The sequence below is a fragment of the Haemorhous mexicanus genome, chromosome 4, assembly GCF_027477595.1.
Source record: "Haemorhous mexicanus isolate bHaeMex1 chromosome 4, bHaeMex1.pri, whole genome shotgun sequence".
Lineage (NCBI taxonomy): Eukaryota > Metazoa > Chordata > Aves > Passeriformes > Fringillidae > Haemorhous > Haemorhous mexicanus.
In genome coordinates, this window is record NC_082344.1 from 70,181,880 (window position 1) to 70,315,236 (window position 133,357).

General features: G+C 42.2%; 1 protein-coding gene across 1 annotated transcript; it reads left to right on the forward strand.

The window, feature by feature from the left end:
* The first annotated feature begins 1,206 nt into the window (after positions 1 to 1,206).
* On the forward strand, positions 1,207 to 71,249 carry FAM53A (family with sequence similarity 53 member A). The gene is made up of 5 exons (XM_059845355.1): positions 1,207 to 1,329; positions 21,744 to 21,988; positions 28,794 to 28,848; positions 32,562 to 33,364; positions 70,051 to 71,249. The coding sequence occupies exons 2-5, from the start codon at positions 21,911 to 21,913 to the stop codon at positions 70,372 to 70,374; spliced, it is 1,260 nt and encodes a 419-aa protein (XP_059701338.1). The 5' UTR covers positions 1,207 to 1,329; positions 21,744 to 21,910; the 3' UTR covers positions 70,375 to 71,249.
* The last annotated feature ends 62,108 nt before the right edge of the window (positions 71,250 to 133,357 follow it).

The following is a 133,357-nucleotide window of genomic DNA, read 5'->3' on the forward strand; positions in this document are numbered from 1 at the left end:
ATGTCGGGCCTGTGGGCAGCAGTAAATCAGGGTTTGGTTTCTCATGACGTTAAGGATTATGCACCCACATAAAGCAGCCTCTGCCCCGACAAGTGCACGGTGTAATTGTTGTCCAAACACATCCCACTTCCTCGCTCCGGCTGACTCACGGAGAAGCTCCCATCAGAGCGGTTCTGTGGGGCGAGCGGCAGATGACGGGCGGCCTTCAGCCCCTCGCTCTGTCTGGGGCGGCCTTCAGCCCCCCGCTCTGTCTGGGGCGGCCTTCAGCCCCCCGCTCTGTCTGGGGCGGCGTTCCTGCCCCCCGCTCTGTCTGAGGCGGCCTTCTGCCTCCCGCTCTGTCTGGGGCGGCCTTCTGCCCCCCGCTCTGGGGCAGGATTCCCGGCGGTGAGGGCGGGAGCAGGGAGCGAGCAAGCAGAGGGCAGTGTAGGCACACGGACGCAGCGCCGGCAGCGCCGGCCCCAGGCACAGAACGGGGACAGGAACGGGAACAGCGGGAGCGGCTCGGGCCGGGGGCTCCGGGGTTCCCGCCGCACCTCGGCCTGCTTGTGACAGGCAAAGACACTGTCATAACTTCACTCTCATTTAAAAAAAAAAAAAAAATCTAAATTTGAATAGGATTTAACAATGAAATGCTTCAGGGGATGTGTTGTTTTCAACGGGGAATTCTGTGAACAAAAAACTGATCACAAGGATAGAGCCGAATCCCAGCCACGGATATGGACAAGGATCAGTGGAAGCAGATGAGCTGCAACTTCCCATGCACCAGAACCCACAGCTGGGCCAGGAGCAAAGTGAGCACGGGCGGAAAGGGTGCCAAGTGCCAGGAGGAAGAGAAATCGGAAGAGGAGGAAGACGAAGAGAAGGCGGAAGAGGAAAAGGAGGAAGAAGAGGAAGAAGCCGAGAAGGAAGATGAGGAAAAGGAGGAGGGTGCGCATCTCCCTTGCGGCTCTATCCGGGCTCGCGATGACGTCATCACCCCCGCGCGCGAAGCGCGTCTTCCCCTCCGCACGCGGGCTGCTTAGCCAGTGACAGCGGTGCGCCGCCGCAAGGCCTCCTGGGGGCTGTAGTCCAACGCACGTCCCCCACCCCACCCGGCACCACAGCTGCGCGTCCCTGCCGCGACCGGGGCAGCGCCCGCCCCCCGCCCCTTTGTGGGCGGGGCCCAGCGGCGCCGCCGGTCAATGGCAGAGAGGGTCAAGGTTCGGCGGGCGGGCGTTGCGGCCAATGGGCGCGGGCGGGCGGTGGAGGGGGCGTGGCCGGCGGTGTTTTGTTCGGTTGCCATTGAGCAGCCCGGTCCATACGCACGGGGGAGGCGGCGCGGCCGCTCAGGTACCGGCGGCTGCCGGGGTTGGGGGGAGAGCGGGTCGGGGGGGGGGGGGGTGGGGTAACGAGCGCGGCCGGCAGGTAACAACAGTTGCGCGGGTAACAGCCGTGTGGGCAACAGTCGGACAGGTTATAACAGCCTTGCAGACAGCAGCCGGACAGGCAGCAGCCCCGCTGTCGGCCCGCAGGCAGTGCGGGGCAGAGGGGAGGCGGCCCGGCCATCCTCGGAGCCCTTGGCGGAGCCCAGGAGGCCGTGCGCACCGCGCAGCTCCGGGCGGGCGGGGCGGCGAGCGCGGCCCGGGGGACCCTGCGGGGCGGGGGTGTCACCCCGAGGCTGCGCTTCCCCGCAGCGGCACCTCCTGCTGCCGCAGGGCTGCAGGCTGCTCATCCCTCCGGTTACCTCGGCAGATAGGTAAAGCGGTGCGGATATCGTGCGCTTTGCTGTCATTGTCCGTGCTCGGCCCGGGCCGCGCTCCCCCCGTACCGCCGGGGCTGCCGCTGTGCGCCCGCTGGGAGCTGGAGCGGCCGCCCCGCCGGGAGGCAGCGAGCCCGGAACCCCCAGTGAAGTTATCGGCGTTCCCGGGCGCTGCTGGCCGCCATCCGGGCCGGCTGCGCGGCGCTGCCGTGTCTCCCGGGGCCTGGCCCGGCCCGGCCGTGCGGGGAAGGGAAGGTGCCCGGCCGCGGCGGGGCTTGGACATTCCTTTGTGCCGCTGCCCTGGAAACACATGTCTGCAGGCACGTACCCCGGCGATTTTGAGGCGATTCCCCCCCGTCTGGCTCAAGGATAGAGTTACCTCTGTGGAGGTGCCTGTTTTTCCACGATAGCTGCCTTCCATAATGATTCCAGGGTGGAAACAGTGGCTATTTTCTTCCTTCCCCTCCCCACAGCTGTAGGAAAGTTGATTTCTAGTTTATGGCCCCGAAGTGTAAGGACCAGTTGGGCTCAGTGGGCGAGTGAATGGGCTCTTTGTGTTATCCCAGCTTTTCTAAGGGCAGTAACATGGCTTTGTTCTGGTTATTTGGCTTATTAAATGTCTTCTGGCCTGCTGGAAGGCCGGATAGAAATGTGTGGTTGAAATTCTGGGGGCTATTTCAGGAGGTCGCTTTAGGTCCTGTGAGATAGAGCAGGCACCCGCTGTGGAGGCTTCTCAGGGTCGGTGTTCAGGGATCTGAACTCCTGGGGGTGGGATGGAAAAGTTCAGGCCTTTTCTGCATTAGGGAAGGACATCCCCATGCCAGCATTCAGAAGTTTGGGAGCAGCACCCCAACTTTGGGGTTGCAGGGTTGAGAGGGACTGGGTGATTCTGTCCCTGGCTTTCACCAAGTCCTCTGCCTGGGGATGGGTTGAGCCAGGTGGTCAAATCCATTTTCTGATTTGCTATGCCTACCTTAAAATTAGCTCCTGAGAAACAGTTATTAGAGCCAATGCTGTTGCATTGCCTCCCTGACTGATAGCAAATATTTTTGTCGGAAAAATTTGCCATTTTTGGCAAGAACCAGTAATTTTGTATCTCTTGTGGCAAGCTGAAATGTTTCTGGGTGTGTTTTAAATGTGAATGGTCTGCTTGCTTCTAGTGGGGCTTATGAAATGTGGAGCACAGTGCTTGCTGAATAGCAAAAACTCTCCTGATGAAGCATGTTACTTGATCTGGTTTTATTGGAGGTGCAGTGTACTTGTTCAAGCCCAAAGAACTTGTATCCTTACAGTTACTGAGCTTCCAGAAATGTCTGGAAGAATTGCTCTCAGAGGCAGGAGACAAAAACATACGTTTTAAGTAGCTCTGCATAAGCTGGTGGAACTCTGAACTAGAAAATGGGTTCACTACTCACTTACTTTGAATTTCCTTGAAATACTGTTCATATTAACATGGCTGCTATTTTTAATGAGCCTTTTTTTTTCTTTTTTTAATCAGTAGCAAGATGCTACTCTTCATTATATGGAAGTAAATGTTGCCTGTTAGACACAAACTCCAAATAGTGATCTGCAAGATCAGCCCCCTAAGGATATGATACCCTTTTGGGATGTTCCTGTGGTAATCTGGCAGTCCTCTAGTGGCCTTTACCTGCCAGTGCCTAACCCCTAGTTATTGTCTCTCTAACTGGGGAATTAAAGTTGGTTAAGTGATTGTAAAAGGTTATTTTAAGTTCAGGATGGTTAAACTTCCCTACTTCCTTTCAAAAAGCTGTTTTTCTGCAGGGTACTATGATTGAGAAGAATGAGGAGGTGAAAGAAGAAATATTTATATTTGCAACCATTGTGTTAAGCTTTGAAAGTTTAGTAGAGGTGTAAAAGTATATTTATGAAAATATGTTGGGCAGATAAACTGAAAGCCTGGCTGTACTGAGAAGACTGCAATTTATTGCATGGATTGCTTTATTTAAAACAAAACCTTGAAGGATTTATTCTTTCCTTTAGGAATTCCTTGAGAGTCTGGTAGCCATTACTGTGGCTCCCTTTTTTTAGTTCCTTCTTTTCCCTTCTCTGTGCTTTCTCCCCCTTCCTCTGTTGCCTCCCCCCAATCTACATTCCTTTGTGTTAGCAGTGATGATGGCAGTTCTAGTCACCTCCTGTGGTTTGATAGATTATTCCCTTTAGAATCATGGTGTACTTAAAACTTTCCAAACACAATTCTTTCCTTGCTCCCCCACTTTTTTGATGCTGGCTTTGAGTTTTGTTCTAAAAGTTTGTCCTCTGTGGTTCTGCTTTGAGTTGTCTTAAAAACTAGTAAGAAGTCTCCTTAAGCCTTTAGTGGAAAATATTAGTGTTTATGTTATGATTTACATTTCTTTTTGTGTGTGTTGATGGTCATAATATAAACAGAAATTTTGTGTTTTGGCAACAGGGAGCTTTTCTCTCCCCTGCAAGCTCGCAAGTTCTGTGCTTTCTTTTTAGACAAAACTTTGCTTGCTTTAAACTGTAATTTTAATTTTTGTTAAATAAACTTGGACTTTTTTATTACTACTTTCTTGAGATCTGGTTGTTACCAGATGTTGCAGGTACTCTATTTTTAACTGTGAGAGATTTCTGTCCATTGTGGAATTATCTTCAACTTTTACTTTAGATATTGTAACATAACCTTACGGGGAGGGGGGGGTGTGAAATTACTCACAAAAACCTTTGGAGGGCTTTATGAGCACTCCTGAAGGAGGGGTTCATCAGCACAAGGAAGCCCTGTTCATGAACAGAATTCATGAAATTCATGGAAATACAGGTACTTGAAGTCAGTGCTGTGTCTGATACTTTCTTGGTAGGTAAATTTTAATCTCTTGACTCTGCACACCTATGAGGGAGCCCTTTACATGGACAATCTGCTTTCTGCTTGTCACAAAGTTTGTGTCCTTAAAGAGATCTTAGCACTGAAGTACTGCAATCCAGTGATGAGCCTTAAAAAAAAAAAAAAACAAAACAAAATCAGCCACCTTCACTTTGTTGGTTTGTCTTAATTGTAATCACTCTGTTAGGGGAATTGAGACAGCCATATTTTCAGAAAATGGTTTTCTTTAAGGGTTTTCTTCTCACTCAAGAGGAGGCCTGTAAAAAAAAAAAAAGGCAGGGGTGTGGCATATTTTTTAACTCCTTTCTAGGCTGCTCCACAATTTTTTTGTGATGATCCAACTTGATATCTTGGCACTGTTTAGTATAGAAAGACCTAAAATCAAGGTAACTGTCAACTCTTAACGTAGCCCTTTCTACATTTGGTGCTGTCTTGTCTTTTTTGGTTGTTTTGGGGAATAATATCATTAGCAAGCTGGCAAGAAGCTGCTCAGCTAACTCTAATGCTTTGCAGTGGGTGTAAATAACTTCTGAAGGCCATGTTGCTGCTAATTTTTAGGTTGAGGGGAGGAAGTAGGCAGGGTTGTTACTAAATACATTATCTGGGTTATGGCTCTCAGTTTACTGACAGCACTTTTTTTAAGCAAGCAGTTGAATATTATGCTTTAAGGTAATAGGAAATGTTTCAATTAGGATATTTACTGAGTTATAAAAACAAAATTAATATAATTGGCTTTCTTCTCTTTGAACTTGAGTGTATTCTGGTAAAATGCAGCTGCTATGTTTTGCAAGTTGGGTGTTAACAGTAAGATCAAGGGTTCTGATCAGCTGGTGTTCACATCATTGCTCAGAACCTGGTACGACAGCATTGTTTTGAGTTCCTGTGAGAATTAAACTGTAGGAAAGCACTGGAGAGAACTGTCAGTGATGTATCAGGCCCAGAGCTTGGGAAACCCAGTGCCAGTGATGGCAGCTGCCCTTCACTGTGTGGGGCTCTGTCTGTGCAGATTGAGCCAAGGGTGTGAAATCAAACTGGAGCTTTTGATTTGGCCTGGAGGTTTCATTACAAGTGTCATTTGCAAAACTCACTCTGTGTACCAAGACCTACACATCATTGTGGGGGAGGGCATTTGAGCTGCAAGAATGCTGTTCCTGCATTTGCTGAGCTTCCAAATTGGAGCACCCAGATGGTACAGGAAATAGTTGAAGAAATAACTACAGCATCACTGTGTGTACCTTTAGTTTTGTGCTTTAGCCCGAGATCTGTGGTGCTGGAAGACAGGATCTGAATTCCAGTTTTTAAAGGAATACCTGTTTCTCCTTAAGACTCCCCTCATCCAGCCACCCTTGTCAACCAACTTGCTGTTTATTTCGTTCACTCCAGTTTTCTTGGGTTGTGAAAGATCACATTTTTAACTTGCCCAGTTCTTCATTAAAGTGAAGGTATTAAAAATTAAGGAAAATGTGTTCTGTCCTAATAAGACCTCATATAGCAGGGCTGTGGCTTTTCTCCTACTGTCACCTCCCCTTTAGCCATTAATAGGAATAATAGAAACTTCTGTTGGTGTTATATTAACTTTAGGTCCCTAATTTGCATCTCAAATAACATTGTGAACAGCATTAATGCCTTCGAGGGGTTTGGGAGGTTTTTTAATTTGTAGGGTAAATGTATTTTTTAACCTAATTGGGCAGTTCAGATTATTATTGCAGTGTGTTTAATTTTTGCTCTGCACAGCTTGTGTTGATGTCAGTGGCTCTAAATCATTCCTTCAGTGCTGTGCATATGTGTTGTTTCACCTTCTTAATTATGGCTTTAGATTTTGTCTTGGTTAAGTGTTCATCCATCTCATACACTTACTACTAGATACCCTATGTTATTTTTGTTCTTTATTCTACCCTCAAAAGTTTGTTTAGAATGAAAATTCTTCTTTTAAAGGTTCTTTTTCCTTTAACTCCCCATTGAAAAATGCACTTCTCTGTCTTCCTTCAAGGTTTCTGTTGATCTGACCTCCTTTGGTTTTAGAGGGATGAAAGTTTATCATGTTTAAGGTAGGGGCAAGTGACAAAAGCTGTTTGTCAAACCCTGTGGCATTATCAGCTGCCGCTTTCCAAAAGTAATACACAGAATATGGAAGAGGTTAAAGTTTGCAGCCTCAGGTGTTATGCAGGTTATGAAACAGAATTGTGGGAACATAGCTGGGACAGGATGATGGGTCTGGAGCTGGGGTTCTGCCTTCTGCAGTTCAGCATTTCTTAATCAATATGTAAAGGGCCATTGGGGTTGCAGGTGGTTTTTGTACCGTGTTATGTTTTCATAACATAGGAAACTTCTGATCTGTGGACTGTTTGAGGGTGTGATTTATTGATTTTTTAAGTGCCGGTCTCCATTTAGATACCTGAGACTGATTTGTATGTTTGTACAATGTTTTTAATGAACTGACAGTTAAAATTACAATCCTAGTTTTAAAAAAAAAGGAACCTCTTTGCCTAACTATCCCAGTGTGGTAGAAGTGGCAAATGATTCATTGCTATCAGTTAGAATGGAGGGTAGTGGTGTGTGAGCATGCCTCCAGACTACTAGTGCTTCAGAGTGCATCTGATGCAGTATTTAGTAAATGAGAGGAGAGAGGGGCAATGAAAACAGCATTCAAGAACTACTTACATGAATTGACTAAAGTACATAATGTATTTCTTGTAGTGGGAAGGGGGAAAGGAACAAGTACCCAGAACTTTGTGTTTTCATTTCTCAAAAATGAAGCATGAAATGAAACAACAGTTGAACCTTGATGAATTTGAGATGTGTGAGTAACTTGGAGGCTAAACTGAGGTGCTGCTGCCTCTTACAACGAGCCTCCCAAAGGTGAAGAGACAACAGGGGTGTTGCTGGTTTGGAGACTGTGCTGGCACTGGAATGTGAGCCAGCATGTTCCAGTGCCAGCCTGGTACTTGGCCTGTTTCCTTCTCAGGATGTGCAGTGGTCTGCTTGAGCTTGGCTGCATATGTGCCTGCTGACTTCATCCTCCTCTTCCATTAGCACCCCATCCTGACCAGACTTTTCTGCTTCAATATTTGGATAAGAAATTGCTGAACTGTAGGAGGTGGACTGCTGCTGCTCTTCTGTTTTCATGCTTCACAAATCAGAAGAATGTCATTTAATAAAACAGGAAAGTACCTGGATAAATACTTGTACCAAACTATTACAGAGGATGAAAAAGGATAGTGCTTTGCCTTCTTTTATGCTTTTTAGGTGGCCTATTTGTGCTTGAGCTCTTAAGAGTTAATTCCTCTGTGCTTTAGTGACTTTGGATTTTGCAGTTTAAATGTGACCTCTGGCTGTAACTAATGGTCTTTGCTTCAACTCCCCATCTGTAAAATGCTGCATATCTTAATTTTTGTTTTGGAGTATTTGGCTGCTGCATGCAGCATTTTCCATCCTCAGGAAGCCAGCCTGAGGCAGTGGGTGTAAAAGGTGCACACACATGTTTGTGTGACAGTGCCTTGACACCACATCAGTGAAAGCCATTACATCACCCTGCTGCGTTGTTAGAAGGCAAAGCACGCCTGTCTTTCTGAACTAATAGGCTTCTGGCTTCTCTTGGTCACAAGAAAGATGCAGTAGGATACTGCAATATTGCTAAAACTTGCATGCTTCCAGAGGAGGGGGTTTATTTCTGTGTGGAGAAAGTCACACCTGCCACACACTTTCTTTGGTAATAATACAATAACCTGATTGTGCAAATCCTGAAGTTTTAATTTGAAAAATCAGAAAAGTAACTTTTAGTTCATTGAAATTCAAAAAACATGGTAGGAGGATAAGCAAAAACATTACAGGGGCTTGAAACTGAGTTTGTCATTAAAAAATAGAGTAGGGCTGTGAAAGGTGTAGGCTGGTAGTGAGTCTCATGCCCCATACTGGTATTGCACATCTAATGTCATTCATAGCAGAAGCCTGAGCAGCTCTTCTTTCTCCTTAGTCCAGTGCTTTGCTGTCCTCAGTATTAAAACTTGTTCTGAATATGAAACCAGACGTCTTCCTTATTGTTTATTATTAAGCTTATTGTCTAATTCTCTGGACATAAGGGGCAGCTATTCCTTCCCCTGTAGTAAGTCATCTTTAAAAAATATTTGAACTGTTCTTTGCAATGTTCCTGTTTCTTTGTGTCTTGCCCTTCACCCTTGTGATACATTTGTCCTAAATAAAACTAGTGTATTCAGGTCTGAGATATCATGTTTTACTCAGCTCTCACAATTCCTGTTGTTCTCTGAAGTTAGTTCACATTGGGCTTCAAGTGTGGTGCTCAAAACCCAAGTCTGTACTGCAGCTGAGACTTTCTGTGCTGAGTGGAGTGAAAACGTGGCTCTGTGTGCCCTGGAGCTGATATTCCTGTTTATGCATCCCCATGCACTGGACTTTTTTACACCAGCTTAACATTCATTTCAAGGTCAGCCTGCTGATCCCACCTAGCTCACAGCCTTCTTCTGAAGAACTTGCCTTCCTGTTTGTTCTTTTAATCCTGCCTGAGTGTGCCTTTAAGAACTCACTTGTATCCTATTATTACTTGCAGAACAGTTTTCAAACTTGTCAGTTTTGCAGGATTTTAAGTTTGTTTTGCAGTCTTTCCTGCTGTTCTCCTACATAGAACAAGGCCCCTGTGCCAGCAGGAGATCACAGGAAGCACAGAAATGGAACTGAGCTGGGTTCCTGCTCTGGGTTCTCCCACACACCACTGGCAGCTGCTCTCTGGCTGTGATTGACCCCAAGGATGCCTTTGTTTACCCCCCAGCAAATGTAGGTGTGTGAGCTCACAGGTTCCTCCCTGTCCCTAAACCCTGTTGCACTGATGTCCCAGTGAACCAGGTGGGTGCTGTACACCTGTAGTGCTCACAAAAGGTTCCCACTCTTCCCAGATATTCTACTTAAATATGGGGAATTAGACTCATTGCATGAATTTTGACCTTTTTCTTAATGCAGGCATAGAATGAAGACAGGCCTAACCTCAAACTGATGTCCAAACCCTTGTTTGTGTGTTTTAAGAAAGCCCCAACCATGTCCTATTTCTGTCTGTATTTAAATATATCACTTAACAGCCTGAATCTAGTACCTTGCAAATAATTCCAGGTGTTGCAGAGTGACTGAACTCATCTGTAGTTAGAGTTCTTTGAAGCTGTCCATTCTTGAGATGAAATTGCTCTTTCATTGCAAGCTGTGTGTCAAAGGATAAGCTCCACTACTTGGAACAGCTTTTCTTTAGAGTATTTTTCTTGCATTTGTATTTGTAACTATTTCTTGATGTCTCTATAGGCACAATTTTCTCTGTTTGAAATCTTGGTTCTCATATTATCTCCCCTGTCAAACTTGATGCACATAATAAATCTTGTGCTGCATAGAAATGGATTTTTCTGATCCCTGTCTCTGTTGGGGTTGTTTGACACAGTTGTATAAGTGCTATTTGTTGTATTTTCTCCAGCACCTCCTTCTCTAAACTTTCTTTACGTCTCTGCCATTCAGTAATTCCCTTAGACTTGCTCTTATCATTGCCTTATAGTCCCTGCATGTGTAGCAGTTTATTCTCATCACACATGTATTTGAGTGTAGTTAGAAGTTTTATTGTGCCTGGCTATGGGCTGAAATAATGAGTCTTCCACTTGTTCTTTCCACTGGATGCTCTAAGGAGATGGACAGATACACTTTGAAACCATGCTGTGTTGTTAAATTGAGCAGAGGTTTAGAAAGTCTGATAGTCCTTTGCTAAAGATACTGAATGCTTGTTAGATGGGATTACCTCAGTGACCACTCTGAGCACACAAAATCTTACCAGAGCAGTCAGGCAGCATCACCTGGTGCTGGGAAGTTAAAGGCAATGTGGATGGTGACATTTGTGCAGAGTGTACTTTAGGTTAATAGTTGTTTGTAAGTGTTAGACCTTAAACAGGATTATGGGAGAGCTGTGTTCAGAAAAGCTCTTTCAAGGTCTGTCCATGCTAGTGGCACGTTTTTCTGTATAAAGTGTGATACTCTGATTTTACTCACATAGTTGGCTGCAAAATTCCATGTGTCCTTGAGATTAAACTTTATAGTGCGGTTAAATATACAGTTTTAAACTTTGGAACTAGTTTGGGGGCACCTTCCCTTTGTATTTTTCTCACTGGAGCACAAGCTGATCAAATAATACTGAACCTGTTTCTGAGTTCTAAACTGGCTGTTGAACTGAGCCAAACTGCCATGAAGTAAATGCCTTTTGCACCTGCAGAAAAGGCTGCAGCTGTCAGGAGCTTGTTTATCACTTCAGTACTTCTTGAGTCCAGGTGCTCAGCCAGTGACTTCCCCTAACACAGTTGTTTGTTTCAGATCTTCAGCAGAAAAGATGTTACTGCTTTATGCAGATTATAGTGTGCTTAACCTTTGCATGTGTGAAGATACCAGGAACCCAGGTGTAATTTCAGAGGTTTATTTTAAAGGAAGCTTAGATGGGCTACACTTTTTGTCAGCATTGAAAGATCATTTGAAAGACCACATCTCTCTTACTGTTGACTTCATCAGATAAATCTTTACTGTTCTGTGCTTCAGCTTGATTACCAAAGTTGATCTTGTCAGAATGCTGTCATCTGTAAAGGTACCTGCCCAAGTGGGAGATCCCATTTCTCCTCCACCCCTCTTGGTCCTGTCCTCCTTTGCACAGTTGCTGTCTGTGAATGTTGTGCTGGACTTGCCAGGTGACTTAATTTCTGCCATCCAAAGCTGCTACATTTCTGTCCCAGTCAGGGAAGATTAAAAGCCTTCCTCAACACTCATTTTTCTACTGGCATTTTTGTGCTCAAATAAAATAGTTATTTTGGTTTATAGTGACTGAAGTATGGCCTGTAGTGTTTGTGTACTAATTGGTACCTTGTGCCTGTTTGCTTCCAGTATCAGGATCATGGTTTTACATTAAGGCTTTGTAGCCCATCCTCTGTGAGAGAACTTTGTAATCTGGAGTTCTAGTGACTTCTGAGAATCCCCTTTGACAAGTAAATCTTTCCATAGAATTTGCTGCTGGAAGTAATGAGCTGTTCATGGAACATCAGGTAGTGCTGAGGTAGTACACAGAAAATTCTGAGCTGTTCCATTAAGCAGAGGTGATCTTCCAGTATTTAAAGAAAAAACAATCCCACTAATGTAGCTGAAAGAGTTCACTTTTTTTTTCTTCTCTGACATGGTGTAACTTTGTCTCATGAAATTTCACTAGTTGATGTAATTGTTACAAATACTTTTTCTAAATTCCTACTGCAATGTGCAGCCCTTGGTTTGTGTCTTGACCTCTACCACAGCATTTCCTGAATCCAGCTGTTCAGTGTGCTGCTCAAGGCTGACTGCATTGAGACAAAGTAGTTATCTGGCTTTTCAAATAGTCTAGTGAACTAGTCAGAGCTGCATAGCTCAACTGAAATAATTTTTATTGAAGTACCTTTAATGGGTCTGGCAAGAGGGATGTCCCTGGTGACACCTGAAGTAATGTCTGAATTGAATGCTGAAAGCACACACAGTATTGATGTGTACTGCCTTTGTCTTTGTATTTCATTCCATTATTTTAATGGGCTTTAATTTGTGGTCTGCTCATACTTGAATCATTTGTGGACTGAGAGGTCACATGTAGTGCAGATTATATGTAGTGCAGATCCCTTCAGAGACTTCACCATTCAAAAGCTTGTGGTATGTGCACGAGTTGGAAACCAACTATTCAGTTGATAGGAGCCATAGTTTAGGAAAGCAACAAGAAATTCTTTAAACTAACACTCAGTTTTACTATTTGTAGTGTGATACCAAGACTTCCTTATTTAAAAGAAAATTTTTGCTATTTGAAAGCTACGTGGTACTTGGGTTCTATTTTCTGGGTTCTAATGGATCTGGTGACTAGGTGGGTGTTGTAGAACTTGGGATCTTTGTATGCCACCTCTTGAGGTGGTATCTTCTGCCACGTAAGTTAGGGTTTCTTCAGTGACAAATTGCAGATGGTGAGCCATGATAGAGAACAAGTTTGGGCCATGAGATGGAACTTGGTTGTCAGCTGCCCACCATATTTCATGTCTGTTCAATGCATTTCCGTGCTCTTTCCACACAGATAATGTAGCAGCAAGCTTTAACTGTTTTATGCAAGCCTGCAAGACTTTTACTGTTGTGTAAACTCTTCCTGTAATTTGCTTTCTTTATATTTTAGGGTTTTATATGAAAATATGTAAACAGTGAACTGCTAAAATAAGGGTACACACATCCATATGCTCATTCAGTATGGTTGCACAGTTCAGATCTTCTGGAGAGTTCCAATTTTGAGACAAAGACACACTTTTCTTAAGCTGCTAAATTGGGCATAATACTTTGTCATGAGAAGGAAATATTACTCATACTATGAAAAATAAGTACAGTGAGGCTTGGAGAAATGTGCTTCATGTTGGTGTAAGCATTGAAACGTATGGATATTTACAGAATACTGCTCAGAACTTGAGTTCTAAATTTAGTGCTATCTGCAGTTCACCAGCTGTACTATTTACTGAAGAATATTTGGACTACCATAGGTTCCTCATTTTTAATTTCCATACTTGTATGCAAGCTAATGAAGGGAGACTTCCCTGTGTGCAGATTATATAGCTCATTAGATCCCTGAAATGCCATGAAGTAGCATCTTAACATAAGTGTTTTTCACCTGGCCTGAGGCTCAAGCAAGAACATTTCACACTTGGGATCATAAAAACAAACCTACTAGTTGGGCTTTTTGTTTTAAACAAGCCAACCAGATGTCTAAAACTCCTCAGAATGAACCTGAAGGCAAACAGGAGGAGGTTTATTAGCTGTGTGTGTTTTGGGAGCAGGATGTATGGAAGAGATTTGTATAATCCCTCAGCTCCAAGCCCATAGGCTTTGGTAATAGAACAGTACTTCAGTGCTGGTGTTATTCCATTCTGTCACAGGGAAGCAGGATGTGTGTGGGGTAATCATTGTCACTGCCATACAAGTGAAGGGTCAGTGCTATGTGTTTTTCAGCCCTGGGTATTTTTAAAGTACGCATATGTTTGTTTTACTTCTCAGTTTTCAGGGCAAACACTAAGCAAAAGTAGGTGATACTACTCATTATTATTTTTTTTTCCCTCTGGCTTTTCCAACTGATAGAGTAAAGCTACTATCTTGTAGTAGGGCCACTTGATCTATTTTTTTCCATTCTTGAAGCCTTAGAAAAAAAAGTCTCATGGGTCTTGTACAGTCTGGATCACTCGCTTTAGTGAAAGTCTGGCAGATTTCTCCAAACACTAGTATTTTCAGTATAAATTACTCTTTGAGCCTGAATTTTGTATCTTACTGGAGGCTTAGTCTATGAAGTAAATACTTCCATTGGTTTTAAATGGCATATTTATAAAAGCAGTATGTGGAGGTGAAAGTAATTTGTGTAGGACCTGAGCTTTGAGCTTTTAGTAGTATTCACTGAATGTTACAGTAAGAAGGTGGAGATTGCCCACTAGGTTCTGTTCTGAATTGCTGAAACAGGCAATAGCTTTTGGTTTGAGTCGTGTAGTCTTGAAATAATGACTGTTAGCTCATTTAGTTCCTAATTACAGCAAAAGCTAAGGGCTTGGTGTTCATGTGTTCAAGCCTCAGTAGATCAAGAGTTCTGTTCCTCAACACCACATCATAGCCTTTGGGCTTTCTGCAGTAGGGCTGAGGAGAGAGAGGCCAAATCTCACATTGCAGGGAGATGACTGGTCATGGGCCAGCACTGATGGCTCATTCAAATGGAACTCCAAACAGAGTAGATGTAAATAATCTTCAGCAAAATTAATGAAATCCTTGCCTTGTCATTGTGGTGGATTATTTTAGGAAAGAGCGTAAGTAACACAAGCATCTTGGAGCAGCATCTTTGTACAGCATCAGACACAAGGCACAGCTCATCTGTTGTCCTGTCTGACAAAGATACTCTAAAAGATGCAGGATGACTTGTCTGTGATATGAGTATTTGGTCTTCATAAGGTCTGAAAGACTGGTTTAAACCTGAGAGACTGACTTCTTGCTGATATGAGTTGCCAATAAAAAATGCTTCAACCTCTGGCTGAGTTGAGTTCTTAGCCCTAGTTTTCTGTAGTGATATATTCCCTTCTTTAATTAGGTATGACCTGAAAAAAGTCTATTGAGCTTACTTCACCACTTCTCTTACTTTGAGAAGTGTACTTTATAAACTGTGACAAAGGTTTAACATTGCCTATCTCCAGCCTTCTTTTGCCTTTCTGGAAGGTGACTCTCATCTTGTTTTAAAGCCAAACCCAAACTACTGACAGTAACTTGAGAAGTAGAAGGGGGTATATTTATTACAGGCAACAGTTTATCATGTAAAATATTTTGGTTCTAATTCAAAATGTATTAAATTATTTTAGGTCTTTGTTTTGTATGTCTTCCTTAGCCAAGCTGGGTGAATTGTACAGCTAAGGATGGGAAACATACCATCAAAGGTAATACCAAAGTATTACCATTAACTTCTTTCCAGCATATCACCTATCTTTTTGAAGTAAAGTGGAGTCCAGAGGCTGTGGGTGATGGTTGAGGCTTCCCTTCCTTCTCATAGGAGCTCTTGGATCTGAAGTGTGGGAGGTGGAGTAGAAGTGAGTGTGTGTAGGATGCAGCTTTATTTTAGTAGCAGTTTATATTTTGTCTCAGCTGCCTCAATGACCTGCTGGTCTTAGTGATGCTTTAGGGTCAAAACAATGAAATTCTGGGCTCAGTAGTGATTTTCTGCATTTGACATAAGTGGACCTAATATTTAGTCTCCTCTGTCTCTGGAGGCATTAACAACCCAAACCCTAATTTTTAACCTCAGAGTGGTGATCTGTAGTCCTGCCTTGCACGTTAATGATGTTTATTCTTCAGAAGACAATTTTGAGCTCTTGATATTCCTTGTGCTTCCAGAGCCTGTGGACTCTCTGAAATATGTCTCCAGTGGCCATAAGCTGATGTAAAGAATATATTTTAGCCTATTTTTCTTGTCCCTTCTTGGTGTTCTGTGCTGGAGTTGTGTCAACCTGAATCCAAGCTTGAACACTTCATAATATTGAAGTTTCCTAATAAAAAACTGGTTCATGAAAGCACTGCATGGAGAAAGAGAAGAGGTTCTGTAACTCATGAAATCTGTCTTCAGTCCTTTTAGAGAAACTCTAAATTGCAAACTGGGTTCTTTGGTTTGTTCAGAGCTTTAGAATGTGTAGAGTGTGGTGTAAAGGCTTTGTCATATCTGGACCCTTCAGGGAGAACAACTACAACTTAAACAGAATTTTTTAGGTGGTTGTGAAACAGTTTCTACAGAATACAAACCAGGATTATAAACTTGCTTTTCTTTGTCTTTTTTGGTCAGAAACTGTTATTTTAATGCACTGTTAAAAACCTCTTTGTAATGAACATCAGAAAATGAAGGAGTGCTAATTAATGACATTGAGAGGACACCTGAAGTATAATATGTTGGAAATGGAGGTGTCCTCTTTTAGTACCAGTTCCCCAGAATGTTGATTGATAACTACAGCTGCAGGAAACTTTCTAATTAAAACTGATTTTTTTTTTTTTAATTCGATGTGGAATTTTGGAAGGCTTGCAGAATAACCACACTACAGATTAATGCTGGAAAGGACAGAATCCAAATAATTCTCTTTTAAGTGTCTGCTCTCAACAACTTTTCTGGGCTAAAAGTTACTATTAATAGACTTATGTTGTAAGGAATGCTTAGCCTCTCTATGAACTTCTTAGCACTGTAGTAAATATGTAGTTTTAGAAATAAAGTATTCTCTCCCCTTTTGGAAGTTGGAATTTTGCATTGCAGGAAACTTAGATACTTTGTAGCTTTTTGTCAGATGACATAAAGCATTGGCTTAGCAGTTTCTGAGAAGCTGGTCTTCCAGCTTAGTGTTGCTTCAAGCATAAGTGGGATGGGATAGATGATGCTCTGTTAAAACTTGATCAGTTTTATCTGGTGTTTCAATTCTGAAGTGCTTCAGAAAGTGCCAGGAGGCAAAAAATCACATCACCTTTCATCTGGAGTCTAGTAGCAAGATCATCTAGATCTGGAGTTAGTACTGCTGCAGTGATTAGCTCCTTTGGCTGGCTGAAGCAGAGATAATATTTTAAAGGACCTGCTTATCCGAATTGGAATTTTGACTCCAGCTAATCCTTTTCTTCTGCTGGGAGCAAGCTAAGTGCACGTATGGGATTGTTGGTAGTAAAGGTTCCATGCAGCACTCAGAGCAAAGAGTGGGAAATAATGTGAAGTCACAGAGGGAGCCAACCCTCTGTGTTCTCACAGGTCATTTTAATGCCATAGGCAGAAAAAGAATGGAAGAGTGATCACCAAGAAACACCTACATTTGTGTTATGAGGAAATCTAAAAATCTTGTGATCTCTTCTTCTTTGTCCAAGATAGAACTTCCAGAAACAGAGAAGAAGTTGTTAGAAGTGTTTCAAACAAATGTAAATTTTCCCATTGAGATGAGCTGTTGCTGGAACATTTTGTCCTGCAGGATGCAGAGGAGGAGGAGTGGGTTGGAAATGAGTCTGGCTGCCTTGCTTTCTTAGAGCCAAGGAGAGATTTTTTTTTTGGGTTGGCTTTGTGTTCTTCATCAGGACTCTTCATCTCTTTGAAAGTAGCTTGTCAAACTGAATGAGCTTCTGACATCCTTTAATTGACTGGGAGGTTGGATAATCTGTATTTTTAGTAATCTTCCCCAAAAAAGACACTAGTGATGTCACTGAGAAGATGCAGAATTTGTGACATGAGCACTTCTGTTCTATCTCCACTGTTAATTTTGGCAGAGATTTTACAAGTCATTACTACTTGTAGATAAACTTTAAAGAAATAAACCCTCTCTCCTTTAGTAGTACTATAGAGATATAATAATGAATCTTTACCTTTCTCAGTCTTAAGAATGAATAGAAAAGAACTTTAAATCAGAGACAGTGGTGATACCGATTCCATCACAGCTCATTCTCCAGCTTTGAGGAATGTTAGCTTTGGCTTGCATTTGGAGTTTGATTTTTATATTCTGTTTATTCCTTTTGATTAGTCTGCCTTTCAACAACAACAAAAAGATCTTCTATTCCTCCCCACCTCTCACCTCTGCCCCCCAGCTCAAGGAGATCGTAGGAAGATAAAGTCTCTCCCAGGACAGAGACTGAGAAACATCTTTTGTTGTGTGTGTTTATCTTGGAGGTCTCAGCTTGCTCACAGTCCTAACTAATCAGGCTCCACAAAGGATGGGGTGTTCAGGGAAAGATGGCCATAATCTTGTAGGACTCCATCCAGCTTGGAGCTCCAAGGCCTATTGTTATCAGCTCAAGGCTTGGAGGATGTTCCTGTTTGAACTGGCAGCCCCTGGCTCTGCTGCTGCCTGTGGAGATGTGGTGACAGCAGAGGTGTGTCACCTGTGGGCTGGGCTTCCAGGCTCTCTGGAGGCTGGGGCAGGACTGGATTGTGCAAAGATCTCTGCCATGAGGCAGCTGAAAACATGTAAATTCAGCAGCATCCTTGTTGCCCTAACAGGGATGGTCAAATGGTTCATATTACTGAAAATGCAATTACTGTGAAGTGCTGAGCAGTTTGAGAGGGATTCAGCCTGATAAGCATAAAGAGTACAATAAGGAGAGACTGAAAAAGAAAGTTGGCTGCCTTTAACCAGCTCTAGAAAAATAGCATGGTGGAAAAAGTATATAAAGTAAACAGCTAGCTCTGCTCTCTCTGTGGATCCATTAAATGCATACCATAGCAGAGAGTCTTGAAATAAACTAAACCCTAAAAAATAGGAAAATTAAGTGAGGAGCTTCCCTCTAGGAGGTACTGAGGGACAAAAAACTTATAGATAACAAAGATTTAAAATGACCACAGCTGAGTCAAGTCATTCTGAAGAATCTCTTGTCTCCTGGCAGCCAGTATTAATTAGCAAAGATGGGGGAAACAATTCCTTGTAGAGTTTACATAGCTCAACCAGAGTGAACCAGGAGTTTGGTCACTGAGTGAAGGTGCTGAGGCTGCAGGGAGGATTTCAGATCCCTTTGACCTGGTAAGTTTGACCAGTCAAATTGGGAAAGGAAGATAGGAGCAAAACGTGTTCAAACCATGCAAGGTATCTAATTTCTAATTAAAGAAGAATCTGTGTGCTTCAGTGTAGGAAATGCTGATGTCAACTGGCTTTTTTGTGTGGGGAGTTTCTTTTCTTTCTGACACTGTGGTTGGGCAGGTACTTGGATAAGCAGTGTCAGCATGCCACAATGCTCCCACACAAGCATTTGTGTCCAGTTTGTGGTAAACGAGGCGGGGGAAACAGCATTTCCCAGAAACAAAAGGAAGTGTTTTGGTTTCATCCAGCTATAAAAATTCCTTGATCTAGTTCTCTGTGATGAACAGAAACACTTGTGCTGGCACTCTGCTGTGGGCCACAAATAGCCAGAGAAGAGAATGTGTTGGCAGTTGTGATGGCAGCTGAGGTACATCAAACTGCAACCTAGAATGGCTTTCAGTGGTGGGAGTGTGATGGTGACATTTCAGTGGTAGGAGTGTGTTGGTGACATTTTGACCACTTGAAACATTTGTTGTGTCATCCTTGGCAAGGAGTGCCCAGTAAGAACAGATTTTTAGTGAAAAACAGTTAATACCAATGTACTGATCAAGCACATTTAAGAAGGGTGAGAAGGGAATTCACTTGTGAAGTGTGCTTCTAATGTGAACTACAACCCCTGCTATCAGCATTGTGCTTCATATTGAGAAATGGAATTTACTTGTGATGGGGAGCAGATAGCTGAAGGCTTTTTGGGCTAACAGCACTTTTTCATCCCTCCCCCATACTTAAAAAAAATAAAAACTTTTTCAGTGGAGCATGTCTCCATTTGAAAATTTATTGTAAGTGTGAGCTGCTAAAATGAAACTTTTTGGGGGGGTTTCCACATTGCCTGTGTTTCAGAGCTGATTGGGTCCCATGCTGTCAGAAAGGGCCTGAATGATTGCAGTGTCCAAATATTCATTTCAGTAGCTAGTAGGATTTATGAATGTGGATAACTACAATTCAGCATGATTCTGAAAGCGCTATGCTTCTGTGATTATTTGCTTTCCCTTTATCCTTGGATTCAGTTGGTTCATTAACTAAAGTCTAATGTCATTCTGTCTAGTCTCTCCTTATTTTAGCTTGTATTAAGCTGACATAAAATTGCAGTGAAACATTTGAAGTTCTGAGCAAAATATAATTGACTGATTACAGATCAGTTTTTCTCCCATCTTTGGTAGTTTTATTGGATTTTGATTTTTTTTCCTTGAGGGAAATGAAAACCCACACATTCTTCTATGGCCCTTCCTAATAGAAGTAACTAAACACGTGCTGAACTTTTCATTGGTTCTTAATAGTAGTCTCTTACTAGTGGAACCATTCATCCCTAACATGGATCTGAAAGTCTTTGCACCAGTTATGAAGCTCTTCAGACTTCTATTCTGGGTGTCCAGATTTACTTTAAACTCCACCAGGTTTAAAAGAGGCACAGCAATGTTTGATTGTGCTGCTCTAGATACTGCTGTGTTCACATGCTTGCCCTCAAACTTGGCTTCAGTATTTTATGAGCCACACTTTGCTTTGACTGCTCACATTGAACAGTGTAGGTGCCACCTTTACCAGTGAGTGTGTGAACTTGAGGGTTTTTAAATATTTGACCTGGTGTAGTTTCAGAACAAGATGTAAATTTTTCAAGTTGTGTGCTTTCCTGAAAGATAGAACACATGAAGTAAAAACAGACCAGGTGAATTTCCAGCTATCTGGATAGTCATTATTTGTGGTGAAAGAGCATTTCTAAGCATTCTATCTTGGAGCAAAAAAAAAAAAAAATATAGATAGGTATAGGAACAAGGCCAAAAGTTGGTTAGAAGTTACATTTCTGGGATAGCTCTCAGGCTGAGGGAGGGTGGTGTGTAGCAGATGCTGTGAAGGTGAAATAGTGCATGGTTAGCATATGAAAATCATATTTCAAGATGTACTTAAAGGCAACAGGTTTAAAAGATAGTCTAGCATCACCATTACTAATATTAATATCTTGGTTTTAAGTGGGTTTAACTTGACTCATAGCCTCAAGTTGCTTTTTTTCCTTGCTACTACTGGTTATTTAAACAGCTAATTAGTAGTGTAGAAGAGGCAATATTTTATGGAAATGTTATTTGAAAATAATTTTTTGCCTTTTTTTAAATTGTAGATGTTAAAATTGCAAAATGTAAGTAAACTTACAGTCCTAGTAGCATCAGTATTCCTACCAAAGCCTCATGTTTAAATTTGGAAATACCTCTAAGAAGATCTCTTCTCACTTTATATTCCATAAGTGGTCCCTGAACATGCTTGGCCAGCTTAAATCATCAAGAATGGTTAATACAGGTCACTAGAGAGAGAAAATATGTAGAGGGTTTTTAAGATTAAAAGAGGTAGCTGATGAACCTTTTGATTTAGATGACTGCTCACAGAATAAAGATATCAAAGCTGTTGTCTGTGATACTTTTGTGTCTATGGGAGTCTGTCCTGGTTATCAGATCTGGTGTTTGCTGACAGGTAACAATTATGTAACCTTTAAAGAAAAAGCTGAAAAAAACACAGGGCAAGATATTGAAAGTAGCTGAGGGTTTGGGAAGTGGGTATAGTGTTTGTTCCCCACTGCTTCATTTTCTTTTTAAGAGGGGATTAGTGATGAAAAAACACAGTAGAATGCTTTAACATGCCAAGCAGTGTTAAACATGCAGAACAGTTTGGTGGGTAAGTGCCTGTGTCATGTGCTGTTCCAATATACCTGGCTTAGGCTTCAGTAGTTTAATGAGGGAAAGCTTTCCCTCTGCCTTGGATTAAACTCCTAGGTAGAAGCAGTTCAGTAGCAGGAAACAGCCAAATAGTATACTCTGATCTGCACATTAGACTCTCATCTCCTTTCTGATATTTTAGTCAGTGAAATCTCAAATAGGAGTATTTGAGTAGAGATGTGTAATCTGCAGTGCCAGGCCATCAGCATTGGTCACAAAATTATTTATTTGCATGAGGGAATAGTCCAAATAAGAGTTGTGTTATTACAATGCTAATTATTATATATGCAAGAATTTTTTCTGACTTTACCCCTTTTTCTAATCCAATATTTCAGGAAACCAGACATGATACACTGACAGCATTTGGAAATAAACTTTGGCAGTAAGATGGAAGCATAAATCTCAAGATTCTAGACCAAAACAGAAATGGCTCATGAGTATTGAAAGAAGAGACTGAAGAGCCTCCAACACTTGTGTGAGCAGTGGAAAAGGAACAACTACCATGGTAACACTAATAACAGAAAAGCTGCAGAACCAGAGCTTGGATGATCTGACCTGTAAAACATACAATATTAATCTGGTAAGGATCTACCAAAACAACATGAAATAAATGTGAAATGCCAAGTAACTCACAACTGGATAACAAATTTAAGATAGCTGAATTCTAGCTGATTTGCAATTTATGTTAGGACTGGTTTACAAGGCTGGGTGAGAGTTGTAATGGGAAGGAAAAGTGGATCTTCAGTGTTTAGTCCATTTTTGAAGTGATGCTTTTTTACTTTCATGATCTTTTTAACCTTGCTACTTCATTTTAAAAAGCAGAAAGCCCGTTCTCTTGATGAAATAGTGTTCTGATGACTGAAAAGGAGTATCCAAGCTTCTCAGGATTCCTTTTTTACTAGCAAAATGAAAACTTCAACCCATAAAAATACGTGTACTTCACCCCATACAGACCAGGTGCTTGATAGCTTTATATCTGATGAGAGTATTTACTTATAAAAGTCCTTGACTGCCATGTAGGTAACTATCAGCACTGGGCAGAAGGAAAACAGATCATCAAGTAAATACAGTTAAACTAAAATCAGGTTACTACCAGACTGTTGTTGTTCCTGGTAGAGTGGATCCTGGCTTTTTCAGTGTCTCAGATGCCTGGTGCTATGAAAAATTTTGTAGTTTATGGTGTTATTCTTGCTGTTTTAATCTCTGGGTGCATTGTGTGGTTCAAATATGCAATTTAGGTATGAAGGAATCTATTCTCTTCACATCTCTCTTGAATGGAATAGCTCCTCCAGAATGAGTAATGCAAAACAGTCTCTTGTCACTTCTGGGTGTCTACCTGAGAACCCTGAAACCATGTTCTGTATGGAATGCACTAATTTTGTTTTACTGACTTTTAATTACAGTGGCACCCTTCTGTAAGTCAAACTTCAATGTTCCAGTGGGACACAAAAGAACTTAACTAAATATCAAGGTGTTGCTCAACTCTAGTCTTGTTACTTTTTAAAATAATCAAACATTGGACCTGAAGTATGTCAGTTACTTTTAAATTCTGTGTTGTAACTTACTTAAACAACTGAACTGCTTCCTTATTGATTTCAAGAGCCCAAAGCAGATGAATCATACCTTGAATGTGGTGAAATTTGTGCACAAGCACCTGCAATTCTCATGGATGCAGTTCCTTGTCCAGTAAGGATATGTAACAGTAGACATTAATCAAGCACTTCTATTTTCAAAACTGTAGCAGGTCCATTTAGAGTTCTTCCAGTAATTGATTTTACTTTTATTTCACCTGCCCCTTAAATACGTGCTATTCTTGAAAGGCAGATTTAAGGTGTTGAAATGATGTTAACTCTCAGGAGAAGTGCGTACTTAGCTTGCATCTATTTTGTCTGGTTTGAGCCATGCAGTTTGTAGGAGAATCTGCTCTATCTGTGATCTGGCAAAGTCATCATTTGTAACTAAACTCTGGGACCTAATTGTGAGCCAATAATGACTTACAGCCAGTATCAGTGTTTAGTGACAAACATGTAGCAGCCCCTTTCCAGTCTTTTTCCAAAAGTCACTGAAAGTTTTGGACCACAGACCTCTAATAGCAGAGAAGGGTGTGTTGCTGCTTTTACACTGTGTGGAGTCTGTACAGGAGTGTGTTGGCATGCTGTAATGTGTTGTGGGTTAGTTGTTTTTTATTCCTCTCCTTATCTGGACTTATAATAAAGCATGAAAAAGAACAAGTAGAGCGGAAAATGGCACATGATGTCTCATCAGTTGTTTTGTCCTCAGCCTTCTCCTGTTCCTCTCCTCCTTTTATCTGTCAAGTAATTGGTTTTGTAAGTGCTTTAGTTCTTACAGAAAATAGGTTCTGAGGACAGGACAGGTTCTGTTTGTACACAATGGCACCCTGAAAAAGTGTGGAAATTGCATAGTGAGGTGTGGAAATAGAGAAGCAAGTGTGAATAAAAGTGTGCAAGTAGGTTGCTCCCTACTAAAAAGGATTCATGGAAGCAAATAATGAGTTCCTGGCTAAAATGTGACCCTAAGATGATAAAAAGTGTGCTTTTTCCACTGGTGAAGGCAATTGCTAAGTGTCACTAAGAGACTGCTGGTGATAGTCTGTTATCGGCCTGCTATCACTGCCAGCACATTTAGGCTTTTTGGCAAGAAGTTCAGGTTAATGCTGTAGTTTTTTCTAATAGCAGCAGCAGTTTGGAGCAATTCTGAAGTGATCTTGGCTGCACCTTTGTTACTTGTGCTGGCACAAAGTTCTGTGACACCATGTGGTGAACCTCATTGTGAGCTGATTGAGGATTAAGACCAACTTTTCTTGCCTGGGTTAATGTAGTTAAACCTTATCAGTTTTGTGATACCTTTTACTGTGCATCTGCACAAGTGTCTGGGCACAAGTAGATAAAATAGCTGGGGAAAAGCTATTCTGTTATACAGCTCATGAATGAGGGTTATAAAGAAGAAAGAATGGCTCTTTCAAAGCTGTGTTCTGTGCAGCCGAACTGGGCACAAAGACAACATGTATAGGACAGAGTACACTTTTTCATTTGTGTAAGCTGTGTGGTGACCAAGTACCTCTCTTTTATGTTGTAAAATACTGGCTGCAGCTTTTTACTGCTCTGTTAAATGGCATGCTAATTTTCCAAGCTGGTGTAATTCAGCCAGTGCATGCTCAGTGATGTTGTACAGCCTTGTCCTGCACCTGCCTTCAGAAAAATGACTGAGTGACTTGCTGTAGAAGCAGGAAGCTTGTCCCAAGCTTTTTTCCTCAGTTTGGGTGCTGTAGCTCACAAGGTAGTGTCCCTGGTTGTGCTCGACTCTACCTCACAAAAGAGGTGAGAAGTTCTGCGAGCACATGGTGGCCTTCATGAGTTGACAGCAGCACTAAATCAAATAGTTGGTCCCTAGTCCCTTGAACTCTCAGAACTTTCATAGAACTCAAAAGTCTTGGATTTGTCTGTATTCTGACTAAACTTGTACATTTTTCATATTGCTCTATAGAACCTCATGTTGGTTTGTGAAGTAACAGTATGTGAGCTGTAAGACTTCAAGGTGTGGTAGTAAGAAGGAAACATGAGCACTGCCAGTCCAGGATTTGTGAAAGGAACAGGTTTTACTGTAAAACCTCTTCCAGGCATGTGGGGTCTCATTATTTTTAATTTTTGAGGCTTATTTATGTTGAAAAATGTAGAATAAACTCTCTTCCTCAGAGGAAAAGCCACTACTTGACTTAAACACTTCTTTGCATCCTGAGAAAAGGTCCAAGTGTTCCTCCTCACTATTTCATATCCAGTCATATTTGGAGGATATTTGGTAGAGAAACAGGGGTCTGGCATGGCCTATTCAGACTGAGTCACATCTGTATGGTGGTGGTTAAATTAGTATTTGAATGATAAACAGTGGCCTCCCTGTGGTTTGGAAAGGATGCTGATAAATTGGAGGAACTCAAATATACTTGGAAACTGGAAAAAAAAGGCCTTGAAATTAAAGCCATTAATTTTAAAAGTATGAAGATGAAGTTGTCATTCTGAGTATAATGAGGAGGGATAGCACAGGCTGTGAAGTCCTTAATACAGTACATTGGAGTGTAGAAGACTAGCCAGAATTATTTTTGTTACAGTTGGTTTCTGCTAGCAAAGAACACTTAAAATTAGTGATGTAAATTATAATATTATAATTCGTTGTCAGCCTCACTTGCACAGCCCTTCCACTTACTCAGTTCAGACTAGGTGTCTTTTTGAGTGAGTATTTTAATGAAAGAACAGCTGTTAAGGTTCAGAAAACCACCTGAAACTTGCAGCACTGTCCTAAATGCTGTACCACACCTTTCCTTTCATTTTGGACACAGTCTCTTCAGCTGCACAAAAGAAATTCTATTTATGAACAAGCATTTCAAAGTAGATCCACTTCTTGGCACGAAGCATACAATTCTAACCTCAGGTGAAACTTGTAGTTTCATTGTTTTATGTGTCTATCTTAAAATATGCCATTATTTCCCTAATAAATTCTCCAGAGACACGAGATCTCTGTGGATGTTTTAACATCTATTCAAAAAGCAGTAGTTGCAAGATGGATGTGTTTCCTCTTCATGAAAGTAACCTTGTTGAATAATTTGGCCTTATTCTAAGGAAAATTTCCTTCACACGGAGGGTAGCAGACTTCCCTGTCAAGGTTCTCAGCAATTGCAAGCTCTTTTCAAGCTTATAATCACAAAATAAAGTATTAATTGAGGAAGCTTCAGGTAGCTCCTAGCACAAAGGGAATGAGTGGGGGAGGGAAGAGTGTGGCCAGCCCAGGAGAGCTGATAAACTGGTTCAGTGCCCTGTTACAGTAATATCTAGTGGGACTTGTGCCATGTGCTGTATAGATAAAAAAAATCCTCCCTCCTATAAAACTTTACAGCCTGACATGGTCTTCTCAAGTTTGGCCTTCCAGACGCGGTTAAAATACACCAGCAGACACTGTTTCCAAGTATTTTTGTTTCAGTTATAGAAAGCCAAGCATATATTGTAAAGGAGATTTGTTACTTACTGTCCTCTTAGTCACTCAACCCTTTTTTCAGTGCCTTGAGCTTTTGCTGGAGGTAGTGCAGCTTACTCTCCTTTCAGCATGTGATGTCACATGTCATGTTCTTAGAGTTTTTGGTCTGAATCTCTGAAGAACTAGCAAAGAATTTTTTGTGACTTAGCAGGATTCTGTGCAAAAGATCCCAAGTTGCAGAGGAGATACATCTGCTTTGTCATGGAACTGAGCACTGACTTCTCCAGAGCCTGGTCAGAAATAGCTGGAAGGACAAGGTTACTGTCTGAGTTAAGAGAACATTGCAGTTCTCTGGAGGACAGATAGTCTGTGTGATCTTGCTTTTTCCATGGTCCCCCTGACAAATGGTTTCAGTGCTCTGCAGTTGTCAAAAATAAAGTGCAGTCTCTAACTGATGGGAAAGGTTTTTTAAGGTGGTAAAAGTATAGGTAATCAAATAACTTGGACATTCATGAAGAGAATGTTTTGAAAGATGCATTTGGCTGAAAACTCTAAAAACTAACAATTATCTGCCATGTAGGATTGTCCTTGAGGTTCTTTTCCTTATGGGTATTGAATATCCTCTATGAATAAATAGTCTTTTAAACATCCCTAACTATTATGCCCATATTAACTCATCTTGTTACTCTTTTCATCTGGCTCAGGATAAATCAGCTGTAAGACTTTTTGACACAATTTTGTTATGAAAACACATTTTCTGTAGCTACTCTCTGATAGTTGAATAGGTTGGTATTGCCTTTTATCTGGGAATGACAGAAAGGGAGAATTTGTTGGAAGACCTTATTGTTAAGTCTCTGATTTGTCCATTTCCCCTTCAGGGACAGCTGAAATGTAACTGCTGTTGCTTAATGTGCTCCTGTGTTTCACATGAAGCTGGTACCTGAATAAAGTAAATGATGTATACTGGCTTTTTAAATGTGAGTTCTATGGAACTGGCAAGTTGCAGACTTCAAATGGTTTGAATTTGACTTATTAGCAGCAGATCCAATGGAGATTTAAACTTGGGGTTCTGCTGTTTACTCAGAGTAGCTTCTTTAGAAGGAGGTTATAAATGCATCTACTGATGCATTTACAAAGTAAAAATGAAATGGGTTGTCTCATATGCAGATGCTGATAAAAAAATAAGATTAAAAATCTCATTGCTGTCTTATCTTTTAATCTGTTCTGTTATTTCCTACCTGTGAAACAATAACACCAAGGGAATATTACCATAGCTCAGTGTTTGTCTCTGTGGGGCTCAAGGATATAAAGTTGTCACTAGCACTATGTGCTGCTGTACAGAAAAAACAAAAGGCTTTGTAGCCCAAGGATGTTTGTTTAAAAATTGACTTTGTATCTGGAAAGGAAGTGTATGTACAATGCTATCTTCTTTGGCTATACAGAAAGAACAATGTTCACATAAAGTGTGTTGCTGTTTTTTAAAGCAATCTTCCTCTCCATCCTGAGGTGGTTGTGGGGGAGTGAATAATGACCCTTGGCTTGATGGAGCTACGAGCCACTTATTTATAGCTCCTTTATAGCAGGCTGGATTTGCAGGCTCTGTGCTTTGTCTGAGAAATCTAGACCATTAAGAATTCCTTTTTAGTAATATTTTTAGGTAAATTAGTTACAAGCTTGTTTTACTGTGTAGATGCTACTGATGAGGCTTAATTGAAGGCCTTTACACACAGACCTTGTTTTAAGCCTGGCTGATATGTTGTTTTCCACCAATAAGCTGAGATTTAAAAAGCAGTCAGTCTGCTAAAGATGTTTTGATGATAGAAAAGCCATTGAAAAATATCTTTCCTACTTTAAAGAAGTACAAAAAAAAAAAATTCACTGCATTGATTATAAGAAAATGTAAAATACTAATAAAGTCTGATTGGAACAGTGTCATGGTGGTGAACTTCAAGACCCTTGTACATTTAATTTAGATAAAGCTATTCCTGTCCCTTAGTTGAAGATGAAGTGTTTTGCCTTCTAGCCTTAAGATTGAAAATGGAAACCCAACTGCCAGATTGTAATTTCCTCTCAGCTGAAATGAGAATTGGATCAAAGCTCTTTCATTAAGGATGAATTATCACTCTTCATTTTCCAGTTTATTCGCATGGGCTAATGTTGTAACTCTTGAAACAGTTTGATATTTAGCAATATATCAGAAAACATTACAAATAATTAGGTGCCAGAGGCTTATTTGTAAAGATCAGCTGTTCAGGAATTTCTTCAGGTTACATTGGAAAACCCCATCTTTTAAAGGCATTGTTAACTGCACATTAGGAAAACTAAAAACTGCATGCACTTTCCTTGAATTGAATGCTGACTCTTTCCACAGTTAAAACTTTTTTTTTTCTGATTGATTTCAGTACTCATCTGAGAAGCTGAACAAAAGTGGCAGCTTGTTCCCTTTCGAAATCAATGGTAAGTTCTTCAGAAACCTTAGCTGTGTTTTACTGAGGTAATTGGTATAGCAAGCAGCCTTTCTTTTGTAAATAAGGTGAGGGGGATGGAGCATGCTGCTGTAGAGCCTGCTGGTTTAAGCTGGTCTTTGAACAATACTGGGAATAGCTGGTTGTTAGTTTTGTACTTGTGATCTGCTTTGCATAGTAAAAAGCCCATGTAATACTTTTTTTTGTTGTTCAATATCTGCCTTGGTGTGCAGAAGCACACTAAAGCTGTTTTTCATGTTAAACATCTTCAGATTCCTCAACTACTAGAAATCTTTGTACACCTTATTATATTCTTTGCCACACAGACCATCCAGCATGATGCAAACCAGAAGATGAGGTCCAGTGCCCTCATAGAAGTGTTATTTGCTTTCATTCCCCCTTTCTCCTATTAGAATAAGTTTCATCTATCAAAAAAAAGAGTTCCAGTTACTGATATGTGAACTTTGTACTGCATTAAGGCATGGAGTTGAAGTTTTGCATGTTATGTTTTCTCTGAGCAAGGAGGACTTTTATTTGCTCAGTGGGATTCCTCATAAAACATGAATCTTGGTTTGTGAGAAGTTTCAAATGGTGCTTTGTCTAAATAGCATTACCAACTAGGCAGGTATCCTGGTGGGAGTCTGTTATAGACCACCCAACCAGGATGAAGAGAGGCAGACAAAATACTCTTCAAGCAGCTGGGAGAAGCCTCACAATTGCTGGTCCTTGTTGTCATGGGGGACTTCAGCATACCAGATGTCTGCTGGAAATACAATACAGCAGAGAGGAAGCAGTCCAGGAGGTTCCTGGACTTTGTAGAAGAAAACTCCCTGATGCAGCTGATGAGTGAGCTCAGCCAGGGGAGAGACCCTGCTGGTTTTAAACAGGGAAGGACTGGTGGTGATGTGGTGATCGGAGGCTGCCTGGGGTGTTTGATCCTTGGAGAAGGAAGAAGGCAGGGATTAGGAGAACTGCCACCTGGAACTTCTGGAGGGCAGACTTCAGCCTGTGTAGGAGCCTGGTTGGCAGAATCCCTTGGGAGGCAGTCCTGAATGACAGAGGAGTCCAGGAAATGTTAAAGGTGCAGCAGGAGGCTGTTGAAAGATGAGCCAGTGGGGAAAATGATTGGCCTGATTGAACAGAGAGCTTTGGCTGGAGCTCAAGGCTAAGAAAAAAAGCCAGGAGAGATGACCTTTGGAGGGAGGGGAAGGCAACTCAGGAGGACTATAAGGATGTTGTCAGGTTATGCAGGGAGACAATTAGAAGGGCCAGAGTTCAACAAGAAGCTGATCTGGCTACTGCCATAAGACACAATTAAAAATGTTTCTGTAAATGCATCAGCAACAAAAGGAGGGCTAAGGAGAATGTCCATCCTTTACTGGATGCCAGGAGGATATAAGGACAAAGGATGATGTAAGCTGAGGTGCTTAATGCCTTCTTTGCCACAGTCTTTACCAGCTGTTCTCTGGGTGCTCAGTCCCTTGAGGTGGAAGATGGATGGGGAGCAGAATGAAGCCCCCATAATCCAGGGGGAAATGATCAGAGATCTGCTCCATCATTTAGACCCACCCTGGTCTTTGGAGCTGGATGGGATCCACCCAAGAGGACTGAGGGAATCATGGATGGGCTCACTGAGCCACTCTGGCATTTACCAGCAGCCCTGGTTCCCTGGGGAGGTCCCAGGTGACTGGAGGTCACCAAATGTGACCTCAGCTACCAGAAGGGCCTGGAGGAGGATCTGGGAACTACAGGCCTGTCAGTCTTTGATTTATGAAATGCAGATCCTGCTTGACCAACTCAGTCTCCTTCTCTTACAAGGTGACCTGTCTTGTGAATGAGGGAAAGGCTTCTCCTGAATAGCAGGTGGCAGGACAAGAGGAAATGGCCTCAAATTGCACCAGGGGAGGCCTAGATTGGATGTTAGGAGAAATTTCTTCACTGGAAGGGTTGTCAAGTATGGGAACTGGCTGCCCAGGGCAGTGGTGGAGTCACCATCCCTGCAGGCATTTAAAATACATGTAGATGTGGCACTTGGAGCATGGTTTAGTGGTGGACTTGGTGGATTTAAGTTAATGGTTGGACTCTGATCTTAGAGATGATTTCCAGATTAAATTATCAGGTGCTTCTGCCATGTAAACAATAAAACACAGATTCTTGACATTTTTATTTTTACATTAAACTTTTAAATAAGTCTCCTAGCCTGGAAGAAAGCTTCCCAAGGATTTGAAAAAAATCAGGTGAGTTCCAGCTAGGAAATTGCCCTACAGTAGATGCTAGGAGTTTCATACATTAGCTGGACCCCATTGTGTTGGCTCTTTTACTTGCACTGAATTATGGATTGTCCCTGCCTTGAAGAGCTTGCATGCTTAAGGCAAAGCACAGTATGTGGTTGTACCCATCTGAAAGAATGGAGGAGGAAGGACAGAGGAATTCTAATAAAACATGTTTGAATAGGCCAGCTGTCTGCACAGTTAAATGATTTTGAGACAATAGGGTGTTCTTTAAATAAGATCCAAATAAACAGGATAATCCATGACATACTTTGGGCATGGAACATGTACAACTATTTGGGTTTGCAACTTATAAAGCTACTCAGCGAGTCTTTTAGCTGTTTATTACTCTAAAACTTAGTTTAGAAAGTCAACCATAAGAATATACTAGTATTCAGTGTTTAGGCTCTATCTAGGTTCTTAAAATAGGTGTATGGGAAAAAATGGGTATTTTAAATGTTCTTTCTTTAAAGCCAGGATAAGTGAAACTTATTTGGCTAATTGGTTTAAATTAGCAAATTTTCTAACCAAGCATGAAGTGCTGTTGGCTGGCCAACAGTTTTGCTGCTTTTCAATTTGCAAATCCAAAGTCTGCTGTAGTTCTTCTTACACTTCATTGTATAATGTGGAGGAACAGCTGTAAAATGTGCAGAATGTTCTCAAAGAAACGCTTCACAAAAGAGTGAGAGGCTGCACTGGCAGACTGCTTTTAACCCAGCGTTGCCACTTCAGATGAGAAGTTGTGCACTGTGTCTGCATTCACACTAAGACTTGCAGGAGGTTCTTAAGGGATACTTTATTTTATGCATTAAATTAAGATTTGGGGTTTTTTCTTATAGTCAGAGTGTAAGGGGGGAAGCAAGAGTCTTCAGTCTGATTTAACTTTGTACTGTTTCTAATTTAAAGTAGAGCTTTTCAGAGCAGAGAATGTGAACACACTTTGGAAGTTTTCTTTAATAAGGTGTTTTTAATAGAAAAGCGTAAGAGCTAAATGAAGAACAGCAGTCTGAAGTGATTATCCAGCTCTTGCATAAAAAAAATAAAAAGTTCCCTGATGGCTTCTTATGTTGTTAGTCTGTTTTGCTTGTACCTGAGCTTGTTCACTATTCTATGATTTAATTGTAGTGTGTGCTGTGCACTAGGAAACTGTCCTGTTGCTCACTGAAAAAAAAAACATTGTAGTTATTCAGTGTAAAGGAAAATGTATTAACAAGGTATATATATTGAAATGCCTGCATTGGTTCCTGATTAAATACTTTGATCTTTGTGTTTTTGAATTTTCTACTTTTTTTTTTAGTGTGAAATTTTGATTGGGAACTGAGTATTTATGGCTCATCCTTCTAAAGATGATTTTGATGGCTATACATTAAACTAGGTTTAACACAAATCATTCTTTCTCCTTTCGCCTCTCACCTGTATCTTTTCTTGCTTTCAGAAGACAGTCCTTGGAAAGCTTTAAATGGGGGTTACCCAATCCAGCCTGACACAACCAGGAGTTCAGCTTACCCTTTCCCAGTGTGCCCGTTCAGCACCGGCACTGCCAGCAATGGCAGCCTGCCGTGGCAGCAGGAGCCCTCCAGCACGTCCATGGTGTCGGGATGGATCAGCGAGCTGAACCTGAACGAGAACTCGGGCCAGCCCCTGGCACCGCCCACCAAGCGCCACTGCCGCTCGCTGTCGGAGCCCGACGAGCTGGCTCGCTGCCGCTCCCCCTGGAAGCCCGGCAGCTCCAAGGTTTGGACTCCTGTGTCAAAGAGACGCTGTAACAGCGGCGGCAGCGCTACCTTGCAGCGCTGCAACAGCCACGGAAGTGCCACCTTGCAGAGAAGCACAAGCATCAGCCTGCCACAAAACATCCTGTCCCTAAACAACGTCTTCACCATCACCAGCTTCAACACCTCTCCAGTACCCAGACCTTCCTCTGCCAGCAGCGGGTTTGTGGACAGCAGCGAGGGCAGCACGAGCTCCAGCACCCGCTGGAATTCCGGAGGCCCTTGTGACTTTAACCCAAGGCGCCGCCTGTCCCTCTCCCAGGAGCACATCACCGAGACGGGGAATCTCTTGCCTTCAGCCAGCAGCACTCCCACCTCCACACCCGAGCTCAGCCGGCGGCAGGGCCTGCTCAGGTGCCGCTCGCAGCCCTGCGTCCTGAACGAGAAGAAAAGCCGGCTGAAGCGCAGACGGGAGGAGGATGTACGATGGAACAGGCCATCGTTAGACTTTTTTAAAATGACACGGGTGAGATTTTACTTTGCTCAGTGTGGGAAGGGTGCTCTTGCAGAAAGGCTGTCTCTAGATCAGCGGCACTAGTTTGTAGTTGTTGCAGGTTTGCTTGTGCCCTGTGTCTGTCACCTTTGGCAGGAGAGCAGTTTGGTTGCACTATTCTCTAAAGCAACTTAGGTTCTTCCTGTGAAACCCAGTTCTTGAAGTCTGTTCTACTTGATATAGAATGCTGAGAGCTCTGAAAAGATGCTAAAAAGCAGAGGCCCCAGAAAAATGGCTTGCTTTTTGAAAAGCAAGGAGGCCATGGGGAATGGAGTGGACATGGTAGCAAAAAGTTAATACCATTGTGTTCCCCAGTGCAATGATTTGAGTCATCTTACTGCAAATCTGTTTGATTAAGCCTTTCCTTGGTTTGAGTAATTCTATAAAGCTAAATAAGAGCAAGCAAACCCCTGTATAAATGGATTAACTAAAGAAGCTGCAAATAAGCAGTTGGAAAGAGATAGTATTCTAATATGGCAACTACAGGTGCTCTAGCTCAACGGAGAGGTGTTTTACTCCAGAGTTTTATTTAGAGTTCTACTTCCTTCCTCATTAGAGTAGAGGTGCAAGAGCTAGAAAAGTTCAGTTCATGCCTATACTTTGTATGTAACACAAATACATGTAACAGAACTCGCTTCTTTAGAGTTTCTTGGTCAACAGAGTTGAGTGCTACAGTTAAAAATGTAAAGCTGAGTCTAACATGGTCAGAACACTTTGTGCTTGTGAATGTAACCTTACTGCCTTCAGTAGATAGCAGATTTGGAAGGCATGTGTGATAGTTCTCTTATGACCAGTGGTGAGGAGGCAGTTTGCAAAAGTAGCAGTAAAATTGGAAGGAAGGGACATAGTTGTGCACCAGTGTCCCTGTATGTGATGCACTATGCAAAAGAAAAGCTGAATAGGACACAGTGTTGGCTAAAACAGGCAGTTTGTGGTCCCCCAGTATTAGCAGGCTTTACATCAAAATACCAGTAAGATAGATACTGGAACTGTCTGATGCTAACTGATTTATATCCACTTGGCTAAAAGTCTCTATAATGACAACTGTCCTTCCCTTGTACTTTTGTGAAACAGCTTCCTTATGTCTTAAAGGATTTTCCTCTTTAAAAATACAACATTTTTGGTGGAGCTGTGGGGCTAAAGCAATCTGTTTAGTTACTGATAAGGTTGGTAACCAATTCTGTTCTAGGTATGACTAGACAGTGTTCTCAGTTTTGGCTAAGATTCAAGTTTACTAGTTAGCTAATCAGATCTTACCTGTTTCTCTGTGTTAATCACTGTTGGGATTAGTTTGCTAATCTAGACCAGAAGTATTATTGGATTTGCCTTTCAACTGCCTGTGTGGTCTAATGCAGGTTTCTTTATGTAAAATTGAAAACTTACCCTTTTTTTGGCTAGGCTCAGTGCTTGCATTCTTCAAGCTCTGGAGGTGAGATGCAATATTTCAGGCTACTGAATAGCTTCAGTTGCTCAGATCTTACACCTTTTAAGTAATCCATACAGCAGTGTGTATGGAGGAAACCTGTTACAGCCCATATCTATAGGAAGTTTTTGGCTGTTTAGAGTTGCTGCAGAATTGTTCATGGCACTAATATTTAGCCAGTCTTGACTACTTTTTCCTGTAAGACTATTTTGAAGTGATGATTTCTTGATAAGATGAGTAGCTTATTCTGCAGTGTCAAGACCTGATGTCTTCTTTCCAGTTATTTCAGTAGAATCTTCCTATTAAGATACTACTGTGTTTTAATCAAATGCACAAACTATAGCTTGGAAATACATCAATTTCCAAACATGCTGAATTTTAATGAAAACATTTGTTAAAAATGAGGCAAGAACTGGAAACATTTGAAGTAAAAATTGAATTAAGTTTCCAAGGAATATCAGGGTTTTTTAGAATGTCAGCTTGCTTACCCATTTTATTGTTAGAAGTCTTCTTATCTTACCTTCTCTGCATGCCCCAAATCCTAGCAGATGTATATGCTTTGAAATTTACATTGTGGTCTTAAGCAAAATTACTGCTGTGCAAAATGTCATGAGCTAATATGACAGAAGGCTTGTTTTGAAGTGTCATACAAGATGTCCAATATCTGCATAGAGCTCACTCAAGATCAGGGCTACCATTAGGGAAAGTTCAGTAAGGCCTTCCTTTCATGTATCTTGATGGCTCCTTATTGTTTCCAAAAATACTTTTTCTGTGATTTCAAATTCACTTCCAAGTCAGTTTATGAAAGACCTCTGTTGAAAACAAGCACTTTTAAGGATTTTTGCTTTAAGCTTTACTGCAAATATTTTGAGGTTCTCAAATCTTCCTGAAAAGCTCAACTTTCCAAGTGGTTGCTCAAAACCAGGTCAGCAGTTACGTAGTAGTGCTTGTGGAGAACTTAACATGGAGCAGATAGGATTTCTGATAGATTTGAAGGTGCTGTATTTGAGCCACAACTGCTTGAAGATGAAAGTTTTGGGGCTGCAGAAATTTCTGCCAATGCTCTAGTATCCTGAGAGGTTTACACAGACACCTACTAAGGTTGCAGAAGGCTTCTCAGCGAGGAATTCTCTCAAATCAGTATTTATCAGCATTAAATGATTTATTTACTTCATAAAGCAAGGGCTTTTCAAGCCCAGCTTGAAGCAAGGGCTCTTACATCTGAATGAAGATCTTGAATAGCTGTGGTCAGGTGACGCTTTAGAGGCAGAAGGGGATGAAGGGTGTGTTTTGGTTTGATGTGTTTTATTTTCTTGTTTTTGTTTCAGTGTTGGTTTTTTGTTTTGGGATTTTTTTTTTCATTACTGAACTGGTTTTTCTGCTAGTTGAGTTCTGAAAACGTACTTCTTGTTTGTTGCTTCAGTCCCTATTAATTCGATAAATACTAGTGCTAGAAAATGAAAAGTCTAATTCTGAAAGCAAAGTTTCAATTGTCATTGCTTTTTAAGTTCAGCATTCATTGATGAGAAAATTCAGATTATTAATTTATCCATGCCTGTTCTTAATTTCCATCCTTGTTCCTTGTTCCTTCCCCTGTTGCATCTTTAATATTCTGAATTCTGCCTTTATTTAGAAGAGGTAAAGAAATTGGGCAGCTCTGAATAGCATAAACTGTTTATTTCTCTGTACTTTGGCTTTGTTTTATTATTCTTCCACAGACCTTCACATTTCACTGCACTCCCCCTCTGGTTTAGGTTTTCATGCCTTCTTGGGAAGGAATATGCCATATCTTAAATTCTCATGGAAAATGCTACATTAATATCCAGTAAAGTGAGTGATTCATGTACATAGGAGATTGAAGTGTTCAGGCCTGCTCAGCTCTCATGTAGTGCTAAATTTGGGAAGGATCTTTTTCTGCACTAGAAGCTGAAAATTCAAACTTGTGAAACATCAGACCTTCTAGGACATGAAGACAGCTGTAAAAACAAGTGGAAAAAACTGTAGGAGAAGATAACAAAAGCAATAGCTACTTCCAGGCCCCAAAGACACAAAATTACTTTCTCCCTTCAGTTTTGTGTGCAAGGAGAGCTGTAGGAGTTGTAGCACAGCAGAACGTGGTGTCTGTGCCCTCTGAGCATTTGTTCACAACCAAATCAGAAAGAAGACTGAAATGAGAAGCTGGCTGCAGTGAGCAGTGTCAGCCCTCCTCCCTGGCAGCACACATCCCATCACCCAGCTGTTTGGAGATGCCTGAGTGTGGCCAAGAGCCTCTCTGGGCTTGTGCTCTCCTGCAGCAAATCCGCTCTGTCTCAGAGGCTGCCACAGAATGAGTCAAGGTGGTGTTTAGACTGCTAACTGCAGTTTGAGGAGAGAAATGTTTCTTTACTGAAGTGGAAACTGCTGAGTTTTTTCCAGTGTTCTGCTTTGTGAGTTATGTCAGTTGATCCTGAGGTGCGACAAGGAAAGAGCAGCCAAGAGGTTGCACATGTTTTTTGGTGTGTAAGCAAGTTTTACTGTGACAGTGAGATTTTATTCTGTTTTAGATCAAACAACACACTGTAGTTTGAAGTCTTTCTGGTGTTCAGCATTCTTGTGTTACTCCTCCCCCAGTGTGGTGGCATGAGGTTCCAGAAAGTAATAATCCTGGTAGCATACTTTAAAATCCCACACTGTTTGTATTTTCTGTGAAGTGGTGCTTGGTCTGTTTAAATAGTTAACACCAAATACCTGGCTTTATCCACATAAGTAATGGTTTCAGCTATTAAATCCTAGGGCATCTCATGCATTAATTAACATTAGACTGATAAGACAACACAATGAAGAGTTTTAAGGTTCTCTAAACAGTCAAATAACTCAGGGACTGAAGCTGTAATTTCCTAGTACAGGGTGCTTCTTTTCTTAGAAATGCTTGAAAGTCATCTGGATTTTCTACTACTGGATTTTCTTGGTACTGAGAGAGCCTAAGTGCCACGCCAGGTCAGGTCAAAGCTGCAGCTGGCACCCTGCCCAGCCAGAGCAGCTGCTTTGAGGGATGCAGGAACAATGAATGTGCAATGTGATACTTCCTCCAGCATGGCCTGGCTCCTACTAGTGTGCATCTTGGGGCTTTCAGAGTGTGCATCAGTGGTTCAAACTCTGACAACCACTGATAGAACTATTTTATATTGATAATCACCTTTTTTAATCCCATGTCTTGGGCCTCCATGGTGTTAGGCAGCAATTTAATTCTTGTAAGCAGCTCTTCATCACCTGCAACACCTGAATGCTTGATTTAGTCTTTCTTGAAGTTGCAGCTCATCAACAGGCAAAACATTTGGATAACTTTGATCCTTAAATTGAGCTAAAATTGCTTTATGACTACTGCCTTTATGCTGCAGATAGCAGTGGTGCAATGGCTCTATATAGGAACGAGGGCTTCTCTCGGGGCAAGTTTGAACAAATGAGTCAAACACATCAACTTTGACCAAAACAGCAAAATTAGTATCACTTATATGTGAGAATAAGCACAGGACTAGTTGGTAATGATTTCAACTAACAGCAGTTGGTTGAAACAGCAGTTTAAAAGCATATACAAAAGCAGAGGTGAGTTTTGGGGGTGGATGTGTGAAAGGAGGGAGGAGAAGGCAGTACTTCATAAAGGGCAGAGCACATCAGCTGTGTTGCAACTGAACTTGGGTCAGATTGCTGCTGCTTTTATTACAGAGACTTTCCTGGTAACTCCTGATCTCTATTGTGCAATCTCTACATCCACTTACTGGTTTCACTTTGTGTGGGCCAGTTTGTAGAAGCCATTGTGAATAGCTACAAGGATGAGCTGTAATACTAATTATTTTATTTTGTTAAATAAGCCAGGGTAACAAAATGTGTGGTTGCAGCCTGAGAACTACCAGGCAATGGCTGGGTTTTGACCTTTGAGATTACTGTAATGGTCAGTATGGGGACAGGTTTATGTATTAGCCATACTGTGACCTCACCAAGTTTAAGCAAAGTAGATGTGGAAGCATTCTTCTTATTCTTTGAATTCTTGTTGTGGTTAGTATAGTGAAGGAGCTGCTCCCTTTTGTTAAGCTCTCTGTCCCAGGTTGCTGTTTTAGCATGTACAAGATAAAGAAGTGATATCAAGTCCCTCACTGAGCTCACAGGGTGCCTGCCCTGTGAGTCAGGGCTGCACTGGCTAAAGTAGGTTAAGTGCTGGCTCATGAAGTTCATTCAGATTGTGTTCTGGAAATAGTAAACATGTTGCTTTAAATAGCTTGAGATGCTTATGTAAAGCTTGTCTCTCGTAGCCTCCTGTCTAAATGGGAACAAACAGGTTATTTGGGGTAGATGTAATTTCTGCTTGTGGAGTCAGCAAAGGCTGCTCTGTGCCCTGCACATGAGTGCAGTGTGGTTTGGGGAAGGTCTTTAATTACAACTGCAGCACGTCATCACTTCAGCCCTTGTGATTCACTTGCAAGATGTACCACAGCATCTCGTGGTCAGAATGTAGGTCTGGTTTTTCTACCTGTGTCAGACATGTTGCAGTTCAGTGGTGCATGGATGGTGCAGCACTGCTCAGATGAAATAGGTGGTACGTGTCCTTGCGCTACATGTGGGTATCTTATGCTGCAGGGCACCCTCAGTGCCCTTGAGTTTTGGAATATGGTTTGTGGAAAATACAATACAGATGAGTAATATGTACAGAAGGATTGGGCTGGGGTTGATTTAGATCAATAAAGTGGTGGCAAATATAGATGTATAACAGTAGTAGTTTCCCCTTTTATAAGACTGAGACCAAAAGAACAGCTATGAATGAAGTAATTGAGCCAGGAACAGAATTCTAGCTCTTTTTTGAAAATTAAATACCTATTACCAGGGGAGCCTTTAACTTCACATTTGAAAAATAGAACTAATCCTGGCCTACCTTTTACTTTGAAAACCACTTCGGGGATTTGTTGGGCTTTTTTTTTCTTCCTGTGGTGGTAATTTCTGTAAGTGATCATAAACCAAGAAAGCAAAAGATAACATGATTTGTATTTCAAATATCAACATTGTATCAAAATTGCCCAGCTAAGTAAAACAGTGTTTTAAGTCCATTTTGGGTAATTCTAGGCATAAGCATAATTTATAGCTGGAAATAAATTGTGAGCAGTGAACCTCAAGGAGAATTTTTCTACTCTTTGCCCATGTGGTGTCCCCCTATGTGCAAGAGGCTAAAGACTTCCAGTATTTCAGGGTGGTTTTTCTTTAATCTTGTCTTGGAGGGCAAATGTCTGAATGAAAATGAGCACAGTGAGGTAGTTGCAATTTCTCTAAGCTTCAGTAGGGTTAAGATGAACTCTTGCTGTGCCTGCAGGAGTTTGAACAATGAAGTACAAGTTGGCATCAGTCTGCTAGAGGTTGGTCAAGCTGTGTTTGTTTGACATAAACCAGTTAAGAGGGCAGAGAATTGCTAAGGTCAGGAAGAAACTCTCTTTGGAGAGGAACAGGTATGTGGAAGGTAGGAGCAGTTTCTTGTGATGCCCCCTCCTGTGGCATTTACTTCCTGAGCAGACCTCAGTGATGGCTGGTGGCAGTCCCAGCACCACTGACTGCTGGAAGAGCACAGGTGTTCCTGAGCTCTGCACCCCTCTGCACAACAGATGCCTAATAAATTTCCAAGTATTTTGGCTTAGACTGTATGTTAAGCTTGCCTCTCTGAAGTTAAGCAATATGCATCTGCTATGTACTGTGATGAAACCTCCCATAATCTCAAATTAAATAAAAAATTGTGTACAACAGTTTGAATCAAATTCTTTGTGAGTAGCTATTTACATTTGGCTAATCAATCTGTAAAAAACAATTGTGGAAATCATGGCTGAGGAAAGATGTCCTAAATCATCCTGTCTCATCCTCTGTTCATGCATGCTTACTTATCCCACAATATATATTTTTCTAGTATTCGGTCCACTGTAGCCTTTTAAATGCCTCCAGGGATGTGGTTTCCTTAGCAGATAAAAGAGTCTTTTGTGGGAAGCAGGGGCAGTTTTGCCTAAGCTGTTCAAGTTATTCAGACTCACTTAAGATAGTGTCATATATTTTTGGATCTCTTTCCTACTGTCATGATAATATTTCATGGAAATAGAACTTTAATCTTCCTGATCTTCTAGTTAATAAAAACACATGAGATGTCTTAGTTTCCATTTGAAAACAACTTCTGCACGAGCAAGAGAGGGAATAGCAGGTATTAAATGTAGTACCTAGAGCCTGGGAGCCTGTATCCAGCTACACTTCTCTGCTTTGTGAAAAATTTATGAATGAGTCTGCTTTTTTGGCCTGGAATATTTTTCTTTTTTCAAGAGTTAGAGAATTACACATGAGCAGGAGTTTTTGCTCTAAGAAATAATAGCCAGGATGAGAGCTTCTTGTAGAGCTTCAAGGACTTTAGTGCCAGCTGAGGTTCAGCTAGATCTCCATTTCCAGTCAAACATTTAGACCATTCCTTTCCCTAACAGTTAGGTCTCTTAATTTAAACCTCTTCAAAGTACTCCAGTAAAATAGGTTAATGAAATGAATATTTTGTAGAAATTGATGAACCCTTTTCAGTCATCTTAAGCTTTATTTACCCTACTTATGTAAGGTGTTGTACTACTTCCTATGTTGGAGTACTTATGTTAGAAACACTCAACTGCTGGTTTCAAAACTAAAAAAAAAAAAATCAATTCTTTAACATGTATTGCATCAGAATAAAAACCCTGTAAGTGGGCTTAAGTTCCAAATATTTAAAAGAAACCCCAAACAACCAAAACAACACCCCTCACCACAACTTTATTTTATGTCAGTATAGCATTCTTCTAAACTTCTTAATCATATGTAGCAGCTAGTACTTGTGTCCATTGTTTGAGCAGGAATTTGTTTAAATAACAGTAGTATTTTCAGGGGAGTATGAGAACTATTTTTAGAGTATGCATTTGGGGCATAAGTAGTTGACTTAAGCTTAAAGACAGCTTTTTAACCTTGTCAAAAATCTGTATTTTCCACTGGGCGTTATGTTACTATCTGACAATCAGTTTTGAGTTGGATTTTGTCATTTCAGGCATAGTTGTATGGCTCTTTCATCCTTCTAATCCTAAATAGATGAACTGCACATCTGTTGTGTGAAAGTAACGTAGGAGGTCTCTAAATTTTTCTATTTCAAGAGTGACTTTGTTAACATCAGTTAAAAGGCTTATCTATAATTACACAGTTCCTATTAACACTGTGGTGTTGCAAAACTGATGTTCATTTTCCATCCTTTCCCAGATGGTTTTTAATGTGAAGCGTGTTAAAATCTTTATTTTTAAAACCGGGTATTATGCTTAATAACTAACAAAGCAACACAGCAAAATTAAGCTTTAATTTTTAAAGTAAGTTCAGGCACTGTACCAGGTGAAAACAGAAGTACTCTTGTACAAAGAGCTGAGAATTTTCACCAAAATGTGTGTAGCAGCAGTGCCATGACTGATTTAAAGGGCCTTTGGGGGAGCAAACATTAGGAGCTTTCTCTGCTGCTGGGGAGGTGCAGAGACTGAAGTGTGATTTTTAATTCTTTCATTTGTTTTGACAAATTTTTGTGGAAGTGAGAAGAGCAGCTTCTTAAAATGAAGAACAGAATCTAATCTAATAGATTTTTTTTCAGGAGGAGGCAAACATTGTATAAACCTTCCAATATTTGCCTATAATAAAGGCAGAACAGGTCATAACTTAATTTGACAGTGAATCTTGTAGGGCTTAAGATCCCAGATGGTGTCAATGGTGTGTAGCTACTGAACTGACTTGTTTGAGCCTTTCATGTAGAACTTGTGGGCTCCATCCAAGTAACATATAACTCAGCTCAGTGGATTTAATTGTCAGAGACACTGCCCTGTGGAATTCACTTTGCTTTTGAACAGTCTGTGTGCACCTTTATGGCTGCAGTACATGTGTGGATGGTGTAAGGCAGAGCAGGGCTGCCTTCAGAATGCAGATACTGCAAGAGGGAGATGTAGGAACTCTGTAGCAGCAGACTGGAGTGATGAGTTTGGGTGCTCAATGCTTGCTGGTACAAAATCAGTTAAACTGAGAGGGATGCTTGGATTTCAAGGTTTTCAGTATTTTTTGTTTTCCTTCAAAAAAAATTACAACTTTTTAACTCAAGTAGAAGCATCTCTGATAGCAATTAATGTTTGCTCTAGCAATTTCTTGAACTTTACAGTTCAGATAATTCTTTAATTGAATGAAGCTCGAGAAAAGGCCATGTGTAATTAAATATGAAATGAAATGTTGAAGCAACTGCTTCAACTTCTTCCTAGTTCTTTTTGAATCTGGGATGTAATTGAGACTGCCCCTGCCCCATCCAATAAAGTGTTTGTTGGGAACTTGAATTCATTTTTTTCAGGTAAGTTCTATAGGTGGAAAAAAAGTAACTTAAACTGTGTCTTTTTTTGTTCTGAATTACAGACCTTCATCACTTGCTGCTTTAGTTTTCTTGTGTTTTATTTTATGTAGATGAAGATGTGCTAACTGTGAAACACTTCTTTTCACAACCTCTATTGTGTAATTTTAAGTTTGGGCTCTCCAACTACTTGGATTTTTTGTTGTTTAAGGATGTCCTTAAGCAAATGGCAATGTGCAAGGCGCTGGTGTAAGGCATTATCTTCCCTGAAGCTGTGCTTTCCTGTGGTCACTCTGCAGCATGTTAATGTCATACATGCTTTGAAATTATGGAGGGTTTGGTTGTTGAAACCACTTTAGCATTTGTTTTTCCCTTCCTCACTCCCCTCCCCTTGCCACCCCTGTGGTTTGAGTTTTGTATGAGGAGGACTCAGAGGAAGGGAAGCTGAATTCCTTTTCCTTGTTTTCCTCTTTCAAATACAATGGTGATTACAATGTCTGTATGAAACAAGCATTATATTTTGGTAATAATGTTTTGTCTCAAAGTGAATGAGTCATCTTCTGACTGCCAGGCTTCAGAATATGACAGTCCTTAAGAACTTTCCATGTGAGGAAGCAATAACAGATTTGTGGGATGGCTAATGAATCATGGATAATTAGCGTCCTGGTCCTGCTAAGCTTTAGCATCTGACAGGTATTTTTACTTTCAGTGGGGTGGTTTAGAGAAACATTCTCTACCCAGTTTATAATTTGATCTAATATGTGAAACCTTTAAATGCTAGCTTTTTATATCATGGTACAAAACCAATATGGATTGATAGCACAGGGTTACCTTCTGGGGTTTTTTTATTTGCCTAGTTCTTGTGGGTATATTTTAGGGCCTCACAGATTAAGCTATAATCTATTAAAAATGAAACTGTAGTCTATTGAAAAGTAATTATTGCTATAGTGAGGGGGACAAGTGATATATTTTGCCTGTACTGGTGTGCATGTAGTGCTAGCTTCATACTGATTTAGATGAGAAGAAGGATCCTAGATATATCAAAGACAATGTATTTTTAGCTTAGTTCAAAGTACTACAAATAATTACTTCAGTAAGCTAGAAGTTTCCAGTTGCCAGTATTTGGCTGCTTCTGAGAGTAGCCTGGGGCACTTAATCCACTTGTGGGAGAGTCCTGCCCATAGCATTTGGTATCTGCTGAACATGAGTGGTCTCCACATCCCTGCTATTTCAGTGCATCTGATGTTGTTCATCTACAGCTCTGTGCCTGGTACAAAACTAGTGAAGTTCCTTTGGTTATTGATGATTTTTTGACACTAGAGCTGTTATCTTTCTACCTTGTCCAGGGAACAGCCGTTTTTGAGAAGGAAAACCTTTCAAAATAGGTGTTGTAGAACAGGAAAGCTTTTCCTAAGATCTGAGGCTTCTTGTATAGACTTATGGGAGCAACTGTTCATATTGATGACAGATCCTTCAGGCAGGACCAGCAGGTCCTGTCCCAATGCCTTCAGCATGTACAAGGCTTGAATTTAAACATGCTTTTTATTTTTCCAGTCCTCTTTTAGTAAATAGGCCCAATTAACTGAGACTCGATGTGCTCTGGTATCAAGGTAAGGATAAGGATAAATCTGCAGTTTGCCAAGTTGTTGGAGATTTAAATTTGATGCTTTTACCTCTTTCTGCCATGAAAATATGAATATCTAGGTAGCTTAAATAAGGGAAGGGAAGAGGGCTGGGAATTGCTCTCCATCTAGGTCTCCATTTCACATACATCTGAGCTTGGCTAATCCAGATCTTGGCTAATTCCACCCTTCATTATGATGAAAAAGGTCCTTTACTTACAGCTGTAATTTTTAATTAATGGTGTCCTTAATTTGTTAGAAAAAACTTTTTTAGGTTGAGCAGTGTTAGAGGGGGAACATCTTTTTTCCAGTCTTGCTCCTTAAAATGATCTTGCTGTCAGGAAGAGATTTAAGTTTCCTGTGCTGAAACATAACTGATAACTACATTCCAAACTGGAGTTACACGGGTCATAAAGTTTGTCAAAAAATGGCCTTGTGGGTTTTTTCTAACCACAGCAGAGTATTTTCTTGACCTAGTTATTTTTCAAAGACAGATGTCTGTTTTTCTTACCTTAAACATTGTTGCCTGAAGGGGTTAGTCTGGTTTGACACAGTTTGGAGAACCTCTAGTCCCTGCCTCTGATACTGTTGAATTTGGATGCTATTCCTCCCAGCTGTGTTCTTAAAAAAAGTAAGATTCTTGAACTTGAAAAGCTCCTTCAGTAACAGGCCTTGAAAATGGAAACATAAGGCTTTTTCCTCTAGGATGAATCTTACATGGTACAAATCTAAAGTGTGGAACTGTTCTACCAGGAGTCAATATTTATTTTTTTTTCAGATGGCATTTAAGCATCTTTACAAAATGAATGTTTGGTTTACTGGGAATTGGCAACCCAGCATGATGTCTGCTGGCTAATTCCACATGGTCTAAAAAACTTTTCTCCTCCTAAATGTTGCCAGCTTCTTTCCCTATTACTGTATCTGTGTGTTCCTGCATATGCTTGTTTTATAAGGATGTTATGGACTATTATTTGCTACTGTAAGCCCTTTCTTTTGGAGGAAGGACAGCAGAACTGAATGTTGGAAGTGAGAGTGATTCTTTGTCTATTACTGTGTTACAGCAGGACATGTGCAGAATTAAATAGTTTACACAGCTTGCCATTCCTCAGGTTCTGCTTCATGTACATTGCTGTTCTGTGAGTCCCTTTGGCTTTGTTCTGAGTTATTTTTGCAGCTCTGCTGCTTTTTGTTTAGGGATTTTTTTTTTTAAGTTCTTTGGTCTGGTGTCAAAATCCTGTTTAGATCCTTGTGGAGAATAGTTGTCCAGAAATCCAGCTGTTCTTCCTGGTGCTGAGCATCCCTAAGTCCTGCTCCACTTTCATTATGGCAGTGAGGAATATTCTGTGACTTGTAGCAGAAAGATCCAGTGGGACTGAGTTCTGCTGATCTTCTTGTGTGGTGGCATGACCCACAGTTAGTCCTATATAAATACACTGAGCTATTCTTAGGCTACTGCAGAAGCTGCCTTATACAAAACATTCCCTGACTAGGTAGGCTTGGGATCTAGTGACCCTGATGTGTGCTGGATGTTGTGGCCATGGCAAATCTGAGAGCCAGGGCTGAGAGTATCCAGCATCTGTGAAGCCATGTGAACTCACTCAAACATCTCCCTGTCCCCTCTTTGCTCTCAGACACACAGGACATCCTTCTGCTAATGTGATCAACTCTTTTTATGGCTTGCACTTGTATTTTTTTTTTTTTTAGTGAATCTGCTTCTGCAATCAATGACTGTGGTTTTGAATTTTTAACATTGCCATATTAAATTGAAATCCACTTAGCATAGTTCTGGCTTTTTCTGTCTTAATACATATTCTGAAAAATATGAAGACCTCTGGGGAACCATGAGACAAGTTGCATGTATGGCAGTCAGCAGCTAGAGGATGGTGGCAAAAGGGTGAAAACTGCCCAAAAGGTCTGTTCCCAAACAGAATTTGGGGAATATCTTTCTTTTATTTCATTGCCACTGTCAGCAGTTTGATAGTCTGGAAGTTGGTGCCTTAAAGCTATGGGTTAAAAAAAGCATGCTAGTGTACTTGAGGAGGGGATGCCAGAGTGAGGGGGGGAAGGAAGGAGTGTCCTCTGCAACCTTTTTAGTGCATGCTCTAGGTCTATGAATAGCTCTCAATGCCTGTCTCTTCCAATTATTAATTCCCTGAGCTGCACTATTTGTAAAGCTGATGTTCTTGAGATGGCCTTTGGTTTCAAATGTCTGTTTAGGCATAAATGCTGTTTTTTTCTTCAGGTATGAGCCTACTGATACATGCTGGATCTTCTACTTTAGGAGTCCCTCATGCACCTGTGAAATAACTTCAGTTGTGATTCCTGTTCTCCTAAGTAGTGATGAAACCAACTGCCAGTTAGACAAGGCAGAAATCAATATACTGCCATGTTCACTTCAAGTAATAGCAGCAATATGAGGTGTTTCTCTGTCCTACAGTGTAACTTGTGGGAGTAGCAGGAACTGTGACCTAAATAGAAAGGAGATTGAAACTAGTGCTACAACATATTGTCTGCAGAGTGTAACAAGTGACAGGTTTGGGACACTTTGAGTTTCTCCTCTGTTTATCTAAAAACAAAACAACCTTTTTTTGCTTTGATATCTTACAGGAGATGTTGCAAGCAGTGCTGCTTGGCTGATTTAGCTGCTGTCATACTGGGGTGATTTTTTTCTTCTGTTGTGGTGAAGCCTTTCCCTTGCTGTGAAACACTTCGTGTCTTCCATGGGGGATCATTTGATCTGTGTTCATTCAGGCCGAGGGTCAGGTCCAGTTTTGTAATGGTAATATGGTTTGTAATGCATCTTACTGGTTTTACCTTTGGGTTACAGCAGAAATAACTTCATCCTTGAAGTTCGTGTTTGGAAACTGTAAACCAAGGGATTACAGAGAGGAAATGAAGGAGGGGCAGGATGTTGAAATGCAGTTTTAGTGAACAGTCGTACTTGTAATAACCTCTAATCTGTAAGAACAAACCTCAGTGGAACTGTTAGTGAGCTATGAGTGCTGCTGTTAGCTCCCTCTGCTTTAAACCTTCTTCCCTTCTACATGTCAATTCCAAAGCAGTCATATTTAAATTCTTTAATGTGACTCATACCTACTTTGAGTTTTTTCTTCTCTCCATCTGAAAAGGTTTTGTGCACACAGAATAAGGCTACTTTCACACTTCATGGGCCAGCTTGTGGTCAAAATATTTTTCTGTGATCTATTTAAATATGTCCTGAGATTTATGATAAATTTGTTCTTGTGTAACATTCTCCACCCTGCTAGTTTCTCTTCCCTAACCTTCTTTGTTAGGCTTATATATTGTGGAAGCATCAATTTCCAAGAAGTACTAACTGTCAGATGTATGGCCAAGCTGAAGGCTCTTGTTGAAAGAGATTACACAGGTTTCTGGGCTTCAATATCCTATAAAAATCAAATAAATATTGCAGAAGTTGCTGTGGTTTGTTTCATTTTGCTTTAGGATTAGCACATGAGCACCATCTAACATGGATTTTAATTGGAGCTGGATTTTATTGTTGATTACTGCCATGAAGAAGAAGGTTTTGAGTGATTTCTTAAACTGACTCATGGCTGATCATATCATGTGTCCTTATCAAGTGTGTTGGTGCCCTGGAGCTGGTTCTTTAGCTCTTCCTTCCAGCTGATCCCTCTGCACTGTGCCTGCTTAGAGAAAGTTATTGCTGATTGTCTCTTTTGCCATGCTAAGTATTAAACCAGGCTCTGCTGAAGCAGACTGTGAACCTTGCCTGCTTCTGACTACTATTTATTTCTGCTTGCTTTTATTCTCTCTCCTTTTACGGCTGTTTTGTGTTGGTGACTGCAGTCACTTGTTTTTCTTGTCCTGCTCTGACCCTTCCAACTGATTAATTCCTCGTGATACAGTTTGATGGTGTGACCTTGTGCTTTTCTATAAATGTGCCCATGATATCATTTCAGTCAAGTTCATGAATATTCCAGTCTTCCCTTATGTGGCTGATGTCACTCAGCTTGAACTCCTGAAGTATGTTAATATAATGTGCTCTTTGGGCCATCTTTTTTCCCTTTTTTAAAGCAACCTTCAGATGTATTGTCCCAAAGATGTATTGCCACCTCCATCTTTGAGTAGTTGTTCTGTTTGTTGATTAGATTCTGCTCTGTATGAGGGTCTCAGTATTGCTGCACTGTGTCTTGCAGAACTCATAAGTGATGATTTAACTGGTCATGGAGGACAACATTAGAGTTGGAAGCAGCTTTGTGTGCCAAACTTGAGATAAACATACCAGTGCTCTTAAGTACATGAAACTAGAAGAGATAAAATTCTTAGAAAACTGATCATGATGAAGAAACAATTACTCTCTTCTGGACTTTTCTTTCTGTGTACTTTCCTGGAGTAAGCAATTGAGGCTCAATGTTTAGTTCATTTTTTGTAGGCAGGGCAGGTTTGTTGCTGTTGTGGCCTTTAGTACAGACTATAACTTGACTTTTTATTCCAAGTGCTGTGTCATAGCATGGTTTTGAATAACTCACCCCTTTCCTTTTGGGACAAGGTGTAACTTCCAAGAGTAGTTGTGTCATGCTGCTGTTCTGGGCTCCCTTGGACTAGATTCTGGTCACTCAGCTCCCTTGCTTGTCTTATTTGTGGAAAAGTCTTCTAACCTGCTTTGGTTATGTCAGTAAGGGTAAGTAGAATGTGGCATTGGTTGCTCTGCTGAGTGGGGTGTGTGATCTCAGCTCTAAGGGCATGAAGGTATGCCAGGGCAGAGGTTTTTCTCTGGAGCTATATTCTGGTTTAAGGTTTGTGTGGATGGTAGAAAGTGGGCATGTGCAATAAAACCAAACTAGTAATTCAGATACAGTTTAGAGGCTTTGAAAACTTTCTCAAGTCTCCACCCAAGAAACTTCCTGTGAGATCAGTGCACACAAGAAGATGATAAGAAAGTACTAGGTTTAAACTGAATTACTGCAGAAGACTCACCTTCTGTGGGGTTTTTGATGTTCAAAAAGACTTCTTAAATTCACTGTGGTATATAAACATAGTAAGGAAAATAACTTGCTTCAAACTTGTATCTGTAAGATTACTTGAGTGTGATGACTGCTGGGGATTTTTGGTGAAGGAAGAAAGTTGGCCTCCAACAAATACAGCTGCAGTCCTGATGTGAAATGAGCTTTTGTTGCAAAAATTACAAGGGGGTGTGTGTGTGTGTGTAGGGGAGAATTTCCATTTTGAAATGAGAATGGTTTAAGTTTGCAAAAAGCAAGAGGAACCTTGTCTGTTTTAAAGAATTACCCAGGAATAAGACAGTGCCAAGAAACCTCTAAAATCTGGGGACTTTCTTGGTGTGGTTGAAGGGAGAAAGCACCAGGAAGGTCACTCAGTGCTGGTGGGCAGTCCTCTGGTGTGGATTTTGAGTGGTTTTGGAATCTGTGTGGGATTTACTAGCATTCAGGTGGTCAGGTGTGTGAGGTTTTTACTGTGCATTTTGAAGCAAAAGATTAAAGAATTTTTGTTGAATGAAAAAAATTATTTATGGCAGAAATTAGTACAGTTACTTTCAGGTGAGTCTAAAGAAAATCAGGACTAAATGAAACTAAATTTCTTTCAAATCTTGCTGGTTTCTTCATATCCAGATGTTTGGGGTTGTCCAACTTTCTATGCAAGCAAAGATGAAAAAATGAGTTATTTGAATATCCTTTTCTTTAGGTCCTGGAGTCTTTGGTTTTCTTTGTTTTTGAATAATTCTCTAAATTGATTCACTTTTATTTATATAAATTCATTTATGTGTAGCAGAAGGAGCTGGTTTCACATTTGCTCTTGAGATCAAGATTGAAAGTGTCAGTTTGGAGTAAAAAACCACTGCTCATATTTGGGCAATGCAGGATGAAGTTAGGACTCTTGTTGTTTTGATATCAGGAGGTGTTGCAGCCTTTTTCTGTAGGTGATTTGCTGTTGTCATGGTTATAGTTTCTCTGCACTGTTCCCAGTGTTGGAGATCCCACCACAGATTTTGAGGTTGCGTTGCCACGTGAACACATCTGCTGTGTTGTGTATCTGACTTTCAGGAAAATACTTTGATCAGCCATCAACCTGTCTGGTTTAAAAATGCAATTAAATAGCTCACGTAAATATTTGCATTAGCTGGGAAATAAGGTGGTACCTTGGAGATGAGGTCTGTTGTAATAATGAAATGATAGAGAACAAATCAAGCTCCTGAACTGGAGTTCTTAACTCTGATGTGCAGTAGAAGGTAAAAAGGGATTAAATAAGATTTCTAGTGTAAGTCGTCAGCTGGATAAGTAGTAGATAGGTCCCTTTGTGTTAAGCTTAATTTTGCTATGTCAGATGTATCTTGCTGACAGGGTGTTTTTAAAAACCTGGTGTGGCTAAAATGCTCTGACTTCAACAATAAAATGGTAGAAATGTGAAGAGCTTGTCTTAGCCCAAAGCCTTTGGAATCTGAGCTGTAGCAGCCTGTGTGTGGAACAGAAGCCTGGGTAGTTTTCCATTAGTTGTTCTGGTTGCAATACTGCTGTGACACACTTCATCCGCCCAACAGCCTTTTTTAAGAATCTTGAACTTGCAGTAGTTAAAAAATAACTTGGTTCATTCAGTGCTCTGTGAAATGACTGTTCCATCGATCCGGATGTTTGCTTAACAGCATTTCCATTTTAACTGTCTTCCTTTGCTTTTGAGAAAATAGCAAATGCATCCTCAGTTCTTAAATGCAACTGTTTCTGCTTCCAGTACTGCAGAGCAGCCAGCAGTGTGCTGATAACTCAGTTATTCATGTGGCAACCTTTTAAACTTCAACCAAGTGACTAAGTACTCAAGTACTCAAATTAGATATAGAAACTGATCAACTGATGTAAACTAAAACAATTTCAACAACTAGTTTGTCAAGTGTAACTGAAACATTTTAGAGCTAATCTTGGCAGTTTTTTTTTTTTTTATTCAAAAGAATATCCTTTCTTATAGGCATTATAAGGAAGAATGATTGGGGAGTCAAAAATGCAGAGTACTTTGGAAACTGGGAGAGAGGATCAACTAGTTGAACTTTTTTTGCAGATGTTTGTACAAATTTGTGTTTCTCTGACCAAAGATCATTGCTTCCAGCTGCATGAAATGCAGTGTACTCATCTGAGCTGCACTTATGTTTAATTCAACTGTGCTTTATTAATTCAAGGTATACAGGGTGATTTGACAAGGGTTACATTCATTCTGTCAAATATGTTTCTCCTGTAGTAGGGAAACACCCTCTGGTTTTAATTTGAAAACAGCACTAAGATTTTTTTCATATTAATTATTTTGTAGTATTACCAAAGGAAGCCTGGACTTAATTTTTTTTTTTCCCTAATCATGCCACCAATTTGAGTACTTGTTACTTTGAGGGGACAAGATGTAGGAAGGCCCCATGCATGAGCTGAGGTTTGCCTATGTAGCAGTTATCAAGTGAGAAGGGTGTGAGGTGTGAAGGACAGTGACAGTTGTAGAATAGCTGAATGCAGACACTCTTCTCTTAGTGTAGTGCTTATTCCCAGTTCATTCTTTGTAAATGCCAACTCTTCATAATTCCAGTTTTCCCCTAAAATAAGAAGGTGCATATCTTGGTATTTTGAGAGTTTTGAAAGTGGGCCCTCTTACTCAGTCAGTAGAATTTTTTTGAACATGAAGTATCTCCAGCACAAAAGTGTTTTCATGATGTGTTTCAGTGGGATAAAATACTGAGCTATATTTTGGAGGCCTGTTGAAAATTACCATTCTCTATTTGCAGTACCCTAGTGTTCTAGGCATCACTGCACAGTGTGCCTTGATCAGAAATATCAAAGTGTTGAAATTCTACTTGCAGATTTTTTTTTTTGTTTGTAACGATTTCATTTTCAAAAGGACACAATGTTCTAGTGCAATAGGAGAACAACATCCTGTGCCTGTCAGTGCAAGGGGAAGGAGAAGTGGTGGATCTCACTCTTGGGTAGATCTTTAGGTCTGCATAGAACCAAGGCCTGGCTCAGTGTGTCCCTTCTGGGGTCACTGGTGCCTGCTGTAGGTCGAGTCTCTCCTCCTCCCACCTTACCCAGGAAGGATGCCTGTAGCAGGGGGCTGCAACACCACACTTAGTAACATTTCTAGCTCCCTGCTGTAGAAACTGCCTTTCTTCAGCCAAGCCTGAATACTGAAACCAGAAGGTGTGTAGCCTATGGGTCCTCTTTCTCAAGCAAGAGGTAGACTAGTCTGTCACAACTAAAAAATTCTGTATATGGTTTCTTAGGCCTCCAAAGGTTTTACAAATGCAGAGTTTAAAAGAGCCTTTAAGACCAGAGGTTGAGCAATTTAAGCTCTACAAAGTTACTGTTCTTCTGGGAAAAGGTTTTGCATATTCCCAGTGTTCTTCAGGTGTGGCTTTTGATACTGTATGAGACTCTTTTTCCTTTGTCTAGTTATATTTTAACTATCTCAGTTCTCAGTTCTGTTTTATGTTGATCTGTGTGTGCTTTGCTTGTCTTCTAGACTAATTCACATGCCCAGTAAAGAGCAGGAGGACTCTGTGGTCTTGGCAGTATTGGAACAAGAATAACATGGTAGAAATTGCTTAGCAGGACTGAAAGTTTTCTGAACTTCAGCTAATGCTGGGTAACTCCATCCCAGCCAGTGTGTTGAAAATTGTCCCTTTTAAAAGGGTATTTAAGTTTGAACTGGTAGGTTAAAATAACTGATGTGAAGTAGTGTTATGATGTACAAATAGTATGAAAGATCTTAAAACACATATGACAGGTGCTTGTGGCTTAACTGTCATGTCCTATTTTGTAGAGCTTCAAGGTTACAAGTAACTGCTGTAGTGTGTGCTGAGAGTGGCAGAAATCAGATGTGCTTGAAGTATAGTCAACACAGAGCCTCCCTGAAATTCTTCATTAGTGCACAAAACCAAAATTGATCCAGAGGCTGGGACTCCTGATGTGCTCCAAACCCCTCAAATATAAAGTTAGTGTGGGGTTTTTTTCCACTTCTCTCCTTTCAGCATTTACTTAAGAGTTTACTTTTGCATAATAGCTTGCCTAGAAGGTTTTTGGTTTTGAGAATCTTACTCTTCATACTTGTTTTAAGGTTACTTTCCTGAATAAAAATAGGGACTTGAAGGTTTCAGGGATTTCACAGTGTACTATCCTGAAGTGCTCAATGCACAGACCATTGTGTTAAACATTTAATATTATTTTGGTTGTGTAACTCTTGTAACTTGAGCCTGTGTTACTATGGAACCAAAGACTTTTTTAGTTGAATTTCCAAGCCTTGTTAAAATTGCATGTCCCAGAGCAATAAGCTTACTTTTTTCAATTTTGAAAAGCTCACATAGTTGGCACAGTAAGGTGTGTTTTCAGGGCATGCAAGTGTGCAGTTGGGTTGGTAAATGACCCTTAAGCTTGTTAAATAGAAGTACTTTGTCAGGTGAGTAGGAGTGTAATAATGGAATTTATTATGAACAGAAATACTTAACTTTGCAGTGGAGTGTGTTTCACTTCCAGACTCACCTCAGACTTATAACTAAAGTGTATATATGCTCCGTGTTGAAAAATACTATCCTCTGGTATTGATATTCTAAAAGAGCTGAATTCTTTCTGCTCTTCTGGGGAGAGGACACCTTGTGGAGAGTTTGGATAACCATAAAAAGAAATGAGAACTTTCTCTATTTTCTGTTACTGAGCCTAAGGTCCTTTAACAGCAGAAAGCAGGGACCCTGAGTAGTTAGGTGGTAATTAATAATCTTGAATGGCTTCAGTATACTGGAAAGAACTTAATTGATTCCCATATTTTGAGGCACCAATAAACTCCTGGACATCCAAACTGTCTGGTTGTTTTCATATCCTTTGGACAGAACCCTGATTTAAATTCAGCTTATTTTACCTCTGTTGTTCTGTGGTGGTTGAGCTCTGCAGGAGGTGTCCTCTCCCTGCAAGAGTGGGCAGCAGAAAGAATTCACTTTTAAGAGAAATGGGTGCTCAAGTCTGTGGGGTGCCTGCATATCAAGCATAGTGTTTTTGTTGCATCTTGTAGTGATACAGTCTGATTCAAAACCAATTAGATTAAACTTTAGGCTGTGGTTAATCTGGTAAATATGTTGTTCTCTGTTTGATGGGGGAAGGAGGAGTCCTTTGTAATGCATACTTACAATACTTGAAATATGTATCCACTTCTTAAATCTTAACAATTACAGAGTTGGATTCCCACCTTTAGCTTGAGTAAAGTGTAACACAAACTGGTTCAGATGGCCTGCAGAGATTGGTAGTGGACACAAGCCAGTGAGTGCTTCTGTAAGTACAGCCACTGTAGAAAATGGTGAACTGTTGGATATTGTCAGGGAATTTTGTGTGCCTGTCAGATAAAATGTTTCTACTGGGAGGAACAAGGGTGTTCCCACTCCAAATCAGGAGGAGCTAACACTGAGTAAGTTAATGTTGGTGACCTTGCAGGCTAGTATTGATGTTTTTATTCTGACTAATGTGAGGAGACAAAGATTTGTTTGTGGCTGCTTACAGGGCACATACACAATTTCTTTATATATTAAAAGGCCTTTCTGTACTTTTTTCTCTGTGCTCTGCCATTGGAGGCCTTGACTGGAAACTGAATAATGATCATCATGAGGACTGAAGTAATACTATTCAAAATGCTAAGCAGTGGTAACAAAGTTACTGAGGTTTAAAAAACAGATGTATTGTATGACTTTTTTTAAAAAAGTCACATTTTGTTCAAACTACCTCAGTGCTTTTGGAGCATTATTTTCAAAATTGGGAGTTCAAGACTGATAAGATCAGACTTTGCTTGAGTAGGGTTAAATACAAATCTCCTAATGGTTCCTGGTTTCTGCCAATATATAACTTGATACACTTAGAACCAGCTGCAGATCAATTTCACATAGGCTTGATATGCAAGAATATTGACTGAGAGAAGGTTTCAGTGTTGGAATTGTGGATCCTGGTTGCTCAGATCCCTTAGTCACTGGGGTGGAGGGGAGAGATCCCTGAATGGACTAGGATATAAATGGAGTTTGTACAGATTCTTCTGACTTGCCACAGTTCCTTTCACTGGCACACAGCCACCCTTCAAATGGGCATGGACTTGAGAGTTAATCACCAAGCCTTTTCTTTGTGATCACTGATTTTTAAGGACAGATAACTGTTGTCTTTCCAGAGCCATCTGGTGTGTAAGGGAAGGGTGGATGGGCGGATCCTAGCGAGCCTGATCCTGAATCTTTTTGCCATCATCTTCTTCAGCTGCTTTCTGAGACTGTGATTCATCTGTGCCTATAGTATTGTGTGAATGCAGAATCATACTAAATGTGCATATGTACTAGCTAAGAAAGTATCAGCTTTGTAAAAGGAATCAGGTAGGTTACACCTTCCAAATCTTCACAAAAGTGTCTGTTCATGTGCAAGCAAGCATCTTTGCCTCATGAAAGTCGGATGCTTTACTGTCAGGCTTGCAACAAGCTGCATTTTTGAAGATTTCCAGATCCTCTGATTATATTCCTGGTTAATCACCAGTATTAGTTTGCTCTCATGTTGTAATATATTTGCAGGTTATGCAACAGCCTTAGGGAATTGAACTACAAGTTGTAATCTTAGTTTTTACTCTTAAACATGCTTGGCAATAAATCTTAAATTTATTGCGACAGTTACTGTATGTGCTGGCTTTTTTCCATGTGCTTTGTGTGGCCACTCAAAGTGCTGCAGACTGATTCTGTCCTTGGAATGGGTTTTATTTAGCTCTCCCAGCTGAGGCAGACTGTCCTTTGAGAGGTGTCCTCTCCAAGCAGCACTGGTTTGGAGCTTTTTTCCCCTGGAGAGGGACAGACCACTTGTCACGTGAGAGGGGAGCTTTGGCAGATGGGACACAGTGGTTGCTGCTGGAGCTTGTGGAGATGCTTCTCAGCAGGAGCAGACTTCACCATCCTGGCTCTGATCCTGGGAATGGCCTCTCCATGTATTGTGCTGCCAAGGAGCCTTTCCATGTACCTGGCAGTTTGCTGTACTTGCTGTTAGAAGTGCTGTGTGCTGTTTCCTCCACTGGGGGAAAAAAAAGGCAGTGAAGTGGAAGCAAACATCCCAGGGGCTGCTGGGTGGGCAGCACTGTTATATTTCCTGCACACTGAAATTATTGTTGCATAATGCCAGTGCCAAGTGCATGTTCTATTAATAATACTGATTGCTTGAAGTTTCAAAGCCCTCAAGACTTTGTTGGAACCCATTATAGTGGCTGAATGTTTCTGTTGTGCATTTGTAGAATTTAATTTTGACCTGTGTACTACATGCTGGGAATGTTTTTTGGTTTTCTGCTGCACACAGTCTGCTTCGTAGGAATGCTTGACCTGTGCTGCAAGGCCTAGGAAATCAGCTTGCAACCCTTATTGCTGCTGCCCTTTGTAACAAATCAGAACCCTATGAGCTCATATTTTACTTGAGTTTTCTGCCTTGCTCTACAGTACAATTTCTTAATCTGACACAACAGCAGAACTTTTGAGTATTTGTGCTGCTGTTTGGGTAAAAACAAAACTTTAATGAGCCAGGAGATTAAGATGAATATATTGCTGCTATCAAGTGCATTTCTGAGAATTTAATCTGGATGAAGTACACAAAGCCTTGCTTCTCCCAGAGTTCAAGGAACCAGCAATCCCTTTATTCTGTCCCTTGTCATGCTGCAGAGGCCACCCGTGTTGTGTCACATGCTAAAAGCAGAATATCAGTGTAAACTCAAAGAGGTAATTTGAGGTTTGGGGGAGTTTCTGAGTGGGTTACAGCTGCAGCCTGAAACTCATCTCTGAAACAAGGTGCTTACAGCAACTGCTTATGATTTCTCTCCCCCTCTAACAGCAGCCTGGCCTGGCAGAATGTACTTGTGACCAAAAGAAAAATCTGTGTGTTTAATGAGGGTGAAACTTGGCAACCAGGTCCCAGAAAAGCACTGCCAGGAGTTGTGAACCACTTTTCAGATGGCTTAATGCAGTTAATGATCAGTTGTTTCTTTCCAGATAGTAACCTCCTTTGTGTGAAACACATTGCCCCTTACATTAAAAAAATCTGCTCTGTTCTGTGGAGACAACATATATAGTGTTACATCAGCCCAAGACTGTCCTTAGTCAGCAGGGTTGATTTCCAGAACATGATTAGGAGGATTGCTGCACAATAAATATTCTGAGTGATCCTAACTCGTGTTTCAGTTTAGACTCTGTGGATTCTTTTAAATGGGCAAGGAAGAGGGAGCTGGATAAAAGTATGCTCTTGCCTAAGCAAGGGAACAAGCTAGAAAAACAGATGGTGCTAAAAATAGTTTATTACCAAGGTCTAAATATGGCTGATTCCCCCCCCCTTATAAATAATGCAGCTATAAATCCTGCTAGGTATCAATAAGTATTGAATTAACTCCAAACTGCTGAGTGTTACAGAACCTTTTGGCAGCTTTCCAAGCTTGGTGTTGCCCTTCATTCACAGGATCAACATTTAATTCCTTAACAGGGGAAACCTGAAGAATTCATCCTCTTTGAATGGAAACACAGACACAGGGAGCTTGAATGAGTGGCTCCAGGCTCAGGCATCCCATTGCAATGGAAGGGGAGCTGTGCTTGATGAGTTTCTGCTAGGTCACAGCCAGGATGAATCTCCTCCTTTCTTTTCTGCAACGCATGAACAATCAAAGGCTCCTTTTTTATCTATTGTTGCCATGGAGGGCGTCCATTTAAAGTTCAAATTCCAGCAGGCTTGGGAAGAAGGAAAGGAGATAGGAGTAGGCTGGGTTGGGAGATGATAGGCAAGCATCAAAAGTGAGCTGAAGACAAGCCAGCACTTTGTCCTGTGACAGGACAGACCAGGCTGGGGGTACTTGGTTTTGAATGGATGCCTGGAAGTGTTTTGGAGCAGTGAATGAAACGCTGCTGAGGTGGCAGGCACAGAGAGCATCTGGCGTTTTGCTTTCTTTGCCTCGGCACAGTGGCTCACAATGTGAAATTAGGCCCAAAATGGCATTTAATGAAGTGAGCCCTTGTGCTGGAGGTTCCCTGTGCTCTGACAGTGAGGGAGTATAAGCCCTGAGGAGAGTGAAGAAAAGGAAATCTCATTAAGGATGGAGGTTTTCCCCCTCTTTTGTGAATGGATTCTGTAACAAATGCCTTGCAGATCCCCAGAGCTGCTCATCACTGTGTGGCTTTGCCATACCTGCAGTCAGCTCTGCATGGATGTTTATGGTACTTTCCTGTAAGCAACATGCTGAGAAGGAGAGGAGGCAGCTCAGTATCTGCTGCAGAGTTGCTTTTCCTTTTTTGCAAGTTCCTGTATGTACAATAAGTATTTGTTGCTGAAAGAGCTAATGAGTACCAGACCAGCTGCATTTGACATTATGAGAAAAGAAAGGGGCCATCTATTGACTGCCATGCCAGGTTTCAGCCAGCTGTGGATATTTCTTTTTTAATTATTACTTATCCCATCACAGAATTGGATTATGCTAACATTATTGGTGATGTTGTTTGGAAAACAATACAATACTGAGTTAAAAGCTATGGTTCAGTGTTAAATATAGGGTACTTATAGTTAATGTGCCTAAGCTGCACCAGAGGGTTTAAAGAGAGGTGAGAGCACTTTTCTCAGGTTTTACCATCTGGGTTTTGGCAGGTGGCAGAGGATTAAGTTATTTTTTTCCCCCTGCTCTAAATTGCAAGAGATGATGGCTAGCAGAAGTGCTGAGTAGTGTTTCATCATCAATATGGGAACTTCTTCCAGATTTTTTGGCAACAAATGAAATCCCAGTGTAACTTCTAAAATTTATTAGAAAAAGAAGTTGCATGTCTTTGAATGTAACTCAGGGTAATTCAGGGAGAGGGCTCTTTAAATAGTCAGTATTTTTGTAATAACATGTTAATCAAATTAATAGATTTGTACATTTTTGTGGTACTTGAATGCAAGGACTTAACTCTGAAACTAGACTCTGTTCTTCCATACTGTTATCTGCTGTGAAACTTCCCTTGCTTTTGGACAGTCACTTTCTGACTTGATGCATCATCATCTAAAAGAGACCTTAAACCAAGTTGATTCATCTGAGGCTTTTCTCTGCAGAGAAGTTTCTTAAAATCACTTGGAAATGTCTTAAACTTAACTGTCACTTGGTCTTTTGTTAGATTTGCATTGCACTGATCAATTCCTGCTGCATGTATGCACTGGTGCATAGGTGTGATAAAAGCAGAAGATATCTCAAACCTGTGAAAATGAACTGATGGGAATTTCTCTGCATCACTTAGTGATGTCAGCTTTTCCATTAGGATGGGAAATACTGACTTGTTTACATGTTTTTTCAAGTACATAAAAATTGAAGAGAAGTTTGTTCTGTTCTTAAGTTGCTGTTGAATGCAACTTCTAATGGAATATAGTTAATAAGGAGATGTTTTCTGCATATGTGATCTGGGAGGTGTTGGTTTAGTGTTAAGGTGAGCTGCAGATAATCTCTCATCTGTTTCTATATTTGAAAGTAGTAATTTATTTTTATCCTGATGACATGTGCTTTGCAATAAAACTTAAGTATTAGCAGAAAAGGAGTTTTAAATAGATGAGACTTCTGATGAGTTTTCTGATTTCAGTTTTCATTGTCTTAGTAACCATGTGACTAACACTCAAAAGGCCTTCATGCTATGCTAGGAAGTTTGGAAGCTGGGGTAGCATAACCAGATCCTCGTCTTTAAAACAAAGCACATGTAATAATTGAATGTACAGGGTGTTTTTTTTTTATGCTGCAGCTTTTTCATGCAAACTCTGGGTTTACTACACAATAGAGGAAAACTGAGGCCATACAGTGAGAGGTTGAGCTCAGTTTTAGTGTTACCTCAATGTTTTGGGAATGTGTGTGTTCACTCTGCCTTACACAAGTTGTGTGTACTTTGCTTCTCCTCTGACTTGGCATGATGTGTTTTAAAACATGTGTTACATTGAAGGATAAAGGACCACATTTATGGTTTCCTGACTTTAAAAAAACATACTGAGCATCAACTGCTGACATGTTAGCTTTGGTATTTCAACCAATAAACAAACTTGTCTGAATTTTATTTAGCAAGTGGAAGTTTTAGTACAAGTTGACTAAGTATTAAAAATATATAGCAGTCTTGTTACTTGATATCAAGATCACTTCCTGAACCATATTATTTCAAAAAAGTTCAAATAGTCCAAAATCAGATACTGAGCTAGAAAAATGCAGTCCTTGCACCATTCACCTTCAGTCTCTGGTACTAATTCTTAAACTCATTGTGTTCCATTTAACTTGTCCCTGAAAATAATTAGTGGTAAAGGTCCACCTACAGTTTGAATTAATACTCCTGGAAGAATTTACTGTTAAATTGTGGGTTTTGCATTGAGCTGAGCAAAAGATTCATAGCAGCACTTGTGCTTTGTCTGTGTGTCTGTGCCTGTGTGTCCCTCTGTGCACTTGCATGGCAAGATCTTAGGGCTTTGTTTTGAACAAGCATATGTGTAGTGGAAAATTGGTTTGAAGAAGGGGGAACTGTTCCCAAGCTGATGGGGTAGTTTTCCCTTTTTTCCCCCACCCCCCTCCCCTGGCAGAAGTGAACTTTATGGCCCAATTATGGAATCCCTTAAAATGCTAGTTATGATGGAGTTCCAGCATAAGGCAATAATATAGGTGAGTCTGACATCTGTCAGTAACTAATGAGGGCAGCATTGCAATCAGGATTTGGGGTTTACTTCTCTAATTTCTCTTAAGTTTGACCCATCACATCAACTTGGACCTGAGGAGAAAAATGAAATGGAAAGAGAACATGGAAGAATTTGAAGAGAAGTTGGTACATGGATGTACACTGCAGCAGTCAGTGCATATGTGATTCAGTTGTTAAAGTAATTGTTTGCAGCTCATAGCAAAGTCATGAAGGAATAAGACCTTGGCTAAACTTCTCAGGAATAGAACTTCTTTGTAAAAATAGATGACACATAAATGGCAGGAAATGAAGCCAATATGGTCATGTTTTGAAGCCACAAGGGTCAAATCCTGTCCTGTGTTACTCCAGTGCATAATCAGTCAACTTAAACCTTGTTACTTGAGAGCAGAGTTTGGCATGGCAAAGCAAACTTTGAAATGTCACTTTTTATTTGGAGTTTTGTGGAAGCAAAGGTAGAGCTTTTTCTCTTCTTGTCTAAATGTGCCTAGTTAGAAACTGAAAAACTTATTAAAACTCCTGGGGTTGGAGGTAACTTTTTTGTTTATGTTGTTTGAGAACTGATTGTTAATTCTTCTGTCAGAGGAATAATACATCAGAAGGCTTTGACTACCCAGGGTGGTCTTTGTTTTTGGACCCTGAATGCTGAACACTGAGAGATGGTACTGCAAGCAATCAGTCTCGTTAAGCAGTTTTCTTGTGCTGCTCCTTTTGTGCCTGTGTTTCTGTTTGGGGATGTGTGTGTAGCTCATGTTAATGATGTGTGCATGCCTTCTCTAAAATGTGGAAAAATAGATGCATCTTTCATCTGTATTAATTAGATTTGGTTTAACTAAGTCTTCGTAAAGTTATTTTATCAAATTACTACAGAAGATGGTAATACACAGTTTGTTTCTTGCTTCTGCAGCCTGTTTTCTTTCTGAAAGGAAAGGTAATAGTTCTTAAATAGGAAAAGAGGGAACAACTCTGGCAAAGCATGAATCACTTCTGTTGGGAGAGAGCATGTGCTTCCATTGTTTCCCTCTGTGTCCTTCTCCTACAAAACCAGATGTGTTTATCATCCCTGTATGCACACAAGTGGTGCAGCTGTTTGTTCATCACACCATTGCTCATTAGTGCTGTTGGCTGATTGGATTTGCCAGACCAAAGCCTCTTGAGCTTATGCAGCTCAAGCACAGTAGAGGCCCAGTTCCATATTGTCCAGCTCTTCAGTCTGTCCATAAGGTAAATAAATTCACTGTCCATAATAGGAGATGTGCTCAGGGTCAAGCAGCAAGTACTAAAAATCTGGATAAAGGTGTGCAAAGACAGTGGTTTACCTTGAGGCAGAAGAATTTCTGTGGTACTGCAGAGACCCCTGACTGCAGCTGTTGCTGAAGCAAGACCAGAGCAAGAACCCATCATCCAGGCCCTTTCCCTGCTCTTTCAGTGCCCTTTGGAATAACTTTTTTTCCCTGTGGTGCTTCTTTGCCTTTGAAGAAAGCTCTGTTTTAATGCATGGGTGCATTTCAGATGAACACTGCTGCTGTATCCAGGAATTGTCCTATTTGGCTTAAACCTCCTCCTCCCTGGCCCAAGCCTTGTGCTGTATTATGCAGCTGAACACAGTGCCCCTGTGTTCCACTTTGGCACTGTATTGATTATTAGTCACTTCAGAAGAGTTAAATCCTCTGTGTGAGCCCCCTCTGTTGTAGCTGATGGCATCATTCACAGCATCTGTAGGTGCCTGCTGGACTGGTCCTAAGAAAGCTGAAACTTTCCCTGCTTAATTACATGCAGGTAAAATAGGTAGGCCTGATGTTAGTAGAGTGCAGTTCCACATTCTACAATAAAAGCTTGCAGGATTTATACTTAGACAGGGAAGGTAAAAGGTTGCGGTTCACAAATCCACTGAATTACAAAATCTAACATCTTGATTAAAATTTCATACTGTAAACTTTTAAAAATGTAGTTTAATGTTGGTTTGGGCTTTATAAAAGGGAAAATTGCTATATATGTTCACCCTCTCCATGTTAGCACTAGTGTTGAATCATATTCTTGACTGTATTACATTAAGTACTGCATTAGCTTTCAATTTGTCTTCAAAAGCAAACAAAAGTTAACCCCTGAGATGAATGGTCCCAAACTTGTAGAAGCTGCTAAACCCCAGCACTGAGTCTCTTGCACTAAATTGCCCCTTCAGACCAAAATTTAATTTTTAAAGGAATAACTACAAAATTACAGTAGTGGTTTGGCTGCTTAAATTCAGTTTTTAAACACTTTTAGGCTGTCAAACTTTTCTTTAATCTGCTTAAATTCCTTAGTTTCTCAGGAAGTTCTTAGGGACTTCCCTGAGTGCATGGAAGCCATGAGAGGGGTGAGCTGATAGCTCTGAGGGGAGCTGGGGATGCTCTCACTTGTTCAGATAATCTTTGCAAACCACTACAAGGAAAAGATGCTTTGTTGGAGGGGATATTTAGTTTGAGTGTGAAATTTACTATTGTATATGCAGTGCCCATGATGGATGATTTCTGACTCTGAGTTTGGGGCAGGGGGCAGTAGGAATTTGGGTTGAACTCAACCCATGCTGTTTGTAATCCCTGATGTATTTGGGATCTGCCATGCCTCCAGCTTGGCTGTTTGGATTGTGGTGGGATAGCAGTGATGTTAACTGGGCCCTACAAGTTTCCTGGCTAGGTGAGTAGGCTGCTTTACAGCTCTGAGGGCTGCAGTGCCTGAGTTCTGAGATCCCCTCATCAGTGCTGGGGACCCTGTGTAGGTGCAGTGATGTTCAGTCAGGGAATTGGACCCTGATTTTTCCCTCGTGCCCCCCAGGCTTTGTGCATTTTATCATTTTTCACTTGGAGACTTTAACTGTTCCAGTGGTTTCTCTCAGTTTACACAATGAGCAGCCTTATATTCTGGCATATCTGAGCATAATTAGGTAAATTCAGCATTTCACTTATATATTTCTTTAGGACATACTATTTTTTTCAACTAATAGCACTAAATAGAAAGCCAAATTAAATCACAGGTTCTTGCAGCTTATAAACAAAACTCATAAGGATACTGTGGCACAATTTAGAATATGAGCATAAATATCTAGGCCAATAAATAGATCAACTTTCATGGTAGACTACACCAGAAAACTGCACACTTAAATCTAGAACAGTCTGGCTAGTGGGAGATGAAAGCCTGTTACATCATGATGCTGTTTAGCATCTGATGTGAAATGAGTTGATGGCAGTTTCCTTCCCTCCCTGGGCACCTACACCTAAAAAAATTGAAATAATCTTTGAAGATGCAGCCAAGACAAAGCCCTGAACAGTTGTCATTTGAAGTCACAGCCATATTGCTGTGTATTGCTGTCAGCTTGTACTGAGTTTTAACTGGGTCTTTGGCATTGCAAATAGAGTTTTACCTTATTTGACTACAAGAATTGCAGCAGTAATTCTTTCTCTGCTGGAAGGAATGGTTATTATAGTTTAGTGTCTAATTACATGGCAGAATGTTAGAGGCTGTTTGCTCTTTCTCATTCATATCCAGTATTTCAGTTCTTTTCTGATTACTAGCTATAGATGATGACACAAACATTGCCTTTTTAATATATAAAAGTACATGTCAAATTTCCAGGAAAATGAGGGATAACTGCAGAGTTAAAAAAAGAAACAGCATCTTTGGTTCCCAAATCAATTTAACAGAGACTTGATTTTGCCCATGAAAGTGTCAGGAGTTTTCTTGGGATTTGATGGTTTCCACATAATACATAAATAAGTACATAAGAAATGGTTTTGTTCACTACTTTTTTTTTTTTTAGCCTGGTGCAAGAAAAATAATTATGGGTCTTTAGATTTACTTCAAATACATAACTTAAAAATCTGTAGTGGTTTTGGACCTGAAGTATTTTCCTAGACACTTGAATTATAAAATCTAATTTATTTCTACACCTTTTAATTTCTTGTTTGAACAGGGAGAGATTCTTTCCCACTTCTGGGTTTAACTTCTAGTGCATTAGCAAGCCTCAAGCATATAACATGATGGAGAATACTATATTGTTTTCCTCCTGTCAGCACCACTTTGTACCAGTGAAGCAGCATTTCTACTCAGCTGCAAGTTTCTTGAAAGCAAAGGTTATTTGCAAACACTGGAGCGTTCACAAAATGTTCAGTGCAATTCTTTGACAGAAAAGTCAGTCAAATGTCAAGAGATTTACTCTACAGAAAGATTATTAGTTTGTTACGTGAACACAGCATTTTTATTACTGTTTTTCACTTCTTGCATAGTAGAAGATGCAGGGTTAGGACTGTGATGGGATATTTTTTTAATCTGTTCAACAAGTTGACATTTCTAATTGTTTACAGTAGATACTGTACATATCTCCAACTTAAATTGTTACAGGTGGAAGTACTAATGTAATTAGGTGCTTGAAGTGAAAATTCAGTTTACAGGAGGGAGGGACACCCTGCACATCTGTGTGTGGTTGGCTGTGATGTCAGCCAGGTGATGGTTTGTTCTATGTGATTGAGACCTGCTCTGCACCAGGCTTTTGTGTCAGTTCTTACAAAGTCCTTCCTTCAGCCTCCCCCTGAGCTTCACTGAATGGAATCTCTCCAAAAAATGAATTTGTGTCATGGTTAGGTTTTGTTGTTGCTGAGACTCAGCTGTGACCTCTTTGGGGACAGGTTGGTCTGAGACACAGAGGCATTGTGCTGTTTGTGGTGCTTCTGATCTAAGTTACCATCTATGGGTATCACTATGGGTTACCATCAGTAAAGGGATTTTTGAGCCAGTCTCATTAATCTACAGGAAACCTAATTCCAGGAAGTGAAGTAAGGACCCAGGAAGCTCTGAAAGGGAGAAGTGCAGCCCATCTAACTTGCCCCATCTCCATCAACTGGCTAGATATAGGGAAGGAACAAAAAAGCCACATGTTGCTCCATGGTTGGCTTCTGCTACTTCAGTGTTTTGCTCTTGGATCAGATGCTGATACTCCAGGAAATGCCAGAATCTCCTCATCACGAGGACCACTGCACCATCCATGTGTTTCATATTACTGGTAGAGAGACCTCAACAGTCAAGAAATCCTGTGTGCCAGTCTTAAAGCAGCATCTCCTGTGCCATTGCAGGCAGAAGTCTCAGGATGGGACAGGAAGCAAACCAAATAACCAGTCTGATGAATTCCCCCTCTGCCTAAGCCTGTGCCTTCAGGGAGCAGCCCATCAGTGATAACTGGTGCTGAGAAAGCAATAGGATGGGCTGAGGGCTCGTGGTGGTTTCAGGCTTCCTCTGCTCCTCAGTGTGTGCCAGCTGCTGCAGCTGCACCTCTTCAGAGCAGCTGGATCTTCACCCCCACTCAAAGCTGAGGGGTGGACTTGGAGGATGATGGGGGCTTGGGGGAGAAGCATGAGAACTGCTGCTCCCATTATACACTAGGTTTTCATGCACATAAATGTCTTATTTTTTCCCTTGACTACTGTAGCAAATGCTCTAGTTTTGTTAGTAAAACAAAAACAACCTTTTTATTGCTTCTTATATTTAGAAAGTGATGTATTATGGGTTTCTGAAGTGAAGGTTTAATAAAGAGTACAGACATTAGCTTCCTTTCAAGCTGCTCTGGGCCTTTCTTGTTTGCTTTGTATGGCAAGGGTCTAGAGAGATTTCTTTTATTTCCTTCTCCACCATTGTTTTTGGTACAAAGTTGGGGTTTTTTCCTTAATATTCAGACATTTTATCGCCTCACTTCTTTTAAAACTCGGAGGGTTTTTTTTTTTTCCTTTTTTCCCATCACACAAAAGAATACTTCTAGCTGATTGAGTTCTATCCATTGCCAACTGTGGACTCCTTTGTCTTGCTAGTCCAGCATCCTTTATAAAATGAGGACCATTGAGCAAGTACTCGCAGGCTCCCCACCGAGCACAATTGTTCTTGAAAGGTGTGGTACTGTACCAGTGTAACATGGAAAGCTGCAGTTCAGAGGACCTGAATGCATTGCAATTTCTACCTTTTGCTTTGTGAAAGGAGCTGGATTGTGCAGCGAGATAATAAATCCACCTATTTTTAGTTTGGTGAGGTTGTGACAAGTGGGTGAACAAAGAACCAGTTGAATGCACTTGCTGTTGTGTTGAAACCAGCTAAAAGTTCCCATTCAAGTGGTTTCAGCACAGTACAGCTAACAGGCAATTTTCCATTTATGTACACAAACCTTCTAGAAAGACAGCTGTGTGGTTGGATTAATTTCTAGCAGTAAATTGAATAAAAGATATTTTGAAGGGGGACTCAGGAATTCCTTTCTAAGACACTGAAAGCAGAACTTTCAAAGCTTCTCTTTATTTGGTTCCTTTTCTTCCCAGTTCCTACCAGAAGTTTAAAGAACTGAAAATATTGTCCCCTATATGGAGATAGAGCACATCTTGTGTTTTTCAAAGCAGTGAGATAGATTTAGGATTAAAATATACTTTAATTTTTTTTACTTTAAAAATATACTGGTTTGCTTTTAAGTAAATAGGAGAGAAATTTGTACCTGTTAGTCATAGAGGGAAACTCAAATGTTCTCAAATGTTTCTACTTGACTAAAATGTAAGTGAGCTATATGGAAGCATTTTGAAAGCAGGAATGTATATTACACTGAAGCTGTTTTCACAGGGGAGTGAAATTTGAAAATAGAAAACTTTTTGATCATGCAAGGTTATTTATCTTATTGGTGTTAGTCACATGCAAAACTGGATATGGGCTTTGACCAAGGCTAACAAAGACTTTGAATTCCTCCTGACAGAACTATGACCAGCAGTAATTTTTTTTTTTTCTGAGAGCTCATCTTCAATGCAGGCCTTGGAGTTACATAAATCAGCTCCTAGATGAGGTTTTGTCTGTTCAAACAAGCTAGATTATCCCTTATAGCTCCTTCTGCCCAGAAATGTATCACTTGTTAACTAACCATCTAATGTGTGTTGTAAGATATGGAAGCTGTTTGAGCAGGGAAAGAGCAAAACAAACCACTGATCAGCAGAGAAATGTGTTGCATTGGTGTGTTAAAGGTGGTGCAGGCTCAGGGAATGCTGCTGCAGTACCTTCCCTATGGAGGGGCACCAGTGATAGGGCCACCATCCCATCCCACCCTCAGCCTGCCTATGCTGTGACTGAGCTCCAAACCTCGAGTGCTCTGCTTTTTACCTTTACCTGAACTTTCCTTCCAGTGAACTTTCAGTGTAGATTTGATGTAGGATGTCCAAGGAACTCTGTGACCTTGCAGCATGGCAGTGGGATTGTCTCCAAGGTGTTCCACATGTAACATCAGCCTAAAGGGATCAGGCTAATCCTCTCCCCCTGGTGAGCTTTCCTTGTTTAGCCAGCTGTATACAGACAAGGCTAATTCAAATTTCTTCTGAATTTGTGAAGTTTTGTTAAAAAAATACCCAAAGATACTGCTAAGCCCCCTGATGTGGGTGCTGGTCTGCATTGGTGGAGTAAGAACCATTACACTGTTGTCTGGAAGAGCATCTGGAATACAGCATACTAGGAATGTTGCAATGTTCCCATTTCAAATAAACAAGTATGAAATACTTAAGAAATGACAAATTGGGGAGGAAGCTTGAAATGGGTGTGAAAGTTGGTCCTGTTCCCTGTGGATCTCCTTGTAATACAATGATTGCTATCTGTGAGGTTGGAGTCACTTAACCAGTGAGAGGCTGAAAATGAGTGTGACATTATTCTGTCTTGCACCACTTCTCAGAGGAGCCCTGGCTGTTTCACGTTCCTCTCACTGGGTGCTTGTATGAGGCACAATTTGGAAGTTTCTCGCTTGTGAAAATTTAAGTTCTGCTCTCTGTATATTTGGTTTTTCCTTAAATGCTCTCCCTGGATTCTAGCCAAGGAACCCTTACCAGCTCCATGAGGAGCTTAGGCATTTTTCCTTTATCTCTGGTACAGAGGTAGCCCATTTACTGAGTGTTTCTTTTCTTTTGTCATTTTACAAATAAAGATGAGTGCCCCTCTAGTTTTAATATCCTTTGAATTTAAACAGAATTGCTCCTGAGCTCTTGTTCAGACAGTACCCAGCTGGAAGACTAACTAAGCAAGATGCTCTCAGTAGAGGCTTGGGTTTCTTCTGTTTGAGATTACCCAAATGTGCCAGTTGTCCTGGCAGTCTAGGAGGTGACGCCTGAGGGCTCATTGTCTGCAGGGGAAATTAATTGTTGACCAGGCTGCAAGGCAGCTGTCTGACCTAAATGCTGGTGTCACCAAATGCTCTGCTCTGGATTTGCCAGAAACCCAATACAGCAAACTGGGTGGGTGTCTCTTTCCTCATGTAGTTGACCAAGGGTAGGTTTTTTGGCTCTTCCTGCATAAAAAAGGGGGCTGTTTTTCTCACAGATGGGAATCTAGGCAAAATATCCATGCAAAGCCTGACTGTGTAGTAGGTAAATACCATTCTTCCTCTTTCTTCATGCCTCTCATTTCAAGGATTACTTTAAACACGTGGCACTCTTGAGTACATACACACAAACCATTCAAGAATTTCAAGAATTTATTCTGTTCCTCCTGTCCAGTCATGTTTAATATAGTCATGGTTTCTCTCTCTTTTTTTTTTAATTGCAGACTTTAAAAAATTCCAAAAGTCTTTGCTCCCTTGACTATGAAGATGATGATGATGACACACAAATGAAGACAATTGTATCATCCCCATGTGACTCAAATGATCTTATGAACATCATCACCCCTGGCTCCAGCCCGATGAAAGAGCAGCTGGATGAAGGGAGGCACCACGGGTCATGCCAAGGTGGCTTCAAAACAAGGGATTATAAGAAAGCAGACGCGGTGTGCGAAAGCGACGAGGACACGAGCGATTGTGAGAGCACTGAAGAAGGAATCTTCCCTCTAGACTGTGGGGACTTGGACCTGGAGCAGATTGAAAACAACTGAGACTCCAAGTTGTGTGCTAGAATCAGAATTGTTCTAAATTAAAGTGATAGAGGATTACCTTTGCCATGCATAATCCATGTCCCTGAATCTCTGTATTGCCTATCTTTGGGGCTGTGTTAGAAGAAATGTTTCAGGTGGGGGAAAAACGTGAACCATTGTTACCTGTTTAGTCTATTGGTCAATATGTGGATGATAACAACAACAACAACAAAAGTAGGACGTTAAATGTTATTTTGAACATTAAGGAATAATTTTGATTAAAAATTTCCTAACAAATATTTTGCATTTTTATGGCTTTTACAGTTCTGGAGAAAAAGCATCTCTATTTTGAAATGAATTTTCAGAAGGGCATTCTATAAAACTAAATCTGTCTACAGTGATTCTGGTGCGGGTCTATGTTGCTTTTGTTAAAGAGCTTAATGTGAAAAGTGAATTGCTTAATGAAATTGGTAATAAACCTTCAGATAGAACTCTTAAATATCTGGTTGACAACTGGTCCAAAATATTTAACTGCCATCTTTGACGGTGTCTGGTTAAAAAACAACTTCATAACATGTACAAATGTTCTTTTCATACATTCAGGACTTTTTTGATCAAAATATGGTAGTGACCTTAAAGGTTAACATTTTTCATTATTTTACTACTTGAATTGTTTTCTAGCCTGAAGCAATGCTAATTTAGGTGGGCCAAAACTGCAAGTAGCTGCCCACCTACTTGGTCATTATGTTTTCTGTGTTTCAAAAGAATGTACAACAAGAGCACTTGAACTTTTAGACAGGGACTTTGTAATGATCAATTCCCCAGGAGGTGATCCCTTCAGCAATACTAGAAGGAAAATAGTCCTTGAATTAAATAAAATGACATTTTGCTTTGCACTTGTGTGTCTGTTCGTGTATTTTACTGGTGAAAAATGTGGTAGATTCTGTAATGGGGTATTTATGTGTGGAATTTGGTGGAGGGGAAGGGCAGATTTCTGGGCATCTGAAACAAAAGTGATGTCAGGTTTGTCTGGAGCTCTGTGAAATAACTCATGCTGGATCCCAGAAGTGTCTCAATGATTACATACACTGGAATCATCTCAAATGTCGTACTGCACTCATTGCAGACTACTGCAACACATACTTATTTTTTTCAGCTGCAGTAAGGAACTTCCTTATTGTAGCTGAAAAAAAAAGGGGAGGGAAAGAATCTCAAAATAGGTAAATGGGGTGAGAAAAGGAAACTCAAATAATGGCTTTTGAGTCCATCATGTTAGTGTGCTTAAATGAGCCAGCTCCTACTGGGACATAAAACCAAAATACAGCAACCAGTCGCTAATGGAATATGATTAAAATATGAAAAAAATATCTTGAGAGATGTACCAGAGTCTATGGCAAGGTATGATACAGGCTCCAGCCATGTGGTTAGGGTCAGCCTTTGATCATGAAGGGATTGGCCCTTAATTACTGAACAAGTGCATGTAACTCAGAATCTAAACAAAATTTTAAAATGCAGTGAGATGCTCTAAACTTCTTTTACAGCTCCCACTGCAAGTGACAGTGGTCTGTGCTATTGATACTGGCATGTGTGTGTAGTGAGGTGCAAGAACACTGCAGAGACTTGCCAGGTTCTTGGTGTGTTCCTGCATATTGTGTGGGAGCAGTGAAGCCTCACTGTTGATGAAAATCACTCTCCTTTTTCTAGATGAGTAAATAAAGAGTTGCTGTTGGAGCAAAGGCTTGAGTTCCTTCAGAAGCTCCTGTTGGGAATGTCTCACCCTACAGATGCTTGCTGTGGGGCAGCACAGAGCAGACAGGTGCTGGCACAGCCAGCCATGGGAATAATCCTGTGTGATGGAGGATCACTATTTTTGATGCTTTTCCTCCAGAAACAGCGAGTGAGGTACAGGCAGTTCCCCTCACTGTGGATGGGCAAATGCTGCAGTGTGGTGATGAGACACTGTGGGTAATGGAACAGCCCAGCTGACTCCTGGACTGGCTGAAGAACTGCTTTTCCTCTCTGAGTACTCTTAATTGAGCAATAGAGGTAAGTAAAAGTGAATCAGCTTTAATGCAGGATTGTAGCAAAGGCCAGTGGTACAACTGGGATCACTTAAAGCTAATTTACCTATTTGAAAGCACTAGTTAAAAGTGTAATGGCATGGAATGAGAAAGCTAATGTGGCAATCCATTTAGCTCTTCCTCCCCCAAGGAAGACAAGCTTCTGGAAGAAGTAAAAGAAGAAAATGCCTCAGAGGACACAGAAAGAAGGAGGTTAAGACGTGCACTGTCAATGAAAAAATAACAAAAGCTGAAGCTATCAATAAGATGGTGATAAAGCAAAGGCAAGGGTAGACAACCAGATAATATTTGTTCTAGCTTTGAAATACAGCCTGCCTGTGGTGTTGATGAATTGCTTTTGTAGGTGTGCTGTTTTCAGTCAACACAAAGCCACATTCCTACCCCGTCCTTAGAGTAGGAAGGGGTTTCCCAAGGGAAGTTACAGATACATTTGCTCGTGGTAACACAGGACTCAGACTCCTGCTAAGCCAGCTGTTAAAACTCTAAATAGCCCTTTCATGGAAGCAAACAGAAAGGAGTGGATTTGGATACTGAAGAATGAATTTCATGACAGTAGGAAGTAGTAATTATCTAGTTTAGGCTTGTGTTAGTTGGTGACAGGAAAATAAGCAGTTGAACAGCTGTGCAGTGACACTGGCAAATGAAGAAATCTGCTGGAAGGAGTCTGTGCACTTTGTCTGCAGATTCCTGTGTAATCCCCCATGAGAACCAACAGCACAGGGAATTGTTGGCCGAAACTTCCTTCAGATGGGGCAGGCTTGGACTTTGCATCCACCCCATGAGATCAGAAGTCCTGCTCTAAAACAAAATCACAGATAATGAACATGGCCCCTTTGCTCTTGCTTATAGGATGATGTAGGGGCTGTTGGGCAAACAGAGGATGGTTTGCAAGAAGGAAAAGTGGTTTCAGAGACTGAATTGTCCTTGGAAGCAGCTGAGTGGGCTGTAAGCAGCTCTGCTCTGGGAGTGGTTTCCTTCCATCTTGCACCCAGTGTCAGAACGGAAGGCTGTGTTGCGTGGGGCTGAGGGAGTTGCTCTAGGTCACTTATCTTTCATTTTTATTACAACCTGGATAACAAAGTAGTATGCACGTTAAATCTACAGTCAACAGGAAACTGGACAGATGTGAAAGATTAGATTGCATTAGAATTCAGAATAATCTTGTAGAAATGGTTGCAGCAGGGAGGAGATGGTAGGGAAAGACAAGATCCTTTTTAGCAAGGCACTAAATTTAGGTAGGGTAAAACAGCTGCACAAATTCAGAGTTGTGACAGCTTGTAAGCACTGTTTCAGATAAAGCTGGTCCTGCTGGTGCTAGAAAAGCTTCAGATTGGGGTTCACAAATGGTAGTGCATTTGGTGAGATCCAAGATAATCCTGTACTTTAGAGGTGCAACTTGAGACACTGCACATAGGGCAGGGAATGGCAGTGGAGAGTGGTGTGACTGATACCTTGAAAATGTGGGAAAAGGCACTTGTGAGGATGCAGTGGAAGGACTGGGCTTGGAATCATGTGGTAGATGGGGCTTAAATTGTGGCTAGGATGAGTGGTAGTTTCTTCTAAGGCTAAATATAAAGAAAAAAAGGGTAGGGAGTCACTGAACAGATGTGTGGGGAGCCAGTAGTAGCTGTTCCACAAATGGAGATCTGTTAAGAGCAAGCATCTGTCAACAGCAATAGCTGTGCTACAGCTTGCTTTGGGGCAGGGGACATGGCTAGCCGACTTTCCACAGTCCTTTTGCTCTGGATCCTGTTCCATTTTCCTCTGGATCTGTGTAGTTTGCATCTCCAAGCAAGCCTTCATGTTTCAAGGTAAATAACTGCTGGAGGAAGAGCAGCTGAAAATAAGGTGGCAAGGAAAGCACTCTGGAGAAGAAAGGAAGGAGCTCCCATGCATGCAGCTGGGATCTGTGGATCCTGTTCAGTGCTGACATTGTTAGAATAAAGGCCTCTGTGGTGTAATGTTGGGCTAAATTATCTCAGAAAAATATAAATATATATTTTTGTGTATGTAGGTCCATTCTGAGGGGCAGTGCCTAGTGAATTTACCTTTGCTTTCAAATCACAGGTGAAGTTGCTGCTTACCTGTTGGTGTAAAGATGGCCTCTGCCATTCCTCTGGAAATCCACAGGTTTGTTGGAAAGCCCTCAGTGGAGGTCAGCAGATGCCAGAAAACTTTTTCTCAATCTGTTCATTGTGTTTATTTTGCAAACGACACATTGTTTGTTTTCCAAAGTACCCAAGATCTGTGTGCTTGCAATTGGGCTGTCACAGCAGGGCTCATCCTTTCATTAGCAATCATCCAGTGCTGCTCAGCAGATCACCTGGGATGTTTCCTTCAAGGTATTGTCATTAGAAGAGGTGATACAGCTGTGCTGGTGGTATGTGTGACACATGCTCCCCTTAGCTGGATATGGTCCAGGAGCTGCAGGCTGACACTTCCTCCACATCTCTGCACCTTTTCATCACCATTATAAAGGGACAAGCATCAAATAGTTGGGATCTGGGGCCCGGCTTGCTGTGGCTGCTCATCCTTGGACCCCTTGGTGGAGCTTGTTAGTTGTTTAAAGGACACAAAATGCAGTTTCAGTAGAGCGTTGCTGCCATATGCTGAGCAGCCCAATCAGGTGTGTTTTCAAAATGGGTTTGGACATCAGTTGTTTTGGAGTTTGTGTGTAGTTAACATCATCCAACTTACTGCTCCCACCACCATCTGGTCATCACAATAGTCCCTGGCATGCTGAAATGCTGGGTATTTACTAGGAGAAAATGAGGCTGCTTTCACTATCTGCACTTCTTGGAGCCATCAGCAGTACTGCTTTTATGGATTTTTGCTGTTGTAAAATGCCTTTGAGATCTACTCTGTGAGTGCTTTGAGCCAGGGAAGTATGGCATGAACTCCATGGAAACAAGTTTAAAACTTCCTTAGAGCAGTATTTCATTTCTTAAACTCTTTAAAACCCAAACCATAAGTTTAAATCTTTCATGATGCCTCAGTTTGGATGAAGAGCTGTGGTCTCCTCATTCAGGTAAGCTTGTGTGATGTGAGCAGTGATGTGAATTGGAAGTGAGGGCTATTCTCTAGACTACTCAAAACTTATATCCCACTTTCCCAAAAAGACTTGGCTGAACTCCTCCCTGCAGCAGTGTGGAGTGAGGATGTACTCCCAGAGCACTCAGGTGTGGCCTGGGATGGTGTTCAGCTGCCCCACTACCACATTTTTTTGGTTAGGTTTTTTTGGGGTTTCTTTTTGTTGTTTTTTTCTTTTTTCTTGTTTTGTTTTGTTTTGTTTGTTTGTTTGTTGGGGTTTTTTCCTTTTTCTTTTCTCTTCCTTGCTTCATCTCACAGCTACTCTGCACCAGGTGAGGCTTTGGGACACTGTCTAAACAGGCAGTCAGAGCTCATGGTGAGGTGTCAGAGCTCATGGTGAGGTGGGTACAGCAAAGGAAAGGTCACTGCTGTAGCCCTTGCTACATTTTGCTGCATGACTCTGCTTTGTTCTCCCAAAGCTCCTTCCATGCACTGAGATGTGTTCCCATGGAAAATGGAGCACATTTTTACATAAATGGACAAACTTGCATAATGCAGAAAGGTGCACGAGAGCAAACTGTGAGTCTGCAGGCAGCCTTGACTCTGCTCTTTGCTAATTCAGTGTTCATCTACCTCTAGCACAGTTCTGAAAACATTATGTGATATAAATCCTCCACTGAAACAAGACAGGAAAATATGCTAATTGTGCAGATTTGGTCATCAGCATTGTCCTGACCTTTGTAAGTCCTTTGAGGAGGAGCTGAGGGAGCTGGAGGCAGAAAGCCTGGAGAAAAAGAGGCTGAAGAGAGACCTTGTTACTCTACAACTCCCTGTGAGGAGGTCAGAGCCAGGTGGGGACCACCCTCTTCTCCCAGAAAACCAGTGAGAGGATGAGAGGACAGAGCCTTAAGCTGCTCCAGGGGATGAAAGACATCAGGAAAAATTTATTCACAAAAAGAGTTGTTAAGGCTTGGAACAGACTGCCCAGGGAGGTGGTTGAGCACTGTCCCAGGAGGTGTCTAAGAATGACTGACCAGGGCAGTCAGTGCTGTGGTCCAGTTGACAAGGGGGTGGTTGGTCAGAAGGTTGGATTCAATGACCTTGGAGGTTTTCTCCAGCCCAAATGACTCTGTGTCATTCTGTGTGGCCTCATCAGAGTCAGTCTCTATGCAAGCATACAGCCTAAGATTACTGAGTTTATTGTCTGATTGAATGGATCCACCAGAGAGGAAATAAGAGACATGTTTTGCAGATGTCTTCATAGCTTTTTACTTGCCAAGAAAGCAATGTCCATGCCTAGGGAGCAAAGGATGTACTCTGGAATTTAGTCTGGCTATTACAAGATGATCTAGTTCTGGTTTTCCCCTCTGACTCATAAGAGTCCCTAATGTCTCCCCATCCCCATCATTCTGTTCTATCCTCTGAACTGCTGAGTTACATCCATTATCCTCTCTCAGTTTGGAAAATTATGTCCAGAGCTGGTTTGTTGGATGGATTTGGGTGGTGTGTGGGCTACCTGGGCTGTGAGAGAGAGCTGGGACACACATGGGAGGTGTGTGCCCATCCCATGTGAAATGTTCAGAGAGCTGAGATGCTGAAATTTCCAGTCTCAAATAAGAGTTTACAAACTGCTGTGTTTCTATATCTTAATGGAAAGGTCAAAACTGGATGAAAATTTATAGGAATCACAACTATTGATTTGTGACACGAGTGTTGTGAGTCCCTATAGATTCTAAGGCTTCTTACCTAGATGGTTGGTGGTTTGTTTTGGTTTTGGTGAACCAAACTGAACCAGTTTTGCTTTTTTTTCAACAAATGGAAGGAATAATCCAAAGCAAATACCTGTCATGGAAGAGCTTCAGCCTGAACACCTTTAAGTCATTGGAAACAACTCTAAAATCAGGATCTTGTAATAAAAATGTTGCTGGTTTGGGAGCTCCTCTCCATCATTTAGGGCAGGGTGAGCGTGTCTGACTTGCCTGTCTGATGTGGATGTTCTGCTTTCAAATGTCATTATACTGGAGTCTGTTTAGGCAGATGAGAAAATGGTGACAGAAACAGAGGGAAAACACACAAAATTCAACAGAAATATCAAAATTTGAATAGGAAAAAATGTCCAATATAGGCAATCATAATTTAAACCAAAAGGGCTGTGGCACAATGTTTGAACTGCATCAAATGCAAGTTGTTCTGCCCAGCATATTTTTGGTCTGAAACACACATTCATTCTAAAGGAAGGAATTTGTTTAAGTCAGCCTTACTCAGGGCTAGTGGGAATGGCTGGGATAGTCTTTAGGCACCAATTTCTCTGAGTTCTTGCCAAGAGAAGTTTCCTAAAACTATTGCCCTTGAGAAAAAGAATGTGAATTTAGCCCATAGGCAGGAAAGCACTGGGACTGTTCATTTTATTTGTGCGTACACAAAGCTGTTGAGACCTTGAACTCCTGAAGACACCTGTATCTTGCACAGCACGAGCTGTTCAGAATGGTAGCAGTGACTCTCAGACAGGAAAAGAGCAACTTCAAAATGTCTTTCTTGTCTAAATTATTTATGTAGTGCTGCTTTTTCAGAGATTCCAGCATTCAGAGTCACACCTGTTCCTAAATCCACTTGCAAAGGGTAACATCCAACCTCATTTCCACGCTCCCAACTTCCCTCCCAGTGAGGGCTCTGTCCCAGTGGACGTTTCCATCCTCCTCACCGGGATATTTGTATTCCCGAACAAACTGAATTGCCGGAGAAGGGCTGAGCCGGGAGCACTTCAAGTTCCCGGCGCAGGAGATGCCGGGGTGGGGGAAAAAGCTTGAATATGCAAACGGGGAGAGCCAGACATGGGGACAAAAGGGTGAAATAATCCATTTTGCCAATGGCCAGCTGTTCGGCTGCGGGGCTGCCCCGCTCCTCCCGTGGATAGTCATGCAAATGGAGGGGGGCACAGGAAGGCAGCTGGACCACGGCTGTGACTGGGATTTGTATCCTGAGCCTGCTCCTTAGCCAGGCCGTTCTGTGTGCTTTGGGATGAGCTTTGCCATTTGCCTGCTAAGAGTTTACCTTCAGCATGCCCCAAAACTCCAGTTGTTTAGGGGAGGAATGCTGGATTCCCGAGGCTGGATTCCCTGCTTTGGTAGAGCAGGCTGGATGACATCACCTGCTCCTCCCCCCAGCCTCATCTCTTCCATGCAAAAGGGTTTTTTCTTTCATGAGAAAAGTTTTGTTTGAAACTAGGCACAGGGGTGTGAAAAATTGTGATGTTTCAGCAAGCATCCAGGCTCTACCACAGCGAGTTGGCTTGTCCCGTGTTGTGAGAAACAACTGCTCACTTTGAAAATTTAAAGAGGTTTGTTAAACCTTAACAAAAATACAACAAAAGGACTACGTAAGGAAAATGTTGCAGTGCTGGGAGCTGCCCTGGTGCATACCACATGGCCAGTTCATCTTCAAGATGGATCCTCAGTCTTTTATGCCCCTGGAGGTTGCATCAGCCAGCCCTGGCCCCTCCCAAAGTCTGTCAGTCAGCTCTTCTTTGCCATTTATCAGTGGAAACTGCTTTCTTGTAACTGGATTGGAGGTCAGGTGTTGCCATGCCTCACCCCCTGAGCACCAAGCTTTTCCATTCCCAATTGCCCCAGGTAAGAGACACCTGTGCAGCTTCTTTGTACCTGTCCTAGACAGCCCAGGCTATCTGATGGCAACAATAAAGGGGGGAAAGGAGAATTATGAGGAGAACAGAGGACATCTAAACTACAATAACATAACTATACATCACTAAAGCTTTTCTTAATAGTCACACAATAGTTAAGCCTTAATTGTGAGAGCAATCATCTCATCCATCCATAACATTGCTCCTGTTTTAATCCCTCTGACGATGTGCTGAGGTTCCTGGGGTGGTGATCCCACCTCTCCTCATTGCCCTGGTGTCAGATTTGCTCTGCAGTGAGGTGGGAAGCTGCAGGTTTGGGAGACAGCTGAGTGGGTTGTGCCATCTGAGCTCAGCTCCCATGGGGTATGTGGGGTTCCAGCATGGGAGCAGCTGCATCCCCCTGCTGGGCTGTGAAATGGGGTCAGACTTGGACATCAGTGCTGGGTGACCCCAGCCAGGGAGTGGGGCAGCCCAGGCACAGGGCTGGATGGGACAGGACATCAGCCTGCATGACTGTCCTGGCTCCAGTGTCCCTGGTGAGGAGCTGTGGTGGCACCTACAGCATCACTGGGACAGGGACTGGTGGCCTTGGGCTGGGCTGAAGCAGGGTCAGGATGCCTTACAGATCTTTCATAAAGGGCTGGGCCCCTTCCCTCCTCCCTTCCTTGTGGCTCCCTGTCAGTCATTGTGTTTCTCATCCCTTGGCAAACACACATCAGTGCCTGGGATCTCTCCCCACTGAAGCCATGAAAGAAAATCTCCCCAGAGCTGCCCACTGGGAGTGGATGAGCTGCAGCAGCACCTCTCCCTTTGTATTGCACCTGAGTGGTTGCACAACACACACTCCTGCAGAATTGTTCCTGGAAAGCCCTCCATGTGTCCAACACTGACATCAAAACCCCCATCAGGGTTCAGTGGATGACGGGGGCAGGGATGCTCTGCCCTCAGTGCAGCCAGGGCACCAGGCACATGGATGCAGGGAATTCAGCACCCTCCTTTTGGGCAGAGGTGGGAGAAAGACGGGGAAAATAGGATCAACAATTCATCTGGCTGAAGGCCAAGCCCCGTTTCAGGTGTTGAAATCCACTCCTGCAAACTTTGAACTGCAGTTTGAAGTGTAAATTGTTGAGTTCTTGAACAATAAATGGCATTTCTTAGAGAGGGGGAGTCAGGAGGGACAGACAAGGAATGGGGCTCATGGGGGGCTGGGGCAAAGCTGCTCATCGTGGTGAGATGTCTGTGGGGAAGGAAGGTTGTCTTGGATGGGTCAGTATGTGGGTTTCCAAAGCCAAAGGAAAAGAGTGAATCATAGACAGAGAGCATGGAAGAGCTCCCCCTCAAAGGACATTGAGCCAAGGTTGAGCAGTGCAAGCCACAGAGAAATTTACTGGACTTGGCAGCAATATCAGCTGCATGTATCAACACTTTCAGATGTGTAGTGAACCTTGTTCTCCCACAGTCTTCCTATCCTAAATATTACCTGGATGCATCTTTCAGGTCCTTGCTATGCTGTGGTAGGGAGAAATCCAATGAGGTGATGGAAAAGAATGAAGAAAAATCTCACCATCATCTGTAAAGAGTAGGTGCTTTCCCCAGAAACACCCTTTTTGACTTGTCAAAACCTTGTTTGAAACCTGACTCATTCTCCATGTCTCACTTTCTCACCAGAAAGTTGGTTCAATGATAATCCTTGCAAATAACTTTTACAGTCTAATTTTAATGCATTTTGTGAGTAGGCCATCTGAAAACACAACAGATTACTATGGAGATAGTCCAGACTACTGGGAAAATTATGTGTCTTTACTACCTGGTAGATTGTTGAAAGTTTTTAGTAAAAGGTCTTTCAGAATAACAATTAGTTCCCTTTTTTAGTCTTTTCTTTTTAAGTGAAATGGAAGGTCTGATTAGTGGAGAAATCTGTCATTCCCCTAATGAGGTTAAGTGCTTAGATGAAGGAAATTCATGACCACAGCATGTCCTGGCCTACAAGCTCCATGCAGCAGTCTGTGCTTTCCAGACTGGGAGCAACTCAGCCTCCTGGCCATCATTTGGTTTTTTTTTGCAGCTGGGATAGAAATATGCTAATTTTACTGACCACAGGACTGTCAGGATGATTCTTGGCTGTGGACACCAAGGGAAGACCTCCTCCAAGAGGCTGTGCTTTCCTGGTTGTGCCTGCTTAGACACTGCAATGCCAGTACACACAATTTTCTATATTTTCTTGTACACTCTGGGACTGTCCACTGCTCACAGAGCCTGCAGTAGAGCTGGGGGCAGATTCAAGGCTGCTTCAGTCTCCCCTGTGCTGCTGAGTGGTGCTTGAGAGCTGGTCCTCAGGACTTTTAACATCTGACATTTTCTCTCCCCTGGTTCTCCCAGCAGGACCCACGTGCCACAGCACCCTCGGCATCCTGGCTGCAGCCACTTTCTCTAACTGTAACACAAGGCTTCCCTGATGGATTTTCTGCACTGTTTTGTAGCCTGACTATTTTATTTTTTAATTTTCCCGCTCTGACTGGAGGCTGACAAGGTCTTTCTCCTTTCTACCCGCTCAGCCTTGGCAGATTTCAGTTGGAGCAGTTTAATGAATGTCAGCTGTGGCCTCATTGTGCTGCATTGTTTTTGTGGGTGTCTGCACCTTTCAAACCAGCCCCAATTAGAAGAGCAGGGGAGAGAAGAGGGGGGAAAAGAAAGGAAGTAAATAGAGGCAAAATGATTCAGTTTTCAGCAAATGTGCAGCCTGTTTGTCAGACAGATGGAGCCACGCAGTGGATGGCTGTGCTGCAGCCTGGCCCCCGAGCAGGTGGGTATTTTGGAAACCAGGAGCAGTTTGTCCTGCTAATTCGTGGCCACGCAGCTCACACAGGACATATGTTGATTACAACTTGCCTCAGCTCCTGCTGTTGCAGGCATCAGAACGTGTCCACCCCTCCCCACTGGGCTTTAAAGAGAAATTGCTGGAATAAAAACAAAGAGAAAAAGTTACAGACACTTGTTGCATTGGAGTGGGCAGGACAAATGAGGGTTCAGAGCCACCCAGGCATGATTTCACTGAAGTACTAATTGCCAAGTGCCTTTCATTAAGAGACCATCGTGGTTGTCCCAGCAGCATTTTGAACATATATGCAGATGGGCAGATGGCCCTTTGCTGTAGTAGAGGCAGACACATCTAGTGTTACAGATGGATTATTATGTTGATTCATCACGAAAAAGAAAAACTTATCTCACAACAGGGCACTCACTGGAGCACAGTTCCTCCTTGAGCTTATGTTTCTTCTCAGTATTGCCAGCTTTTATTGCTTGAAACACACTTTTCAATCAGCAAGGCTAGTGTTTTCCCTTCTGTGCAGCATAAAAGAAAAAGAAAAAAGTTCAAGGGCCTGTCTGAGAGTAAAAGGGTCCTTTGGGAAACCTAGAAGGTGTTGTATAACTTTAACTGCTGCTGGGCAGGAAGGGCACCTTTCCTAAGTGGTACCAACTCTTCATCTTTCTTATTTGTGCTGAGCTGTGGTCATTTCTCGGTCCCTGTCATCAGGAACAGAAACACTTTGTGTTGTCCTTATGGGAGAGGAATCAGTTTAAAGCTGAAGTTAACTTGCCCAAAAGATGATGGTTTAGCCTAAAGCACTATCTCTTGGGTTGGTAGATATGGTGGATATGAATCAAGCTATTGGGTTGGTAGATATGGGTCCAAACTCCTGATTCACCACTATGGTGGGATGAAAATGGAACTTCTTGAAAATGGAACATGAAAATGCATCTTCTCAGTATTCATTCCACAATGAATGCTGAGAAGATGCAAAGGCTGCATGGTGTCTTGCCTGGTTATTTTGAAGGATAACACTGAGCAGTGTGGGGACAGAGGAAAGATGAGGTCTGCTTGCCCCTGGTCCAAGGGAAACAAGACAATGAAAGAGGTGGATGGGTGAGTTATGTCAGACAGTGGCTTTCCTTGGGAAATCATTCTTGCTGTTCCCATGGTGATCATCCTGAGCTGCATATTTTGTCACAGTCTTCTCTAAGGTAGTTCTTCTCCTGTGGACATCCTCCATGGGACACTGGAGAGTCAAGTACAGCCTCTCATGTCTCTCATCACCAGCTACATTGCAGTTGTGACACGAATATCACTCTTGTTTCACCCTGTTTAAAAAAAAATGGAGGGGGAAAAAAAATCTCATTTTCTGCTTGACCTTGATATCTGGATGTTGAATTTTGCATCCATTAGAGAAACTCATTTCCTGCTCCTTATCTACCCAGCTTTTGTAACTGGGTGCTGTCACCCTGAGCAGAGCTCTACCAGAAGTTTGGCCAACAAGAGAAAAGCAAACAAAAGATGAACTTGGAGATATGAAATCTGGAACTGCACCTGTTATGAACAAGGTTATTCTGAAGTTGGCTGTCATTGTACACTTCAATTATGAAGCAGCAGCAGAAGGTCCCAATAATACAAGCAGAAATTGCCCCACAACTGAGGTATGCATCCCTGTGGTTGTGTCACTCTGCAGTAGCTGTCTGTCCTGAGATCACAACTTTTCCCTTTATGAGGTGTGGTTTAACACACCCACCACCCTAGGGAAGTCTGGGGACTTGAAAGTCCTCTGATCACACTGGCATTTCTCCAAATAAAGGGGGAATTTGTCTGCCAAACCCTGAAAATTAGCCTCCAGAGGCAGCTTAAATGTGCCAGTTGTTACTTGGGCAGATGTGCCTCCCACCCAGGCTGGATGCAGGATTTCAGATTTCCAGCTGTGTCTAGACAGTCCTGAGCTATATGAGTGTCTGGTTCACAGGCTGCCTCAGTGATATCTGTCAGGGTTTAGGTCCAAACAGTTCCCCTGGGGTCCTGCACATGGGGCTTGGTGCTGCTCTCTGGGGCTGGGAGCTGCTGGGGACTCCAACATGTGATGAAAGCCTGCAGATAAGGGATATCTTCAATAAATAAGCAGGACACTTATCTGTGGTTGCAGAACAGACAATCATGGAAGGCAGCAGAATTTAGGATAGACACACATGTAAAATACCAGGAAAAAGTGGTTATATAACAAGAAGAAATATTGCACAATGCAGGGAAAGGGATATAGTCCTTAAAACAGAAAATGACCTTTTGGTTTTAGTTTCTGAATGACATCAGCTGAGATTATGCAACAGTTGACCTGTCTGTAAAACAGGGCAGTTGATCTTTACCTGCATCCCCACCACACGAGTCCACAATTAATGTTTGCAAGGCAGTTGGAGGACTTTGGATGAGTGACTGCAGTACAAAGACAGGCTTTAGAGCCTCCTTGCTGAGGAGCAGCAGCCAGTGCCTTCACATGTCTGTGCACAGCCACACGTGCCCACCAACAGCTTTCCCAAAGGAACGTTGTGGTTCCAAACGTGCACCAGACACAGCCCACTGTTCATTAGTTAACCTCACCCTACAATGCCTACCCTACAGATGTGTTTGTCATATTCAAAAAAGGAAATGGGTTTTGTACTGGGCATACAAATCCAGGCTAGACACCTGCTGTGGGTCTTCCTGGCCTTGGTTTCATCCTATCAGAGCATGAAAATATATCTGCTAAATGTGTCACCTGTACTTAACAACATTAACTTCAGAGGTCCCTACCCCCTGCAGCTGTCTGATGCTGCCAGTGTGACATTATTTCCCAAGCTCCATGGGAGGCAGAAAAGTGAAGTGACTGGCACAGGAAGCTGTTTAGGTTGAAGGTTTGGTAGAAGATCTTTGCCTTCAGCTGCTCCCACTCTCACTTTTATGACCTGATTTTTCAAAGAGCCTCTCGGATCTAGGGAAAAATCCAGGGTGTTTATTTGCTATGCCTACCTGGGATTTGAAATACAGTTTGAAAATCTGGCCCAAATATTTCTTCTGTAACTAAAAGGAGCAAAAAAATGTATTTCTTAGAGTTATAATTGTCAAGGAAATGCTGGTGTCTTTGTTATCTGAGGCAGAGCCCTTGAGACTTCTCACATCTATATTTTGCTGAGAGGCACTATCCTCCCATATGGCTCAGAAAAACAAGGCAGTCAAAGCAAAGACTGAGGGAATCATAGGATAGCAGTGATAACATCTTCTGTGGAGTTTACAGTGACCTCACTGCTTTGCACTGTGATTTGGTTGGCTGTTTTGAAAAAGATAGAGTGAATAAACCAGGGGGAAACAAGCCGTCCATCAGTTTGAGGAAAAAGACAACAAACTCATGCTAGGAGCTTGTTTCTGTAAAAAGGAGAACCTCTGGCTGTCTGCAAAGGATGGGCTTGAGCTGGCAACAAGCTTTGAAGGTGGAAGACAGCATGAGGGTTGGGGTTCTGCTGCCTTTGAAGCCATCTTTGTGCCACCAGAGAGAAGTGGAGCATCTCTGGGGGGGGAAAAAAAAAAAAAAAAAAAAAAAAAAGCAAGCAGGGTGGTGTTTCACAGAGGGAGCTGATAAGAGCAAGTGGAGATAAACAGGTGTCTTAAAATGCCTTCTGTGTATCCAGGCCAGGATGAGAAAAGGGGAGCTCTTTTCTCTGCTGACTGTAAAATCAGGAAGAAACATCTGCAAAGTAGAAGTTATGTGTGTTAATGTTTGGTAGGGTCTCATCCACTCTGGCTGAGGTCTCCCTTTTTCTAGGTGATTCACATCACTCACAGCCTCCATCCTCCTCTCCTGCTTGCAGAATTCCAGTTTCCAAGCTGTCAGCCCCACTGCATAAAGGAAGACGCTGGCTCAGTTTGTTAAGACCATGCTGAACATTTATAGTATAGAATGAAAAAGTAAAGGTGAAATGTGCAGCCCAGGGCTCCCAGTTCTTTCTTGTGTGCTCCTGGGAATGGAATTTTTGTCCATTGGACTTGAGCTGCTCTAAAAAGCGCAGAACAAAAGCTGATCTTAAAAGTGATCCGCAAAGGAATAAATGGCAGGCTCACTCTTTGTTATTCATGTATGGTGCTCAAAGAGCACTTGAAATGGTTGGGATTTTCTGCTGAACATTTTCTTTTTTTAAAAATTCTGCTTGGGTTTTGTGGGGTTTGGGTATTTGTTTTAGCAGTGGTTCAATCATATGTCCCTCCTGAAAAACATTATGTCTGGCTGGGAAACCCATACATTAATAACATGAGGGGACACATGAGAGTGAAATGGGCAGAAATGGGAAAAGCTGGGTGCTTGGAGGGGTGATATTCTCCAAGAGGCAGCCTGGCTTTTGTCTCTTACTTAATTTTATTCCTGCCTGCCCTGTGCTCTGTGCCACACGATTTACTCACTGAATCATGCTCAGCAGCTGTATTCACAAGCTGGCATAAATTTATTTTCATCTGCTGGCCAATTACACCAACTGCCTCAACTGTTGTTTATTTTCTTCTGTTGCATCCTCTTGAGTTACTGTTAACAGTGTCCCTTTTGAGCAGAGATGGGCTTTTTGGCACGGGGGCCTGTCGGCCTGCCAAACTAATGGACCATATCTGTTATTTAACTAGTTGTAAAGGCTCCAGTTTCAGGACAGCTTGCAGTTGCTGTGGCCACCTGTAGCACATTGGCAGGGCTGGCGGCCACTGCCCATGTGGGACATATCACCCCAGCTCAAGAGGGTCCCTTGGCACTGATCTGCCCACAGGGGTACAACTGCCCTTCTGTGGCTGTGTCACCTCCCTGGGCTGGGTGGCACGAGCTGGGCTGTGCCAGGAGAGCCTCACTGCCCATGAGGTGCCAGCTCACAGCTGCTCTGGAGGCTGCTCCTCTGGCCAGAGAGGGACTTCACCATGGGAGGGAAGAGCCCCACAAGGCAACAGCCCCTGAATGCCCAGGACTGGGGAAGAGGTTCAATTAAAGGAGAAATTAGCCTGAAAAGCTGATTAGGGAAAGGACATCTTTCATGCAGTGCAGCTGTAACTCTGTCCCGTGCTGAGAGGCATCTCTGTACCAGTGAGACCAGCAAGGATGAGCTCCTACCTTTGCAGGATGCCTTGGGCACACAGCACTTGCACCCTGCAGGGTTTCCCTTTTCTCTTATCTTTGTAGGCTCTGCACTTGTGCTCCTAAGCTAGGCCTCACAACCACATTTGCCTGTTTCAAGGGAAAAGTGGCTCTCGTGTTTGCAAACTGAGGTTTGGCTCCTATTTAAAAAAAAAATAATCTAAAACAAGAGCCCTACAAGCATTACTGCAGGAATAAGGGCTCTGCAAGTGCCACAGCAAATGCTGCCTCCCTTGCCAATGCAATCTGGACGGGGCAATGTCTTTCCATAACTATTTGGCCACATGCCTGAGGTTTGTAGGCTAAAAGTGTTCTCAGATGAGCATGACAAGCAAACTCAGCAGCCTTGAGGGGTGAGATCTTCATTCCCTTTGAGTCACCTTCATGAGAAACCCTGTGGGATCCCATGGCAGAAGGGCCTCATTTCTAGATGTGCTGTTGGCTCCTTGATCAGCCATGACTCTGCTGGACACAGGAGTTGCCTGCATCCTTTTAAGAGCCCCAGTATCAGTGGGTGTTTGCCTTTGCTTGGAGGCCTGTGGCAAAAAGCTGTGCCCTGAAAGCATCCTCTGAGGCCTTTGCCTTTCTGTCCCCCAGAGAGGGGCGGGACACTCCGGCAGACCTGGGCCTTGTGCCGCCAAGTTTGGAGTCATTTTCTTCTCCCGAGTGCTCGAGGCTCTCTGGAGCAGAGGCTGCACTGGAGGCTCACCCATGGCCCTCAGAAATAAACAATGAACAGGAAAGACCCTCAGGGAGGCCCACAAGATGGAAATCAGTCCCCCTCTGACCTTTTGTTCTTCCCCTCCCCTTTTGTCTCCAGACTAACAAGGCGTCGCTTCATTTGTTACTCCGAGAGCTGCCAGATGGAAGTGATGGAAGTGGAGCTCCTCCTTCCTTCTGAGCCCATGGTGGGGCTCAGCAAGGCGTGAGGTGAGCAGGGAGGCTTTGGGGGGCTCAGCTCCCTGCATGGCTTTGGCTGGGCCCCATTTCCAGCTGGGGACATGGGACATGCCACCCTGGCTGCAATGGCACACTTAGAAGAGGACAGACTGACAGTACCCCCTCAGCCGCTGTCTGCAGTGGGGTTTTGGGGTACAAGGGTGCAGGGCATTATCTCAGCCCACTGTCACTTTTTGTTTTGTTTCCTTCTGTAATGTTGCTGATGTGAAGGGGAGGGAAGCCTTTTATGAAATGTTCTCTCCAGCCTTTCACTGCAGTCCAGAGCACCAGAAGGTGGTCAGGAAATCTTCCCCTGTGCTAATGAGGCTTGTCCTGCTCTGAGGGGACAAAGAGCCATGGCAGGAAGCAGCTCTCTCAAAGTAGATCTCTTCAAAACTGAGCAAAAAGGGCTGGTCCTCTTCTGTGTGAGCTGTTCCATCCCTTCTAGATTTAACTGGCCTCTAAAAATATGAATGGATGAGAAAATTCTGTGATATAGAATTTGTCCTGGAGACTGGAGGCATGATATAGCGATAAGGATACACAACTTAAATTGTGAACAAGAAGTGGGAGTGAGGGCTCTGCTGCATGCCTGAATTACCAGGTCTCATTTCTCTCCCCCTGGCCCCTCTCTATCCCCATGACTCCCTCCTGTGAGGGTACATGCCCTGATCCCCTGTGTCTGAGACATCTTCCAAGCACCATGGGGCTTTGAGCCTTTTCCAGGTGGAAGAAAAGCTCTTTTCTCATGCCCTAGGTAAGCTCCTGCCAGCAAGCAGTGTCACAGAATGCAGCTTCCAGCAGCTGTTCTCAGGTTCTGTAAGGCTTCAGCTGACTTTCTGTAACTCACCTCCAGCACTTGGCTCTGCACCCACAGAGACTCCTGACTCCTCTTTGTCAGCAGGAGTCCCACTGGAACCGTGAAGGGAGCTTCCTTCCAAGACCCCTTCTTTTCCTCCTGCCCAAGACTCCAAAAGAGTGTGTGAGGATTTGGATCCATTACACATCTGCAAGACACTTGGCTGCAGAGAGCCAAGGCTGTTATACTCAGTGGGGGTGAGGTGGTTAATGACTAACTTGTAAAACTGCTCGCTGCATGGGTGAACCTGAGTAGGTGTTTTCAGAAACAGCTGAGCCAGTTTCCCCTGTCAGGATGGGCTTGGGTGCCAGCCAACTTTCCTGTCACACTCTCTGCTTGCAAAACTTTGTGGGGTTGAGTTTTGGTTTCTGAAACCTGCCAGGCACAACGAAAACGCAGAAGTGGCATTGCTTGGTTTTGCAGGACTCCGTAACAACATTCTGTAAGAAGTCAAAATACCACTGCCAAAAATACTTCTGCTCCTAGTATAACCAATGTGTAATCCATGATTACACATTGGTTATACTAGGAGCAGAAGCCCAAATCCATCTGGATGATGGTTATCATACTAAGAGCTCAAGGGTCTGTACAAAGTGTCTGGAAATCTGGATTTGAGAATGGGTGGGAGCTCTAGGATGTCATTTTGACATCCTAGCTCTTAATAACCTACATTGTAAAACTTCCAGTATATTTAAACACTTTGTATGAAAATCTTTCTAGAAAGGGTTGTCCATCAGACACAAATTAGTTCAGAAAAACACTTGGCAGTTCAGGTCTCTGCCTCTTAGGACAACATGTGGCCCAGAGATGGAGAAAGTTCTTAGTAATCCAAGGGGCAGGCAGCTTTTCTTTCACTGGACTCATTACCTGAGAACAGTTACAGGTGAGCCAAATTTTGTGCACCAGTCATGATTTGGCCCATGGAATATAGTGTCCTGTCCACTGCTCTTGGTGCCCAGGCCTTGTCCTGCAGGCTGTTGAATCTGCCACAGCCCCTGACACTAATTTTTCTGCAGAGAGCAGAGATTTCTAGAGCAATTAGTTTTCTTACAAAACTGGAAATAGGAGTTTCCATCCCCTATATTATCAATAAGTAAACAGTAGTGGTCTTGAACTGGAATCCCTGCTGCTCCTGATGTCACTTGAAGACTACATGGTTGTTAGAGTCCCATCATGGAGTCTGTGGGTGTGAAAGATGCATCTTATGTTGAGCCATTTCTCCTTCACTCTTATCACACTTGAGCACTTGTGAGTCAGAGGTCTCTCTCTTGCTTTCTTCCCTTTTCTCACTCTCCCTCTGCAGGCTGAAACTGGGGGTTTCTGGTGGACCTTGTCACATTTGAAATTTGGCCATGCAGAATGAAATATTTAAGTGGTGTTAGGCTGCTAATTGTCCTGTCTTCCGCACGTGTTATGGGTGGCACCTGGGTGCACCTGGGTATGAATTGTGCATAGTTATGCTTTTTGCAAGAAACCTCTGCCAGGGTCAGGGGAAAGCCAACCCACAGATGGAGCAGCCAGTTTCTGGTGTCACTGCTTGTGGGGACACACCCCATCATCAGCTCTTTGCAAGCTGCAAGAGCTCATGCAGTCACTTGGCACACAAATGCCACTCCAGGTCTCTGATCAGCATTTCCCTCCACAAAATTTGAGGGTGTGCAATGGACTTTTAATTTTGTTCTCTGCCCTCTCCTGATAAATGCTATCACTCTTTTTTTCAAAGCCTCTGGCCTGGAGTTTTCAGACAATTATTCACAATTATGTCAGTTCTTTTCCTGTGCATGGCTAGGATGATTTCTCCTACATAAATTAATCTGTGTTTATTGATACTGACTTTTATAACTGTGGCTTCATTGCCTGGCTATTCATTGTCATCTTTCCACCATAACTCACATTCAGGCTTAGATCAGAAAATCTTGGATAACTTTTAATACTTGATCATTGATCATTTCCCCCCTAACTCATTCTCTTTTCAGATGACTGTGATTGCATTAATCACCTGAAATTCCAGCACAGGTTACAAGGTGTTGGAGAACTTTCCAGGAGCTCTTCTTCTGTTACATATGTCAGAATGCACAAATAAATGCAAAAATACGGAGCCATATGTGTATGTGTGCATTCATACCATCCTTTATTCTTCTTTTAACTTCCTACATTTTTATCTGGTATGAGTTTATGGTAGTCCATGACAATAAATTATTTGGAGACTGTACCACTTATCAGTGTTTTTCAAAGCCCAGGTGCAGTGAATCAACCCAGCTGCTCTGTCCCTCATGGTAGGCAATCCCTCCAAAATATCTGATAGAATTTTGAGGCACAACTTTGCAAAAACTATGTTTGCTTCCATTGATTAATTGATCCATTGAACAACCTGTTGGCAGAATCACAGACACACTGGTTGGGAGGGACCTCTGATGATCTCTAATCCAACCTCTATCCAAAGCAGGCCATAAGAGGTGAGGCCAGCACACCCTTTGTGCCACCTCCTCTGGAAAGCCTCCAAGGATGGAGTTTACACCCCATCTCCAGTTACAGGTCCCAAAGCTGCCAGTCTGAGCCTTCTGAGCTGCAGTTGGGAACCTCCTGTGCTCCCCTTTATTACTGCCTCTTGCTCTACCCTCTACCACTGGCAAGAGTTTGTTTCCATTACTTATGGCTCTTCTTTCAGTAGTTTCAGTTTTTGGATTCTCCATCCTTGAAGATACTTAAAAGTGGAGCAGGCATCTCTGAAGGTGACCCTATTTCAAACAAGGGTTGGTGTAGGGGTCTCCAGAGGTGCCTTGCATCCTAAATTATTTCATGATTTTGCAATTAGGCTGAACTCTAATAGGTTCCTCCACAAGAGACATCAGTCCAAGGTGACATACTAGGAGGTGTCATCCACTAAAGCACAATTCTGGCACCCCAGGTACTGTTGGAAATCTTCCAGGCACGTAGACTTGAGAATCCTTGGCATGTTGGAGCAATGTGAACAAGCAGCCCGTCCATGTGTCCTGTTCGTGTTTCTGGGACGTGCCTGTCTTGAGCAAGAAGCTGTAAATTGATATTTTGCCACTCTCTTATCTTGGATTGTCAGTCCATTTCTGGATCTGGTACTTTTTATAATAATATGGTGTTTGGAAGACAAAGCTCATGTCAGCCCTTACCAGCAGGGCATTCTCCTGAAGATAAAGAGCTGGAAAGCAGCATGTAGGAGCACAGAATCCTATCAGAGCCAGCAGCAAAGCACTTAAATGCTGAAATAATTCAGCATCTGCTTGGAGCAAGAGCTATCCATACGAAAGACACTGATCTGTCACAGACTTTCAGGCTGGAAGGGACTGTGATGTTCTTTCAGTCTGACCTCCCCTGTTTTTCAACCATACAACATCATTTTGTATCAAGCTCAGAGATTCCAAATGAGCTTGTGTTAAAACTCTTAAATGAAGGACTGAAGGACCCCATTTTTGGGAGATCATGGTAAGGTTATCCTCACAGCTGGGAAAAATAGTCTCTATTTCAGTGCTTTATTTGGACTTCCACCCTCTGGGTTTGTGTTGGTGATTTGTTTTCGTTTGCTGGTTTTTGTTTTATTTTTTCTGGATTAAGCATTCTTCTTCTGCCAGGGTAAGTTTGATTTCCAAGAAATATTTTGACCAACTTTCTTACCTTTTTAATACCTTCCATAGAACCCAGAAGAACTATTTGTGGCTGGGCTGTAGACATTGCAGATAACCTTGACCTTTGCTTGTTTCTGCTAATAGTGATCCTCTGTAAAACAGAGATAATTCCACTTCCCTCCCTCTCACAGGTGTTGGCTGTTCAAAAAAAGAGACCATTAACATTTCTCAAATGCTACAGTGGGAAGCCAATATTAAAGCAGTCAAAGATCAGAGGCTAGATATTGCATTCCCAAACATGGTTCCGTGCAGCAATCTTATCTACTAGAAACTAAATTTGCTGATAGCACTGGAAGAAATGAGCTGTATTTTCATATATGGATATTGTTGTTCTGAATGAAAAGGCATCATCTAAAAATGGTTGTGTACATCAATAACTGGATACACTTGAAAAAGAGAAGGTATTTGGTGAGAGTAGGGGTTAATTGTTTCACTTGTAAGGGACCTTGGGATAAGGCACTGCAGACCTTGTTAAGAGTACTTCTCATAGGAAAAGGCTTTTAAAAATGTAAAAAGAGAAGCTGGTCTGTTTGAGTCAGTTCATCTGTTTACTCTAGATGGGTCTTTTACTTGTAATGGAGCCAGTCATCTCAGCTATCAGCCACACCATTTACAGTCAAAGGCTAGACCAAAATAACTCCTAGGTCCTTCTGATTTTCTATTTTTGTCAATGATCTACTTAAATGCTGACTATATCCCACTGAGGACCCTTGGATCAGTCCAATTGGCTGAGCATCACTGAGCTGCATGGCGGCGAGGGCGTGGATCACCTCTCGATATTTGAAATTTAAAATAAATGTGTGTGAGGTGTCCTTGTGCTGAGTGGCTGTGGGCAGGCCTGGCACTGCAGAGCCATGTCTGGGGACTGGGGAACATGTTCCACCTCAGAACAGGGCTGGTGTCTCCCACACTTTTTCTCTGTGGTGCTAAGTGCTATGCAGGGATGAGTCAAGGCAGTGGATGCTCCCCTCCTGCCACCTCCCATGCTGGAGTCACCTTGTCCTGAGGAATCACCAGGAGTGGATTCCACTTTCCTGGTGATGGGTGATGACTCAGTGGTGTGGGAGTGCTCTCAGCCATGTGTCAGGAAGCAGTCTCTGCTCTCAGCTCAGCTATGGCCCTTGCCTGAAGGCCTGAGGAAGTGCTCCCTGTTGTCCACCATTTTTGGTTATTCATTAGTGATGTAGGTGGCTTTATTTATCTAGTGCAGAGCTGGTATTTGGGCTTGAGCAGCAGCCCAGAAATCCATCCACATTTCCATACACAGGGACTGAAAGGCTAAGGCCTTTCTGCTACCCTGTCGACAAGTTATCATCAGCAGAGCTGTCTCCAAGTCTGTATTGCAGAAATAATTTATCCTCTGTGGCAAAAACAGATATTGAATCAGAAATATGAGCCTTCTTCCAGATTACTGTGAGGTGAAGGCTTTGGACATGTGTCTTATGTAGCTCCTGTAGACCATTTGTAGGTTGACACAGAGTGGTTCAGCATTAACCGGCATTAATCAGTAATTATTTAGCTGATTATTTTCAGCTAAGTAGAAATGCAGAAGAGGTTGTGTCCAGCTATCAGAGTGATTCTCTGCACATTTGCCTGTGTAGTGTCAAAGAGTCTCACTTCTGACTTTTAGAGCAGGAAGAGATTTTTAAAAATCCTCCCAGAGCCCACTATTCCTGTTTATGAGACTATGCAGACTCTAAAAGGAAGTTATGAAAAGCAAATATCCTCTTTATTTTTAAATGTAACCAGCTAAAACAGATGAGCCCTCATGTCATCTCTGGGGAAGGGATTGGGCCAGGCATGTGTTTGGGAGCTATTGGGCACATCAGGGGGATTGTGCTCAGTGGCACTGAGTGCTCACAGCCTTGGTTTTGTTTGCAGAGCACATGCAGACTGTGCAGAGTTACTTAATAAAAACCAAATCCCAGCACAACAGGACCAGACAGAAGAAAGTCCTGGTATTTTGGTCACAGGTCCCATGTAAGGTCATAACTGACCATGGCAAAACAAACAAGTTCTTTGATGTGGTTCTGTATTAGTTCAATTAATTACACACTGAGAAACCCAACTCTTAACCCAGGTCTCTCCTGGCTTAGTAATTACATAAACTGCTTTGGCAAGATCATAAGGATTTCCTTTCCCTTTCCCTTTCCCTTTCCCTTTCCCTTTCCCTTTCCCTTTCCCTTTCCCTTTCCCTTTCCCTTTCCCTTTCCCTTTCCCTTTCCCTTTCCCTTTCCCTTTCCCTTTCCCTTTCCCTTTCCCCTTCCCCTTTTCCTTTTCCTTTCAAAAATTTTTGAAGAAAAAATAAAAGGATCTGGCATTTTCCCACCCACACATCTTGGATTTCATTCAAAAGTGCTGTGTTCAGGATAATATTTTGTCTTTGCCAAATGGGAAAATTTTGGATACCATTGTGGAATATGGGTGTGTTTTGTCTCTTCCTTCTGCTGAGGACATGCCCTATGTTTTTGTTAATGGTGTTCTTCCTGTTTTGGACTTTTCTAGTATCCTATCAACAATATACCACACAGTATTTTAATTAGCATTGTTAGCTATAGGCAGTGTGTAAACAGATTTTTTCTCAAAAGTACTGCCTCTGATACATGACAAAGGAAATTTATTAAATGGGTAACAACCCCCAGCCCATGCAGTGTGCAAACTAAACCCTTAATTACTCTGCACCAGTAACTTTCCTGGTGTTATCCTACATGTCATTCCAGTGGCATTAGTGCAGGATGGATGGATGGATAAGGAATGGAAATTTCAGTTTTATTTGATTATATGATATGGGGAAAACTTGTGTGGCATCGCTGGTCTGAATTTAATAGCACGGGCTCAGCTGATGGGCTGTTTCATTGCTCTTCACTGACCTGTCCTGCAGCTGAGGACACAGGAGGTCTGAGCAGACATTTCTCCTGTCTCTCTCAAAAAAAAGAAAAGCATTTGCCAAGGATATCTGCACTCAGAAAAAAATAACATTTGTGAAGTTATCCTCTCTTTGGGAACAGCTTTGGTTTAAGCTGTTTAGTTTTTGTAAGCCTTACTTTTAGTGGAGAAGGTATCCCATGGTTGCCCAAGCTACTTGAGAGCTGGACAACCTGCTGGTCCTTAATTTCTGGAGACTGTGAGTGCACCTCATCAGCAAATTATTGCATTTTTTTGTCCTTTCCCACACAGTGGTGGTTGGGTGCCCCTGGCACACTGTCTGCTCCAGAAGTCATGGGGTGTTCTGGAGAGATGGGTGGTCACCAGGTGAACAGGTTGAAAATAAATAAATAAGTGCCTGGGGGGGTGTATCAAATTCAGGTCTCCGTGTGTGTGACAGGGAAGAGCACGGCAGGCAGAACGGACGGGAACAGATTTTGTTTAAATTTAGCTGCAGTGTTGTGGTTGGAAAAGGCTGATGAGAACTTGGCACTTAACTCCTCACCTCGTACTGCTCCCCCCAGTAGGGTTGTCAGCCTCCAAACACAGCATTGCTGGTGCAGAGCCTGGGCAAACACCCTTTAAATAACCTCTTCCCTCCTGTAGACTGTTTTGCTGAGCTGCTCTGTTTCTTAGCATCCACAATAGTGGCCAACATTTTAGCATGTGGAGGGGGGAAGTCCCACACCAGAAGCAGGTGGATCATGAACTGCTGTGAACCTCCCTGTCAGGCAACCACCATCTGCAATTTTGGGTATGTACCATGACTCCTCTCCCACCCCTGGTCCAGGTAGGAGGTACACCAGGTAAGACAGGCCCATCTTCCATCCCTTGAAGCCAACTGCACCATGAGGACACTCTGGAATGCATAGGAGCTGATCCCAGCTTCCTGTTCTCCTTGCTCTCTCCCAGCCCTCTCACTGCACTGGGCAGTTGGGATCTGGGCTTGTTGTTGACAGCTGTTTATCTCCTCAGCTCCACTTCCCATGCCAAGCCCCTCTGCTTGTCTTCTGGGATATGATGCCTCCAAGTATCCCCAGTGCAACCTTAGGTCAGGAAAAGCTGGCACGAGATTTTGGCATCTGATGGCTCCAGGTCCCCCACAAATACCCTGTCTGTGCAAGTCTGTGAACTTTATTAACTCACAGCAAGTAAGGGGGGCCACTGGGAACTGTGCTGCCATCAGCTTCCTGTCTAGAGGAAAATTGTGGATTCCCCCAAACTGGTATTTTGCCAGAAAGTTACAGGGGAAACATTACCTTCCCCAAAACTAGGAGAATGCCATGCTCATCTGCATCCCACGTAGAAGAGAAGAAAGCAAAGAGAAAAACCTTATTCCCTATCCATCCTTCCCACCCCAAAGGAAATAGTTCTCTGGGTTTTCCTATGCTGGCACATCAAAAGCACCAGTAGTGTAATTCTTTCCTAGCTACATCCTGAGCTTCTCTCACAACAAAAATGCCAGTGCTGTCCCTGTCACCATCTTCAAACCTGCTAAACATGGCTGTTGTCCCCACTCATGGGATGGGAACAGGGCTGTCTATTTTGTGTAGTCCTACAGAAAGCACATCAGCTCCAGTGGAAACAAGTAATGGATTTCACTGGAGAAGAGTGCTGCAGACTGCCATCTCATCATGCAGCTATGATATAGCTGTTTTCTATGCTGCTATATTTGTTTTATTTTTGGTGACAGAATTAATGACCTCTCAAATGAGTCTTTAAAGCTTCCTTTATTTTTCAGTTTAATTGGAAAAATAAAGGTCTTTTAAAAAGTTGCCCCTGTTTTGTGAAGTAACAACATGTTTTTCATCCCCTGTCCTTCCAGGTTACATCCACCATGCCCAGGGTTTGTTTTCTGCCCCAGGTATTCAATTGCAGTGTGTGTTAAGCATCCTGAAGAAAGAATCCTCACTTGTGTCTGTGCTGCTCAGCTCAGGTCAGCAGGGCTTGCAATAGAGATGAACCTTGAAATGGACCTCGGATGTATTGCTGGTATCTTTAGACCTTCCAGGAAAGGAAGGAGAACACTTGGTCTCTCCTTTCTGTGCCAAGATGAAATCAAAATGTTGCACTGAAAAATGAATAATTGCTTCTGGTCTGAAGTTTTTGGAAGCCTAATGCTGAAAATTTGAAGGTTTAGGACAGTGTTTTTGTTCACACTGTAATGGCCAGGAACTGTGTCCTCACTGAGGCTGCAGGACTGTATGCCTATGAACTGTGCATTGCAGGAGCTGGGGGAGCTGGGGCTGTTACTGCACTCCCAGTTTTTAAGTCCCCTTTCCCTCTCTTCCTCCCTGCACAAGAGACAAGCCCAGTTGCCTGCCTGGGGAAAAGACCTCTGTCAAAGCAAGCTCACTGACAAATGAAAGCCCCCTGTGCTGAGATGATGAGGAACTCTCTGGCCGTGAGAACCTTCAGACAAGGATATATGAGCCTCCCCCTCTTGCCCTGGCAGTGACCCCAGCTCCAGTCCCAGTTCTGCAGTGTGACTGCAACTGGGGCAGCTCGTGACTGCTCTTAGCCACAGACCTCAGGGCCCCAAAGGTGAAATGTGAGGACAGAGCTCTAGACATGACCTCACCTGATGGACACGAGGTGGGAAAAGCTGCTGCAGCATCCTTGTACTGTGACCTTTGAGGAACAACATCCCAGAGCAGTGCCATGGCATGGTGGGGAATGGCACTGAGAGCTGATGGCCATCAGGAAGGAGTCTAAGGAAAGGTGACCACCTTTCCAAAACAGAGCATCTTGCAGCTGCCTGTGTCACTGCCTTGAAAAAGTGATGGGTTATGTGCGTAGGGAGAAAAAAACTATTGAAAATAATAGCATAATTGGCTGTCTGGCAGGCTCAAACTTCAGCAGAAGCTGTGATTATACTTGTCACTATCTGTTAACCTTCAAAACAGGTGTTGTGCATTTGAGGTGCCAAATCAGTGCTCAGGCTGCAATCTGTGTGTGTGACAGGAGCATGGCTGGAGGAAGGGCTGGGGGCCCTGCCAAATGGGCACAGGGGCAGAAAGGGGATGGTCCTGGGCAGGCAGAGCATGTGACACAAATGGATTTGGCTGGCTTTGAAAGGGGAGCACATCCCAGCAGTGCTGGGACCCAGCAGGATGTGTCCGCAGCTGATGGCAGACGTGCTTCAGTGGGGACCCTGGCAAAGGGGTTCTCTTTTGTGGGCTGATTTAACAGCTGAAGGGTTTGGGCTAGGTTCATTAAAGTTCCCAGATTACTGAAATCTGTAATAATCAGCTGGAGGAACCTTGGCTCCTGCCACAATATTGAATTTTTACTTGGTTTTAGGAATTAGGACTATAATGCTTTGTTACACTCTTGGTCCAGCTGAGAGTTTTGCTTTAATATGTTTATTCTTGTATGAGCCACAAAAACTGTTAACATTTTGTGTTTAATATTTTTTAAAATAAACAAATTAAAATGCAATATTTCAGCAAAATGAAAGAAAAAAGAAAAATAAATGTTTTCTTTTTTCTTTCATGGAGCATTTTCATTATAAACCTCATTTTGACAAGTGTGTTGGGGTCTTGCAAGGCTGCATTGCCAAGTAAGTCAACAAGCATTGTAATGCTTGGCATGTGTGGAAGGTGAGTGAACAACATTATATGGGAAGATTAGGCAGGCTCTGTAAAATACCTAAAGAATTTGAAATACAAGACTTCGAAGAAAAATGTTGGGAATGAAGATCAGAAGATTGTAAGGTGCTAGTCACTGGCATTTGGCATGGCTTGCAAAGCAAAGACTGTCAGCACACTCAAAAATCTCATCTTCTCTTACTTAATGTAATTAACTTTAAAATTCAAACTCAATCAGGGATGAAAATATGCTGATACCACATGTATGAGCAAGATAACTTTGTGTCTGAGTTCCACCATGAGAGCCCTTTAAAAGCAATCCATGTCAGGTTATCTGAGCACTTTCAAAATGACACCTCTGTCATGCCCTTGTCCCAAATAAGAGCAACTCAGAAACATTCTCATGTGAATGTGTGTGACTGTCATCAAGCAGAAATAGCTGATTGTGGACATAACAACAAGTTTACTCTAATTGTTGATGAAACTCCTGAGCTGGTATTTTTTATTCCTGCTACTGTTTATTAAACAGATGTGGGTTTGGGTGTGAAGCTAGCAGGTGTGGAAAATCTGTTTCTACCATCAGAGTTGGTGCTGTGGGGCATTGTCTCAGTTTGGGGTCTTCTTTCATACTGTATTTTGGAATATTGCAAATCATAATGCGATAACCGAGTACTCATAAACAGTCTCCTGGCAGCTTATCTTGATGATCAGAGATGTGGTGCAAATGTGCCTCCTTCCCTCAGGTGTTCTCATGCACCTCCCACCCTGCTCCTGAGAGTGGGGGAGCTCACACTGAAGGTTATGAACTGACACTGAAGGTTGTGACCTGAGCAAAGCCTGCTGTCACTTCCAGGGTCTCTGCTGCAGCGTGGGGTGGCTGTGCTTTGTCTGTCTGAGGAGCACAGTCTTGGTGCAAGGGATTTGCAGCCCCTGCAAGCCCGGCTCCAATGCTGTTATTTCCCAGCTGGAGGCGTATCCTGGCTTAGGGCAAATTTGGGAGAAAAACTCCAAAGGGGGCCCCTCCAGAAAGAAAACCCACATGGCCCCTCCCCCCAACCAGTTTGGGAAGGATTCCTTGGAGAGAAGTGGAAAGAACCTGTTTATTTAACAGGCACTGCATCCCCAGCACAGAAAATGAACAATACCGGGTGACACCACTCTTCCACTGCTCTGAAAAAGATGACAAATTCAGAAAGTCTCTCTTGGGGGTGGTCGCTCTGTTATCAGTCCCTCCAGTGCTGGGGCAGCTGCTGCAGCCACAAGATGCAAACTCTTGGTGTTTCCCAGGTCCCAGTACAGAGCAGGTTCGAGTAGGTCCAAAAAAGGGAAAGAAAAAACAGTCCAGTAAAAATTCAGACTGCTTGGCTAAATTAACTAATGAGCAGAAGCAATAAGCAAGAGCAAAGCAGGAGCAAAGCAGAAGCAAGCGCAAGACCAAGGTAAAAAGCAAAGCAAAAAGCAAAAGCAGCACCATGTACTGCCCCGTCTGTGTGTCCTGCCAGCCATGGGGGAGTGGCTGATAACAAAACCAAAACAAAACTTTCACTCTTCAGAGCCAGTCTTGAAGACACAGAACATAATATCCAGCATAAACAGAACACACGAATGGGGATACAACATCCTAATGTCACCTAGGACAAGGTGGAATGGCACACACAGCATTTGGGAGAAGGCTGTCCTTTGCCTTCCTTCAAGAGAGTCAAAGGGCACATCTAGAATTAAGGAAGAATGAATTCTCACAGAGAGCCAAAAGCAGGCTGATATCAATGCAAAGCTTTGTTTTCACTAATTCTTGAATGGTGCTTGCAAAAATCTTGGTGTACCTGCACCTCTGAGACATCAAGATTTGAGAGGACAGAGCTGTGAAGCAGAGGAGTTTATAAAAGCTGAGGAACAATGGGGTCTTTAAAAGAAGATTTCCTTTAAAGTAGCAAGCAATGCTTTCCCTATGGCCCTAGGGAGAAATTTTATTAAAGAGAAACACAGATTGAAGTATTGCCTTGGAAAAGAGGGCTCTGTTGTCCTGCTGCAAAACATTGGATCAATTTCTCTGAAAAAAATTAGATGTTAAAGGGACTGGTGTGGAATTTAACCTGCTGATAGAAGTGAGTGCCTTCTATAGCTCTCAGACTGTGTCGATTCCATTTCCACTGACCACAATGGAAATTTAGGCACTTTGCTGTGTCCCGTGTCCTAATCTTGGATCTCAATCCCACCCCTCAAGTCACAGACAGTTTCAAAGCAGGTGTGGTAGTTCAGAGATTGAAAGTTGAATTTCATCTCCATATGGTGAAAGGGCTGTTGGGAAAGGCAGAAATCGCGGCACGGAGCGATCGGCAGCTCGAGCCACAGAATTCCCTGAACTCCATAACCTGCCTTTGCACACTCCATCTGGGAGAGGGGATTATTTCAGAAAGTTCAGGACAAAAAGGGAATTTATCTCTTCACCTCTAGGAACTGATATGCCTTTTTTCAGCAAAGAAATGACAGATTTAAAAGAGAAAAAACCAGGAAGTATTTCAGTTATTTTTGAACACTATGCTTCATGCCTGTTTCTGACTTGGGTGGAAATTAGATGGAATTGACTGCTTCTCTTGCACTTTTTTCCACAAATTCTTTAGTTCTTTATATCAGAGATTAATTGCTGAAGCCTATGTAACAATAGAGAGAAGAGTATTTTGTATCAGCTGTGTATGTCTATAGGAATTTTGGATTACACTGCCTTAAAGCCCTAAACTATTCTAAAAACAGTATACTGACAAAAAACAATTACTTCATCACAACACCTAAATAAAAATTTTACAGATTACAGCTGGGAATTTTAAATTAAAAATTAGGACCCCCTTCATCCTTCTGAGATTGATAACAAATATTTTTCAAAGAAAATAAGTCTGTATTTTGTGTCACATTTTTCTAAACCCCAAATATTTCTTACTTGGTGAATACACGGAATATTTCCCATCTTTTCTGGAGATGAGAACAAGTGAAATCAACAGGTCTTATCTGTCTCTGTCTTTGGCAGTGATTATAACAGCAACTTTCAGAAGCTCTGTTTTCCATAAATTGCAAAATATTTAGAATACTTCCTTGGAATCTTTAGTAGTTAAGTCTTGTAAAAATTTTCTGTTATTGCAACCCTTAGTGAGTGCCAGGATGACAGATTTATACTTATTTGATCATTTCCTTCACCCTGGCCAAACATTGCAATAGTATTTGCTTTCTCTCATGTTTCTGCCACTGCTGGGCCTGAGTTACTAAAAGCAGCATCCAGAGGAACTTGTTAACCTGCACTTTTAGTAGTCCTGGTGCCACGTATCTGGTTGTTAAAAAGTTACTTTAGTAGTGACTGTTTTTCTTCCATTTTGATTATGGCCTGAGTAGAAAATATCCATTCTTTTATTATGATATGAACAGTGGTTCACCTGGGTTATTCCTGGGAAGAGAAGGAATACATTTGTTAAACACTTCTGATTTTCTGTACTATTACTGACTATTCTGATGCTCTTACTATTCATGGGCTTTCAGCATTAGTAGGGTTACTCTTAGTCCCAATCGATTCAAACATCTGCTCCTTACTGTCTTCTTTTCTTTTTTTTCTTTTTGTCCATATTTATTTCCTTGCATCCCTTTGCTTCCTTATTAAATTTGTATAGCTCCAGGATGTATTTTCAGCGTTTACAACATCTGTTTTATAAACATCCATCCATTATTATTGCATATTTTGCATCCTCTTCTATTCTAGATGTTTGGAACCATGCTTGCTTCCTTACTTACAGTTTTAGTCTGATTTTGTTGTTGTTATTTGGTTATTTTTACATCTAGCTAAATAATGTTAAACTATTCACTGCCTGCATCACATTTAGTCTCCAGTCCTTCCTTACAACTGGCTTGTAGTTCTTTCAACTTTGTGAACCTGGTTGTGTTCAATACCATGTGTTTTTAACTGGCTCAGACAGGGATCCAACATAATCAATTCCACCTTAGTTACCGTTAGCTTTTATTTCTTGGTTAGAAAATTGTCATCCATGATTTGTAGAAATTCCAGAGGAGTTACTACTGCCAGCAGGAGATTTTGATATATATCATCCTGAGTAAATTTTCCTGTGACAGTCCTGCACCCATGGTAGATGAATAGCTTCGGAGCTGCCCCACGTAATTTTGAGGGTGGTTTAGCATTGAGGCAGGCAGCTATTATAACCTCATTTTGTGCTTTACCCATCTGGACGTGATCAACAAGCAGTCAAAATCATTTGCTCCTGAGCTATCACTGCTACAGAAGAAATTAATGCCAGCCTTGGTCTCTTTTGCACACCTGATGCTGCTCTGGAAGGTTACAGTCACTGCCTCCACCTCACTCAAAAAAGTAGATAATTTCACTGCATCTCATTAGCAGGAATTAAAAACAACAGTTTGACAAAGAATTTTGAGATAATTCACAAATGTTGATGTGCATTTTAAATTGTTCTTCCAAGGTTATACTTTTGCACATGAAACCTGTGCTTCCCCACCCTCTCACTAACGTTAGTTATAACACCTATAAAATGCTTTAGCTTTTAATAAAAGTTTTGTTTGGAAAGTTGTGAATGAGGGAGATATAAGCCAATTGCTTAAGCCAAGGCTTCTTTCTGAACTGTGCTCTTAAAAACATGGTAAGAATGGGAGCAGTGATGACTTCAGAGGCTGAGTTCTAGTTGGTGTGATGATTGTGTTCATTAGCAAAGGCAAGAAGAAACTCTGTAATCAGAAAAAACTGAAGAAATTAAAGTGATCCAGAGCAGGATCCTTTTGCACTCTGCTTTTGCTTATTGGTAAGCCAAGGTTCTCACCACCTCTGGGTTCAGCAGACCACACATGGAAGAATTCACAGCATTTAGTGTCAGTTTTCAGCATTTGAAACTGCTATTCCAGAAGGAGGATACAGGAGAGGGGGGTGACATCTCTGGGAGCAGGAGGCCCCATGGAGACACTGCTGTCCCCAGGTGGTGACTTTCAAGCCCCATGCCCAGGGGCTAAATGTTACTGAAAGACAAATATTGACTTCTGACAGAGTTTGGAGAAATTCATGTGGGTATTTCCAAGAGTTTATGAATTAACCAGAAATGGAGATAAGTCCTAGGCTATCTATTTCATCAGCTAAGAAACTGTTGACTGAAGCCTAGCATGAGCCAAGTACCTACATGAACTGTGTTTCAAAGAATTAATCATATCTTCAGATGTGGAGCTTGCTAGTTAGTTTAATTACTGTCTTTTTTTTTTTTTCTTTAGCTAAATGGATCTGATGACAATTCATTTTTTTTTTAATAGATGAAAGAGAAGCAGGCTTCAAAACAGATAATGAATTTCTTCTAACTCGTCTGGAGACTGAAGAGCCATAATTCTGATTGATCAGATATGGTCTGCTTCAGAGAGGCACCAGATGTGGTCCAGATTTTAAATAGATGCTGCTACTGTCAAAATGCATTCACTCCCTCCTGGTGTAACAAAGTGAACTCCATCTGTCTGGAGTTGTGCACTTTTTTTAGTGGTAATAACAGTTAACATCAACAATAAGCTTTGTCTCATTAGTATCACATAATCCCTACTACCAAGTCCCCAGTTTCTGGTCTCCATATTATCTGCCATGGAAAAAATAAAGACCACAGCAGGAGCTAAGAAGGTCAGTGCATTCTCAGGGTAATCAGCTGTAGTAAATTCAATTCTGACAAGACAAGGCTTGCAAATGTCTGGGGAATTAAGGGATCATCTATAATTTCATATGTTGAGTGGGAAAGTGTCCTTCCAAACATTTATTAATTACAGATGAGGGTGCAGTATGGTGGTCATCTTTGGAGAAATTTCTGCTGAAGCAAAGCAAGAAAAATAGATTTAACTGTTTGCTGCTATTTCTAAAGAAAAAATACTGATCTTCTCACTTGGCCTTGCAATGGTTTCAGTCAGTGTTCTTTCTCTCCCAGTGTTTATTGCTCTGTCTTAACAACAGATGCCTGCCACCCCTTATGAAACCTTTTGCATAAAGGGTTCCCACTGCAATCAATGGAGGAACTTGCCTTGGCTTTAGTCTGGCTCAGTGCCCTCACACCAGGGTTTGCACTGCTTGAGAAGTAACAAGTAAAGAGAAACAGACTAAAGAGCTTCACATTTAGAACTGAACTTTTCACTTGAAGATCTTGGAGCAATTTGGAAAACTTAATTACTCCTCTTTGAGGTCTGTGTTGTTCTTTCTGTTCTACAGATGAGGAAATTAAAGCACAGGGAGGCCAGAAGCTAACATTTTCCAACTTGAGCAACTGAAGGTAAGTGCTTACATCCACACCTTCCTTCCCTGAGAGGAAGTCCTCAACACGTTCACACTATTTTTGCATCTGTTTTTTGAAAGCGTGGGCTATATCTTAGCCAAAAGCTCCCTGAAAGTCACCAGAATTGCTGAAAAGGCCATTAAATTGTATTAAAAATAAGAGATGTAAAGTGTGTAGCTCATTTCCCTTAGTGCAACCCAGACTGTGGAGGAGCAATGTCAACAAAATGCATCAGGGACTAAATATCCAGAGAGAAAAAGAACTTTTTAAGTAAAAAAATTGCCATGAGAACAGATTGATCTCAGTCAAACACAAAGCCTGCGTTTAAGCATGGATTGAAAATTAGGAGATTTGTAATAAACAGAGGAGTTAGGTCTGAGGACAGATGGGGAGCTTGGGGGAGAATAATGTCCCTTTGAGATGAAGTGGGTTGAGATGAAGTTGGATCAGAATCTAAGAGAGAAGAAGGGATGCTGTACCAGCATTTCCAAGAGACTGGACTTGATGGTCCAGCATGTGGTTCCATGCTGTGCTCACAGCATTGCCAACCAGGTTTTTAACCCACACATAAACTCCAGGACAAACCAGTCTTCCTCCTTGCAGGGGCTCCTGGGTGCTTCTTCTTTAGGATTGAGGTTTTGGGTAGGAAAATGCTATTGGTGCCACAGGAAAAAAATTAGTACCTGGTGACATCAAATACTGCTCTCCCTTCAGACCTGCAGTGCCTCGTATGCCAGATTGCAGCTATTGTATGAAGAATTTTCAATTCCTTTCTGTGCCTGGCAGCTGACTGAAAGTTCATATTATTTATGGCAGAAAACAGCAGTGTACTTTTGAGCCTGAGGAAGCTGGGAAAGTGCAGTGGGTGTCAATCAATTAAGCTATTCAACTTATTTATGAAACAGGACAAAACAATGTCTAGGATATGAATTCCCATCTCAATGGGATCCCCCCTGATATAAAATGTCAGAGCTGAAAAAGGGTCAGCTCATGACCCTTGAATATTCTTTTAAACTATTTGCAAATCAATACCTCTTCTCTGGGTTAGTGCAGGGACCATCATTCCCTTTTATTAGAAGTCACAGGGCATAGACTGCTTATCAGGGAGTATGGAGACAGATCACTGCACTAAAGCAGCAGCTGGCTTTGGAGACTGGGCCTGACTCTCATTTCTGTGGGGGCTCACTTCACCCTACTCTGGTAGAGCAAAAGATTTTAAAGTGAGCATGATTATGGGGTTTGTTGACTCTCAGGCTCCTTAATTAATATCTGCTGGAAGAGCAAAGAAGTCCTTTGCCATGCATGCAGTTGGGCTTGTGTCCCTCTTATTAGTGCCTATATCAGCCAGGATCATCATATGCCATTTTCTCTTCCAAGTTTTTTTGTGTCAGGAGTCTGCTCTGTCCCTGGGTTTCAGGGTTGCAGTCCCAAATTGTCACCCTCTCTCTCTTAGCAATAACCTGCTGTACAGGTAGGGCTTGAATGGACAGATGGCCTGATCCTCAGCTGAGCATCTGGCCTATTAAGCTCTCTAAAAAGGCATCATCTTTACAAATCCTGGTCTTAATCTCCTTGCCCACTGTGTGACCCATGGGGGTTTCAGAGCAGTGCCAAAGAGGGGAAGAGGAGGAGAAGGAGGGCAGCTGGAGGATCTGTGGGTCAGGGGAAGGGAGCTGCCTGCAGGGCAGGGCTCTGAGCTGACTGCTGGGGATTTCTCACCATGAGGAGCTGGAGAAGGTCAATGGTCCTGGCTGCCTCGAGCTCTCCTGCAAGGAGAACATGCACAAAATGAATCCTTCAAATAATGCTCCAGGCATTTGGATAGGTTTGTCTAAGGGACCTCCCATTGAATCTTCTCATGGCATCTTCTTTATCCATGCAAAAACATGGCATCATCCCAGTGCCTTTCAGCAGCACTTGGGCCAGCTCAGGCTGAGACAGGTGAACTGAGGATAGAACAGAGGGAATGCCCAGTTGGCTGCTGAGGTTTATCAATGAGAGCTTTTTGCCAAAGGGAGATGAAGACAGCAGTTTGCAAGGAAAGGGGTTGTTCATGCCAATGATCCCATCTCCTATCAGCATGCCATTCCTCAAGGGTTATCAGTGTACTCAGCTCTTGTCTGGAAGGCCAGCAGTGTGGGATATCCTCTGAAAAAGGGGCTCTTCCTTTCACTTGGCCTGTTAAAGAACAAACCTTGAGGTAAAAATTTGATAGTGTTAATAGCACATGAAAAGGGAAGAATTTCCAAGCTGAACTTGTATAGCACTGAGTGACCTGAAAATGGTCAGCTATGGACTGGTTTTGAGGTAGATCAGGTCCAAATAGAAAATAATTTAGAGCAGACTTGGATCTCATTCTATCAGAATTAAAGATATTGAATTTACCATTTGAGTTTCCTGAGATTTTCCCCTCAAAAAAATCAGAATGAATTCCTTAAAAAATTAATAGCCACAGATGCATTAAGTGCTTTATGGTAACTAAGCATAGAGATGGTCCCCCTCTGTTTTTCAAATCTAAAATATTTCAATGTATTTTTGAAAGACCAACGTAGCAATCTTTTTTTAATTCAACCCATTTTAATACCTGAAAAAGTGAGTAATTCTCATATTTTGAGTTTGTGCTGCTGGAAAAAATGTATCAGGGAAAGTCTCCCCTATGTCTGTGAAAGAAAATTTGGACACTACTTCATCTGCAGCTTTGTTTGCAGTAATTCTGGTGCAGGCCTGTAATGATGGATGGTAGGAAACATGAAACAAAAACCCCCAAAGAATCTGAATCTCTCGTTGTTTGGATTTTTTTAAACAGGATTTTCCTTTAATTAGTGAATCTTAGAGAAATCACTATTCACTTGGGTCTAAGATGTGCAGTGAAATCCTACATCAACCCAAAAGGAAAGTGAACTTCTAGGCATGAACAGGAATGTAATACAAGTTTTTTCCATTTATTGCAGACAGCCACTCTTCAAATTTAAGTCAATCATTCTAAATCTTTGTTTCAGACTTTAATACAGATATGTTATTTTTGGACATTCTTAACTGTAAATGCATATATAGTTCTCTAAAATACTGTTCAAAAGGACAATTCACAGATACAGCTTAACTCTGTTATGCCTTGGAAGGTGATAGAAGCATATTTCCCCCAAGTAATCAATCAAAATTGCTCATGATCAAAATAAGAAACAAGCAGTTCATTAGCTATCAATTCACAATTAAGATAAAGAAAACAAGTCCAAGAATAAGAAAGAAATATCTATGTTCTATTTATAGGCAAGTAAGCAATATCTTTATCATGACATTCACTGGAAAACTTTCTGGATAGTTCTTTCATTGAAAAGTGAAACAAAATTGGGTGAAAACATCTCAAAAACTAGAATATGAATACAGAAAAGGAAATTTCCAGTCAGCCCAAGGTTTGTTATTAATAGACACTTGCCACACAATACTTCTTAGAAATAGATTAGGAGTTGAAAGTTCACCATGATGTAGCTACAATTAAAAAAAAAAAAAAAAAAAAAGCAAAGGCTGATGAATCGCAGTTGTTTCCATCTAAATAAAGAGTAACTAAGCAAGGAACCATCTGTCAGTGTATGATTACCAACTTTCTTTTTGTCTTTCAAAGCAGCCTGAGGAAGCAAGGGCACTGGGAGTAGAGGGGAGAGCACACACACGCTGCAGGCTTGCCAGCAGCCAGCCCAGAGGGTCTGAGCTGATCCTTGCCTTTTTCTCTTGGTGCACTGATTTCACACTGCTGGTTTTCATCTGGCATGCCTCTATATTTCAAATACATGCTATACACTGACAGGGCTATTCTGCAGTAAATGTGGGTAATTCTGGTGCAGTTGAGAGCTGAAAAATAAAACTTTTCTAAGAGAGGAAAACCTCAAAGTTCCCTCTCTCAGTTTGTGAAACCAACAGAATAATATTAATTCATTTTTTCCTCTGTTATTGAATAGCAAAAAGCCTCAGATACCCTGAGAAAGCATATCCTTAATGGGTTTCTTAAGCCTGAATGCCCTACTAGCAGTAAGAAAGACAAAGCAACAAGATCTAAGGCCTTTTAGTCTCTAAAAACTGTGTAGGTTTTCATGCTGGAAAAATGAGGGATTTATTCCTTTTTTTCAGTCGCACGAATTCAGGGTCAATGTACAATTTCTCTTTTTGTTTCTATTCCAATGACCACCTATTTTGGGGTGCTTTATTCCCCCAAACCCCATCTGACTCTGATCAAACTCGCTGCATCTGGCTCTTTGTTGCTTTGCAATGCCTGCAGCCACAGACCCACAGCCTGCACAAAACCCAGCACCCTCAAACCACCCTTCCTTTGTGAAGGAAGAGAGATGGACACCAAGAGATTTGCCAATGAAAGCCTGCTTCCATCCTGCCCCAAATGAAATTTTTTTTATGTTATATTTTTACAAATCCCCTGCCCATGGCTCCATGCCTTGCCCTCCCTCAACTCCTCCAGCCGTTCTCACGCCCCAAGTACCCTTGCCTCAGGCTCAGCCCCCTCAGCTTCTCTCCCTGCTGCATTTCCCCTTGTCCCCAGCCCTTAATCCATGCTTCCCACCTCTGACCCAGTGGCTGGGAACAGGTGGAAAAGCAGGTGATGATATAAATATTTATGTCAGGAAGTCTGCACTTGGAAATGTCTCCTGGTGGAGTTGTCACACTTAGAAAAAAATGATAAGAAAAATAAATCCAGTCCCAAAATACATATACAAAGACACAAAGAGGCATATTTCCTTTGCATGGCCACCAAAACAAAGAGTCCCTCTGAATAATCAATAGCAAACCTCAGGAGCATGAAATTCAACAGACCTGAAGTTGCCAGGATCAGCTACTCAGTGAGTTTCTACAATAGCAAGCCAGACAGCAATTACTATCCTACAACTACAAGAGCAAAGCAATTATTTACATGCACATCTTGTCAGTTCAATATGTTGGTTTCTGACTCTTGTCAAGTGTAAATGGGAACAGTCCTACCAAAATTTCTCTTTCTTTACATAATATACTGATTTACATGTTAGTGTTGCACCAGCCAGTCCAGCATCTAGGTGCCAATGAATATCCTATGGCCACAGATTTAAGCAAGTAAAACAATTTGCAAGCAGCTCTAATAAGCACCATCCCACTGCCTGCCTGGAAAATCTTTCAGACTCATTAAGCAGTCAGCAAATAAGACACATTTGTCTCCCATTAAAGAGTAAATTAGAAATACTGAAAGGAAACCTATGCATGGCTGTGATTTGTTAGAGAGTGTATTAGCAGGAGCAGCCACAGTATGTTTAGCAGTGGGGTATGAGTTAAAGCAGGAATTGGAGTGAGAGGAACTATTTTAAATTGTCCCTATTAATAATCTGAAAGTACATTTAAAACCATCAGCAGTCACAGCCATCTTTGACTCTTCCAAGAGGAAGTTGCCATTTGTTGCAGAGCTGCTGTTGCTTTTATTTGACACTCAATATGTGTTTTCCCCACAGTATTAGATATCTTGGGCTCTATCCAGGACACATTTGGAAAGGAACTGATCCCTGTAGTTCCTATGCAACCATGAGATTTACTACTTAGGTCGATGAGTATCTTCGGTGAGTCAAATAAACATAAGGAACATTAATTAGGGCTGCTTGCTGAATTTAGATTGCATTCACACAACCTGATAGGGTAGCTAGTGGGGCCAGGCTGGTTCAACCAAGGTCTTACTGGGTGAGACAGGCAGCAACCAGGGCCTGGATCAGCTGTGGGCTGAAAAATAACCAGCCCTGTTGCTCTCCCCCCAGGCTCAAGGCTGACTTTGGGAAACTTCTTGGAGTTTATCTGAATTTAAGGAATTAAGGCATAAAACCCCAACCTTTTCTGGATAAAGAGAGGTCTGAGGTCATTTAGGGAGATGTCAGTAGTAGCTTGGTGCTGTGATATTAAAACTGATGCTTCAACACACCACAGTACTCAGACATATATGTGATAAGTGAGTGTTATAAAAACTCATCTTTAAAATGTTTTAGAATCAGGTTTTCATCTAGGAAGGCTGGAAGAGGGGTCCATGAGTGTTGTTGATTTCTGTTCTCAGCCCTGCATTAACTATAGTCTCTAATGACAGAGACAGGGCTCTCGAGCTATTTGCCTCCAGGTGCCCTGAAATAGAACACCCTGTTCTAGAAATCACAACAGCTTTCCCTTCCCTCAGCTTCTGAGTCCTGAGTCCCTGCAATCTCAGAGAGAAAAAGTTTTGATGAGGCACTTCCCAAAGAATATGCATGGCCAGTAAAGCCAGCATGTATCAATGCAATCACAAACATTTTGCAAATCATTTTACACCTTATACTGTGGAGGAAAATTACCTAGAGTGACTAAGTCAAGTCTTAGCAGAACCACTGTAGCTTTCACCAAGCCCAAACTGGACAGAGGAAGTCTTTGCTGTCCTACCTAGAGGGCTGTAATCAGGTGGTTTTTTTGTGTCCTGCTTGTACTGGGGCTGTGATTTGTTCTTTATCTGCTTGTTTTAATTTTTTTTTAATTATTCCTTTACCAATGTTTCCAAGGGCCACCCCCGCTGAGGTTGCATGAAAGGGCCCTAAGGCATTTCAGCTGCTGCTGGGTAGAACAGAGCACTGCAGGGACTCCAGCGTGGGAGCTGCTGAGCATTGAGGAGGGAACAGGTAAGGCTAAAACCCCCTCATGTCTTCAGCAAGTCAAATATGGGTGAGACTCTCTTGCCCCAACATCCCCCTTCTGCAGCACGCACTGACTGAACACATACAAAGCTCCCAGTACTGTTTGAGTTATTGTACCGTGGGGCTTTCTATGTCAGATGATTTTGCCAGAGGAGATATCTATTTTAACATTTTAAACATTATTTTTTACAGCCTCACTTCTGCCAGTGTTGTGCTAACTGCCTGCAGACTTTACAGAGGTGGCTTTGGGAAGTGTTGGTTCCTGTGTGAGTGGGGAGGAGGAGTGGAGCAAGGCAGATCTGCATCCTTTTAACTTTGCTGCAGAGGATCTGCACAGGCAAATGCTCATCTTTGCTGCAGAACAGAACCAAGTATCTAGCTAACATTAAGGTATCCATCAGACATGAAAACTGGAGGGCAAATGTGGCTTTTCCTCACTGACTGTGGGCAGATCAGGGCATTTTTTGTAATGCCCTGATCATCTCTCTCTGGATACTCCCCTGTCCTTTGCTGGTGGCATTGAGGTCCACTGTTTCCCACCCTTGGCTGTCACAACATGTCTGCAACACGGGATGCAGAGGATCTCCTTTGGCATATCCCTGATATATACAATCACAGAAGCATTAAGATTGGAAGAGACCATAAGTTCATCAAGTCCAGCTGTTAACCCAACACCACCATGTTCACCACTAAACCATGTCCCCAGCTGCCCCATCCACACACATCTGAACACTTCCAGGAATGGTGATTTCACCACTGCCCTAGGCAGCCTATTCCAACACCTGACCACCCTTGCAGTAAAGAAATTTTTCCTAATATTCCATCTAAAGTTCCCCTGGTGTAACCTGAGGACATTTGCTTTTGTCCTGTCCCTTATTTTGTGGGATGAGAGCTTGAGCCCCACCTCACTACAACCTCCTTTCAGGGAGTTGTAGAGTGGTAAGTTCCTGAACCTCCTTTTCTCCAGGCTAAACCTCCAGTCCACTCAACCCCTTCTTGTAAAATTTGTGCTCCAGACCATTCCCCAACTCCCCTTCTCTGGACTTACTCCAGCACCTCAATAGCTCTTTGTTGTTAGGGGCTCAAAACTGAATCCAGGATTCAAGGTGTGACCTCACCAGCACTAAGTGCAGGGGGCAATCACTGCCCTCATCCTCTGTCTGGGGCACATCCCCTTCCTGTGGGTGCTGGAAGGGTTTGGAACAGCTTAAGTGCTGTGTGCTGGATAAAGCCTTGCTGTTTGAGGGAGATCCCTCACCTTGACAAGGTTTTCTCAGCAGGGCCAGGGGCGAGGAGCTGCCCTCATGGGCAGCAAGCATCTGAGCCAGGGGACATTGCTCACCAATCCACCTCTACCCACTGTGGATAGCCAGAGGGTAGGGTAAGGATAGGAGAGTCCCAGAAGAATCATTTTAAAAAGAAGAATGAGGTCACATTACTGAGGATGAGATCAAGGAATAAAATAAGCATGTAGGGCACAAAGGTTTCTGTGCTAAATGAATTACAACCAGTGTGGAGTGTTAGGATACAAGGAGAAAAGTGCTATAAATACAGTAAAGTAAGAGAAAGACAGCAGCAGGCATAAGCCCATTACCTAATGAGGAACAGGAGTGGCACAGATGACCTAGAGAAGGCAAACATATTTAATGCTGTTTGCTTCACTTTTCTCCAGCAAAAAAAAACCCCAATCATTCACCCCAGTGATATAAAACTGGCAAGAGACGAGACAGAAGAGAAAAAGAACAGAAAGGGGACACTGTGATTAAAGTGAATATATTCACCAGAGGGTACAAAGGAAAGAAACCAGATGAGGGAGGGGATTCTGCTCCTCTTCTCTGGTGAAACCCCAACTGCAGAGCTGCATCCAGCTCTGGGATCCCCAGCATAAGAAGGACATGGACCTGCTGAAGTGAGTCCAGAAGAGGCCACGAGAATGCTCAGAATGCTGTAGCACCTCTCCAGTGAAAATAGGCTGAAGGAGTTGGGGAAGAGAAAAGAGAAAGAAGAGAGAAAAGAGAAGAGAAGGCTTCAGGGAGACCTTAGAGCAGCCTGCCAGTACCTAAAGGGCTATGAGAGAACTGAAGAGAGGCTTTACAAGGGTTTGTGTTGATAGGACAAGGGGGAGTGGCTTTAAATTGAATGATGGTAGATACAGATTTAGTTTAGGTGTTAGGAAGAAATTATTTTCTGTGAGTGTGGTGAGGCACAGGCTGTCCTGAGATGTTTTGGATGCTTCATCCCTGGAGATGTTCATGGCCAGGTTGGGTGGGGCTTTTAACAACCTGGTGCCTTGAAAGGTGCAGGCAAGGGAGGTTGGAATAATATTTCCCATCCCCAAAAATTAGAGTAATTTGCATCCTATATTACATGGAAGACCAATAAGATTTTGTCTGCTCTGACCATAAACTGTTTGGATTTGCAAACAGAACCATCACAGGATATTTAAATGCCCCCAAGGATATTTAAATGCCATTAATAGGGATGAGAGTCCCCACACATGAGTTGCTGGATGCACTCATGTGAAGGATGTTATGGGATGCCTCCAGTCTGCCACGGTGAGCTGTACAGGAAAGGAGAGGAGGATGAGCCAATTAGATTTATCTTGCTTTTATGCAAGGTAGGTGTTTGAAAGCACCAAAAAAGTAAAAGAAGGCTGGAAGTCATGGATGACTTGGTGGGAGGGATTTTGCTGGTAAGCTTGGGTGAGATAAAAGCAAGGAGAGGGAGGCTTGTCAAGTTTTTTGAAGACAAAGGAAAAGGAGATGCTTTTCAGGATTCCCACTTGCTAGTACTTCCATCGGTACCTACTAATCCTACCGTGAGCCTTCTATTTGCAGGTTAAAAAAAGTTCAAAACATTCCCAGATTTTTCCTTCCGAGGGCAGAGTGATTTCTGGGGATTATGCCATGGGAGATACACACCACAGAAAGACAAGAATCTGCCCACCCCATCCTGAGCAGCATTAACGTGTACGTGACACCTTGTGCACGTGACAGCAAATATGAGTTTCATGTGTTGCAAAAGCTTTGGTGTATGATCAGAACCTGATGTATTCAGCTTATGGACTGGTGTTACTCTTCAATTTATGTGGTCTAAGAAAAGGAAAAGAGAGAGGCAAGCCTTCAGGGGCAGTGACCCTTTCTTTATTCAAACCTGAACAGAAGGAGGGTTTTAACTTCCAAGAACTCATTTTTTCTTTCTTCTTGCCACACAATGAGGACTCTGAAAGAATAGATCCTTCAAGCTAACAAGGTTGATCATCAAGGAAACTTCTGTGCTTTCTGAATCCTATGGCTGTGGAAAAGATTTAGTGCTTTACTGAACCAGCCCTTGGAAGCAGAAGTTATGAAAGCTCAATTTAAATTTCAAAACTGACTATGCACAGACATTTTCTGCTCTTCCCCTAAACAACACAGCATGGACCTCTGTATGCCTCCAGCTCCTGAAGAACCAAATAATGCCCAGTATTTCCCATATGATTGCAGCAGATGCCTTCTGCAGTCAATAGTGGGCCCAAGGTTAATGTTTAACATTGGGGGGGGGGGGCAGAAATACAATGGCAGTAAATTATGGTCATTATGATGGTAGGTTAAAAGCAGTGTTGCTGCAGAGAGGCCCTGCTGGGAATGCTCTGCTGGGGGGGTGTTAAGTAGAACAGCCTGCTGGAAAGGACAGCATGAAGAAATATAAATAGCTGCACACAGGAGGATGGGATGTGCTCCAGAGGAAAGAGCAGTATGAGGGTAGAACTGGGCTTTGAATGATGTTCATGTGAAGGTTTTATGCCCACTTGTATTTTACACATGTAACATGGCGGTGAGAGCAAGGAAAAAAGCTGTTTGGAGATCTCCTGGTCCATCCTCTCCCATCTCTGTGTGAGGTCTGCTGGTCTCTGCTTTCCCATCTCTGGGTAAGGTGACTGCCATGGCACAGATGTACTTTGTCCTGTCTTGAAAATGTAGAGAATAGTGCTAAAAACCGGGTAAAAATACTTGTGTGACACTGTGTGCTATTCATCAAATTCAGCTCTTCCTAAGTTCCTTTATGGATTAGCTGCCTTTATGAAACCCTTGACAGAAAAGGTGAATCCAGAATGCTGGAGTCATCTGCTTGGACACCAGTGGAAAAGCAGCCAGGAGTCAAAAGAAACTAATTTAGGAAAATTATAGTTGAGAACAGCTTTAAATAAGTTTTCTTTCTGTGCCCAGCCTAATTTCTTGCTGTCCAGGAGTACCACTGCTGTGTGAACGACGCAGCTGGGCTCTTGGTACTTCTGCAAACAGCAGCCTGGTCATCGACCACCTTTCCTCAGCTACAGGAGCACAGATCAGCAGCCTCTTGTCTGGAGCAACAGTGCTGTCAAATGATGAAACAGTGAGTGCAAAATGCGGGATGTAGTTGCAGTTGCTGTTGCAGATCCAGGAGATCCATTGCTGATGTCCCCAGAGGGTCAACAGCATACAACTGGTGTGAGAAGAAAACAAGTACTGTCAGCCTTTCTAGTTGTATTTATGTGCTAGTTTTAATGTTGAAATTGTGGTCTGTGCTAAGATCCTGACTCTTGGTGATCCCACTGGAAGAAACAAGGTGAAGAGGGTTGACATCATGCTGTTGCAATGTCCACCCTCACTGCAGCCCACAATACCACCAGTGCACTGCCAAGTGCAGTGCAGAGCTGTGCCTAGGCAAGGCAGAATTTTGGCACACCAGGGACATGCCCAGGACATCAGGAAGTGTCTGGTGTGAGCCACACTCTGTAGTGACCCCTGGCCCAGGGTTGGTGTACCCCAGCTATTCTCTTCCTCTTCTCCCATATTTCACAGGTTCATCTTCTCCCTTACATGCAATGTCTCTGTCCCATGGAGAGAAAGGATGGAGCTGACCTCAGATAGGTCATCATCATCTCCCCACTGATGACCTGTGACCAACTGACCCCAGCTGAGTTTCCCATACTTCTGGGCCTTCTGGAGAGCCCAGCTCCTCCCACAGCTGCTGATATAGCAAAGCAGAGGGGCTGCAGGGGCCATCAGCACTGTGAGGAGATAGATACTAATGACTTTGGATGGGCACTGAGCAGGAGATTTGGGGGGGCTGCAGTGACACACACACCTCCTCCAAAAGGTCAGTGCTGCACAGGGCTTGACCCCACATTCCTGGTGCATCCCTGACCCCTGCTGCAGTCACCCAGACCTATTCTGTGGCACCATTAACTTACAAGATTTATGTGCTTGGGGCAGTGGGAGGAGAGCTGGATTTCATTTCCAGCATGGTCTTTTGCTTTCCTACCCACATTCATGTTAATGATAACAGACATGGATTCAGCTCGAGTAGCCAGGGAAACAGCTCAAGCCTGACTCTGCTCCCAAGCAGATGTGAACCACTGGCTTATTCTTTAACAAAGTTGTTGACAACAAATGGTCTAATGGGGGGAGGCAATTGATTTTGCATAACATTTTAAAACTACAGACTCAGCTCAACAATTTATAACCCTGGTGGTGGTTTATTGCTTTGGCAGAGTTAAGAGGATTGAGTGGCCATAAACTTCCACCAGTTCCTTGTTACCATGATCCATGCTTAATGCTGCTATTGATCTTGATCTACCATTTTCTGAAAACAAAAGTTCTCTAAAAAAAAAAACAAAACCAAAAGGCAAAAAATCCCCTGCAGCACTGGATATGATAAAGAAAGGTGTTCCATTGCATGAACATGCAGTTTGGCTTCAGGGAATTCTGGTTCTCTTCACACCTGGCCTATTTTTGGGTAATGCTGAGTTGTTACTCAGCTTATTGAGCTCAGCATGTTATGCAGTTTATTGAGCTTCATTCTTCCTGCAGAAGAAACAGGAGGTGTTGAACACTGGATGAGCATGAGCCTGCACTTTTAATCCAGGAATTATTTGGAGAGAGTTGAATCTGCCTGAAAGACACGAAACAAGGGTGTGAGCGTGAGAACACAAGGGTGTCATGTGAGAGGTGCAGTGAGAGTCATTCCAGGACAACCTGCAGTTCAAATCCTTCTTTTCTGAACATGGACTGATCCAAACCCAACCCTTCTTTCAGTTGACTTCCAGTGAAGTCCTTTATTCTGGAAAAAGTGGGATCTTTAGCACCACTAAGAGGAACAAAAGGAGAAAACCTCTCTGGCAGAAGACAAGTCACCCTACTTTGCTGCCTGAGCTCTTCCTTCTGCAAAATAAAGATGATAAAACCCAGCTGCTTCAACATGTTGTGAAGATTAATGGATTAAACAGGTCTGATCCTGCATGAATTGGAGGTTGCCTTTTGCCAAGTGTGTTGGACATGGCAACTCTACTTGCTGGTGGTAAAGATCCAGTCATTTATTCTTAATTATTATTCTGAATAGTGAGGTTCTTCTAAGTATATCCCCGGATTCACCCCATGGTCCCTAGGACTGGGCACATAAAAAGAACCAGAACAAATGTAGTCCATTCTTTCTGCCATGTGAAAACTGTTGGTATTTCAAACCTTTTGTTGTGTGAATCATCTTCACAACTCCACACCAGCTGTGAGGTCTTTGGCAAAGGACATTGCTGTGTCCACACTTTTAGAACATCTCCTGGGGAGGTTGGTCCTTCCTCAGTGCCTCCCAAAACAACAAATTAGTCTGCTCAGAGCAACCCATGTGACTCCCAGCAGGATGCAGGCAGGGAGGAAGGGCAGGTGGATCAGCACAAGGACAGCAAGGTCATGGGTCACACACAGAGTGTGATACCTCACACCCTGAAGCCAAAAGAAACACCACAAGGAGAAACAGGGTGGGCTGTGAATGAATTGAATCAGTAAAAGTGATCTTCAGCTGTGGTGAGTGAAGAAATGTTGTGAAATCTGTGCCTAGCTTTCCTGGCTAACCCTGCCCCAGCAATGACTCTAGAAAGCTGGATCCTGTGAGCTTGTGTTGCAGTCAGCTCTGGTGCCTGCTACAGAGCCCAAGATGAGAGTGTTCACACCTCTCAGAGCAAGGGATTATCCAGAGACATACCAAGCACTCACTGCAACACTAAATCGTATCTGCTGGAAAATGGCAGCATGGCTATTTTTGGGGTGACTCGTATAACTTTCCAAGTTTTGGTGTATTTTAATTTTAAAGTGCTTGGCATCACTGAGGCAGGATGTTTTGGATTAACAATTATGCAACTCAAGTGCTGAAGCAAAGGGCCTGCTAAAGGAAGCGAGAACTTAGCTTTGAAGTTTATTGGAAAAAGAGCCAAGTCTATAGGATCTAAGGAAATGGTCCTGCACAACTGGTTTACTTTGAGAAGAAACAATAAAATCAATGAGGCTTTTCAGAGATCTTGGCAAATCTTGTATTATCTTCTTTTAAAATGCACTTTTCTGGGGAAAAGAAGGAATAAATACACACGAATGGTTCCTTTTCTATTTTGGATATAAAGTGTAATCCTAGTCATCCTCATGTTTGGAAAGATGTAGGAGAACTGGCACAAAGAAAAGCAAAAAGACAGAGAAGAATGAAACAACTTTCCTGTGCAGGCTGTGAGCCTTCAGCTTGGAAGTGAGGTGGCTGAAGGCAATGAAGACACGTAAAATCCTCAGCAGTGTGGAGAAGGTGAATACAACCCAAAAAGTCAAGGGCACCCAGTCAAATTATCAGGTTTAAAAATAAGTTCTACGAAAGCTCTAATTTTTCACCCAGTGGAATTGTGAAAATCATTGCTAGGGATGATGTGGAGGCCAAAATTATAAATGAGTTCAAAAAGGCATTTTCAAGGAGGAAGAGTCCAAGAACAGTTATTAAATAAAGTGTTCTTCCAGCTTGGTAAATCCCTGGCTGGCTGCACTTTTGGGGGGTATATAATGGAAATACTTGACCTACATATGTTGTGTTTGCTTTCTCTCAGGCACTGATAAGACTAGGTCGGGCATTGCCTCACTTGAGGTGCTCCCTTGTAGTGATATTCTGCAGTTTTGCCCAGAAATATCTGTGTAGAATGAGAAATGCATGATTGTAAATATTTTAATCTAAAGTTAATGCCCTGATTTTCACTACCTTAGACCAGCCTCTGCTTTACGCAGCATTCAGGGCCCATTTCACATTTCAGCAGAGGTAGGGCTCCCACATCTCATTAGCAGTGCCCTTCTCTGCCTCCCAAAAAGACATACAAAATTAAGATCTCTTTTCCAGTACACCCTCTAGAAATATGAGCAATTTCTTCTTTGAAAGAACCAGGAGTGATTGTCAGTGCCCCTCTGAGCTATGACCTACAGTCATCCAGGGGATTTTCAGATGTGCTGCTCCATTCTACTACTCTCTCCTTGGGTTTTTAGGTCAGGGAGCTCAACTCTGAACACATGCCTACCTCTTTCCTTGAAGATCTGAAACCTTTAATGAGTAGACCAGATCTTCATCTTGTGCAGTTGGCAGAGCTCCACTGCCTGCAGGAAAGCTGCAGCATTTTATAAAGTATTTCCAAGTACCTTTGCATCCACCTCAACCATTTCCTGGAGTTACTATTTGCAAACGTAGCCAACATCTGTTGAAAAAGTGATATTAAACAGCTTCAGGTTAGCATATTTACCAGTGAAAACCTCATTTTGCATGGGGGAAGCAGGTATCCTTCAAAATTATTTTCTTCTTCTGCCAGTTATCTTAAACCTGGAGTGAGAGATGGTTTTTCTTCAGCTGTTTCAGATGTTTGCTCTCTGACCTTTTGAAGTTATACTTCTTTATCTTCCTCATTGTTATATTCTCTTGGAGCTGGTTCTGATACCTAAGGCACTTGCAAAATTTTTTCTTTCTCCTTACCTTTTGGACAAAGTCTAGGTAGATTGTTGAAACTGAGCCCCTTTGAAGCTAAGGATTTAGCAAGGTTCAAGTAGGAATTGGACATTTTTTACTGAGAGCAAGTGCAAAGTGAACTGTAACTCCAAAGCTAACAAAACTAGAGGCTTGGAAATATTATCAGACCTCATTCTTCAGGGTTTAAGTGTTTCAGTGTAAAGATTTAGGATGAAATTGTCCTGGCAGGCAGATTATCCCACAGCTGCATGAATTTTCTCTGAAGCATCTGATGCTGGCTTACATGTTAAAAAATGTCTCGCATGGATGTGCATTAGGTCTGATCCAGGCTGTCCCTGTTGACTACTGCCCAATCCACTACTTTTAGCCTTTCTGCAGCAGTTTGTGGAAAACCACAGTGGGACTTTCTTATAATCTGAGACAGATTTCTCTTTTAAAGAAATTGCTTCAAGATTTTGTAGTTGGGATTTTATCTTTTTTTTTTTTTTTCCCATCTTTTAAGGCTACCAAAACTCTGCTAGAGCAGACACCAGGAAATTTATAATGGTGTGATCTCAGTAAAAAACCCTTTCCTACCTGGAACTATAATAGAGTTTGCTCATCTTTTGTAAAAGCCAATACAGACTGGCCTGAGGTGTTTAAAACTGGGACCCAAACACCAGACACTGTTGGTCTGAAATGTAAAGGATACCTGACAATATGAAGGGAAGATCAAACAATATTTTTTCAAGATAGAAAACCTCCTTTGTGTCCAGTTCTGCTTTTAAGATGCTCACCCTTATTTTCTCACTTTTCAGATGAAATGAAGACTGACAAAAGGTATTGTAGAGTCTCTGTGACTGCAAGTTTGTCAGAACAGCTCAGACAGGCAGCTTTGGGCATGGTCTAGGCAAATGGATCACCTAATTTCTACTCACAGGACTATTAGTCCTTGGAAAAAACTGGTGCAATTTCTTCCAAGGAAAAACCATTACAAATACAGGCACACTCCTTCAATATATCCATTTATATATATTATAAAATGTTTAATAAATAAAGAAGCATGGCAAGGGCAATGAATGAGTTGTATTTTTGATATTCTCATTAACTGGCTCCATAATCCTCAGGGGTATCAGTTCAAACCTCTGTGCCACACCTCCTGGTCATCATGTGAGTGACTCCATTGGAGCTTCAGTCTTCTTGGCCCTGTGTGGAGATACTTGTTGTGTAGAGAGCTTACTCCCAGGACACCTAGCACATGCTGAAATGGATATTTGGGACTTTTATCTTAGTGATAAAGTCTCTGCTTCTTTGCTAAAGCACTGAAATGGTCATCTGTAGTTCAGAGACTCTTCCAATATACAAACAATTTACTAGGCAGGGAAGGAGGGTGAGGGACAAACACACATCTAAGAGTTCATAAAATGAGCCATATTTAAAGGATTTCTCTTAAAAATCCTGAATTTGGAGACAACTCTCTTGATGCTCTTCTGCTTCCACAAATGTCTTCCATTGCCAGGAATGACCATTTTCTAATGAAAAGGATTCCACTAAGATATTTCTACAGAGGAGTATTTCTTCCCCTACTTTCTTTAAAAACTTGGGGAGAATATTTTTTTTTAAGTCTAGGTAAGAATTTATATTTGGATGTCCATCATCACCTGGTCATTTGCATTTCAGGCTATGTAAAGGCCTCATTCATCTTTGACTTGAAAAATTCTGCTGCTTTCACTAACTGAATTTAGGCCAAAGAAACATTTTTGGTTCTGTAAGACGTGGCTTGAAATTATCCGGTGTTGTGCCTATTTCCTACCAGATTATACCTTACTCCTCACTAGTCTTTACCTCTATAACAATTGCATATTTTTGATGCTGGGACTTTGCACTGAGTTCTTGCCAGGCCTCTCCTGAGAGCATGAACAGCAGACTGTTAAAAAGTGCTCAGGGCTGAGGTAAAACAAAGCCACTCCAGGCTTGTGCCCACGGCCACTGCTCTGGCACTTCCCTGACTGCATCATCCATCAGCTCACATTTATTAGCAAAAAACAAGTGTCTAGATCTTATGTTTGCAATGAAGGGCTTAAAATTCACTCCTAATTTATTTCCTCTTGTTAAATCTTGTCCTGTTCTTCCGTTGTTGGGGTAGGTAGGTCCCACAGTGGTGGGTTTAGCATCTCCTCTGGGACATTCCAGGGTGCAAGGGCCAAAGCTGTCCCCTGCCTCCCCTCTCCTGTGCCACTCCTCCTTTCAGGGATAATCCCCTCTTTCCTGAGCTGTAGTTCACAATCTCCACCCACTTGCTTTTATCTGAAACGTGGACCCTTTCTGAAGCTTCTCAGGACAATTTCCATGGGAAATGTTTGTCTCACAACGAAGTAGTTTCCCATACTTTTGGGAGCAGAGGGGCAATTTTCTTCTCATAAACTGGACTGTGCACCATTGTGCATACTGTAAACCTCTGTCAGAGGCCTGAAGAAGGTCTGGTTGCCTCCAGTTAACAATACCACTGGGCTAATTGGTAGAAATAATTATCCCAAAGGCTGGAAAAACTCAATTAGAAGAAAAACACATTAAAATATTGTTCCCAGATACTCTATCTTCATTATAGGAGACCACCCACATTAGTCGTGTCCTCCCACTGTTATACAGAGGTGTTATTTTTAAAAAGTAGGAGATTTCAGACAGGGCAGGGAAGAAGGCAAGGGGAGTCTTTGGGGGAGACACAAATCACACTGTCACTCTTCACTGAAGTGACAGTGTTAGAAGAGTAACAAGCCATTAGTGAAAGCCAAGTGCCGAGGCTTCACATTGTTTTTTCTTCAATAATGTGTGGTCCAAAGCCATTGTATTAAATGTAAATGGAGAGGGAAATTATATTCCATATCCTCCCCACTGTATTGTAGTGACAGACAGGCAGCTGGTTGCAGCACACACAGCCTGAGCCACCTCTCTGGCTGTACGTGCCATCCTCACTGAGGTCAGTATTATTTCTTGTCCTGACAAGGATTCTCTGCTCAAAAGACTTTAATTTTTTTTGTCTGCTCCAAGCAACAGTGGGGGGTATGAGCAGGGCATTTTTCTCAAGTGATGAAGTCTGTTCCCACGGCTGTGGGAAGGAAGATGGAGGGAGAGGGAGAGGGAGGCAGGAGCAGGCAGAGGAGTGGGATATTCAGAGAGATGAACTTTGGCAGGAACGTTTGGATGAAGGCACTGAAAGTAGGTTTAAACCAGGTATGTTGTTTGAGAGCTGCAAGGCAACAGGTCTGCAATCAGCAGAGAGTTTGCTCTGGCCTGTGCCCCAGGTGCAGCTGAGGAATTATTCATCCAATATTTCTAAACTTGCATGCCCCTATGGATGCAAGGAGTGTGGTGAAAACCTGTCTCACCCTCCCTTTTTGGGGTCAGCAGCACCTGTGGCTGTGGCTGCCCTGCAGATATCACTGACAGAGAGGCTGGAGCCCTGGTGTGCAGGGGCTGAGCTGGAGAAGGGGCAGGACAGGCAGCAGCCCTGCTCATCAGCCTGTGGTGCTGTGCCTGGAGGCCCTGGCTGGGATCAGAGCTCCCACTGTGCAAAAAGCAGTGCACAGCTTACCTGCAAAGCTGCAGCCAGATGAGATCCCTGTCCAAAGGACTGACTCGCCCACACAGTCCAGGTGTGGGAGAAAGGAATTATTCCCACTTCATAGAGAGAGCATTTCTGGCACTGAGGTTTTCCTGATGGCAGGAGAATGCTGTGGCACAGCAAGGAGGAGCGCCCAGGTCACTGCAAGCTCAGTTTTGGTTAGTAGGACACCCTGGTTTCATGGGCTGGTCTCAGTGAGATGGCTGCATCCCTTCACCCCACATGGTTATACTGGACAGAAGGAACACCTCAAGATGTTTCTGATTCTAACATTGCAGGGACTGAGGGGACACTCTGCTCCCAGGAGTCCCCTTCTGCTAAAATCAGGATTCTGGCCTCCAGGAGAAGCAGCATCTCTGTGCTGGGGTGGTAGTGTCCTCTGCTCCTGCTGGAATGAACAAAAGGATGTTTCTGATCAATGCCTCCTCTCTGATCTCAGGCTCCAGGTACATTTAAACATTGTCACATTTGAGTGCATCTTCCCCATCCTCTCTGTACTTCCCCATCAGATAAATCTGACTACAAAGCTGCAAACAGAATCACAGAATCATAGAATGGTTTGGGCTGAAAGAGACCTTAAAGATCATCTCATTACACCCCTCCACTGCCTTGGGCAGGGACTCCTCCCACTGGACAAGGTTGCCCAAAGCCCCATCCAGCCTGGCCTTGGGCACTGTCCTTCAGTAGTGGGTGGCATCTGGCCACTCCTTCTTGTGCTCAAGGTTCAGCAAAGTTCCTTGTCCATGAAATGCTTCTCTTCCCCTTCCTTGCATGTAACTTGCAGCCTCAAAGTGCATCATGCCTGTGGGAGCACCTATGAAACCCTTGGTCAAAAGGCTGCGTTCCTGTATCCAGGAATTTGTGCATAGCTGGAAATTAAACAGGGAGCAAGAAGAGTTGGGTCGCTTTGGGGGATTTTTGAGATACAAGATGGAATTTAAGAAAAAAAAAAAGTTAATTCCCCCTGCTTAAATTTAAGCTGGATCCACTTTTTGGATGGCTGTGCTTGCAGATGGAGTGGCTGTAGTTGAGTAATCGCCTCTCCCTGTGACCAGTAATGACAAATTGCTATTGCAGGAAGGGAGAGAGGTGCTGAAAGACATTTTACAGCTTAGAAATGGGGAAATTCTTCCCTTCTTCCTCCACACATATATGCCATAATGTGAGCAAATATGGCAAAGTGCAACTATGTGGCACATGTTGAAGCTGAAATCTACCTGGTCCTCTCCTCTGGGACTGAATTTGACAAGGTCTTACTATTTCAGGAGTGCTAAAACGAAGCAGCAATATACTGCTGAGCTTCATCCAAACCCAGTTTTATTATATGAACTACTTTCATCTACTGCCTATGCCTCTTCCCATCCAAATATGGACAGAATAAACACAGCAAGCCCACAAAACTCTGCTGCTCTGCTCAGAGCACACAACAGCTACCCAGTACACTCATGAAAAAATTCAGATATCTCACCTCTGTATAGGAATTTTTATCTATAGTTCCCAGCTTGCTGTATAAAGGAGGGAAGAGGAGTGTGTCTGTTTTTCTAATGAGGAAGTAGGATGAATAAAATGTAAACCCAAATTCTTTAGAAGTTTGCATCCTGACTCCAAGATGGGAAGATGCGAGTGTCTGTGCAGCATTCACATTTTCTGGAAAAATCCCTTCACCCAGGATTTTTCTCCTAAAAAACTGAGAAGCCTCAGAGAAAAAAGAAAATAATAATTATCTGATTTGCTTCTCCTGTGTTTTACTCCTTTAGAATGTGTTTGGAGGTTGTTTACCAAAGGTGATTATTTCATTAGATTTCTGGTGTGAGTTGTTTTGACTCTTTGGCCAATCAGGGCCAAGCTGTGTTGAGACTCTGGGGAGAGTCACAAGTTTTCATTATTGTCCTTTTAGCCTTCAGTAAGTATCCTTTCTGTATTCTTTAGTATAGTTTAGTATAGCATCATATCATATATCATACAATATCATATCATACAATATCATATCATAATAAATTTGCCTTCTGAGAACATGGAGTCAGATTCATCGTTCCTCTCTTCATCTGGGGGGATCCCAAATACAATATGTCTGGATGGAAAACGTAATATATTCAAACAGGTCTGGTGCTGGAAATCTTTTGTAGACATGGCCCAGGCCTCTCACTGAGTGGAGATGCTGCTCTGGGCAGAAAAGTGCCAGTTCACTCAGAAACTGGGAATTCTGTTTTGGCAAGGCTGGGTGAAATACAGGTAAGCTTAGCAAGATTCCCAAGCCTGCTGAATTCATGGGAGTTCCTCTAACAGGATGCATCTCTAGTGGTCAAACAACTAGATTATTTTGAAGAGAATTGTCAAAAAACTTCCAGCGTTGGGATTTCTAGATCTCCTTCTTCTTTCACCTCCTTCTATAGGACAGCTCTCCTGGGATCCATGTGGGGAGCAGCCAGCTGTGCTGGTGGCTTTACAAAGGACCCAACATGTTCACAAACAAGTCCTAATAGTGTCTGACCAGTAGGATAAATAAATAGAATTCAACCAACAGCAATATTCTGCAGACATGCATTGTAGTAATTTTAGCTGGATGAGCTCATTCAGTACCATGGGACAAAGTTTTATAATTGCCTGGGGGGCAGAGTGGGTGCCTTTAAGGGGCAAAGGATATTAATGATGTATTCAGAAAGATTAATGCTATTATATCACAGAGTCCCCCATGGCTCCAAAGAGCACATCTATTAATGAACTTACTTGTGATTAAAACATGCTGAGCAAAACAATAGTTAATTGAGCAATGGAAAAAAATACAAGGGAAGATTTTATCTTTTGTGAAAGTAGATTTATACAATTTAGCCTCTGACTACAATTGTCTGTGAGGTGCATAGGATCATGTTTTCAATCAGGGAATGTCATCACCTTTTGGACAGGACACAGGAACTGGCCACTGTGGGCTTTTTGCCATCCCAAATTAACTGCTGCACATCTGATGCAGAAGAGCTTCACCACTTACCTGCATTTTACTACTGCAGTATCTGCACCATCCCACCTGCCTGGACAGACAGACTGAGGGCCCAGAAGGGCCTGAGACAAAGTGTGCAGGGATCAAATGTCTGAGGCTTTGGACAATCCAGCTGTGAGAAGTCCAGGGAGGGGTTGAGTGATGGCAAGTCAGGGTGCTGCAGGGCATTTGCTGAGTGTGACAACTGCTCTGTGCCTGGCCCTGCTCCCTGGGGACACACAGGGACTGTGGCAGGCCAGGGGGGGCTCTGCAGACCCCAGATGGAGGGACTGACTCCTCAAAGAGCTCAGGACTGTGGATGTTGGACTTGTTTCAGGGCTGGTAGGAGACATCTGAGGTGTGCAAAGAGACCTTGCTGGCCCTGGCTGGTGCCCCCTTGACTGCAGAGACAGCAGGAGCCTGCCTGTGGAGCCCATGGGAAGGGATGCACATTTCCATCCACACTTGCACTCCTGGAACAAAGGGCAGGGAGAGTCCCAGGGTCTGTTTGGGCCAGGGTCTATTATGAGGTTTTCTTGATCACAAGTAGTGTTGTGTGTGTAAAGGGCACAGCTGCAAGTCAGGCAGCTGAAGGTGGGAAGATTTGGATGACCTGAGTTCATGCAACCTGCCTTCCTAGGTAAGGCTTTTTTTGGGGGATCTTTCAACTCTTTTTATGAGTAAAAGCCTGGCAAGATCTCCACTTCAACAAGCTACATCAAGAAGGAGTTGAAGGTTTCTCTGAAAACTTCTGACCAGGCCTGTCCTAACCTGCAGCTTCTCAAGTGGTTTTTATTATTCCAAGAGCCATGTGGCTGCACTGCAAATTTTCTTTCACTTCCTCAGTCTTAATTCTCAAAAGTCATCAGAGACACATTGATCAAAGCATGGCTCTGCCCCTCTGATCTCTGGGAACCTGCTGGCAGAGGATGTTGCCCTCTGCCTTGCCCAGCCCCAGGGCTGGAGGTGGGATATCCACATCTCAGGGTGCCCATCCCCATAAGGGGAATGATGTTTCTTGGGAGTGGAGCAGGGATGCTGATCCCTGAGCCTCTTGCCAACTCTGTCCCTGGCCACCTGCCATGGTCTCAGCTGCAGGTCAGCCCCTCTCCGTGTCCTCAGATGGACACAACCTCTACTCACATCTCTCATCTGCTTTGGTGCAAACTCCTCCACCTTCCCTGCAGCACCCAGGGCTTTGGGGCAGGCACAGGGCTGCCTGTTCCCCTTTGTAAGCAAACAGCTGCATTTGATTTTCTACTTCACGTCCTCTTTTCCCCCACTACACCACACAAGGCTTTTCCTTTAAATAAGACACTCCCCTCCCTTCCCCTCCCTCCATCCTCAGTAAGTGCCAAACTCCACATGGCTTGGTGTCCTTGCTGAGCCCTGCCTTGGCACCACCATGGGGCTCCTTGTTCTGGGGCAGCTGGTGTGATCTATCCCTGGACACAGGCACTTTCCTCCTGCTGGAAAAAGAACATTTGGGCTATTAGCAGAGAGGAAGCTCGCAGTGTCATGAAAGTTTATATCAAACAATTGTTGTACCACAGGAGCTGGAAAAACAATTTTTTTTAAACAGCTCTGTATCATTTCCCATTTTTTTTTAAACAAAAGCTCAAACATTTCAGCTGTTAAAAAGTGGACAGTGTATTAACTCTTCATGTTGCTTACATAAAGCTAAAATAAATAACTGTAGGTTTCAGTCCAGGACATTGTATCTCTAATCCTTCATGCTGTATTCTTATCTCAAAGTTGTGTTTCAAAATAAGCTCTAATAAAAATTATTCACCAGCCAAGGCAGGAAATACAATCCTTGCCCTACCCTTTCTATCTTGTTCCCCATGATTGCAGACCTATTGAGTGTGCCATAAGGAAGCACACAATAGAATGAGATCAAATAATAAATGGAAGCAATACATCAGCTGTATACTCCTTTAGCCCAAAACAACTTTCACCTCCAATTCCAGTCCATGAGGCCATGAACTGAGCAGCACGTCTCACCCTTTGTGGGTAAAATGTGTGTTAAGGGTAGAGCAAAAAAAGAGAGTTGATTTTGTGGGTGAACATAACAGAGTTTCCCAAAGGAAGTTTAAAGCTGAAAAAACGTGTGGATTTAAGTTATATATCACAATGCTGATTTTTGTTTAGCAATTTATTTCAGAAGATAGGTATTTTGTTGATCTGTGTGATCTTGTTTCATTGAGGATGTGAAAACTGTGATACCCTAAACCAATTGTGTTTTCTTGTGTCTGGGTACACTTAAGTCTCTGCCAAATACTTGCCCAGAATCCTCTCAGAATCAGAGAGAAGCAAAACATCCTCCCATGTTTTCATCCTGACTGATCTTTGATAGACTCAGCTTGCACAAGTCTGTCAGAAGTCTGCAGTGGCCCCCAGACTACAAGAATTGCCATACCTTGCTACAAAAGCTCTGGGTTAATCCAGAACTATGAAATAAAAGACCAGTGATTTTATCATTGGTTTATTTCCTGTAAGATTTGACATGTTATTACCTGTTGCTCCTAAAATGTAATAGGGAACTAAAATACATGCCATAAGCAAAGTTACCCTATATGCTGGCATTAAACAAGTTATGTCTTACAATCAACTTTTTATTATTAAAAAAGTTTAAAAGACTGTTTCTTTGAAATAATTTATCTGTTTGTAAAGCTGCAGCATAGTAATGCAACTTTAGCATTCACAATGCAGTTTTGCTGCTGATACTCTATTAGATTTTGCAATCTAACTGTTGTTATAATAGACAGGGTGAAACACCATTTTGTCTGTAAAAGGTTGAGCAAAGGCTAAATATCCTTAAATTACACTCATGGCAGTATAAATGTTTTGAGTTCTTTTGCAATCACAGTTTTGTCAAGCGGCAGCATTACTTTTGTTGAACTTGTAAACTTTCCAGTACAAACTTGCTTTTGTTGACAGTATGGTTTTTTGCAGCATTTTAAAGATAAAAAACTATTTTGATGATCAGAAGAACCCTGGCATGAGAAAAATAGGAACAAATGTTGACATGATTTTTTGTCCTATTGTGGTAGGCACTTGCAGAGGATAAAGTCCATTAATTCATGGGAGCTGATGAGACATAATAAGAATGATGTAAATACATTAAGTAGATAATTGTCTGGACAGTTGCATGGAGTTAAGCGTTTTAAGCTATTATCTGTGTTTATTGACTGGTCCATAAGCATCTGGGTCTGCTGCTTCATGACCAATATGAGCTGGGAGTGGAGAAAAGCTGTGAGAGAAGAAAAGCTGTGAGCTGCAGACTCAGCCTGGGCTGACCACGGGGTGTTTCAGTGAGCTTAGGCCTTAAATTAGGGTTGGGGCTGCAAGGGGAGGACCTGGCTGACTTGATTTCCAAGTCTTCTGCCCTTACTCTGCAACCTAATAACTCAAAACTGTTGCTCTCACCTTCATTTAGCAAAAACCCTCTCAGTGTGGCTCCTTGTTTGCAAAGGGGAATTGGATGCAGCTGCTGGGGTATGTAACAGTTGGTAGCCCTTTACTGTGAAAGTCAGAGGGAATGAACTAAATGCTCACAGCCTGTGTGCAGGAGGAGAAAATGACACTAATGCCTGTGGAAAAACAAAAGGAGGCAAGCAGGAAATAAAATGAAAAAAATCCATGAGAAAATGGATTTTGTGGTGTATTTAGCCATGGCTCAGAGGAGGTGCCTATGAAATGAGAAAGTTTGCTTGCTTGCTTGCCTGTAGGGTTTATTTATTTTTTAAAGCTTCCTTTAAAAAAGAACAGGGGAAAAAAAATCAAGCAAAAAGTCAAGTTTCTCATCAGCTGGTGACTCAGACAGCTCAAGCTGTGAGCAGCTCTGTGATTTCTCACTAAGCAGCATGTGGTTCTCTCAGCCTTGGTGCAGAGACCCCCTTGCAAGATCCATTTGGACAAGCCAAAATTTATGCTGGTGTCTAAAGCTAGGCAAGCAGATGGACTTTTATTGGAAGAGGAATGCCCTGAATGAAAGCAGGATTAGCTTTGTGGAAAATCACCTGTGTTAAGTACTAGTTTGGGCCAGTGACTGATTTAGTGGCAGTGGATGGAGAAGCCAAACATCTGTTTCCCTCAATCATTTTTAAACATTTCCCTCATCCCTTCATAGCACTGAGCCTACAAGTATTTCCAGATCAAAGTTCTTACCTTCCTGAACATTTTCTATATTTAGTGAACACCTGAATGAAGCAATGACCTTTCTCCATGAGAGGAGAGTTGGATAAACTGGAATTCCTACATGTTTGCACAGCTTTCTTCCTCATACCCAGCATGTTTGTGAGTGCCACAATTACACATTGCTGTGGTGCCAGGCTTATCTGGAATAAGGTTTCACATCCATCAGTCAAGCATTAGGATCTCCTTTACTAAAGATGCAATTGATCCAGGATGTGTAAGATTACAGGAGGGTAAGACTTGGGTTTCCATCCCATGTACATTGACAAAATGTTGACATTTTTGGACAGAGTTTTTCCTTTAGCATTTAATGCAGACCACCTGAAATCTTTGATCATTTCTAAGCCATATACTTTTGAATCAAGCTAGTATTCATTTCCTAGCTATTTTATAGATACATATTGTAGAATACATATCTGAATGTCAACATGCAGTGATTTTTTTTCTTTCATTGAAAAGGTTAAAATGGGGCATTCTGAGAATTCTGAATCTGAAACACTTTCCAAAACTTTTTTTTTTTTTCCTAGTTTCTCCGGAGAATTTCCCTGCAGTCCTATAATGAAGCCCTTCAAAATAGACTAATCAGGCAAAGTATTTAAATTACAATATTCCAAATGGCAGACACTTCAGAGAGAGGCATTGGGACATGCTATGTGTTTTTCAGCACATCTTGGTCCTTTGGTACATATGTATTAAAAGCATGTTTCTTTTTTCCACGATACTCCTCATTTGAGGAGGGTGTGCTTCTTGGAACAAACTTGCTGTCCAAATGGTCTCAGGATGAGGGCTATTAAAGTTGAACAAGTTGTATAACTGGCCTTTTGCTAATTAATGGCAATATACCATGCAGTTGTTAATAGTTATGTCATGGGTTGTGGATTTTTTTCCAAACTTTATTTTCTATTGCTGAGGCTATGATTATTTTTTGAAAGAGCAAGAATGTTGTGTTGACAGTATCTGCACCCATGTGCAGCTTCTGGAAGAGCTTAGGTAGATTGAAAAAGCATTTCCAAGAGCTGATTGAATTGGATAATCTTTGTTTTCCAGATTTTTTTCCTTTCTTTTCTCTGTTTCATCCATACTGACATGACTGGCATTTTAATTATATAATATTGCACTTTTTGAAATTGCATTTCCCTGTGATGGTGGAATAGCAGTTCTCCCATCAAGATGCATGAAAGTGTATACGGTTGTGGGTGGGGGAAGGAATTTAATATATTTTATGCAAAACTCATCTATACTCCAAAAATGAGCCAATTTCCATGTGGAAACAGATTTGGCCTCCTTTAAAAACTGGCTGACTTCCCTGGAAAATGTATCCATTTCGGCCAACAACTCTCTAAACTAACAGAACTTTCTTTGCAAACATTTTAAACCCAAAACTCAATACAGAAAACTTTTCAGGATGAGTTTGTTTGCTGTTCTTTACTTCTTCAGTGGTCACCCAGCTATGAAATTGGCTTGGTGTCATGGTGAGCAGCATCAGCTTTTCCAGAAGTTCAAGACAGCAGCTACAGTCCCAAGCAATTGAAAACCTGGGTTTATCCTCTCATCTAGAGCCTGGGCTCAACCTCAACACAGAGCTCCTTGGTGCCCATGCTGGGATACTCATTCTTTATTCATGGAGAGGAATGCCCGGCACAAACTAATCCCAAAACCAAACTCCAGACCCTATCCTGCCTCTGGGTCTGAAACATCATGATAAGCCATCTAGGCACACTGCAAATGGAGAAAAATGTATCCATTTGCTGTTGTTGGGAAGTTGTGGGAGGAAATTGCTGAGCACCATGCTAAGGTTTTCCTGTAGAGTTT

What these genes read in the sequence shown, in the direction of transcription:
- FAM53A (XM_059845355.1), top strand. Translation starts at nt 21,911, where the DNA reads ATGGTAACACTAATAACAGAAAAGCTGCAGAACCAGAGCTTGGATGAT. An exon ending in AAACATACAATATTAATCTG is followed by an intron (nt 21,989 to 28,793) that starts GTAAGGATCTAC and finishes GATTGATTTCAG; the next exon opens with TACTCATCTGAGAAGCTGAA. An exon ending in ACTTTTTTAAAATGACACGG is followed by an intron (nt 33,365 to 70,050) that starts GTGAGATTTTAC and finishes TTTTAATTGCAG; the next exon opens with ACTTTAAAAAATTCCAAAAG.